The sequence below is a fragment of the Magallana gigas genome, chromosome 8 (assembly GCF_963853765.1).
Source record: "Magallana gigas chromosome 8, xbMagGiga1.1, whole genome shotgun sequence".
In the NCBI taxonomy this organism is placed as follows: domain Eukaryota; kingdom Metazoa; phylum Mollusca; class Bivalvia; order Ostreida; family Ostreidae; genus Magallana; species Magallana gigas.
In genome coordinates, this window is record NC_088860.1 from 18,442,939 (window position 1) to 18,587,117 (window position 144,179).

At 32.5% G+C, this 144,179-nt stretch overlaps 8 protein-coding genes and 3 long non-coding RNA genes across 30 annotated transcripts in view; 2 read left to right on the top strand and 9 right to left on the bottom strand.

The window, feature by feature from the left end:
- Positions 1–2,943: 2,943 nt before the first annotated feature.
- On the bottom strand, positions 2,944–12,465 carry LOC136270745 (uncharacterized). Of its 2 annotated transcripts, XR_010708598.1 has the most exons (4): positions 12,374–12,465; positions 5,376–5,597; positions 3,882–5,105; positions 2,944–3,709 (listed from the first exon to the last, which is right to left on the bottom strand). It is a non-coding gene; the product is annotated as an uncharacterized lncRNA (long non-coding RNA). The 2 variants fall into 2 exon arrangements; XR_010708597.1 differs by having other exon boundaries at positions 2,944–5,105; positions 12,374–12,456.
- A 608-nt stretch (positions 12,466–13,073) lies between these two features.
- LOC136270746 (uncharacterized) lies at positions 13,074–14,406 on the bottom strand. Its single transcript, XR_010708599.1, has 3 exons — positions 14,027–14,406; positions 13,387–13,827; positions 13,074–13,188 (listed from the first exon to the last, which is right to left on the bottom strand). It is a non-coding gene; the product is annotated as an uncharacterized lncRNA (long non-coding RNA).
- Positions 14,407–14,416: 10 nt separating this feature from the next.
- On the bottom strand, positions 14,417–29,901 carry LOC136270744 (uncharacterized). Its single transcript, XM_066069326.1, has 6 exons — positions 29,725–29,901; positions 22,860–23,090; positions 21,156–21,404; positions 19,977–20,219; positions 19,365–19,601; positions 14,417–15,759 (listed from the first exon to the last, which is right to left on the bottom strand). Exons 2-6 carry the CDS (start codon positions 23,074–23,076, stop codon positions 14,591–14,593), a joined length of 2,115 nt encoding a protein of 704 aa, XP_065925398.1. The 5' UTR covers positions 23,077–23,090; positions 29,725–29,901; the 3' UTR covers positions 14,417–14,590.
- Positions 29,902–35,347: 5,446 nt separating this feature from the next.
- On the top strand, positions 35,348–76,437 carry LOC117689871 (G-protein coupled receptor GRL101-like). The gene is made up of 6 exons (XM_066069324.1): positions 35,348–35,384; positions 72,322–72,441; positions 73,500–75,467; positions 75,674–75,810; positions 75,949–76,014; positions 76,217–76,437. The coding sequence occupies exons 3-6, from the start codon at positions 73,577–73,579 to the stop codon at positions 76,274–76,276; spliced, it is 2,154 nt and encodes a 717-aa protein (XP_065925396.1). The 5' UTR covers positions 35,348–35,384; positions 72,322–72,441; positions 73,500–73,576; the 3' UTR covers positions 76,277–76,437.
- LOC136270747 (uncharacterized) lies at positions 36,707–41,990 on the bottom strand. Its single transcript, XR_010708600.1, has 3 exons — positions 41,815–41,990; positions 41,414–41,463; positions 36,707–41,218 (listed from the first exon to the last, which is right to left on the bottom strand). It is a non-coding gene; the product is annotated as an uncharacterized lncRNA (long non-coding RNA).
- On the bottom strand, positions 45,306–48,985 carry LOC105332101 (uncharacterized). Of its 2 annotated transcripts, none has more exons than XR_010708596.1 (4): positions 48,673–48,985; positions 48,145–48,399; positions 46,529–46,717; positions 45,306–46,291 (listed from the first exon to the last, which is right to left on the bottom strand). XR_010708596.1 is itself a non-coding variant. In XM_011434540.4 (4 exons), exons 1-4 carry the CDS (start codon positions 48,630–48,632, stop codon positions 46,038–46,040), a joined length of 795 nt encoding a protein of 264 aa, XP_011432842.3. In that variant the 5' UTR covers positions 48,633–48,985; the 3' UTR covers positions 45,306–46,037. The 2 variants fall into 2 exon arrangements, 1 of the variants encoding a protein (XP_011432842.3); XM_011434540.4 differs by having other exon boundaries at positions 48,536–48,985.
- On the bottom strand, positions 56,732–67,270 carry LOC105332098 (protein mono-ADP-ribosyltransferase PARP14). Of its 8 annotated transcripts, none has more exons than XM_066069321.1 (13): positions 67,078–67,270; positions 66,772–66,837; positions 65,611–65,659; positions 65,429–65,466; positions 64,825–65,070; positions 63,790–64,014; positions 62,928–63,164; positions 60,168–61,907; positions 59,348–59,788; positions 59,041–59,168; positions 58,534–58,767; positions 57,716–57,937; positions 56,733–57,452 (listed from the first exon to the last, which is right to left on the bottom strand). In XM_066069321.1, the coding sequence occupies exons 2-13, from the start codon at positions 66,785–66,787 to the stop codon at positions 57,411–57,413; spliced, it is 3,618 nt and encodes a 1,205-aa protein (XP_065925393.1). In that variant the 5' UTR covers positions 66,788–66,837; positions 67,078–67,270; the 3' UTR covers positions 56,733–57,410. The 8 variants fall into 8 exon arrangements, with proteins under 8 accessions (XP_034328121.2, XP_065925393.1, XP_065925392.1 ...); XM_066069320.1 differs by having other exon boundaries at positions 64,825–65,082; XM_034472230.2 differs by having other exon boundaries at positions 56,732–57,452; positions 64,825–65,082; positions 65,429–65,659.
- Positions 76,438–77,691: 1,254 nt separating the features above from the next.
- LOC105339726 (protein mono-ADP-ribosyltransferase PARP14) lies at positions 77,692–109,070 on the bottom strand. 4 transcript variants are annotated; one of them, XM_066069316.1, is made up of 24 exons: positions 108,763–109,069; positions 106,807–106,952; positions 100,334–100,415; positions 97,957–99,243; positions 97,652–97,831; positions 97,127–97,321; positions 95,688–95,930; positions 94,804–95,040; positions 92,273–94,018; positions 91,645–92,088; positions 91,303–91,430; positions 89,923–90,156; positions 89,340–89,561; positions 89,030–89,114; positions 88,772–88,900; positions 88,589–88,654; positions 87,055–87,234; positions 86,734–86,931; positions 85,803–86,026; positions 85,024–85,402; positions 83,888–84,039; positions 81,085–81,147; positions 79,902–80,073; positions 77,692–79,134 (listed from the first exon to the last, which is right to left on the bottom strand). In XM_066069316.1, exons 1-24 carry the CDS (start codon positions 108,938–108,940, stop codon positions 78,854–78,856), a joined length of 7,251 nt encoding a protein of 2,416 aa, XP_065925388.1. In that variant the 5' UTR covers positions 108,941–109,069; the 3' UTR covers positions 77,692–78,853. The 4 variants fall into 4 exon arrangements, with proteins under 4 accessions (XP_065925388.1, XP_065925387.1, XP_065925389.1 ...); XM_066069315.1 differs by having other exon boundaries at positions 85,803–86,032; XM_066069317.1 differs by lacking the exon at positions 81,085–81,147 and having other exon boundaries at positions 85,803–86,032; positions 108,763–109,068.
- Positions 109,071–111,676: 2,606 nt separating this feature from the next.
- On the bottom strand, positions 111,677–114,088 carry LOC117680372 (uncharacterized). Its single transcript, XM_034472217.2, has 7 exons — positions 113,938–114,088; positions 113,577–113,780; positions 113,322–113,492; positions 113,051–113,236; positions 112,780–112,963; positions 112,483–112,694; positions 111,677–112,365 (listed from the first exon to the last, which is right to left on the bottom strand). Exons 1-7 carry the CDS (start codon positions 113,981–113,983, stop codon positions 111,785–111,787), a joined length of 1,584 nt encoding a protein of 527 aa, XP_034328108.2. The 5' UTR covers positions 113,984–114,088; the 3' UTR covers positions 111,677–111,784.
- Positions 114,089–122,704: 8,616 nt separating this feature from the next.
- LOC105339706 (uncharacterized) lies at positions 122,705–125,174 on the bottom strand. Its single transcript, XM_011445413.4, has 7 exons — positions 125,015–125,174; positions 124,646–124,858; positions 124,394–124,564; positions 124,121–124,306; positions 123,858–124,032; positions 123,344–123,555; positions 122,705–123,220 (listed from the first exon to the last, which is right to left on the bottom strand). Exons 1-7 carry the CDS (start codon positions 125,058–125,060, stop codon positions 122,877–122,879), a joined length of 1,347 nt encoding a protein of 448 aa, XP_011443715.2. The 5' UTR covers positions 125,061–125,174; the 3' UTR covers positions 122,705–122,876.
- Positions 125,175–131,244: 6,070 nt separating this feature from the next.
- The window catches only part of LOC105339725 (protein eyes shut homolog), a 53,261-nt gene continuing 40,326 nt past the window's right edge, over positions 131,245–144,179 (top strand). For 2 of the 8 annotated variants that reach the window (XM_034472214.2, XM_020071998.3), the window contains exons 1-11: positions 131,245–131,738; positions 137,242–137,548; positions 138,045–138,065; positions 140,045–140,157; positions 140,653–140,720; positions 140,978–141,025; positions 142,465–142,679; positions 142,975–143,090; positions 143,256–143,323; positions 143,465–143,718; positions 144,003–144,121. In XM_034472214.2, the coding sequence (XP_034328105.2) occupies positions 131,658–131,738; positions 137,242–137,548; positions 138,045–138,065; positions 140,045–140,157; positions 140,653–140,720; positions 140,978–141,025; positions 142,465–142,679; positions 142,975–143,090; positions 143,256–143,323; positions 143,465–143,718; positions 144,003–144,121 (1,410 nt within the window). In that variant the 5' untranslated portion in view covers positions 131,245–131,657. Of the gene's footprint in view, positions 131,739–136,497; positions 136,687–137,241; positions 137,549–138,044; positions 138,066–140,044; positions 140,158–140,652; positions 140,721–140,977; positions 141,026–142,464; positions 142,680–142,974; positions 143,091–143,255; positions 143,324–143,464; positions 143,719–144,002; positions 144,122–144,179 lie in introns of those variants that run through there. The other 6 variants (XR_010708862.1, XM_020072000.3, XM_066070174.1 and 3 more) reach the window with 5 other exon arrangements.

The window sequence follows — 144,179 nt, forward strand, 5'->3', positions numbered from 1 at the left end:
TCCAGAGACTGGGAGTGTATTCTTCAAAGTTGTAGACTCAATATAATCAAAGTTATTTATCTGGTTACGTAAGGAAAAATAAAAAAAATAAAAAACACAGTATCCACACTCAGGTTTCGAAAACGTGAGAGAATCTGGGTTACAATCGGTTAAGTTTCGGAGTGGGGATTTAATGTTGTTGAATTTACAACATTAAACTTACCATGCGAAATAGTGAGTATTCTATAAAGCCAGTACGCAACAACCGTCCAAGAATTCATCTTACTTCTTGTGCAGAACAAAGATTGAACTCTTGTCATAAATAGTAAAGTGACTATAAATTATACATGGGTTAGATTGCATATTGTGTCCAAGATTATGAAGTGTATTCATAATATGGAAAGCAAGAGACACTAGGCCACTGACTATTTCCTATCATTATGGTGATAGTGGAATTATTCCATTAGTCTTGCAAATAGAATGTTTTATGTGTTTGTAATAACATGGATTCAATACGATATTTATTTTTAATTCATGACCACGAAGCAATTTTGAGATAAACTAATTTCTCTTCAACAGGCATATGCATATTTGATTACTGAAAACAATACTTAGACATCACAGCGTATATGTTTTGTTAATTAAAATGCACAGCCTTAGTTAAAAATTGAACAATATTTTAACCTAAACAAAGGAAATGTTTCTAGGGCACACATAAAGGGGTTGATGTCTACCCTAAATTAAACTTCTTCAAGAGCAAATGAAAAAAAAGAATAGCCAAACCGCTTATTTTCTTTCGCACTGGTGTTGGTTTCATTTGATTGGATTCACAATGTCAATTTTTCATGTACTGTCTTATATAAATTGCATTCTTTTAAATTATTATATCCCTTATCAGCTGTAACATCTCTGTACTTCGCAGTTCCACCTTTATTTTGAAAAGCTAACGTATGGAAACAGAAAACTTGAAAACAATGTAAATTCCAGCGGCAACTCTTTTGTAAAATATATTTTTCATATATTGTATCTATTGAATTTTAGATGTTGGAGTTTATTTCTGGTTTCCATTTTTATTTTGATTCAAATCAGCTTTTCTGATACGATATCGTTCTCGTTCGAGAGCGTGTCGGTAGCGTATCTGAAGAGCCGACTAGAACTGCTGATTATTATCAGATTGTTCCATATTATATATAACCACCTTGTTTTTACATGTGTTTGTTTCTTGATTTCAACTACTAAGTTTTAAAGTGTCGCTCGAAAAACCTAAAAAATTTAAGTAGAATGGTTCCAATCAATTTATTTAGATTATCTATCCAGTAGTGGTATGAAAATAGTTTTGAAGCAAAATATAGTTCCCCTTTTTCACTGGAACGTACTAATAACCACACCCATTTTACACTAAGATTAACATCACAAACTATACCACGTAAAAATAAAAGCTTATTGAGTTAGTATGTTGAAATATGCGCCTATGTAAATTATATAATTATCTTTATATATCATTTCAGTCATTTATTTTCCCAAATAACTGGACATTAGTGTAAATTCCGGATAATTAATCCGGATAAATAAGTTTTTTGGGCGTCAAACAATTTGATATTTATTAATTAAGCCGCAATTAAATTGTTATTTGAATCCTAACAGCGAATGTGTTTCTTATCTTCGCAAATAATTTCGTTTAACGTGAAGTGGTACATGTATTATCAAGAGAATGTTATTTAAAAACTTTAAATTGCATTTCTGTACTAAGACGGTTGATTTTTGTGTTGATTGTAACACATGTAAAAATGCGTTGAGGCAAATGCAGGTGTCGAGTGAAATATAATGCATCATTTGGCAGTATTATTTTCGGAAGTTCTTAAATGTGACTTTTGTTATAAATATGTGCATACATTTAGCGGAAGCCGCATTCCTCCAAAAGCGCCAAATTGAATACACAGCCAAATGTAGTACGTTTACAGTATATTCATTGTCAAGGTTTTGAAATCCAAAACAAAAAGATTTTTTAAAAAGCAAAACCCAACACAATTATTGTTAACATATACCTGTTTATGAATCTCAGAACAGAGTAGTATTTGGTAAAAGTGATGTTAAGAAATCAATTTTTCAAATCGAAAACAATCTGAACAAAAGTAAAGTTAAAAAAGACGTAGAACGTATTTGTGAATGGAAGGACTAGTTTTAAAGAACTCAGACTTTATCATTTCTGTACACAACATTTACGCTAGAGAGTCAAACAGAAACAGCTAGAACTAGCTGGTACATTTTTCCTAAATCAACAAAGCAATATTTCTTTATTTCTTTTTTGATCAAAGGCAGTACAACAGCAGTACGATATTTTCCAATTATTTTTGCCTTAAAACCAGGCGCCACCTGCGGGAAAAGACACCACATAACAAGCAAGAACTTGTCCCCTGTTGCTTCCTTGTACTGTAAACATAAACGGGTTATGAGGAACTTAAATATACAACAATGCGATGCTGATGTTAAAGATATCCCCATTTGTCTGTGACATACACATTAGTACAGCTGTTCTTCCTGTTAAAAAGGGGCCAGTGCCAATTATAATCTGCGTCTGCTCTTGGCTAACTTTCCTTGTTATTTGTTTATCTCTCCTGGAGCATATCAAATAAAAATTGCTTGTGCCCAACTAATTTGCAGTATGAAAAGAAAGTATTTTTAAGTATCTCTTGACCAAAGTTTTAGAGCACATGTCTTTGATAAACTGATAGTTTATGCATGACTATTTCATGCTTTAGGTGAAATGTGGAATACATGTACGTAGAACAATTATCTTTTAAGTATCAAATAATGTAAATTTAAAAAAATATATTTAAAATTATTTTGATTTCTTAAAAAAAACAAATTCGTATGTATTTTAAAATTTCATTATCTAAGGTAACCTTAGTATATAAGTGATGTCCAGTATTGATGAGTTTGTGTGTCAACTCTGATTCAAACCTGATATTCAAAAGTTGATTGTTTTCCACTACGATTTTTACATTTTGTTCTTCATTAAAGAGCCGTGACTTCACAAAAGATAGCTGTTGATGGACAGTGCATGCGTCGGAAGTCTAACAGAGCAGATATATGCTGATCTGTCGTAAAGAAAAAAAAACAAGCTATCATTTTTAAGCTTTTTTTTTTACTAAAACCTTTTATTAATCTTTCATTCGCATGGTAGTAAATAAGCACAATTACAGTGCATCCTATAGTCTCTTTCTGATAATAACATTTGTTGCATTGACAAAAATGATCTTGTTGATCTTTCTTATATTTTATATGTAAAACTTCGGAATAACAGGTTACATTTTATACATGAAAAGGCATTCTCTGTTCCATTAAAACTGGTATATCTTGACCTATTGCTATCAGACAACACGCTTGAAGATTTGTGATCTTTCTGTAATAACATTTGCTGAAAAGACAAAAAAAGATCGTTTTGATCTTTCTCGTCTCTTATTTCTGAAACGTTGGCTACTGTCTCCAGCGAAGCTTCAGCCTTCATTGTACTTTGTGTAATGGTCGACAGAATTTCCATTATCCATTTCCATTTCTCAGAATTAAAAAAAACACATGTTTGGCAATACATGTTGGTGCTGTTTCTTTAATTTTCTTCTAACTTTGACGTCATTGTTTGAAAATGATTACTTTGATGGTCATTTTTCTAGTCCTGGGATATGTATCTCATAACCGTTGTCCTTTTTCCGCAAACCCAACTGTTACTATTCTATAATTACATTTGTTGTAGCAAATTTTCTTATAAAACATATCTATAAAACATATTTAAGTTTATTAACGATTTTAAGCAAGGGGGAACTTTACCATCCATAACCAATAAAAATTACGCGAAGACCTGTATAATTTAAATGTCATCAAAAACAAAAACAACAAAATTCTACCTTCAATTATCTCGATAAGTGTCTTGTGTTTTATATGCAGTAGACTAGCTTCTTCGGATGTATTGTTGGTCCTTAATTAGGTTTCCCGGCATTTATGGGTATTGATTAACGTCTGTGGTTTATGATTTGGTGAGCCTCATTGTTCCCATTAACTCTAAACCCTATCATTTACAACTTTTCCGCCATGTTGCGACGAAAGCGACAGCATGTCAATATACATAATCATAGGTTCGTTATGGTGAACCATACATACCATACAGAGACTTAATATACGAACAAATACTTTAATCCGGTGAAATCAAGCAATATCATATTATTGATGACTACTCAAACAACTTCAAACAATATTTCAGCATTATTTCCAGCCCATTCATTAAAAGAAGACCTAAGTTTTTGTTTGGTTTTCAAACATAGAATTGAGAAAAAGAGTACTTTCAATTGTTTTAAAATAATAATAATAGTTAATTGAGAATAATAACTTATTTGTCACAGAGTTGAAGAAATCAGCTTTCACTGCACATCACAGTTTGTCCATATATCTAATGATTAGAATATACTTGTTTCAAAAACTTTCAATGAAAAATACTAGTATGTATTTTATTAAGTTTATTAAAAAATATTTTGAATTATAGATTGAACCATTGTATTGACAAGTCACATAATTAGATTCGTAGACATTTTCCTTTTTAATATTGATAGATACATGAAGAAGTAAAAATATGAAAAAAATTAAACTAACCAGATAATATACATCGACAAATGTGCAGTAATAACGTTAACCAAACTTCTATATCCATATCAACGTTTTAATTGCAGGAATACATGTAATTTCTACATCAATATTTATAAACATGCTTTTTGTGTAATATATTTATATATACACACTCCAACTCATTTCATAATTTGTGATAATTTCACATTAAGGAAAATCTTAGTAAGGGAAATCATTTTTCGACGGATCTCTCAATATTTAAAGGTCACTAGCATGAAAAGTAGGTTTTGGACCTATATTTATTTCAAAGTGAACGATAGCACTTCAATAGTAAGACTAATATAAACAATTTGTAGTTTAAACGACCTAATAGAGAAAAAAAATTGCGCCCTTTAGTAGCCTTAATCCCTCCGTGTGGGGATCCGACCTGTACTCTGCCTCTGTGGGTGACTGAAACTTGATGCCACTGTTCTTCTACTTACACACTCTGATTTCATTACAGATTGAAATGCCTACAAGAGTCAGAATGAGATTACACTTAAGAATTATAGCTAATGATATTAGTACTCTTAAAGTGCAATTAAAAATCTAGAATAACAATTAAAGCAAACAAACCTATCATGGATTCACATTTACAGTTATGTGATTATCATTCTGTTTAAAGTCTCAAAACATATCACAAACTTAATGAATTACATTCATACCTATAAATCAATTTTTTATTGAAATTTGTTATTAGAATATTTTAATGAAATACAAAATTTAAAAAAAAAATGACTTACTTCAAACGTTTCTTTATCCTCATGATAAACAACAAAGATAATCTCTTTAAATGAAGTTGATCTTTTCTGATGTAGGAAATCTCTACAACATTTGAGCATTGTCTTTGCAGCAAGATCAGGGGGATAACCCAGTCTTCCTGTCCCTAGAGCAGGGAATGCCATGGACCTCATCCGATTTTTGTCCGCCATTCTCAGACAATTCTCAACAAATTCAGTGAACCTCTATAATGTTTTTAAAAAATAACATCTGAATTACAGGTAAATTCAAATAAGATCCCAGAAGTCGACAAGTAGTTGATACCTGTTTACAAAAATGATTTAGTCATTACTGTTAATATATTGTCTTTAGGGATCTTATCAGATATTGCAAAAATAGAGTAAATTTTTTAACATTTTTGTATGTGTAGGTCTTTGTTCTGTAATCTCTAAACTTTTAAGTAGCAAAATATACTGGACATGATTCATGTGATATAAAGTGTATGTGACAGGAGCAAAAATAATATGATTGATAAAAGAAAACACCCGATCTACAATATCTGAATGAATATAAAAACACCTCTCTGAATGCATGAGTAACTGTTATTCAAATTTTAAAATATTTGGGATAACATGGAGATGTGCACTGTAGCAACGCACTTCAAAAAAATTTATGAACGCCGTCAGATAATTATCTCCGTTTACGTTATTGTCTATCGAAACAAAATGACCGACGTGGCAGACGATTGGGAGTCAATACAAATATTGCAAATATAAGACAAGCTTGCAAGTCGTATAAAATCTTGGCGGTCATCTAGATTAAAACAAATGAACAAGAAAAGGGCGTAAGTTAAATACAGAACGCCCATGACTACTTCTATGCCAAAAATGCCGACTGTCAAGTGGGTCTGTCGCCTGTTGATGTGCCTGACGTTTCTTTGAATTTGGATGTCGAAAACCATGATTCAGAAGATGTTAAATAATATGATGAAAGGGGTATTGTGAAAGTTAAACATCAACTATATTGTTGTAAATACCGGTCGCCTTTACACCTCACTGACATACTGAATGAGACAAGATATGGACTCGACAGCATTATCTGCAATAATGACTTCTGTTGCCATACGAACCAGGTGTCAACTGGATTAAGGATCAGCAAAGGTGCTTTTGACACAAACACCAAAATAACCATATGGTATGTATTCAGAATCTGATCATAATTGAAATATTACTTAGAAATACAGAGATCTAAATATGTAAAACAGATATTACAAATATTAAAACAAATAAAACAAATATTACAAAAGACAAAGAAATCAAAATTAGTTTAGAGAATAATAAATGTTTTTTTAAAAAATATCTTAAAATTCTAAAGAAACAATGACAGTGGTATGTCACACCAATGAATATTTAATACATATATTTATCTTTGTTAATAAAGTTGTTACCCCTCTTCAAGTTAAACAACTTCACAATGAAGCTTTAAGAAATGAGTTGACTGAAACCACTAAAAGGTTGCAAAAAAGGGCATCAGAGTTAATATGCATGAGCTCAACTCAAGCAAAAAAACACTTCAATATTACATGTATTGCGAGTAAAGCACTTAAAAATAGGTATGCAAATCTGAGGACGTCTAACCGTCATTACAAAAGCATTGTAACAGTAATTTTGCACTCTTTTAAGGACTTCAAACTATATTGTTCAAACTCTAACTCTCTCTCTCTCTCTCTCTCTCTCTCTCTCTCTCTCTCTCTCTCTCTATCTATGTTTTACAGTCAGCAGGTTATTTCATTTATTTTCGTTTAGAATAACACCCCGTATTTACAATTTTGATGTCAATGAAGATGCAAAAGCTATCACCAGGAAAAGTACCACAGATAAAGGGAATAGTAATGGACAACGAAAAGCTGTGGCATACAAGACAATACTTAAGAATAACTCAAAAATGAAGACGCCTGTTGTTAAAGGTACGCTCATGAAAACTGAACATCTAAATTTAATTTCTAAAACATAGGTAATCAAAGATAACAGAGTTCAAGTTGAGAGATCATGGTATGATACAATATCAGACCATAGTAGTGTTCAAAATCACGAGTGATATGATATTGTACAAATGAACAATACAGTACTGTAAGGTACAATATCGTAAAATACCAAATGTATCATATATCATATAATACAATATTATGAGCCGGTCCTATGATATCGCGGTAGTTAAATCATATAGTCGAAAAATCTATTAATACGGAAATATTTCCAGAAACTAATGTTATTGTGAGATTCCTCTATTATATACCTCAGTGATGTTTAGTGTGCCTTTGTTTATTATGTCTAAAAATATCCCGACGTCAAATGTCATTTTCAGCGCGTGCTACTATACGTAAACAGAAATACCGCGATACCATACATGTAGAACCTGCGATATGATAAGAAACAAGTATATATTATACTGTATTTTATTACATATATATATGATATACAATATAGTATTTTACTATATGATGCAATAATAGACTTTTGATAAGGTCAATACTTGGTGTATAAACCTGATTAGAGGATATGGAGCGATGACAAAGTTTTAGGTTGATATTCTCTCATCAAGACTATAAAAAACAATGGATCGACAAATAGCAAAAGGATGTAATTAATTTATAATTAATCAAAACCAATTTTTTTCTCAAGATTATAATTTTATATTATAATGTATGGGAATTATTTCGCTATTGTGACGATGACAATTTCGCATATCCAAAACCAGAATATAGTCATGAAAATCTATATTTTGTATAGGTTTAAAATAACTCATCTATACTAGTTGATGTTTACAAATTTTATATATTTCGTCAGTAAATTTTTAAGAGAATTTATACGTTACTCTTCAAAAGGAATTTAGACGTATCAAATCAATCTAAGTGCTTTAACGTCTCCAGACATTGAATTCCGTCAGTTGCATGTTGTTTTCGACATTAAAGCAACAGGATTGTCATGGTTCTCTAATATTACAGAGTTTTCTGCATATAATGGCAAGGATTCCTTTAATGTTCACATTGATCCGCGTCAGCCAATAAGCCAAAAAGCAACTGATATCACAAGGCTGTCTTTCTGTTTTCAAAAGAATCAAATGAATCGTTATGGAAAAGAAAAAGACAGTGTTCGCATCCATCAGGCCTTGCTTAGTTTTTTTTTTTTTTGTTTTTTTTTTTTAGATTTTCTTAAATCAAAGAGCTGCCCCGTCTAATAGGACACTGTATTGGATCGTATTATGTTCCAATTTTGTCCTTATTACTGGAAGAGTTTGGAATTTTTGCTAATTTTCTACAATTAATCTGTGGACGCATACAGACACTTAAAATTAAGGAAGAAAAGTTTTCTCCAAAACTGCAATTCCAAGTTACAAACAGTCAACTCTGGTTAATGCATTTCTTGGAAAGGACTTTGATACACATAATGCCTTCGAAAAGTTTATATCTGTTTGAAGAAAAACTGTACAGTCATTGCAGAAATGTCGAATATAATTCCCTTTCATTTGACGAAATTGAAAGCCAGCTTTGCATCGGTGATTTTAGAAAAGAAAATTTCAAAGGCTGTAGCAAGTTGGCTTGCAAGCCCTGGACTTGGGTTAAACTATTTATATCTTTCATTCAGGAGAGGTCAGAAAGTTGGTGTAAAAAGTATTTTTCAGGAGCTGTAATAATAGCGTCAAACACGAAGAAAAATGGAATACTCTACTTATTATCTTTGACGATTCATTCTGTTTGAAACAATATATAATGCACTTTTTAAATGCACAAAAGACAGTAAGTTGCTAAGGCTGGAATATAAAATATTTCATCGAATTTTAGGAATAAACATGTATTTATTTAGTAGTAGAATAACTAACAAGTACAAATGTAATTAATGATCCATTGGGTCTGAGTCAGTTGAATATTTGTATTAACTGTAATAAGAGTAAACAACTGTGGATGCAGTGCAAACATTTATTATCAGTCTATGGTCATTCCAATGTCCATTTGAAATGTGAAATCATATTTGGTTTTTTAAAAGAAAATAATATTTTTGATTTGATTATTTTGTTTACAAAGAAATACATATTCTACAAATGAAGACAAAAGCTCAAGCCTTTTTGTAGTGCACTTAAAACTCAATATATTGACATCATATTATTTTATAGAGAGAAAAAGTATTTTATTTTATTTGATTTCATTGATTTTAAAGGAAATACCATGCGTTGTATCCTAACTTCTTTTTGGTTATTACTTTTTCATGAAATATAACATATCTATTGACTAACTATATTCTATATTGTGGAATAAAATGAGAAATGTGATGGATATTTTCTTTCACAATCAAATGAAAAGCGTGACTTTATGTGTAATGTATATCTGATATTTCACGCAAAGACCGTATGACTACGGTAAGGTGTTTCAATTTTTTCGTACAGATCTTACCAAATATAAAATGATATCAAATTTTAACTTGAAGGATGTTTGAAAATGTATACTTGTATGACAAATGATCTTTGGTGTCCAAAAAAAGTTTCACAGCCATTCTGATACGGTCGAATTCATTTTTTTAACTATTTTTCCCCCAGATTTTAGGGTCTAGAGGAGGTCATATTCAAATTACCTAATTCGAAAACTTGCTTGATGATCTAAAAAATTCAACGGGTACAGCCTATCAATTTTACCTTAAAATGATTTTTTAAAGTTTGTTATATTTTGGACCAATACAACATTTTGAAGAAATAAACATCATAGTGCGTTATGACTGGGAATCAACATTTTTTATCATTAAAGCTGTTTGGTCCGATTTTATATCAATTTTTGGGTACGCTTTTTAACAATGCTAAGATGCTAAGTATGTGTATAATAATAGACATTTCAGTAAATTTCACGGTCAATTGTGTCAAATAATTTTAAAAGATATGTATGAAATGTTAACAAAACAAGCGACAAAAAATAGGAATTGCGTTATTTCGCCTAATGTTAAAGTTCACCCCTGGCGTAGAGACCGCTATGGTCATTATGTTCAGGTAGATTTAAAAAAAAAACGTGTACATTTTGTTCGCTAATATTTTTTAAGTTTGCTTTGTTTACGATCGATGCGTAACATGCTGGTTGAATAAACCCAATCATCCGGGGGACGAAACCAAACGGTTCCCTTTCTCGTTCATGATTCTTTAACCACTGGTTGACGGACTATACATATGTATTAGCTTACGAATGCTTGATTTTACACAGTCTATTTTTCTGTTTTGTTTGATAACAATTGAGTGGCTAATTATATACAAATCAATTTACCAGTCTAGAGGTGTGAAACCCCCTTTTTAATTGTTCACCGGACTCGTGTACCATGTGTATATATACCCCAGATACACACGTGTCTGTAGCAGTAGTTTCGTTAGTTTACCTGTTTACATGTACCTGTGTCATTGTCTCGGATCATTCGTGTGTGAAGAGATATTATGTAATTTAAAAAAATAATAATGAACATAAGTCTGCCCATGCAAGCGGTTTAAGATGTCGTATTCATCAGCAAAAAGGCGACGAGAATAGCAAACTTTAAAATCCTTTAAAAAGAAATACGACTTTAACAAAATAATAACAGATACAAATTTCTAAATTTACGATACTTAAAATAACTAGATACGTCAAAACATCAGACCTATATCAATCATTTTGGCTTTAAAATCAAAATTATTTTGTATATCTTTGTAAGAAAATTCCCCTTATGTTGACCTCGTGACGTTACTTTCGCTGAAGCCTCGTTATCGCCTAATTCTATTTCCTCTTGATTAGACTTCTCAAAGCAGGTAAAAAAGCCACTTAAGCGGCGTAACTCCATTATTTTTTCATCGATTTCGATGCAGTTTTTTGCATTAAATTCTGGTAAATAAATCCTATGACATAAGTTTCACATCGGCTGGGCTGCAGGTACCCTTTAAACCCTCGAAAATTCTCCAAAAAGTACACCAGGATAAAATGTACAAGTGTTAATATTTTCAAGTCTACATGTATATCATAATTTGATCATTCCTAGAAAGTTGACAAACTTGCTTATGCCCAGTGACCCGGCGCAACCTCAAACGAATCGCAACGTTATTTTACCGCGTCCCGTTACGCTTATCCTTTAACTACCTAATGAATAAACAGAAAACATGAAATATTATTTATTTCTCATTTAATGTATTCATTTTAGGGAGGAACCATTTACATCTTCTCTCCAAACATTTTTTTTAACAAAACTTTAGTTATTGCTATCCGAAAGTCAAATAACTGTAAAACTTCGTTATAGTCATTGCGTACACATTTTACTACCGCTGACATCAGTTGATGTATTATAAATACTGGTTATTAGGTCAATGTGTTTCCATTCTAGTTAAACTATCAGTCAAAGAGCCTGATAATTTGAAGCTATTGACTCCATAAAGTTTCAGAAGTTTCTTAGACTGAAATTGTCTTTTTCTGAGATTCTAATCAAGCTGATACATATTCTCTGTGCCGCATTGACGTCAATATTCGATATGCAGGCGTAGTCAGATTTTTATGGCTTGGTAAATATGCTTAGACTATTTCTTTGTCAAATTTTTTGTTGCGGTTTGTTCAATGTTTATGCCAATTTTCACTGATATCCGTAACTAAGAAAGAAAAATATCTCTGTTGTTTCAATAATTTCCGAACAACCCTCGTAAACTAAATGATTTTATCAAAAAGCCTTTTCAGTGCAAAATTGCTATTCAATACATGATGGCTTAAAACTATTATCTATCTTTTAAACGGTCTTTACAACTTTGACTGCATCTTGCATACTGTTTCTTTTATTTTTTGAAAGTGCGATGACTCGATCACAAATTTAACGCACTTCGAATTATTTTCAAAGTGCGTAATTTTTAAAATGCGTTGTACATTTAACAGTGCCTTGATTTAAGTGTTACCATATAATTCTAGATTCTGTGCTTAAGTTCGTTTCATAAATATTTAAACATATATGTAAACCATTGCTTTGAACATATTTTCACTCACCTACACCCACTACCCATGCTTTTATACTCACACTGAGTGCATCTCCTTTGTTGTGATCCCACTTCTTAATGGCTCCATGATACATTTGCCTACAATGGAGATTACCTCCCTTGGTCATGACTACACTGTACTTCTCCTGGTTGAACGCCATGTTTGTACTTCATTCTACATTCTTTTTGCAGGAATTCACCCCCGACCCTTAGAAGACTCTTAGACGTAGCACAAAGAGTGAGGTTTAATGATTTGTTCGTGGAGTTCACAATCACATCAACCTGTTATTGAAACAACTTGTTAGAGTACAATACATTAATGCTTAAGCTTTAAGTGACATTTCTAATGCAGATCTTGATGATTGGGGTATACAATATACTGCTTTTGGGATGTCTCTTTATCATTCTATCATAATTCTTTCTGCCAAAATTTTTGAACATTACTTATCATTCGTCACAAAAGATCAAGGTCAAGATCAATGTTGTTGAGGGGTTATTATCATTAGAGGCGAAGAGTTTATTTGCTTATTAGTGATTTGTCATCATAGCTGACAGTGTGTTTACTCGCAAAAAAACCAATTGTTCATGGAATTCCAGTGGTACAACATAACATCCAAGTCAAGTATCAAAAGGCTTAGGTATTACCTAAAGTAAAACAATGAGTGACCCCAGCAATGATATTTTCCAAACATATTCATAAACATAATATTACCCTCATTTTTGCCAGATTGCCACTGATAACCTTAATCTCACTGTTGTCAATATCCGACCTAGGCCTGCTTTTTCTTGACTTCTCTTCTTCTGAATCAGAGCTTGTGTTTTGAACTGAGAATTGAATAACAAAAATAAATCATTCTTTATAACTTTAATATGTATAATATTCAATTTGAACTATCATCTTATATACAATGTATGTAAACAATCTGAAATGGTTGAGTTCAATAAAGTTTTGTAAAGAAATCATTTAATTTGCAATAAAGTTGAGATGAATAAAGATGACAATGAAATCAATAAAAAACGAACCATATTCATAGCCACAAAATTCCTTGACTTTCCGTCCATATTTACTCTTAAGAGTTTTGACAAACTCCTTGACAATAGTATCATTGACATCGCAAAAGTATATTTCTTTTATTGACGAAGATATAATCTTGTTGTATGATTCAATAGCACGCAAAATAACCTCCACTAATTGTGCCGCAGGATATCCATAAAATCCAGCACTTAATGCAGGGATAGCTATGGAAGAATAATTATATTTGTCTGTCAATTCCAATCATCTAGATATAGCTTTTTTAAGCAAATGTTCTTCGTCGTGACGCCCATTACGCCATCTTGGCCTCACGGCATGGATCAGCATTTTACAGGGGAGTTCACCTGGCTGAGCAGGCACTGCTTCACCATGTGAAACAGTGCCATAGGACTTACAGTATGTCCTACTATCCTCTTGAATAATTTTTCCTCCTGTAAAGATATTTATATCTTATTCATTTTCCGCACCTTTATCAACTACTGACAGATTTTTGTTTCAATCACACAAATAAATGTATGATTTTTTAATGAATTTTTGAATCTACATATTGCAAATGCAAAATACATTCAAATCATTAAGTCACACACGCCAATTACAACGACAAAAGTAGAAAATATTTGTACTTCTGACCTGCTTTAGATATTGACAAGGCTAAACCTCCACAATGATCTAATTCTCCATTCACAAGAACGTCAACTTCCAATGTTGTAACATCTCCTTGCATAACTACGAACTTCTTATCACATAACTGCATTTTGCATTCAGCAATTTTTATAGGTAAACATTTCGATGTTCTTCTTTGGCCTTTAAATGATTCAGTTTCCCTAATCTTTCTATTGTGACGCACTCCTTCTTCATCATAACGGATACATGATGCTTCTTTTCCGGCTCTCTTTGCGGTATCTCGCCATTTTCCTGAAGTTAATAACACAGTAGCTCCAGATTTGGTTATGCTGCAACTACCTACATGAATAGATCTCATCAACTTTCATAAGCTTTTTTAACATCTTCATTATCTTCATCTTCGCCCGTAATTTCTATTGAACAAGTTGATTGATTTAGTTTTATTTCTAAATTTTTTGGAGTACATGATTTTTGGATTTTTGAAATTTAATTTTGGCCGAACATTTGCACGTACCTTAACTGTTGTAGAGATAAATGAACTACTTTGCTGTCAATGCGGCATTTCTCGGACTAAATTTTGAGTTCATGTTCAATCTGCTTATAAACAGTCTCGAAAATATATCTAGTAGCGGTGACACAAACTTCAGAATTTTGATAAGAAATAAACATTTCTTTATCATAATTGTCTTTTAGTTTTTTAACACAAGCTTGCCAGTCTGGCATACTCAAAACTTTACCAATGTCTTTGATTTTAATTTTTTCTTCTGGAATAAATTTCTTAAAGATATCTAAAGCATCATCAACCATTTCTAAATTTGAAGATGTCATATATACTTTGTCATCTGTTACATTCCAAACTGCCATGTTGCGTTTAGCTTTCATTTCTGCAATAAAACGATCTTTTACTTCCTTCATGGAAAAAATTTCATAACGTCCTTTTGAAATGTTTAACGACTTGGACTTTGTAATCATCAGATATTCATAAATCTTAATCAGAGCCTCGTTGACTTTTGCAGGCTTTCCAGTCAAATTCACCTCTTTCTTAATGTTTTTAACTTGAAAAACAAGATCTGGGAAATCACTCTTTAATTTCTTCCAAAAATGAGTTTCCCATATCTTCTGGCATTTATGAAAATCTAAGGGTACTTTTTTCATTATTCTTTTTCGGTTTTTTATTTTGGACTCCTCTGTTTTGATAAAATCTAGAATTGTCCGAGTAAGGGCTTCAGTATTTTCCTCATAGCCAGTTAATATAGCTGTGTGGTTTTCCTGTTCCAAAACGATGTTCACTTTGATTGGATCACCGATATTTAATGTTTTTAGCCGATTCAGAAATAATGACCATGCCTCAGGTAAAATAGAATGCAATTTATATACAAATCTTTTCATATGCTTATCCATCTCAACCGTTGCTTCTTCTTTCCAGCTTATTAGGATTTCCTTTGAATTTTTCATATCTTTTGTCATTGTACACTGTAACTTGACAATAAAGTCTGACTTTGATTTTGGCCATTTTATCTTGACAAACTTTTTTTGTAAAGCTTCGTTTATTTGGCTACATGCCGGCAAACAGTTTTGAACAAAATTTATGACATATACATTGCTTTCATATGAGACACATGGCATGCCTTCCAAATTTGTTGGTTTTTCTGACAAACCAAGACAGGGATAAAACATCTCCGCTTGAACTTCTCTCTTATCAATTGTAAACTTTTCTTGTGCTGCAACATTCCTTGCATCTGAAAAACAATTCTCTTTCATTTTATCTACAATGATTGCTTAAATTGCGCCATATGTGCGTGGAGTGCAAATTTTTTTCAGGGAACTCAGACATGAATAATCTTGGTCATATTGACGTAAATCTCTTTATCGTTCTTTATATTTCAGAATGATGAACACTTGTTTTTACTTAATTCGTAATTTAATTAATGCAAAAAAAGAGCTGGCAAGACGATGTAAACAATTTCTCTCATTCGAACGTTGTATATGCATATTTTTTTTAATTTTAATATTCATAAAATCAACGCGAAGCAGATCCGCTTTGCGGCTGCTACATTGCAAGTATATGGGACGAATTCATACTGTGACCTGAGCGTAGCCTGGTCACGGTAAGATTATTCGTTCTAGCACGCGTCTTGTTGCTTCTTATGTGGGAGTTGGTTGCTGAATACTTTTTCAGATAATTTTTTCTATTCAAGCTTGACATTACAAATTTCAAAGATTGAGGTTCTCCTTTGAATCATTTTTTTCTTCTGTGTAGTGAATATTTATATTTTCCTTGGGGAGTCTTAGAAAAAATCTTGATAAGATATGTTTTCTATCGCAAATTTTGCTTGAGAATATACACTTAAGTCGATATAACGATGCATTGAGGGACAGTACTATTTGATGTAAAAGTTTAATAGGTCGAGTCACGGGTGACAGTTTATAAAAGAAGCGTTTTAATTGTCCGATTTGGTACCCGATCAAGTAGTGTAAGTGATCGTAGAATTTACGTGTCAATGCCTCTCGTTGTTGATGTTCTTGCAATGCTTGATTTGCGTTTTTGTAATGGTTGAGTCGGGTTGAATGAAAATATTATGCTTGACTTAGGTATATACATGTATACATGTATATATCAGTAAATGTTATCTGAAACTGCATAATGATGTATTTATATTAATAAAATGGTATCGTTTAAAATGTAAATTACATCAAATGTATAATGCTAAGCAGCAAATGCAAAATACGCAATAAATGAGATTTACCCGAAAAAAGTACAATTAAAAAGTGACCTTCAAAAAATTACTTCGAATTCATAAATTAGCTTTCAAAAAAGGGTACATGTAGGTATATATCTTGTGTAATTCTCAAGGCATGAAGAGAAACCTGTGATCGAATTTATTGTAAATGCTTATTGTATATATCCTTGGAATATATACTGTAGCAATAAACATTTTATTGACAACTTCCTAATAAAAGATCACTTAAATGGATAAATAGTCAAATATTAACATTCATAATGGTGATAAATTTTGAAGTGATGAAAATAAGGAAAAAAATATAATAAACTTTTCACATAACATTATAATATCCCAAATAATTTGAAGAAAGTTTAATCAAAGTTGCTTAAAGGTTAAGTGTTTTATATTACATTCTTTTCTTAATGTTTAGACAGTAAATTCGAGATATCCGACAAAAGTATAGGCGGTATCAAAATCAACCACATTTTCGACCATAAGCACTTCCCATACAGAGTTACCGCTGACTTTCTCTAAAACATGCTAACCGACCTCGGATTGCTAAATTCACGCGTGTGCAGATCGAGTTGCCATTTCACACAGTTTTACATTTCTATAAACAAAGTTTTCAAACCACACTTCTTCAATTTAAGGAAACAAGTTGCTGTCCATTAAAAAAGGACTACAATATATGTACGTGGACCATTTTCATGTGTTTCCAAGGAAAACGTGAAAGCCTTAAGATTATCAGAGATTCCACCGACTCCAGCCCTCTGCTTTTAACCACTAAATTTGTACGTTGTATTACGTATACATGTATGTATAGACCTTACTTTTTATCTCAGAATTACAAGGATTCATACTTCTGAAATAATTATGATATATCTATAAATGAAGCTTGCATGTATAGTATCAGGCATTCGGTGAATTCTACTATTTGCGCCCACATTACGATTCGCACTACTTTGTTAACTATTCAGTGACAGCTTTGTGTAAATTAAAAATTTCATTTTTTGATGCATTTTTCTTGAGATTTAAACTTTTATACAGTGACATACATTGTAATTATTCAATCATACTTAAATGCTTAAAAAACTATAAAAGTAAAGTTAAGTTACATGTGTATTTGGAAAACAACAAAACATTGCAAATTATGCTATTTGATGCATGTTGTAGTTTCGGCATACCATTAACTTATTTCATAATACTGATAGTTCATATCACATGCCAATCATTTCTTTCAAAGGAATACTTTGTTTCTTTACTGTTTACCGACACTTTTACAATTATAGCGCCTTTGAACTTATGTGTGCATATGACACGGAATTCCGATCCCGATTCAGATAAACGTGTGCTAGCTGGTTCCCTGAGCTACCCGTTACGCACAGGAACCAGGCTAGCTCATGCGCAGGCTGAACTTTCCCAATAGCATCCGGTTTAACCTCGCTTATATATTTTCTGGGTCCACGCAATGATGTCAATGTTTTAAAGATTTTCTTTACAGATTCACATAGCATTAATGAATAACTTGTTCATTGTTATGATGGAAGATCATGCGACTTATATTAAAACTCTTCTGTTAAGAATAGGACATAAACTGATTAAAAGAACTAAAAGTACAATTCCCTAATGTTTCACCTATTTTTATGTCACTATAATTATAATAGTATGTTTCCAAATTAGGGCTTATTTTGTAAATAAAGCAATCTGTGTTAAACCTTTATATAGTATTGTAATGTATTCTTATATGCATATTATCTATAATTTACTTGTTTAATTTTTACGAAGACTTGAATAATTCTTCCACTGTTGTACATTGCCGTTTAATCCGGTCGGTAAAATTTGCTACTTTGCAAATTGACTGAGCTATCAGCCAATCAGAGCGCCGCACAGTCTTTTGCTACTTTTACATTCTTTTGTTTTTACTAGGGGAAGCTGCGTGGAAAATTTTTGATCAATTAAGACACCTTCAACCTCACCATCCATCCACCACTTTCTTAATTTCTATAAGCAAAATACACAATTGTTGAAGATGGCATTTTCAAACACCGATTTTGTTTTCATTGTATTTCTCTTTTTTTCTTCTTTTTTTTTTGTAGTTGTTTAGCATGTGTACTAGGTATAACATTTTGTGGACTGGAAACCCCTCTTCATCTATACACTGTAATTTTTTTCTAGTCAACTGTTTGTGGATCTTCCAGCCACCTATGATTATGTAAATAAATAAATAACGACATATTTTAATTAATACGAGGTGTTACTGTCTTCATTTACGTTGACAAGCAAATGGAATCAAACGAGCTTTAATGTTGCCTTGATCGGTTAAAAGGAGGAGGGGGTAACATAAATGTATGGATGGATTTTTGTAAACACAGCACAAACGCTGAGTCATGTATTCTATATCGTGAAAGAGAAGTTTAAACAAGATTTATTGGCTCACATTCATGCATGATAATTAACTTTGATGCATTTTTCATGCCAAAATTGAATTGGAAAAGAAAAAATTGATTATGAATACATATACATGTACTCTATTATTAGATTTGAATGAAGAAATATGACTGTCACCCGTTCTGCCCCTTAGAGTTTCTTATACTGACTGAATAATTTTATAACATCATTACCTGATGGATTTTCAAAGTAGACAATACAGTAACCATCTTCTGGATGGTAATCCACCTTCTCCACATCTCCACCTCCACTTTTCCTCTTGTTACAGAAAAAATTCTCTATTAGATTACAGGTAATGCTCTTGTCAATTCCCTTGACATAGATAGATTGACATTTCATCACCATCTGTACAAATAAGGTATTGCCTTCAAGTGTTGTTTCCTTGCATTGATTACACATTTTTGCGAAATCTAAAAATAGAAAAAGAGCATTCAGTATGACTGTATAGACATAACGAGAACATAAATCTTAACGACCTTATTTAAAATAACTTCACGCCTGATTGAGTAAATAGCAAATTAAAATTGACGTCCGAGTTAATAAACGAAAATTTGAACCCCGTTCTTAACTCGTATGTATGTATGTGTGTATGTATGTATGTATGTATGTATGTATGTATGTATGTATGTATGTATGTATGTATGTATGTATGTATGTATGTATGTATGTATGTTATGTGTGTACGTACGTACGTATGTATGTATGTATGCATGCATGCATGTATGTATGATGTGTATGTATGATGTATGCTACATGTACAAAGCTGTTTTTATAATTTTCTGTACCTGGTTTTTCGGCAAACACTAATATGGCTGCATCTTCTTGTTCCCCTCTCACCAGAGATATAAGTTCCACACCAGCTGGAGGCTCCAGAAATTCCACTAGCGTTTCTTGTGTTGTTATAGGGTTTAACCCTGTCACTAGAGCTTTGTTCATTTCCCAGAGAGTTGGATCCTGGCGGTCTAATTTCTGAACATCTAAGGACATTTTATATAACATATGATCTTGTTGGAGGCAATTAGTCGCATCTGTATAGACAAAATACAGAAAATCAAAGATAAAAACGGTATTTGAATCCTTCTGTAAGCTAGTGCATAGTCAAATCCAAGTAGCTACTTGATATTTGGTTCAGTTTGTAATTTTAAGTTGCAAAAGTAAGCTCACAATTCATGTATGTGTACAGCAAATGTGAGTTTTTCAGTTTCAAATAATCCGATCATTCAAATTTCTTTAGATATTTCAATAAGTCTATCAATAAAAGTATCAATCTTTATTAGTATTTTGTTAGCATTATTTTTAATCAAATAGATACACTGGTTACAAAATCTAAAAAAAAAATACATTTTGACTCAGCAAATGTTATAAGGGCGTCTTCAACTTTCGAGTCTGTTCCTTTGATAGTTGTTAAGGATACAATATATCCTCCCCCTGACTTCTGTGTGTTCTCAAAGTAGCTTTTCAATGTGTCTTTTGTCAAAGGTATATTCAGCCGTACTCTAATGGTGTTACATGTTTTTTCACATAATGCCGTCAATTTACCTGCGAACCAAACGTTAAAGAAGAACACAATACTTTTTCTTGATTTATGTATCTGCCTTATTATGTTTGTAATGATCCATCAGATGAATTATGAACTATTTCTCACTGAAACAGCTTAGCTTTAAGAGACAGAATTTTATCTCTTTTACCAACATGTTATTGAATAAAAGTGTTTCAAATTATGCTAAATATTTAGCTTTTCTATTTACTTTCAAAGTAACCAAATCAGTTATTTTGTGAATATGTAGCGTTTGATTTGTTTAACTACTTACATGCACGTGTTGCAAACGATAAATACGATCATGCTAGTTAGCTTTAACATAGTATGTAAATGAATCATTCCCTTTGTAATATAAATTGAATGTGTGCATTCAAAAGTAAGTTCGATAGTTTTGAAAGCATCTTTGTCAGCATTGCATTTTTACCTGACGCAACAGATTTTTCAATTTCAATATCGCCCATTACTTTTGATTCAGAGTCAGGACTCTCTAACGTTGAAAGAAACGACTCATCAACACAGGCTTGTGCTTCATTGACCGATTCAATTGTTGCATCCTCCACATCTTTGTCTACAGCATGATCGGTGGAAAAAGTTAGAATTGGTGGAATATAGAACCTGGGAACGTATATGTCTTGATCTTCCTCGTTTAGTTTTTCTAATTTTTCACTCTTATCTAAAAACAAACCTTAAGGTATTCAATGTATAACGACCACATTTTGTACCTAAAAAATGAATGGTCCGATATTCTTCATCATGATGTCATTTTGAAGGTATTATCAATTAAAAATGATCCACCAAAGGAATTTTCAAAATATTAATTATGCTCTAATTGATTACACCTTGAATTTTGCATTGAAGTCTATGGGCAACGTATGTTTTAATAAGATATTGTAAAAATTAACTTAAAATTTGTAAAACTCTCTTGGTCAATACATGGATAAACTTTCTCTTTAATAAAATATGAAATAAAATGAATCATTTACCGCAGATATTTTGGCGATATTAAATTTTTCCTTTTTTCAACAAGGGGAGATAACTCTTTAAAAAAAATTAAGGTGCAAAATGACCGGCTTCTTATTTGATGTCAGTCATGTGAATTTGCTTCATTTCACTTTCATTGTTATCTAGCAATACATATTTAACTGGTTTAAAATGATTCAAAATTGTTCATTATCCCTTCATTATACATTGAATACCTTAAAACATTCAGCATAAAAAATGTGATGTATAATAATGATAATACATACAATAGAATGCTTGAGGTGACATTGAGTCAAAGAATGTATTGTAAATAGTTTAGGGCTTTAAAAAAGAAATTAATTCATTTTGATTTTTTAAAAATACTTTGTCTATTCTTTGGACGGTTTTTAGCCAGGCTCTGTTAAAAGCAGAGTCCTGGCTGTAGGCAGGCAAACTACCAATGTTACTATAAAATGCACAACTACAAAAGTAAACCAAAAAGAACCAACAGCGGCAAAGTAAAAGCTTTCGCTATACCAAATAGTTACAAAAAGAGCCACGTTTTGTCAAAAGTGTTTGTTTTTTGTTTCTTTTTTTAATTTCGAGAGAATTGTCTATCTTTTTTAGGGGTTTTTTTTTCATTAATAACGTGTTTTAAAAACAAGACTATGCATTTTGGACACATACAATGCGCATGAGTTTCCATGAACTACTTTGCTGCTCGTTGAAGAAATGGGGATTGAATATATAACGCTTGTTGCAAAATTCACGGCAGCAACTGTTGAACCTTTTTCTTCTAGACAGACCTATTTTTGTTTATAGGCGCTCACAAAATTTGGTCGCTCTCTGACGCTTTGCCGACATAAAAAGCATGAGAGAGAGAGAGAGAGAGATTTTCAGTCTTCACTATACAATATGCATAAAGACACACCAAACGAGCCCGGCTCTCAGTACTTCAGTACTTTGATTATGTTTTTGAAGTCACATATTCCTTATACTGTTCCATATATATGTATAATTTTATTCAAACTAAGCGTTTTTCGTTGAGCACCAGCTGTCGCTTTGCTTTCACTGTGGGTTTTCAAAACCACATTTTCAAAGAACTAAAAAAGTCTTTCATCATTATTGGCTTACTTTATTGAGAAAACAGATTGATCTCTTTCCTTACCCTTGGTTTCTTCTGTTGCAATTGCTGTGCTTTCAGACCTTGATGAACACGACTCTCCATCGCAGACCAGGGATCCGTCGATCGATTCATTGCTTGTGTATAAATTTGAATTGGAGACTGTCATCGTGTTCTGTTGACTACACAGAGATGAGAGGGTAGAATATAAAAACTTTGGAACGTACTTATCATGGACTTCCTCGCGTTCTCTTTCTTCCATTGTCTCTTAAGTATCTGAAGTAAATCACACAACGATGTGGCTTTGAGTCAGAGACGTTCTACTGATATTAATGTCTTGAAATATATACATTATGAAATGAGGTATAAAGGAATTTTTGGACAACATAATTTCTATACAACCAACATAATTTACCAGTACATTCTTTCTGCTTGTGTACAAAACACTCTAAAGAGCCTTGGTTATATGTACAACTTTATAAGAGAAGGCTTACATAGGCATTGCCTGCTGCATAATCCTTTTATGTAAATGTATATTTCCATAATAAAATATCTTCAAATCAAATCAAATTTTATAAAACAGCTTTGGTTTTTTTTCTTTTTTTAGCCGGGCTTTGCTGAAAGCAGAGCCCTGGCTGTAGGCAGGGAAATCGCCAATGATACTATGAATAGCACAACTTCATACAATAACAGTAAACAATAAACCGAACATATATCATATATTCTGCTATACCAAATAGTTACACAGAGAGCCATGTTTTGTCAAATCTGTTGGGTTCTTTATTTGTTTGCGAATATATTTAGCGTTGTATTTTTTTCCTTTCTTATTAATGACATGTTTTTAAACAAGACTATGCGTTTTGGGCACATATACAATTCGCATGAATTTTCATGAACTACTTTTCAAAGCATTGGTGTTTGGCTGCACATAGAAGTAATGAGGGTAAAGGGGTTGATTTTATAATGCTTCTTTCAAATTTCAATGCAACTGTTGATTTTTTTCTACGAGACAGACATATTTTTATAGCCGCTAAGAAAACAATTCAGTCGCTCTCTGACGCATTTCCGACATTAAAGGGGAAGGACAGTCAAAAACATAATTTATTTATTTTAATAAAGTGGTGTAAATTATCACATGTGGTCATGCTGTTTTGAAAATAAAATACGTAATTAAGCTTTAATGAACGTTTGAAGTTGGAGAAATCGTATTTACTGGAGGCTGACATGATGTAGAACTCTTTTGTATTAAAAACGAAAAAAATTAATTATTTTGACGTCACACCATCTATTCCGGTTTGGTTTACATATACAAATGAATGTACACAGTGCTCTGAATATAATTAACGCTGGTTTATACCTTTCTGTTACTCAAATAATCGACTAAACAAAATTGATAATGTTTGAGTTCACACGTCAATCTAAAGAATAAAAACATGTATCATTGTATGCATAATTATAAGTAAATGACAAAAATGTCAAAGTTGAAAACGACCTCGATTAAATGTTTTATTCCAAGTCAAGTTCTTCGCTAACTGAATACATGTTATTATTGTAATCGGGATGTTTAAAATTCATTCTTTAAAGTCGGAATTACCATGTCGAAATAACGACGGCAGACATTTTCTATGATACTTGGCATCTGTTGACAATTTCCACATTTACGCGGGGATTTCTCCGACACTAACCTCTGCTTTTAGATTTCAACGAACATGCTCCATTTGACGTTAGTTTGTAGTTTGCAAAGGTAAAAGAACGGTCTCAAATCAATATTGTTTCAAATTTTCCAGAACTTGTCATTTAGAGCGAATATCATGATGCTATGTTGATAAGACAAACCGGAATAGATGGTGTGACGTCATAGATTAAAGTTCAATGGCAGCCCCCACGGCGGCGGGAAATTTAAATTAAGCGATCGATTTTCTTGATTTATTCATTGTTCCGGGGTTTTTAATGAAAATAAATACGATTTACAATTATAGTAGATGATAATTAATTGATTTATTGTACAACATATTTTTAGTTTCCTTCCCCTTTAAAAGCATGAGAGAGACAGAGAGACAGACAGAGAGAGAGACAGAGAGAGAGACAGAGATTTCCAGTTTTCACTACAAGCTAGGCATAATGACACATCAAAAGAGCCCAGCTTTCAGTACTACTTCAGTACTTTGATTCTTTTTTAAATAAGTAACTTGTAAAACTCCGTATCAAACAAATTGAATATACGAGAGAATGTTTTTATTATTAATCATAACAGACTAACACAGAAAAAAGTGAGCTATGATTTTTACATAGAACTCCACGACTGACATTTAATTTATTCATAACGATTACAAATAGCCAGAAATGAAGCATATTAGATAATAAAAGCAGAACACTAATTTGCATATCAAATCGTGAACATGTGTCGTTTAGGATATATATTGGTTCCAAGATGGTTAAATATTGACACACAACAACGTTACTTGTACAAGTATATACGCCAAAACATTTTGCCCTACACATACCTCGTTCAGAGAAGAAAGATTTACAACAATCGTTGTTGTATTTAAAAAAAAAAAAAAAAAAAAAAAGGAACAAAGGTGGATGTTTTCAAAAAAAATTTACTGACAAAAGTAGAAATACCGTTGTTGTGAAACTTGATTTGAATGTCTGTACTTCAATATTTTTGATGAACCTAAACCAAACATAAATCGAGATTCATCATGTCATTATCATCGTCTTCCTTTACTATCAACAAAGTATTAATCTTATTCCTAGTAATCTGAGAAAATTTAAAAAAGTCTCTGATATTTAGTATTAAATTGGTGTTTTTAAAGATACTTAAAAAATGAATTTCACCTGCAGAACAATATTTTCTAACCATAAATGATGAAAAGGATATTAAGACACTTGCCTTCTCAAATCTAAACAGTCTTTAGAATACCATCAATCACATGGAAAGTGTGTTTTAAATTTTTTCAAGCAACCAAGACAAACATACCTTATTCGCGATTAAATAAGATAAGTTAAAAACCTTTATAATTAGGAGCAGTAAGGAATGTACGAACAATTCATTAATTATATCACCGCAGTGGGGAAAATTTCAGAATATGCGTGTTCACAACAAGATGAAGCTCATGTACCGGTGTTATACAGTGGCTTTTCCCCCCTAACCCACCTCTCCCGGAAAAATGGCATATTTAGCAGTTTTTTTCCGCGGAAAGCTGACAATATAGTGGAATTTTCCCCTTTTTATCGCCAGATTACCCCTACGTAAAACCTACTATATAGTAGATTACCTCCCTGTTTTACATTCCGGTCATGTTTATGGCAGACAATTCGTGGCAATAATTTGCAATATCCGAGATGATATTGATTATTCATAATAAAGGGTAATAAATGCATATACATGATATAAAATACATATTTATTTCACCTTGATATGCGCAAAGGCACGCGTCTTCATCACATTTTTGTACCATCACCCTTTATTTCAACCTTTGTTGCACTTTTTTGGAAGACCTTTCACCTTTTATTTGGATTTCGGAATACTTCAGAGTTTTCTCTCCTTTGTTTTTTTTTCTTATGATCGATGCATATCATTCTGCAGTTTGGGCTATGACGTTATGAAATGGATGTTGTTTAAAGAGGACGTCACCATACATTTGAGCTTTGAAAGTACGCCGGTTTGGAGATCGGAAAACTAGTAAGCTGGATAAAGTTTTTCTTATGGACATCGAAAAGATGATATACATGTAATATGAAACAATATATATATATATCAAATATCATAAGCAAGTTTTAATCATTTATCATTTTGTCTTACTTCCGTAATGACAGAGAACAAAAAATATACGATAAAAAAGTTGTTTATACGTGAAATTTCAAAATCCGTTGAAAACACTGAAGATTTGTCGCACGGTAAGGAAAATGCAAAATTAGTGGTTTTTAAAATCGTCATTTTCTTTTAAATCATCAAATTGTAAAAAAAAAAAAAAAAAAAAAAAAGATGCAATTCGTCAATTTAAATATAAATTTAAAGAGAAAAAGACTTCAGTTATTACCAGGATTGGACGCAGAGCACCAGTCCTAATGAGTTTATATCAAACCTATATTAACCTTACAAATATTACGGCTTTAAAAAAAACTTATCACTTCAGGTGACGACGAGCTCTCTGATTTATTAAATCCGTCCGTAAATATGATAGTAATATTATATAACTCTGAAAATAAACTCCTGATACACTGAAGATAAATCGAAGATATTTTGATAATTGTTCAGTAGTATTTACCACTTCGTCAGACGCGTAGCATCGGGGGGGGGGGGGGGGGGGGCAGGGAGCAGGGTTCATGTCCCCCACTCCTTGGCGCAGATTATTCTTAAATTTACATACAAAAAATTGATTTGAAAAAAAAACGATATGAACAGTGAACAGGTATACTACGATCCCCTGTCGGGAAAAAAAAATTTTCGATTGTGAATTCTCTTTTATATCGCTTGTTAAAATTTTTTTTATGAGCCCCCTTACTTCCGAATACGATTTTACTTACTTGTTCGTTCAATACAAGGTGAATTCCTGCAAAACAAGAATCAAAATAAAATGACGTTTCATTTGATTTCAAATTTTGCACATCTGCGCATAATTCGATTTAATTGTTTAAAGAATGTTTGTTTTTTTTGTGTTGGTTTTTTTTTTGGGGGGGGGGGGGGGAGGGGGGGGTTATTGGCATAACTGTTACCCCAGTAGTTACTTCGTCAATTAGTCAAACCCCACTGCACTTTTTTCCTTTTCATTGACGGAGAGAAGCAGACAAGAAATTGCATATCCAATAAATAAGACGCCAAGACGGAAACCTGCTCGAAAAAGACCTGCGGCGTCTATCAGAGCTAAGTGGCCACCAGCCCAAAGTAAGAGGAGAAATAGAGATCAACTGCAAATCCCGTTCTGGCGGTATAGGACAACATTAACGCCGTGTCAAACAAAGGATCAGCTACCAATGCGGCTACTGATGCTGTCTGCACTCCAAGTGTGGATTCTTCCTCTGTCAATGGTCCTGGATCCTCTATTCAAGGCAGTACACAAGGTAATGAAGTTGCCAGTATTTATGACATCTTTGGGGCAAATGTTTCAGAATCAGTAAAACAAAAAATTGTTAAGGGTGATTTTTATTGATTTAGGTCAGCTACTATCTAATCCGATCATAATGGATGGTAAGCAAACCCTTACAATATCAAATGGTCAAGTGGTCATTGAACCTAAGCGGGCCTCAGTTAAGATTACAAATGAACAGCAGTAAGCGGATACATTCTTGAATTTTTCATCAATATATGTTGGGTTCACCCTGAAAAAATATTTAGGCTTGTTGAAATACCTCCACACTATAAGACTAGGGGCTACAAGGTGTGCAGGAATAGGGTGGAAATTTATGACGAGCAATTTAGGATGAGAATGACTAAAATCCTTGTGCATCGTGGGGAGTAGTAGACAAAGAGCTCTGGCAAACGTATATGGTTCCATCAGCTGACAATTTTTTAACGTCTTAACACACTATTAGGGCATTAGCATTCCTTCAGTTCTTCCGAAGTTTCTCTAAAACAGGGTTTAGCCTGGACAAAATTTGCACAAACAGACACGGACTGCCAGATCTAACTTTTTTATTTAAAAATCCAGATCACAGCGTTATGAGTGTATATCTTGTCAAACTAGGCAATTTATCGAATATTTACCGAAGTTAAGTTCTACTTCTTCCATGATAATTATGTTCAATTTAAACATTGTCTATAAAAAAAAAATCGGCAAAAAAATCGGCAAAACGAAACTCAGCCTTTACAGAGGCATGCAAATAAATAGCCAACCTTTGGGTGTACAAACATTGATTTTAATACTTACTGGGTTTCCATTAATAATTATCATAAAATCTGAACCAAAAACGTGAGGGAGAAATCTAGGGGGGGGGGAATTACTATCTGGTAACTTTCAAACCCGGGGGAAATGCTTCTATATAGCATGTTTTTTCCGGGGGGAAAGCTAACATGGAGAAAAACTGTTTTACAACACCGGTAATGTTCGGTAACTCAAAGATTGTTGACTTGATTTTAAAAATGCAGAACGCAAATAGATAGCGGTTCTAGAATAATAAGCGCGTGGGTGAAGGAATCTTTTTCTTGAATTAAAAACCAAAAGCAAATTATTTTGATGTGTCATATAATTAAATTTACAGTGTGCGCAGATTGAAGCATACACAATTGCGTATACATGTACATACATATACGTATATGTACAATATGTTATTTGGTCTCCCTTTGCTTAAAATACCTCCAATGCAACAGAGGCTCCTAAAATCTAGGACGCAGGTTATATACTATTCAGTAATGTCGCTATACCCTTATTTCCCGCATCAAGCACCTTATTATTGTTCAACTATTTACATCTGTTTCTTAATCATGTAATCAATCATTCCTAAAAATATTTTAAAATGTGTAAATTATCATTATCGAAAATTGAATTTTGCACCGAGAGAAACCATTTCTGTGGAGGTCACCACGGTAACTATAAACAACTTGTTGCTTTCGGTTTGATCGATCAAGAAATAAACGACGCAATTACAGCACAAAAAGCACAAATAGACGTCGATGAATGATATAAGGATTATTTATTATAGATTGTAAAATAAAATCTGGCATTTAATTAACTTAATAAAGCAGTTTTTTAAATTAAAGTTTAACTTTTTCGTACACTCTTATGCGAATGTCGTTTAACTCGATTGTTTTCGTTTCTTGCTTGTCAGTTTAAAACTGTAATAACAATATTTTTATGAAATAGAGGAAATAATACCTAGTGGATGTAAGCATTATAATGTAATTGAATGTAAAATTATGTACTGATATTATAATATGCTAGTGTCTAGTATGCAAAATCAATAAACCTACCTTCTTAATTTGCGTAAAAATTGTCGGATTTCCTTTCACGGGGTTCAAAACATCGTTAAATAAAGAATTTTATATTCTCATTTTCATCTACCATTTCACGCTGGGAATCAATATATGAAATTGGCAAAAGCATAACGATTACAAAATATCCGATTCTTTTACAACTTCTTTCGTCTTACCTGGAATTATTTTTCTGCTTTCGATTTGATTTTTCAGAAGCGGATCGGGTATCTGATTTAAAAGACCATTTAATTTTTCAGAGGAGGATCGGGTATTTAAAAGACCAAGCAACATATATGGTAGGAATGGGACTTGTACAAATTGTGCCATGGGACAAATATTATTTAAACATCAAGTACCCATTAGACCTACATTTTTACATTATAACTGAAATTACTCAAGATACAGGCGAAATGTTCAAATACGTACTTACTTTAAAATTTGTACATAATAATCAATTGCAAAATAAAGTAAGAATAAAATGTTTGAAAATATTTTTTTTAAATCCCATTTATTTTTTAGGTTTCAAAAAAAATTTGTCATTCATTTAAAATTATTTTTGCATAACACTTATCCATGTGGTTATTTTGTTGAACATTCTTTTCTTTTTTAAATTTTATTGGCGTTAGGTCACTTTTGATAAGAAACCTATCTTATACTACAGACAATTACTTGAATTTACTAAACAAAACGCATCTCATTATTTAGAAAAATATACACAGTATACCCTCTTCTTTTAAATTTTATTTAAAAAAATTAATTGTATTGTTTTATACATAATTCTATAAAATTGTTGGCAATCGTGTAAGTCAATTCTCACACACATTTCAAAATATACATCCCTCTTTTGTAATAGGCACTGTCCTTCATATTTCCCTTCCATCGCCGTTAGCCCTACAACCGATATATGACACAAAAACCTCTTTACAGTTCAAAGCAGTTCGTTGTGGAGGTCTCACCAGTGTAGGTGTACATCTTGTTTCGTCGCAATGAAAATATCAAATTTTCCATACTTTTGAGCATTCAGAAGGAAAGTTACATCGAATATATATGTCCATGTAATAGCATCATTTACAAACAGAAACTGCACACACAAAAAAGAAATAAATGCACAAGATCTAAACCAACGTGGGGAAGATCGTCAGCCACAAGTTCCAAGTGTGCAATCGGGTGTAACGAAATCGAAGGGTTTATATTTAGCTTTAAAAGGACCTAGACATGGTTTTAAATCAAACTTTAATTTCTTTTTATTTTTAAGTTTAAACGATTTAAGTGTGCATTTTGAATGTTTGACCAAAAGTTAAATGTAAGAAGTCAAGTAACAAGCGGGATACAGAGGTAAAAAATTATTCTTAGGTAAACAAAGCTCGGGTCTTATATTTGTTTACAAATAATTCAACGTAATGAATAAACCATTTCTTTGACAAACAAGATAAACTGATTCAATATGTTCATTCATAATATCAGCGAAAGAAAGCAACAATTGATTGAAACTTATACCAAAAACCAGAAATGACAATAACAAATCTCCATCCATCTCAAAAATATATAAAGCAAAATACAAATTAGAAGCAGACTCAGGATGAACTTCTGCCATTCAGTCAACTGAATATTAACTGAAAGGTCTGGAAAGGTGATTGAATAGCACAGCTATGCCATTCAGTAACCTTTCAGTCACATTTCAGTTAACTGAATGGCAGAGGTTCATCCTGTGAGAGAAACACGAACCTTTAAAAAGAGAGAGATGAGAGGTTAGTTTAGAGATTTTGTTTTACATTTTTAAAGTTTGATAAAATACATAAAACATGTCTTGATAAAATAATAGTAAATAGCTTATCAATCATATTAAAAAATTTAAGGTAAAAATGGCTTCTTTGTTGACCATCTAGCCTCCTTGACATTTAACAAGTATAATCTGTTTACATTTTATTTTTAATACACCAGTACCGTACGCCAACACTGTTTAATGAATATTGTAACTATTCCAATGTGTGCTTAAACAATTTGATCTAGCAATGCGATGAATAACGCGTACACATATACAATAAAATGTTAAAATGATGGATTACTTGTGGAAAAATTAAATCAATTTCATAGCAAATGCTAAATTTTTACACGTCTTCCTCAATATTTAATGGATAAATAAATAAAATTAAAAAAATATATTACTTTTTTCATTTCAGAGATAATTGTTATTTTTATGACACATGATAGTTAAGGTGATAATTTGTTGACGGGGCGTCCAGGTCGTCCATTCGAATCTTGTTTAGACCGGAAGCCACAGACCGGAATCTAATAACATTGTTTTCTTTAAAGTGGATAATGCTTGAGGTGCAAACAAAAATAACTTTACCAAACCTCAGATATTGCCGTGCTGGAGTTGGATCTCAGTCATATTATTATGCACTGTGGCTTTTTTTAAATTTTATTTTCTCACAAAAAAATGTTATTTAGGTATTTTGCTTAAAAATTTATGAAAGAAAATGATCGACCCTAATCCAATGCGTTATGCAGCTGTTATATCTTAATTAATGTTTTGCTCAAAGCATTTAAAATCGCTGCAAATGCATTTGTTTTAATTAATATCAGTTTATATTGTTTATCAACCTGTTAAAAGAGTCCCAAAATCATTCCAATATATTTTCTTCTTTTTTATAACCGACACGTACGAGAAAAACATGCCTATTTAGCAAATACCGGTGTTACATCGCAAACAATAAAGCTGTATTAAGAGAACATTTATTGATCTGTTTAACTTTCCAATCCTTAAATACCTAACATCCACAAAGTTATTTGGCATTATACAAACGTTCATTAAATTGTAATGGCGATTAATATTTATGGTTACTTTATGAACTTTTTTCCTGTGCTGTTGAACTGTATGACCCCAGATAGTCTTGAAGATGTTGCTTACAAGAACCATTTTGGTGAGTTTGGACTCAACACATTTACTGTTACCTTTGATATTTATCATAATTAAAAAATTGACAAATGTATTTTGACATTTTTTATAGATTGTTTTGCTTCAAAATATACCATTTAAAAGTTTAAAAAATGATTGTTAAAATGCTATTGTAATATTTTCTTCAGTGAGTTCAAGAACATGTATATATCTGACAGTAGAAACTATAGTAATATATTTTGATGTTTTATACAGTGATTATAGTTTTGTCCGGAATTGACGAAAACCATTATATACAATTGGTATTTTCTTGTATTATCTAAAGATTTTCTTATTTACATGTGTTTCCGAAAATAATTGTGAAGTAGATATTTAATCATTAGCCTCATCAAACGTTCATCGTTAATAAGGATTAGAATTAACTAATCTGACTTCTAGTATTGGTAATTTGCATAAAAACTAAAAATGTGTTTCCTTTTATTTTCGGTGGTTCGTGTGATCAATAAAAACCTTTATAAATGTTTGCACGATGGATTCCTTTTCTAATGACATTTTCTCACACAGAATTTAAGATCGTCACCTTTTTCTCCTCAGTTTGGATGATGTTTTGTAAGAAAAATAAAAAAACCAATCTTCTTTTTTTAATTTTTTTGTTTCCAATCAACTGCATTTGTGATAGCCTGTGCTATTGTGATTTATTCAGTGTAATGATCGTCAAGAAGAGGGTTAATTATGTGTATGATATTATTTTTCATATAATGTTTAAGAAGTTACTTGCATTTAGTGAAATAAATGCTCGATTTAAGATTGAAAGAGAGTTGTTAGATTCAAGGTAATTTTCGCAAAAGAAAGAAATGAAGAAGATTTATACGGTAATTTTCGCGCTTTTTTTCCCATCACTTCAACGTAACAAATTATTCAATAGACAAAGTTATATCGTTAATTGATTGATATAAGAATTGTTTTTGAATCGCAAAAAAGACTTATAAAAATATTTTAAAAACCCGCATTTTCACTATTTTTTGCAAATTTTGTAAACTGCAAAAAATGCATATACAGGAAACTAGTTTTTAAATTCAAACGACCTAGAACATAATTAATGTATCATTAAATTAAGAAATATTTAAAATATTCGTGACAAAAATTTGATTCCAAGAAAGTTGGAACTCGGAAGATGTTTGCATGAATTTTTTTTTATAAAGGATCAATCAGAAACAACCAGGAAAAATGTATTTATTCTCGAGCAATCAAGGTAATATTTCTGTTCTTCAGTTCTAATCAATACAAAATAAGTTCAATATTTTCAAAAGATGTTCGCATCAAAGCCAAGCGTCACCTACAGGAAAGAGACACCACATAAAATAAAAGAACTTAGCCCATACCGATCTTGTACTGAAATCATGACCGGGTGATGAGGAACTTAACTCAACAATTCGATATTTTATGTTAAAGATATTCCCACTTGTCTGTGATATAAGTACAGCTGTTATTCCTGTTTTAAGAAGACCGGCGCAAATTATACTGTTTTGTGCCCAACTTCCTTGTTGATTTATTATTTTCCTCTGAAGCATATCTAATAAAAATTGCTCCTGTCCAATACATTTCAGTATTTGGGGGGAAAAGCATTTCAAGTATCTTTTGACGAGAGTTAAGTTGTCTCTAATAAATTATAGCATATGCATGACTTTTATGTTTTTGGCGAAATATGCAAAATACATGTAAGTAGAACAACCAGTAAATGTATTAAGCAATGTAAAAAAAAACTTTCGAGGTGCTATGATATGGTTAAAAAACAACTTGCTTTAAAATTTCTTTCTCAAAAGAAAATTTAATAAAAGTTGGACAACATTAACAGTTATGTTGATGTTCAGTATCGCTGAGTTTGCTTGGCAAGTCTGGTTCAAAACTTATAGTTAAAAATTGATTTTTACTGCGATTCTTGTTTTTCATTATTGTTTAGATATGTGTGACTTCACAAAAGATAACTGTGGCTTGACAGGGCATGCGTAGGAAGTTTATCTTAACAGATATATGCTGATCTGTGGTATAAATGACAAGCTTACCAATTGTATCTTAAAGACTCGTTTCCAAGACGGTGACCGATGTGAATATATTTAATCAAATTAAACGCTATTTAGTTCAATCAACACTTAAATACTTCTCAACTAAAATAGTACAAACCTACCAATTATACCAATTTTGTAACATTGTTTTAAATTTCTGCAGATGTGGCATTTTCAGAGCATGTTATCCGAATGATTCGTGAGTATGAAGATATTTACGTTCTAGCCACCACGTCATTGCTTCGTTCTGAGGTACAGCAGTCGGTCTGTGATATCGTTAGTGTAAAAATTCCACTCGCTCTGCATCATCGCTGTCTCCAATACAGCCATCTTGTACTAGGGGGAGCCACGCTTGTGGTCGCTTACATCACGGACTATTTTGAACGTTACGATCTACGCCATATACTCGAAGCACACTCATCGTCACCAGCGATGAAATTCAGCAGATCTTCGTCCATTTTGCCGTTGGGTGTCGAATTCAAGGTTCATATTTTTTAAGAGTATATTTAAATAAAAAAAAATATTCCTTACTTTCTCTATCACAAAAGTAAAACCACAATTTTATTGTCAACAGAGAATTTTTGAACCTATCATTTTTTCTTATGCTTTCAAGATTGTTTTCCGAGCAATGTATGATGAATTCATGACTGGGCTAACGTTTGTCCGCAACATTTCTATCAGTGACGGAGTATGTGGTAAGAACTGTAGTTGGTAAAAGGACAATAATTGATAAAAACGATGTATGTAGTGAAAGGGAATGTAAATGCCGATATGTACGGTTTAAAGACTATATAATGGAGGTAGTGTGGATAAAGAAAACCTTTTTTATGACAAAATGTGTGTTTAACTGAAAAATTTAAAGCATACAACATTAACAGGTAAATCGTTTGGTATAGCGACTTTAATTAGCGGAATATTCTATTTAAGACCTCTATTGTAGCAATAAACAGATATTACCTCTATTGAAAAAATGAATATTAGAAACCATAATTAATGGTATAGTTGTGTGTTATATTTGAGAATTTGTAATTGATGAAACATCTTGTATAAAGACAGTAAGCCAAATATTTTATTAAAGAAAATTAAACGATTATGCCGCAAGTATAAAGTGATAACGGAATGTGAGATTAGATACATGACTTGTACTATTAATTATTAAATTGCGAAATAAACGGTGATGACTACAGTGCAGTCAGAATGACCTTCGTGAATTTTTCTTTAACTTAGACGTGTAACATATATAGCTACAAGGCTGTACTCATGTTATTTTTTTCTTATTTACATACCATGAGTTTAGGAAAATTTTGGTTTACTCTTAGATGAATGTGCAAATGACGAGTTCCGCTGTGATAAAAATCGAGATGAGTGTATTCCGTTATCCAAACTTTGCGACTTCGAAACTGACTGTTTGGGTGAAGAACAATTTTGTGGTAAACGCAGTTTCGTTTAATAGAACTTCAACACGATTTTATATCCAAAAAAAATTTATTTACTAAATGGTTTACTTGTGCATTTTAAATGATTGAGCAAAATTTTAACATTAGAAGTCATATTATAAGAGAAATTTTGAAGTAAGAATTTATTGTTATGTAAACAAAGCTCGAGTCTTATATATTTTTTTAATAATGTAAAGTATGGAACTACCATTTCTTTTCGACAAAATGATTCGTGGGAAACAAGGTAAACCAATTCAATATGTTTTTTAAGTAATATTATTAACAGAGAAAGCAACATTAAAAACCTATACCAATACAACACGTACCGTGTAAACAATATCAGGTTCAAGCTTTGTTTACAAAAGTTTCAAACTCTGTCTCATGCTTAAAACTCAATGTTTTACTTTCACAGTTTGACAAATTATGAATTCGTAATATATGATTTTTTAATTAGTAAAGAAGAAATTCAAATAATTTACATTTACAAATTTAAAGCAATATGAGCTGCAATGTTTATGTTTAATTTATTTTACAAAAAAGTTATTTTCTACGAAAATGACAAACAATATCATGGTTTTTAAATTTCTGTTTGCCATATTGTTGTGGGAAAACCCGTTAAGAAGCCTTAAATGGAGCAAAATTAAATAATTGTCGTCTTGTACAAAAATTGATCTCCTATATATTCTTAAGAAGAGAAATCTTTCTTCTGACAAAAAATAATGTTTTTTCAAGTCATATTTATTATTAAAGTTTAAGCTTTATACAGACTTATCATTCCAGCAGGTTTTTGCAGCAAAATAAAATTCTAAATAATACAGCTCATATTGCTTTAATGTTTTTGTGTATTTTTATCCAGACCTCTCTTAATTCATAAAATTAACAATCCTAAAAGGGTCATAATCGTACAGCTCTCTTTAGAATTTTTATTATTATATATTAAATTGCCATACAACAATATCTATTATGGCAGCGTAGTTTTTATACAGGATTTGGTTTTTAATAATTCCCCTCAGTTAGAATTATTTTAGTGTTTTTGTAAAATTTCAGATTTTACAAAATCAACCCTTTGCAATCAAAACAGCAGTTCTCATAATAACATATGATTCATATGATACGATATTCTATAATATAACAATATCATATAATACAATTCCATGTGATTTAATACGATATTATAGAAGCCAATATCATATTATACAACATCGTATGCTATAATGTTATCTAATATACAATATCGTATTATACGATACAATATCATATGTTGCAATATCATATGTAACAGTATCATTTGATTATATAATAAATAGATAATATAGTATCATATTATACGTAATTGTATCTGTAAAGAACTTCGTTTTGGATTTTGTGGTAGTGATAGCAAAAACGACAAACAGTAAAATAAACCTAACAAAATGAATTAATTTATCAACAAAAACAAATTAAAATAATAGAATATGAAGATACACTCACATACACCCTAACTCTCACTAAGAAAGAACATATAAATTTAAATTGTTAATCAATTAATACTGAAAACGAAACAACAGTGAATTAAATTTTAACACATTCAATTGTCAGTATCTATATGAAACAAATAAATGCTTTAAAAGCTGGCTAAATTTAGTTACAACAGTATTTAAAAGAATAAACCAACAAATCAAAATTAACCAATACTGTTACATGTTTTTTAACAGGAAAAGTAAATTGGAATGTTATCTGTAATTGAACAATCAACTTTTATCACTAAGTAATCTGATATATCATTTAAACAATAAATAGAATTGAAAGTTTGGTTTTAAATAATTGCAACATCCACCCGTAAAATGGTCACCACTGGGCCTCCATAGCACACAAAACACGTAAACAAAAGTCCCGGACTCGACTGTCCAGTCTCTCACTGGAAAACTATTCACATAGGGTCTCCCGTGCGTCCCACTTGCGTCACGCGCTGCTCCGTTAATGGTTCTCAGTCCAAGTCATGCCCCACATATGCTACGCTAAGCCTTTAACTGACATTTTACCATTGACAAAACTGGTTTAACGATATAGTTCTCCCTATGCACTGAAACAATAATTACCCATTCTAAAACCCGAGACATATTCATTTATACAACGAAAATAACAAATGACCACACACTCGTAAATATACCATGAAACTGACAAAATATATGCAAAAACTTACCGGCTGGAGAAAATCAAATGACAAACAGATTCACAGTTATTTATGGCTACCAGTATACCAGAGTAACTTCTGGAATACGCCAAAATTTACAAACTGCAGGACAAATTCAACAATGGGACCGCACACTTGACAAGCAGTCACGGCTCTCACCCATCAAATCGGTTTTATTATCATATATTATGTTGTATCATATCAAACAACAGTGTATCATATTATACAATACTTTATCATAGGAATCATGTTATATCATTTAACAACAAACATATTAATCTATCAAGCGGGTTTGAGTGAGGTTGGAGATTTTTTTAGCAAAGCAAATGACAAACAGATTCACGGTTATTTAGGGCTACCAGTATACCAGTATACCAGTATACCAGTAACTTCTGGAATACGCCATAATTTACAAACTGCAGGATAAATTTACCAATGGGGCCGCACACTTGACAAGCAGCCACGGCTCTCACCCATCAAATCGGTTATGATAGCATGTATTATATTGTATCATATTAAACAACAGTGTATCATATCATACAATACTTTATCATAGGAATCATGTCATATCATTAAACAACAAACATATCAATCTATCAAGCGGGTTTGAGAGAGGTTGGAGATTTTTTTAGCATCCTTGATAATGGAGATCAGGCTCTGCATCTGAAGCAATCTCTGCATTTCATTTACATTATAGTTAAATCAACTATGCAAGCTATTTGTAAAACATGTGACGTGTTCCAAAAAACTAAACCTCATCCAGCATCCGCAACCTATGGTTCAGATTCAGCATCCAAGCCTTTCAGGTGCATCAGTGTCAAAAGACGCACCATCCATGCAAGTTTGGTGAAGTAAGGACAGGTAATAATTAAGATATCATCTTTAGAGAGCACCTGTTTCAAAAACTTTAACCAGCTTTTTAAACCTTAACCACATCCAGCATCCGAAACCTATGGCTCAGATTCAGCATTCAAGCCTGTCTGAAGCATCAGTATTATAAGACGTACCATCTGTGCAAGTTTGGTGAATTTATGACCAGCAGTTACTTAGATTTTGCTATCAAAGGGCATTTGCAACAAATATTTTAACCTGCTCCGAAAACCTTAACCTCCTATAGGATTCAGATTCAGCATTCAAGTCTTTCAAGTCCATAGGTAGGTCCAGATGCATCATCCATGCAAGTTTGGTGAAGATAGGACAAGTAATAACTTAGATACAGGATCTGCAACAAAAACTTTGACCAGGTCCGGACGCCGACGCCGGGGGTATAGCATAAGCTCCCATTGACTTCGTCTTGGTGAGTTAAAAAGGCATAAAGTGCCTGTTATCTGTAAAGGGTGTTGATGTTTGTAATGTTATGTCATAAAATTTTACCCATAAAATTTGGGAAATAGAGATCAAATAACAGCTTGAATATAAAACATTTAAAATAAATAAAGTCTGAAGTTAGTCAGCTATCCCAAATATTATTTTACAATGGCAAATTCAGGGGGTGAAAATGGATGATTGATTATGAAAATCGTCCTACTTTTGAACTTTTTTTCATTTAAGTGTCAACATAATATCCACGATCTACCAAAATTTGACACCAGGCAACACAAACCCATTGTTTATAACAAACAAAGGTGTATAATATACAACCAAACACTTGCAGGAAATCAGTTTCCGCTTGAACACACACAATACACAGGGTATATACATGTACCTGGGTCTAGACAGGTGGGGGAGGGGTTTGGTGGTGTTGTTTTTGTACATGCAGCTACACGAGCTAAAGACATAACACTACTGATTAGCATTCAGTGTTGCACATTTTGGCATGTCAACAGTTTAGAACACATGAAAACATCCCCTCCCCCCAATAAATTATTTTATTATTTTGTAAATGTTGCTAGTTCAAACAAGCAAATTTTATATAAATTTTATTTTTTTAAAAAAAAGTATTATTTAAAATTATTTTTGTTTTATACGAAACGGGGTTCACTCTGTTTACTGCGTGTACCCACTTCGTATAAAGGTCTTTCTTCTGTGCAGTCGGAAAGCGATGAAAACTCAAACCAACGGTATTTTCTGGATTGTTCTTGCAACTCACAACCGCACAAATCACCATCTTTTGCTTCTTTTTACGGGATCCTTCTAAATGTCTTCGTCTCTTTCCGCGCGACTTTCTATGGTAGATATAAAGTCACTTCCGTTTATACGACGGAAAGTTACGAGCAATTCTGAGAACTGCCGGAACTTTACCTCTATTTTATTGGCTGTTTACTACGCTAAACTCAATTATACTTGTTTATGTATATTTTTTCCAGGATATGTACTTCTACTGTGTACATTTATTTGTCTTAAAATGCTATGTAAGTACATGAAATCATTGTAATTTTACAAAAACATTCGAAGTTTTTGTTCAAAATTGATTTTATGCTCAAATATTTCATCTATCGATGTACATTGTTGTAATCACACAAACATCAAAAATCAAGTTCTTTAGAAAAAAGACCAAATTAAGTATTTTAGATATCATTTGAGGTAAAACTAATAGACAAAGAATCAGGCAGAGATACTACATGACTGGTAGAGTACAAGTGATCAGTCTTCCAATATACGATTTCGAAGACTTTTGAAACGTATTTGTTGAAAAACTGGTAACTTTCCAATCACCCATATCCATTGTAACTAATTATGATATAAAAAAAAATATCAGAATGCCTGGATTTGGACACAAAATGTTATCAAAATGCACTCAATAGTATTCAATAATTTTATCTTAAAATTATCTATAGAATAAAAAATATACCTTTACAGCCATGTACATGATGACAGGATGTTTTGCAATCAGAAAGACAAACCATGTTACAAAAATGACCATACAGGTTTTTTGGACATTTTTCAGTACAGTTCTCCGCATACCAGCCATCAGGACACGCTAAAGATACATAAATAAATGAAACATAAACTTTAAGACAGGATCAAAATGAATCTTTATTGTTAAAAAGATTTGTTCTAAAAACTAATATGTTTAGAATCAAAAGTAAACGATAAAACTGAAATATTTCCTGGATGTAGATAAAGAGAATAATTTTGAATCAGAAAATAACGCTAAAATTTACATAGTACTTACCAACACATGTTCCATTTACCGGATAATAGTTTTCACAACATTCATTATCGCTGAAAACACAAAACTTTTATCAAAATATATATTATTCTCTTTACTATTCTACATGCTGTCTACTTTTGAAACATCGTTGAAAAAAGGAAATGATTTTGAACTACATTTTTCTCTGTTAATTTATTGATGTCGACCAAAAGTATCATATTTAACATTTCCATTGAACCACGTATCGTGTATCAACATATTATAACCATCACGTAAAGAACGTATCGTGATGCCGGGAGGGCGACAGAAATTTCAACGATGGTTTTTAGCATTACAAATCAGGATACAAACTAGAAGTGTAGAAACTATGAATTACATAATGTCAAAATAGATAAAATACTGTAAATTTTGGCAGTACATACTTTCCAGGCTTAGGACAAGTATGTTGACCTTCACATAGAACTACAGTGGAACATAAAGCACAAAAGATCCATAGAATCATTCCTCAAGTGTAACATATAGTTCCCACAATATGCTGTTGCATCTCGTGAAAAGAATTCCCATGTTTTGACTTCCTGTTCAAAACCAGGGAAGTAAAAAAAATATGGCACGTCTATATATATATTTTATTTAATATATATCAACTATACAACGAGAAAACCACTTCTGATGCTCATCCATCATAAACACAAGCATTTTAGAAGTGGTTAAGTGAATTGAATGACCTAGCTATAGGCTGAATGATAGTTTGTATAATCTAACTAATGGCGCTGTATGTTAAACAGTTTTGACCTGTGATTTTCTCAATTTCCTGAACATGACTCTTCGAAATAACATAAAACTGTATCTTGAAACATCGAATTAATAATTATGAAAGTAAGTTGATTGTCATTGAATATTTGTCGAATGAACATGTTTGTATACATAAATGAAGACAAATCCAACGTATTTTTAAGTAATGGACAAATACATCGTTTGCATACATAAATGAAGACAAATCCAACGTATTTTTAAGTAATGGACAGATACATCGTTTGCATACCATTACCATATGCATGCATATGGTAGTGCTACTGTCTAGTAGAAACAAATTAAACAGTTGCTGCCTTAAATTTTGCAACAAGCGTTATATATTCAATCCCAATTTCTTCAACGCGCAGCAAAGTAGTTCTTGGAAATTCATGCGCATTGTATGTGTCTAAAATGCATAGTCTTGTTTTTAAAACACGTTATTAATAAGAAAACTAAAAAAAAGTCCTTCGAAATTAAAAAAAAAGAAAAGAAACAAACTGCCAACTTTTGACAAAACGTGGCTCTTTGTGTAACTATTTGGTATAGCGGTAGTTTTTATTTTGTCGCTGTTTGGGTATTTTTAATTCTTTTTAAGTTGTGCTATTTATGTAATATTGGCGATTCGCCTGCCTACAGCCAGGACTCTGCTTTTAGCAGAGCCCGGATAAAAATCGCATTTACAATTTGTCTGAATATACAAGTAATTTTTTTCAAAGTTACTGATAAAAATGAATTTCTGTTCTTACATCATCTGACATGGTGCATACAATCTGTTGAATTCGGAGTGTACAGTTGTACTCTTAGGTTTTAATGCGATACTTTAGTATGAAAAATAAAATTGACAACTGCCTATTGAATCAATTTAAACTAATATACTGGATTATTGAAAATTTTGTTCTATAAAAATCTCAAAATAAAACTTATGGCTCGTCAATTTTCAGCACTTAGTTTGTCTTCCTTTACATGCTTATTTCCTATTTGTAACGTGTCACAAAGTCAGTATGTGCATATAGTGAAAAATCGTGTATAATTGTCTGAGCCAAATGTAAAAAGTCTCTGAGACAGCTAAATCTTCATGGTTGTCGGTCGTCCGAAATGGTACAATTCCTAAGGTGTCGTCCTTGGAGGGAATCTATTAATTTTGTTTAATTTTAGATATCTTCAATCACAATGGCATGAATATATCCATGAACAATTTTATACGAAAAATGTTAAGTATGTTGTACATTGTACTAATCTGTATGTGTAAAGGTTAATGTCAATTATGTCAACAATGATCTAAATATAGCGTTATGATATACACGATATGTGTAAGGAAGTACGATTCGTTTTAAAAGTGATCCAAATTTGGAAGACGTGAACAAACGCGCCAGGAGTTAAATATGCGATCCACTGATACTATAATTCAACAATCTACGATGTCATTATAAACAAAGTATATAAATATCTAATGACACAGAATAGTAAATTCACTAATGAGTATAGATTAGTTTTCTAGAACATACATGTAGCTCTAAGTTTGAAATTATAATTCATAATTTCCTTGATGCAAAATTGTTTATATTTTATTTAAGTACAGCGAACAGGATGGAAATTGCTGTTCCTATCCTTTAATTAACAACAGCTGCTTGAACATATTTAGTCAAATATCGCTGTTTTCGTACTCGACAGTTCAAACTTTAAAAGTTAAAGAAGCTCTAAACGCCAGTCTAAATATGTGTTCGCATAGCGTAGAAAATGTACTAATAATTATCCAGTTAAAAAATTGAAAGTGATTTATAATTTGAAAAATTAATAATTCTCTTTTGGGGTTTTTTTATTTAATTTTTTTTTTTTTTTTTGTGAAAAGTTTTGGTGTAACCTGGTTTCAATCCCGGCACCTCTTACTTGGTGGGCGGTGTTCGTTTTCACTAAGCTAACCATTTCATTTTTTCGAAATATTTTTTTGAAAATTTCTTTTAAACTCATAAAGCAATTTTGCTGACTCAGGGATTCAAACCTAAGTAATAATCTATTTTTTTATCGTAGTAATTCGGTTCTAGGCGTATTTAAGCTGCGTTGTGATTCGTCAACTTAGTTACGACCGATTTCAAAATTACATTTGCATCATATATTTTATATCTTTTTGAAGAAATAAGATTTTATGGTTCCTTAAATTTAGAGAAAACTAAGCACATAGTGCAAAGTGGACATGCCTAGAAAAAAAAATGATCATCTACCATGCAATCCAGGCTGCCGGAGACAAAAGAGATTATGAACTGGTTTGGTTTGGTTGTTTAGAATATGAGATATTTTATGTTTGGCTGAGCGAAGCGAAAAAGGACCTTATATAAAATGATGTGACTTTAAAAGTATTTACTTGGCTAGCTGAGATATTTTTTTCAAAATTCATAAATCTTATTTTTGCTGGCCTAAAACCTGGCAATATTCAGATAACAATTAAAATCACATGGCAGTCTCAAGTACACCATGTGTTTATTAATCGAGTTAAAGTAAGGACCTATGACCTATATTATGTATAAATTACTAATACATGTATACGTGTATGTGTGACATACGCAATTTGTGTAATTTTAAGATATAAATTCCAATGAGAAGCTTAAGATATTGTGTTGTACAATTCTTTTTAGAGGAGACAAGCATTTTTAACGTAATTCTTATCGCATTATCCGCATTAATTTATGTATGCACACAAAATACAAATGCATAAGGCACTGACCTCGTGCACTATCAATCGTCTGATTTTTAGCACGCCATATTTTTTATTCTTGTCTATTCATTTAAATTGATTTATAAGTCCAATCAAACTTGACAACATTTATTTTGGCATAGGTACAACTACACTTTTATCATCCCATCCCCTTTCCAAGTGTTTTTGTGGGTCTAGGCATATTCTTCTCTTCCCCATCTTTCCTCTTAAAAAATCACTTGAATTTTATTTTGGTCCGGAGATAGACATTAATATCAATACCTACAAAATTTTCATGACCATTTACAGGCGTAGTTAGGTAGTCAATTCTTAGACATTTTAAAAATTATAGTTCGACTGGCTTCAATGAAAATATCTGGCACCTCAATGTAAAATACTATAAAAGATGAATGGAAAGCAAAACTCAAAACGGAATTGATTTTCCTTTATTTGTTAAGATATTGTGAAAAAAAAGATTCTTCGTTGACATTTAAGGCTTAAATATGTAATTTACAACATCTAACAATATTTCGAGCAAAATAGACTTTTAAACTATTATACAATGTGTGTATACAACGGGTTTCTTTCCGAACATCAGCAAAAACTTAATAAGTATTAATATTAGTGAGTTGTATATCCTGGAAAGATTATAAAGTATATACACAAAAACATACACACCTATCTGACACCGAACCCCTAACACCCTAACTAGCACAAAAAAAACACTGATTTAACCTGTGTTAGGTTCATATTCCTTATCAAAAAATGGCATGTGCTAATAAAAAAGAAGTTTAACATGGCTTAATACGAAAATATGGAATGTTTGCAATTTGGTTCAAATAAAATGATTGGAAAAAAATTTTAAATACAAAAAAATAACATAACGATCAAAGTTTTAGTTATTCTTTGTTGATATATTTAAAGTTAACAGTTAAAAATCCTTTCAATAGATAGATTCAGTAGAAATGGCAAAGTAATTAAATGTGTACGCTGTTAAAATTATCGTTATTTCTGTTTTGCAACGCAATCATTCAAGTAGGATATGATGTTTAATAAAACAAATTAACAAAATTATAATATACTAACTTGTGTTTACAATTTATTAATAATTCAGTCACCATAACTTGGAGCAAAGAGTTCTTTTCTAAAATCTGTTCGAAAAGTTCATGGGCTGTAAGCACATATCCAATGCGAGGTCTTCGAACAACAATTGTCCCAAACCATGAAGATGTCCTTGTAGACTCCTATCCATCCACAGTCAGCATTCAAACAGAAAACACCTGGACGAGTTATGTCTACGCCATTAAATTCGACCCCAAACAGTCCCCAGTGGAAATAATTGAAGAGTACGCCGTTATCCCAAATCCAAATGCCTTCAAACGATTTGTCTGATAGACCGACCAATGCAGGCAATGAATCTGTAAAGGATATATTTTGTCTTCGTATTTCTAGATCTGTTTATAATATATAACAATATATAAAATCTATTTCTTAGCTGATGCAGTGATCACACACACACGTCAATCTTTGATACAGCTTTAACCATAGTGAAATTGTTGGAGTTTTTTTGTTATATCGGCTGCAACATTTAAATTATGTTGCCGAACATGGGTATTGGAGCAATAAAACAAATTATTCAGACCGGTAAAACTTACTAGTGCCTCGGTAATAGTTTTCGAAAAACATCTTTTTCTGCATGGTGTCTATGATTAGAAGATCAGACTGTAGAGCATTACAACGGTTCTTGGCTTCACCACTAGTGATCATGCTACTGCTGTTGTATTGTCTGAAGCATATGTTGCCACCCCTGTTCAAAACATCGTTGTTTCGGCATTTGGCCCTGCCTTTATAAAAAAGGGAATAAAGGTTTCATAAAAACACAATACTTTCCTAAGGTCCACTGATCATGATCAGTTAAACTGTTTCTTTTTATTAGCCCAATTAACTTTTGACTTTGTTGGTCATCGAAATTTCAATTTTATTTCATAAACGGGTTAGGTGTATTGTGAAAATTTTAAAAATACAAAATATACAGATCGTGACTAATATAGGTTACTCAACCCTTGATGTTTTTAAGATTCAACCCACGTATTTATGGCATCGATTTTAAGAGGAATATGTAAGCAAATAAAATTAAACAAATAAATTTGCAATTTTTTAACATTTTGTAGAAGCTTATACAGGTAAATTGTCAAGATGACGACTGTTTCCCAATCATATTCTTTACTGATTTCAAAAATGTAAATTAAATCATTACAGATATGAATTCAATAACTTTACATGTTTTTAAAGAACTTGGGGTCATTTGAAATTACAAGTATGCAGTTCATAACATTTACAGTGCATTTTGATTCAAATGTTCCGAATCGAAATAAATACTGTTAAGCATTTTAAAATGTCTATAACTATTGATGAATAATGATTCAAATCCACTCATAATATGAAAATATATCATACATTATATGTCCTATCGGAATAAATAAGAAACAATTACTATGCCATGTAAAAAATGTTGAAATACAATGATTGTTTATGATTGCTTATGCACAGTTTTATCAGTTTGTTCAAAGAAAGATTCCAGTTATTGAATTACTGAAAACGGCAGAGGGGCGGCTCTCAAAAGGGTACCCCTATTGTACGGATAACTACCCCAGCAGCTTTCAAGATAGAAACTTGCTGTTTTGCAGATCAATAATACATATATCAGAAATGTTCATATTACTTGTGCTTTGATTTTTGACTATTTATGAACAAAATACCAGCTATAGAACTTATTCATTTTTCGCATGATATTGTATATGGGGTACCCCTATTGTACGGATAACTCTTTTCTACGGCTTTTAAGATAGGATGTTGCTGTTTTGCAGATCAATTCTACATATATCAGATTTGTCCATATGCATGTATAAGTATGTACATGATAAGTTTCTCAATATATTTCTTAGTTTGAATTGAACTTATTTCGACCAATTTCAAATAGTCAATTTTCTAATTTTTGATTCAATTATCGAAATATTAATAAAAATCACGCCGTAGGATACATGAAATAAACATAATACGGCAAATTTGGAGGTATTATTTTTTGTATAAGCACATATTGTCGTTTGGTAAAAATTTCGTTGTTTTTTAACCAAATAAAATTTCATTGGCATATTATTTCGTCATCTCGTTATCTCTCAAATGTAACAAATAAATAAAACTCAACATAAAATCTTATCACATTTGCAAAAACGGCAAATGTAATAATACTTGCAAAGAGTCGTGTACCTACCATCATTTAACAACTTGTAAGCACGGAATCCATTAGAAACTTTAGTTGGGGTTTCATTCCAAATCAAAGAGTCGTAGAGTAAACAGTGCATGCCAATATTTTCATGGAAAAACATTTGACACTTTTTTCTTCGGATACAAAAGTTGGCACAATATACCCTTGGAATACGTTTAGTTACTGGCAAGGTTCCAGAGACTGGGAGTGTATTCTTCAAAGTGGTAGACTCAATATAATCAAAGTTATTTATCTGGTTACCTAAGGAAAAATAAAAGAAAAACACAGTATCCACACTCAAGCTTCAAAAACGTGAGAGACTCTGGGTAACAATCTGTTAAGTTTTTTGTTTCGGAACGGGGATTTAATGTTGTTGAATTTACAACATTAAACTTACCATGCGATATAGTGAGTATTTCATAAAGCCAGTAGGCAACAACCGTCCAAGAATTCATTTCGCTTCCTGTGCAGTACAAAGGTTGAACTCTTGTCATAAATAGTAAAGTGACTATAAATTATACATAGGTAACCTACCATTTTCAAGATTCCATATTGTGTCTAAGATTATGAAGTGTATTCAAAATATGGAAAACAAGAGACACAAAACCATTGACTATTTCCTATCATTATGGTGATAGTGGAATTATTCCATTAGTCCTGCAAAGAGAATGTTTTATGTGTCTGTAATAACATGGACTCAATACGATATTTATTTTCAAATCATGACCATGAAGCAATTTTGAGATAAACTAATTTCTGTTCAGCAGGCGTATGAATATTTGATAACCGAAAACAATACTTAGACATCACAGCGTATATATTTCTTTAATTACAATGCACAGCCTTAGTTAAAAATTGAACTAAAGTCTAGCCTAAACAAAGGGTATGTTTCTAGGCAACGCACAAAGGGTTTGATATCTACCCTAAATTAAACATCTTCAAGAGCAAATGAAAACAAAAATTGCCAAACCCCTTATTTTCCTTTGCACTGGTTGGTTCCATTTAATTTGGATTTACAATGTAAATTCTTAAATATATGGTGAAACAATCAATTGTATTCTTTTAAATCATCATATCCCTGATCAGCAATAACATCTCTGTACTTCACAGTTCCATCTTTATTTTGAAAAGCTAACGTATGGAAAGAGAAAACTGGAAAACAATGTTACTTCCGGTGGCAACTCTTTTATATTTTTCATACATTGTATGAATTTAAGACTTTACTCGTTTAATTGTATTTTTTTATAGTTCTCAAAATCTCAAAACTAAAATATTTTTAAGGATTTTTTACAAAGTTTAAAATTTTACTGATTAAAATGATGACATGTTAATTAAAAATAGAATTATTTGTTTTCAGCAACCTCAAGCATATCACTAATGCTTTTAGGCTGCGGGTACTATAATAACAGTGTTTGCTGATTTTACTTTCGACGGGTCTATGTTAGTTGCATGGTGAAATGTGCACCTAAGTCAAGTACATAATTTTCTTTATATATCATTTTAGTCATGTATTTCCCATAATAATTGAACAGTTGTGTAAATTCCTGATAGTTCTAATTTTTTCGGGCGTCGAACAATTTTATATTCATTAATCAAGCCGCAATGTAATTGCTATTTGAATCCTAACAGTGAATTTTTTTAATTATGTTTGCTATTACTTTCGTTTAAAGTGAAGTGGTGATATCAAGAAAATTTTGAAATTGCATTTCAGTACTAAAGACGGTTGATTTTGCGTTGATTTTAACGTTAAAAATAAGTTGAGGCTGATGCAGGTGTCGCGTGAAATATTACACATCATTTGGCCCTGTAATGTTCTCAAGTTGCCTTTTTTGCAAATTTTATAAATACACAATGCATGTATGTGTTATTGTCTTTTCAAACTTTACTTTTCATATTGACTTTATGGCTTTATATGAATGACACGAGCCTCTAAATACTACTTAAGAGGTAGTTGATCTTTATTTGAAGAAATTGGTCATTTGCATAATGCAACGATTTAAAAAATGAATCGTGAAACGTACCTTTGCTACATTTCATTCGATAATGAAAAAAGTTTCAGAAATACGTAACATACACGATGAAATGCCTTGTTGTGGTTAATTTCTAGTATAAAAAAAGTGACGATACATTGGTTTTTTTTTATTATGCACTACCTGCTTCCTTTATACCAACATAAATCACAAACAAAACATTTAACTGGTAAAATTGGTGAATAATCGAGAATGAAACAAAAGGTCACGTCAAATGTGTTTGACACGAACTATCAAAAGTCCTGTGCTTTATTTAGATGGCTCCAATCAAATAAATAATAAGAGGGAAAAATTGAGAAATATGCGATAATAAAAACATTTAAAAAGTGGTTTCTCCATCTTTACAAACGGTTCTCAAGCTCATTTGTCTCCTCTGGTGGATGTTCTAATAATCAGTCGTACTTTTATCTTTAACTTAGTTCAAATCATTTAGAACAAGTACACTTTGGTACATTTTTTGCCGTTTTGAAAGTAAATAAAATTGACAAAAACGCCCAAAATTTATTTCAACATCAAAAAACTTTATGTTTTAAAAAGTTTATCGTGCGAAACAAAGACAAAAGATACTCATGAAACAACTGGTATTTTTTACAGAATGTAAAGTATACATGAATAAAGAATTACTGTCTTGCCAGGATCTCAAGAAGCCTAAAAATGAGTGGATATCGATTTAAGGACTGAAATCGATGAAAAATTTCTAACAGAGGGTTTTGGAAATACTTATATATTCATTATCAATATAACAAAAATATAAAGTCATATACACTTAGCTGGGTTTTGCAATTCAAAACAATAGGAACTTTTAAAAAGGAAACCCTAACATGATTATTATTACCAAACCTTTTTATCTATTTCAAAGCAGAGTAGTATTTTGTAAATGTGATGTTAGGAAACCAATTTTTCAATTCCAAAAAATATTGAGCATTACTAAAGTTGAAAAGACTTTGAACGTATTTTTGAACGGAAGAACTACATTTAGAATAAGTCAGAATTTATTTATCCTTTCTATACACAACGTTTCCACTGCATGGAGAGTCAAACAGAAACATTCAGAACTGGCTTGTACATTTATCCCGAAATCAACACAGACATATTTTTTGTTTTTATTTTACAAAGGCAGTACAATATCAGTACGATATTTTCAAATTATTTTTGTCTTAAAGCCAGGCGCCACCTGCGGGATAAGACATCACATAACAAGCAAGAACTTGTTCCTTGTTGCTTCCTTGTACTGAAAATACAAACGGGTCATGAGGATACGATACTGATGTTGAAGATATTCCCATATGTCCGTGACATACACACAAGTACAGCTGTTCTTCCTGTAGAAAAAGGACCAGTGCTAATTATCCCCGAGTACCCAAACTCCGTCACCATAAGCAGGAAACATTCCGCTTTTCTCTGTAAATTATTTTTGGCGGTTTTTATCATTTGCAGCCACTAAATATAACCTGAAACGTTATAATTTATAAAATTATTATTCAAATTTAGCCCTCTGAATACGACGTTTATCAAACGTGCTATCATAACTTATGAACCTAGCTCCGTCACCCACATGATCTATGATACGCCAGGGAATGAAGACACGTTATCAATTTAGTTTAAACTCAACTTGTATCTAGGCCAAGTTTTAATGAGTAAAATCGGTGTATACAATTTAAATTGTATTTAATATCATCAAAGTGAAATGATCGCCAGATTAAAAAAAATGTGTCGTTGTAACAACAATCACAATGACCTTTTCAGAATGTATGGGTGCCGTTTGATTTCCGTCCTTACATATTTCAAATATATCATATCAATAATTATTATATTAATGATCATATTATTTATTACATTTTAAATAATGTAGCATATTCTGAATACCGATATACCGTATATATCTGTAACCCTGTATTAGGCAAATATTACGGCATGAGCGATTTAACGTTATCATTAAGTGTAGTGTATAAACGCTATTGCAGACTGAAAAAAAAGTATTCATAACCTCAATAAAAAATAAATTACATGTGAAATGTTTCATCTTGACCTCTCTTAAAATGACTGACCACCGTAAATAATCAAATGGGCCCACATGTCAGAAATATCGTTATTTTAGTGCACCCGTGAAAAAGTGTTAGTTGATTTCACGCAATTATTGTTGCATAAAATGAACAAGATGTAATTTTGTTAAGTTTGAACACATTCTTAAATTTAATCGTTGTTAATTTTTGTTATTTTTAATTTTTGGTCACGACGCCATTGCCTCTTTCTGGGATTTAAGGTAGGTGATTAGTATCAATAGACGTGAAAATCTGCTTTGCACGATCGTTTTTTTCTTTCACAACATCCAACTTTTACGAGGGGAAGCCAAGTTAGTTGCTGCTTACATCACGGATCATTTTGAACCCTACGATCTACGTTACATACTCAAAACACACTCATTTCATCGGCGGATAAATTTAGCACATCTTCGGTCGTTCTAACACTTATAGTGTGGAATTTAAGGTTCCTTATTTTTAAAAGTGCATTTTTTATAAAGATTTTTAGAAACAATCTTTTACTCACTATATCAGATATGTACAACTTTAATACTGGTATTAATTAATGCCATTACATAACTTCCTAAACAATGCTATATTTACTTACTTTCAAGATTGTGCATGAGCGTTGTATAGCAAAACTACTACTGGCCAACGTTTGTCTTTAACATTTATCGAGATGTTGTTTCGTCGGGTAGAGATTCCCATGAAAATTAAGCCACCATGAATGTTAATAATTTCACATCATATCATAAAAATGCACTTAAACGTGGTTATTAACTAAAAAAAACATGATGTTATAAACCATAAACCAAATAATCTGTAGGAGCGATATCTTTGACGGAATTAAAGGAAAACTATTAATGGAAATATTTTTGTATTTTATTTAAGAATATGCAGTTAAGGCTAATGTAGGAAAGATATGCCGTTTAAGGGTGACAATTTACCGTACATGTGAATAAAGGACTGAAATTGACATATGGCAATATTAAAATGACGTAATAAGCAAAATTAAGTTAATATATCAGTAACCATTGTTGATTTTTTTTCTTGGCGTAGACAAGCTACTCTGTCATTAATGATAAAATACAAGTTTTATTAAGCCAATGCTACTGAACTAGTATATCTTGTTGAAGAAAATTACAAAGAGATTCGAAGTTGTACACGACATTTTTTTTCCTTTTTATTATAATGAGATTACGAAATTGTTTGTTTTACATTTTAGATGAATTTGCAAATGACAAGTTTTGCTTAGATGAACATCGAGACGAGTGTTAACCGATTGTTTTGGTGGAGATGACGATGACAGGTTTTTTGGTGTACGCGGTTGTGTTCTAAATATGACGAATGAATGAAAGCGATGAACCTTTATAATAAAATGCTTATCACAACAGCATGGCATTCATACAGAATATGTAATAACATTATTTATCCATAATTGATAATTTTCAAAATAGACCATAACTGCATATAGCATTATTTCTCGCTCATGAAATAATTAACCTCTATCTGCTCGAAATTGAACCACCTGGGCCCTTCATCTTTGTACAGTAAAACATCACAAAACAAATAGGTATGTTGCACTCTGCCACTTTTGTGACTTTATTGTTTAACCAAATTTGGTTTGAAATAATCAGAAAAATGACAATAGATGATTATATAACAATATTTTATAAGTTCATAAAATTAATCATAAAATATGAATATTTCACTCTTTATACCATAATATTTTACAACTAAAATAATCCATAAATCCCATTACTGATGTAATCAATGATGTGATTGATAAGATAATTTATGCAAAACATAATCCTTGTGGCCTGAAAGCGCCATGCTTAATAAAGAAAAAAGAAAATACACAAGAATTTTTCGTTTTTATATACATGTTTTTGAAAAAGGAAGGTGAAGGGGTGGAGGTGGGCTATAGATCGCTTTGAAAATTTTCAATGCTTAGCTTTCGGCGTCCTGAAAGAAAGTGAGAACCCACACTATTAAAATGACGCTCCAAAGATTTTACCGCGGAATAAATTCATGGGTTACATCCGGCGACGTTGATTTTGTGTCCATATATGAAGATGCTGTATAACTTTGACAATACCGCTGGGAAGATAACTCTCGCGAACTTAACAGAAATTATCAATATGCATAAACTATTTTAAGAAATCTTAAAAATCATATCTGTCAATCAACTTGAAAAATTTTATTTCATTTTTCTTTGTAAAATTTCAGATTCAATTATCTCCCAAGTGCCTTGTCTCTTATAAGCCATATACTTCTTCGGGGGTATATAAAACCATGTTGGTCCTTATTTTTTTTGGGGGGGGGTATTGACGTCACGTCTAAGGTTTATTTGGTGATCGTCGTTGTCCTCTAGCTGCATTAAATCAGCGCTGGACCATATCATTTACACCTTCGCCGCCACATTGCGTCAAAGGCGACACAATGTTATTATTATCAAAGGTTCACTCAAATTTTCATTTTTCCTTTTACGTCGATGAAACCTAGATAAGTATTTGATTCTAGTAAAAATCTCTTTGATCAGCAATGTTTCTATTATTCTATATGTGTATCAATATTTTAAGACTGTATGTAACATTTTCAGATATCCAATTGCAATACAAAAAAAATAAAAGTACTCAGAGAGATGTATCGGATAAAATAATAAGTCTTAAGCATATCTATAAGCTAATACATAAACACAACACAAATGCATAACTGATTGGAAAAATACAATTCGAAAGTTATTCTAAAATTCTATTTTTATAGGATAATAATGTTTTCAAAAATATTTGATTCTCTTCACACTCGTCTATCCTCGGAACCAGAAGGCAATTGAATCTGTAGTAACGTAATAATCATCTCCCGTTGAGGCATTGTCATGAATTATTTTACCTCTATCAGTTTATCATGTCAGACAATATATTTCAACAGAGTACAAATTATTGAAGTGTTTTTACATGTATCACAATTCCAATTTTATTTTCATTCTTCAATGAATGTATTTCAATCATAATAAGAAAAAACATGGGGTGTCCTTTAAAGTAGTCGGTTCTGTCAAGATATGCCTTAAATATGGTTCATGTTCGACTACATGACGGATGGTTTGCTTTACAGATTAGATGTCACGTGGTTCTGTGACTTCATTGATGACATTTCTTTGATATTTGTTTAATACTGTGAACATGATGATCAAACGATTTACAGTCAAAATGAATGTCAAAAGTGATTTGTGTCCTTTGAAAACAAAGATTCAAGTACATTCTCATTCGAAAAAAAATTTCAATCCTTTATCTTGATTTTAAAAATAATAAATTGTTTCTGAATCTCAACATACATCTCTGAATGACACACTTACAGTACATAGGTAGATTTCATTGAAAAAATTTACAAATTGATCCCACGAAACTTGACAAAATATGACACATTTTTGTTTTATTTATCTCTTATACATTACTTTAATTTGGATTAATCAAAAAGTAATTTCAAAGATATTTGAGCGTCACATACGGTACAGTATATTTTAAAATTGCCTGCTTTTATCGTTACTTTTACTTTTGACAACGAGAAAGTGATAGGCTAATTTGTTTCTACATGAAAACATAAGAAATACAGTTACCGTAAAGATGGTCTTAAACAGAAAAGGTATATACGGTATTGTCTTATCTATTTTAATAATTTGAGATTTGTAATGCATAATCAATGTTGTTTTTATCAAATTTGTTTACCTACAGAATTATCAATAAACACTGAGGGATATTACTAATAAATAAGTGACCAAACAATTTCGAGAGAGCTATGTATTTTAATTATCAATTTAATCTTGATTAAGCCAATGTTTATCAAACATGTGCAGCCCTTAGGTAATTAGAGACCCATTGCTTTGATAAGCAGGTGTAAATCTATTATTTTTTTATCAGACAGGTGTAGTAATAACATAGCTAAGTTGTGGCCTCGTACCTGAGTATATCAATATACATGTATAATGCCTTTCATGCACGGTGTCCAAATATATTGGTGCTTTTATCCGACTTAACAAAAGGAAAAGATCAATAAGAAACAACTTCCTCTCTTGAAAACTGTAGGAGAAGTTATCCGTACAATAGGGGTACCCTATATGCAATATTTTTCTAATAAATGACTATGTTCAACTGCTTCTTTTTTTTCAGAAATCACCAAAAATCAAAATCCTAGCAATATGCACACCTCTGATATATGTCCAATTGATCCGCAAAAGAACATACCAATCTTTAAAAATGTAGGAGGAGTTATCTATACAATAAGGGTACCCTTTTAGAAGCCGCCCGCTGGCCCAACATTTTCATTTTTTCAATAACCGGATTTTTCCTTTGGAAAACCAGGTTAATAAAAACTAATTGCTTTTTAAGAGCAATTATTGGTGAAAATTGGAATTTATGAAAATTAAATATTTTTGTGTCCAAATTTTTTCATTTATCGAAACCATTTCTAAAAGAGAAATTCATTTGTCTTAAATGAATTCTATGTAAACAATTTACCAACATTTTTTGAAATAGCATCACAAAAAATTGAAAAATTACCCTTTATTGCACATAACCGTTTTCCATACATCTCATAATAATTGTTCCCAGAAAAGATAATGCGAGTTTTAATGTATATGTATTTAATCAAATTTATTACGAAAATAAGTGTTTGGATTATTATTATATCATTAAAACAACTTATTGAAATGCATAGTATTAGATGTATAAATGTACAAAAAACAAACAAATATGCTCCTATCAGTAGCAATATGAACACATACATAATGAAGTAGAATATAGGGGGAAAATTGAATTGAATAGACATGATACATTCACAAAGGTGTAGTAATTACCAATCTTTTATATCACAATCAAGCTTTTAGCTGCAGAGGTAATGTTTACCTCATTTTTCATATACATACAATACATTTATAGACACACACCAAATCATTTTATAATTTGTAAAAAACTTCACATATTGGTGATTGTAGACAGTTTCGACAAATTTTTCGATAAACATTTAGAGGTAGCTACCATGAAAAGTACGTCCTTGACCTACATTTATTTCAGAGTGAACGATAGCACCAATAAAGTGAGACGACAATATACAGTTGGTAGTATAACAATCATAATAGAAGAATTTTTGCAGTCCTTAATAAATGTAATCCTAATGTGTGGTTAACACGCCTATACTCCGTCTCTGTGGTAACTGATGTTTAACTTTATGTTTTCATATCTTCTGATCTCAGTACAGATCGAAATATCTACATGAAATCAAAACAAAAATACATTTAGGAATTATAGCTAAAGATTCTATTATTATAAACTTAAAGTGTAAAAAAAAAAATAACAACAGTATATCATTTAAAACAACAACACCTATCATGGATTCACATTTACAGTAAATTAATAATCATTTCTTTTGTAGTCCTAAAACATATTGTACACTTTAAAAGTTACATTTAAAACAACCCCTTGAACTTTGTTTAAGAATGAGTTAATGTGATACATAGTTTGAAAAAATTACCTGAAAAGTCTCTATATCATCATGATAGACAACAATAGAAATATCTTTCAATGTAGTTAAACTATTGTGACGTAGGAAATATCTACAACATTTAAACATGGTCTTTGCAGCAAGAGCAGGGGGATAACCTAGTCTTCCTGTCCCTAAAGCTGGGAATGCCATGGAATTCATCCAATTATTGTGAGCCAATTGCAGGCAGTTATCAACAAATTCAGCGAACTTCTACAAAGTTGACAAAAATAACTCACTTAAATTACATGTAAATTCAAATAGATAAAAGACGTAGACAACTAGTAGATATATATATATATATATATATATATATATATATATATATATATATATATATATATATATATATATATATATATATATATATATAAATTGATTTAGTTATTATTGTTAAATATTTGCGTAATGGATTGCGTAAACGAAGGAAATATGTAACATATTTTATTTGCGCAAGATTTTGTTTTAAGTAGCAAAGTATACTGAGAAAAATATGATGTGAAAGTGTTCGTAACAAGAGCAAAAGAAATAGCATTTCAAAAATCACCGGATTAACAATACATATAAAACGAAAAACACCTCTCTGATCGCATTAGTAATTTTTAGAATACAACTTTTGGGGTTTCGTGGAGACATGCACTGATTTAAATGTAATTGTTAATAGTTCAGAATAATTCTAGATTCTGTGCATATGCTTTTTCATAGTTTTTAAAATAAATTGTTATGACATTCCTTGCTTTAGGCCTACAGCATTATGCAACGGATAATCATTCGCACACCTGCATTCAATACATATGCCATAAACTCACATTGAGTGCATCTCCTTGGTAGCGATCCCACTTCTTAATAGCTCCATAATACACTTGCCTACAATGGAGATTACCTCCCTTGATCATGGCTACTTCTCCTGGTTGAATGCCATGTTTGTACTTCATTGTACATTCTTCTTGCAGAGACTCACCCCCTGCCCTGAGTAGACTCTTGGATGTAGCACCACGAGAGAGGTTTAATGATTTGTCAGTGGAGCTCACAATCACATCAAACTGTCACAAAAGTAAAGCCAGAGGTCAATGCTGTTGAGAGGTGAACCCATGCTTAGAGGCCAGGAGTAAAATTTGCTAATTTATAATTTTGTCATTATTCCTTATATAATATGTAACAAACATCTTATTGTTCATGCCATGGGATTGTTTGTTTTAACATAGCATAAATGATAAAGACATGTATCAGAAAGAAATTTTTCTACCTAAAGTTTTTTGTACAATATAACCAAATATTGATATTTCTCAAGCATATTACCAAAAATATAATATTACCCCCATTTTTGCTAGATTGCCACTGATAACCTTGATCTCACAGTTTAAATAATCAGACTTAGACCTGATTCTTCTTGGCGTCTCTTCTTCTAAATCAGAGTATGCGTACTGAACTGGTGATTGTTGTACTAATTAAAGTAAATCATGGCATATAATCTTAATATGCATATATACTATTTCATTTGAATTATAATTTTTTATCATGCATATTAATGTCAAAAATATACTTGCGTTAAATTCAATTTTGTAAAGAGATAATTTGCTTAAAATTTAGTAAAGCTGTTAAGAAAATTATTAAACGGCAAACCATGCTCGACGCCATTGAGTTCCTTCACTTTAGGTCCGAATTTCTTCTTAAGACATTTGACAAACTCTTTGACAATGATATCATCCACATCACAAAAGTAGATATCTTTGATTGAGGAAAATACATACATCATGTATAATTCGATAGCACGCAAAATGGTCATCGCTGATTTTTCCGCAGGACATCCGAAATATCCAGCACTTAATGCAGGGATAGCTATTGAAGAAAATTTATATTTGTCCGTCAATTCCAAGCATCTAAATATGGCATCTTTTAGCAAATACTCCTCGTCACGACTTCCACCACTCCATTTTGGTCCCACGGCATGGATTAGCATTTTACAGGGAAGTTCACCTGGTTGAGCAGGTATCGCTTCACCATCTGGAACAGTGCCATATGACATAATGTATGCCCTACTATTCTCTTGAATAGATTTTCCTCCTAATAAAAATGAGTTAACTCTTCATTATATGTGCATTCATGACAGATTTACTCAGGTCACACAAATATACATACAAAATAAAAAGAAATTTTTATTTCGCAAAAATACATGTTCAAAGGAAATTGAAATGATTACTGTAGATTCCTATCAAAACGCAAGGAAATAATATCCTCGTAAAATCGGGACTGGAATATCTCGCGAATTTTAAAGTCTCGCTTTTAATTTTTGGACATATTTAAATTACATTTTATATCCTCGCGATTGGATGGGAAACGGCTGAATCGCTGAATAAAGGACTCGCGTAAGATAAGGAATCTACATGTACAGTAAGTCACATTAACCAATTATAAGAAATGTGGATAATTAACTTTTTCTGACCTGCTCTAGATATTGCCAAGGCTAAACCTCCACAATGATCCAAGTCTCCATTTGCAGCACTAACAATTACGTCAACTTTCAATTTTGTAACATCACCCTTCATCACATAAAATGTCTGATCGTAACACTGCAACTCACATTCAGCGATTATTATAGGTAAGTAATGCGATGTTCTTCTCATACCTTTAAATGACTCAACTTCTTTCAATTCTTTAACATACTGCAATTCTTCTTTATTTGAATTGATACATAACTCTTCTCTTTCAACTTTCTTCATAGCCTCTCGCCCTTTTTCTGAATTATAGAACACGTCAGCTCTAGGTTCCGTTATGCTGAAACTATGTTCAAGAAGCGTTGTAATGAATTTCATCAACTTTTCATAAGCAATTTTAACTTCTTCATTGTTGCCTGAGATTTCTATGGAACAGTTTGATTGATTTTGTTTTATTTTTAATTCTTTTGAAGTACTAGCATTTGTGATTTGTGAAATTTTATTTTGTCCAAAATATTGCAATTGTCTGAACTGTTGCTTAGACAATTTCACAACTCTGTGATCAATGCGGCATTTCTCAAAACAGATTTTCATAACATGTTCTATCTGCTTGCATACATTTTCAAAAATTTCTTTAGTAGCAGTAACACAAACTTCAGAGCTTGAAGAAGAAATATTCAGCCTCTCATTGTGTTTGTGTTTTAGTTCCTTTTCACAAGTTTGCCAGTCATGCATTGTCAAAATTTTAACAAGGTCTTTCATTTTAATTCTTTCTTCTGGAATAAATTCCTTAAAAATCTCCAAGGCTTCATCAGCCATTTTCGAATTTGATGATGTCATTTCAACTTTGTCTTCTGTCATATTCCAAACTGCCTTGTTGCCTTTAGCTTTCATTTCTGCAATAAAAAGCTCTTTTACTTCCTTCATGATTTTATAACGTCCTTTTGAAATTATTAACGACTTTGATGTTGTATTCATCAGATATTCATGCATCTTGATTACAGCCTTATTGACACTTGTAGGCTTTCCAGTTAAATTCACCACTTTTTTGATGATATTAATTTTAAAATAAATATCTAGAAAATCATTCTTTAATTTCTTCCCAAAATGAGCTTTCCTTAGTTTCTGGCATTGATGAAAGTCCAAGTGTATGTTTTTCATTATTCTCTGTGATTGGTTTTTAATTTTAGACTCCTCTGTTTTAATTAGATTTAGAATTGTCCGGGTAAGGGCTTCAGAATTTTCTTCATAGCCAGTTACTATAGCTCTGTGATTTTTCTTTTCAAAATCGACGGTCACTTTGACTTGATCATCGATATTCACTGCTTTAAACCGAGCTAGAAATGATGACCATGCCTGGGGTAAAATAGAATGCAGTTGATATACAAATTGTTTCATATGTCTATCCATCTCAGCCAAGGCTTCTTCTTTCCAGTTTTTCAGAATTTCTTTTGCATTTTCCACATCTAGGGCAGCTGTACACTGTAGCTTGACAATGAAGTCGGACTTTGATTTTGGCCATTGTATTCTGACAAACTTTCTTTGTAAAGCCTCATTTATTTGGCTACATGCCGGCGAACAGGTCTGAACAAAGTTAATGACATATACATTGCTTTCATATGAGACACATGGCATGCCTTCCCAATTTGTTGGTTTTTCTGACAAACCAAGACAGGGATAAAACATCTCTGCTTGTACTTCTCTCTCATTAATAGTAAACTTTTCTTGTGCTGCAACATTTCTTGCATCTGAAAAACAATTTCTTATGTTTAACCCCCAATTATTGATTAAATTATGCCATATATGAGTCGAGTATAACTTGTTTTCATGGAACGCAGACGTGAAGAATCTTGGTCCTAAGGAAGTAATATCTCTTTATAGTTCCTTTTATCTCGGAATTACAAACATTTGTTTTTAGGTAATTTGAAATCTACAATTCGTAAGAAAAGGTGACATGACATCGTAGATAACCGTAAAGTTTCTTTCATTCGTACATTATCATTTAAGACTTGTGTATTATCATTGATTTTCTTGGTTTAAAGTCTTTTTTCTAATAACTTATTTGAACTAAATGACTTAATAGTTTGGGTGAATTTATTTGAGCAGGTCGACTTCGTTATAGTTTATAAAATTTATTATCATCTAAACTTAAAGCATGAAACCTTCATTACATGGGATTTTGTTCATTTGTTATAATGGAATATCGTGCTACTTATATTCAAACTTTTCTGTTAACGATAGGACTGGAATTCAATAAAAGAGGTTAAAATACAAGTCCCGAACACATTACTTAACATTTATTTTTCGTCACTATAATAGTTATAGTATTAACAATTATCCTATATGTACAGAAGGATGATTTACACCCAACGCAAAGATAACTCAAATCTGAGGCTGAATCATGTATTCTATATCGCGAAAGAGAGGGTTGAACAAGACTAAGTCTTGGTAAATCAGATTGTAAAAAAGAATTTGTTAATGCAATGCTAAAAGTTTCATATTGTCGTCAATACGTCTGTCAATAAAAAAACTACAAAATAACTTAATAAATATAACAAATTAGCACATATCACATGATTAAAGACTTAGTTAGTCGGTTCATATGTGAATGATAACTATTTTTGATTTATTATTCTTGTGTAAATTTAATTTGAAAAAATAGATGAATACATATGACTCCCTTTTTTTACTTTGAATGTATAAATCTGTCGCCCGTTCTGCATCTCAAAGTTTCTTATACTAACTGAATAATTTTATAACATCATTACCTGATGGATTTTCAAAGTAGACAATACAGTAACCATCTTCTGGATGGTAATTCACCTTTTCCACATCTCCACCTCCACTTTTCCTCTTGTTACAGAAAAAATTCTCTACTAGGTCATAGGTAATGCTCCTGTCAATCCCCTTGACAAAAATAGTTCGACATTTCTCCACCATCTGTGCGAATAAAGTGTAACCTCCAATTGTTCTTTCCTTGCATTGTTTAGACATTTTTACGAAATCTAAAAATAAAAAGAAAAATTACCAAAATAAACGTGTTACTGTTTATTTAAAATTTCAAAATTTTATTAATAATAATTATATCAATTTGTTCATATTGATTTCATTGTTGGTTGATACTGCTTGTTTTTGTTTTTAAATAGCAAAATATATTCATACATTCGTCGGTATTTCACTGATATTACACAACTTTTTTCATCTTCTTGTAATGTTTTATGTTTGTGTGATGTAAATCTGGTTACCTCTATTATTTTCAAGCATAAACATGTACTTGATTCTAGTTTTAAAATGTAGAAAGAACGAAAAAAGAGGAATCATATGTAAATTCCGTTTCATATTTTTATGTTTAAATGCACATGCAATACAACAATGGTGTAATGTTGTTACTTTTTTAGTGTTTCTTGATTTGTGATGCATTCAGATGCATTTGTAAAAATAGATTTTTTTTTCAATCACTATCTAAAAATAGTAAGGGTTCGAATCAATCAAGATAAATCGTCACTACATTTAATCGTATCAGATAAAATCTATTGGTTGCAAGATGAAAAAATGACAATAACAAACCTTAATATCTAAATCAAATTTATTATTTTAATTTGATAAAGATGTTTCCCTAATTCCTCGTACCTGGTTTATCAGCAAACACCAATATGGCTGCATCTCTTTGTACCCCTCTGACCAGATATATTATTTCCACACCAGCCGCAGGCGCAATAAAATTTATCAGCGTTTCTTGTGTTGTTATAGGGTGAAATCCTGTTACTAAGGCTTTGTCCATTTCCCACAGACTTAAATCATTGTGGTCATACTTCTGAACATCCATAGAATGGATCAATCTATTAGATACACCGGCTACAACATTAAAATGAAATCCAATACAATTTCAATTAGCAAATGTTATGACAAATTTCATTTGTAATAATCCATACCAGTTGAATTGTGATTTTTTTTTTCAACTAAACAGCTTATTAACATAAAATTCAAAGTTTTTAATTTTTTACCTACATGATAGTGAAATAAAGGTGTTTCAAATTACTGTAAATATTTAGCCTTTCTAAATACTATCGATATCATTAAGGTTCTCCGATCCTTAGCCTCAAAATATTTTTTCATCTTCCAAATGTAATTTATCCTTCAAACTTAATGAAATGAAATAAAAAGAAATTTAATTGTGGTATCTACGCGTTTTACAAAGTTATTGCAAATTTGCATTCAATGGATAATGGTACAAGTTGAGATCAAATAAAAAAAATACATCGTTACATCACTAGCTCGAACCCATTTACCTAACTTTTGCTAATGTAGAAATCCGTGGACTTATTAAGTCAAGTATTTCGTAGAAAATTTAATGTTATTAACACTAGACGATCAATTACACTTATCTTTGTATAAGACAGACTTATAGAACGAATAAAAAAAAAACCGCATTCAGAGTTATCGGACACTACTGAGGACCAGAAATTGTTAAAGCAATTATTTTGTGATTAAGCGGAGTTGATTTGTTGAACAACTATATGCACTAGTTGCAAAAATTAGATATGATCATGCTCGTTGGCTAAGATATTGTTTATGTAAAATAACAATTGAATATAAGAAGAACTATATTACTTTCAAAGGTAAAAATGCATTTTGAAAGCACCCTTGTCAGCTTCGGATTTTTACCTGACGCAATAGATCTTTCAATTTCCATACTCCCCATTACTTTTGATTCAGAGTCAAGACATGCTGGCTTTGAAAGGAACGACTCTCCAACACAAACTTGTGCTTCATTAACTGATTCAACGTTTGCATACTCTTTGTCTACAGCATGGACGATGGAACGATTTGAAATTGGAGGAATAAAGAACTTGGGAACGTATATGTCTTGATCATCTTTCTCTTTTAGTTTTTCCACTTTTTCGCTATTATCTAAAAACAAATCTGAAAAATTAAGCATAAGGAATGTGATGTTTAATATTGATAATATCACACAATATAATGCTTGTAGTGACATTGAGTCAAAGAATATATCTTATAATTTATTTGGATTTTTAAAAATTACTTTGTCTATTCATCGTTTCATGGGATGATTTTGATGTTTCATAAGTCACGTGTTCCATACACTGTTCCACATACATGTATTGTTCTTTAACAACTGAGCGTTTCCCTCTAGATGTTGCTTTGCTTTCATTGAGGGTTTTCAAAACCCCAATTACGGTGAATTTCAACGAGCTTTCATTATTAAAGACTTAAATTATTGAGAAAACAAATTTATTTATTTCCTTACCCCTGATTTCTTCTTTTGCAAATGGTGTGCTTTCAGACCTTGAAAAAAACGACTTTTCATCGCAGACTTGAGCTTCGTGTTTTGATTCATTGCTTGTATAAAAATCTGAATCAGAGACTGCCATGGTTTTTTGATGATTGCACAGAGAGGAGACGGTAGAATGTAATAACTTTGAGACGTACTTGTAATGGTCTTCCTCACGTTCTAGTTCTTCCATTTTCTCATAAGTATCTGAAGTAAATTACACAGTGATGTGGCTTTGATTCATTAACGTTTGACTGATATTAATGTATTGAAATGTATATATTGTGAACTGAGGGATAAAGGAATTTTTGGACAACATCATTTTCATACAACCAGTACATTTACCCGTATTTTCGTCTGCTTGTTTACGAAAGACCCTAAAGAGCCCTGTTTACAACTTTATTGGAGAGCTGGGTTAACTTCTTGTTCTAAGTATCATTTAAAAAAAAACATTAAATTGCATGGAGAATGAAAACACACTGAAGATCTGAGTATGACGTTATATAATTAGTAGCCGTATTATACAAACAAATGAGATGTCTGTGTCATTTATATATTAACTCAGGTAATAAAGGTAAAGTTGAAAACATTTATCACGAAGCAATTTTTGTCATTTGTCATCAGGCACCAGGGCTAAGTGACAAACGCATTCTGAATATTACAATAGTAATATTATATCTTGAAAGGATTTATACCGAAATGCAAAATTAACATATAAATGCAGGAGAATAAAACAAAGTAAAATGATTTGGGTGCATTTGCTAGTTTTCATAAAAACAAATGAATGCACGAGCAATTCATTAAGAAAGCAAGGGAGAAACTCTTAATAAGTACATGCGATTTATCAACAAAGCTTTGCACATGTAACGGCATTGTTCGGTGACTCAAAGATTGTTGACTTGATTTTAGAAAATGCAGAACGCAAATGTATTTCGGTACTAGAATAATAAGCACGAGGGGTGAAGAACTCTTTTTTTTATTAAAAATTATTTCAATGTGTCATATATTGAAGTTTACGGTGTGTGCAGATTGAGGTATAAAACATTGCGTTCACATACATATTCCTTTTATGTACAATACGTTATTGAGTCTCCTTTTTCTTAAAATATCCGCCAACGCGACTGAGGCTTTTAAAATCTAGGACGCGGGTTATGCATTTTTCAGAAATGTCTCTATGCCTTCATATCCCGCATGAGTCACCATCTCATTGTTTTTAAAATATTTACATCTGTCTCTAAATCTTACTCATTTTTAAGTGATTTAAAAAATGCGTGAATTATCAGAATGAAATAAGAACTTAACACAAAAGGAAATCATACCTGTGAATAATACCATTGAAACTACAAATTTCTTGTTGCTTTCGTTTTGACCGATCAAGAAATAAACTACGAAAATACAACACATGTACAAAAAGCACAGACAGACATCAATTAGTTTGTGTGCACTCATACGTGAGTGTCGTTTAACTCGAATGCTTTGATTTTTGGCTTGTCAATTAAGAACTATAATTACAATAGTTTTTATGAAATAGTACATACCTAATAAATGTAAGTATTATAATGTGATTAAATGTGAAATTATTTGTTGAAATACTAGTTTCTAGTATGCAAATTCAATAAACCTACCTCCTGAATATGCCAAGAAATTGTCTGATTTCCTTTCGCGAGGCCCAGAACATCGTTTTGATAAAGAATATTATATTCTCATTTCCACCTACCATTTAACGCTGGGAATTAATATATAAAATTGGCAAAAACATAACGATTACAAAATGTCCGACTCTTTTTCAATTTCTTTCGTCTTTCCTGGAAATTGGGTTTCTGCTTTCGATTTCGAAAACAGTATGATGCACATGACGCGTACACATTTAGGATAAAATGTAAAAATGTTGGATTACCTTTGGAAAATTTAAATCAAATTCATAGCAAATGCTAAATTTTTACATGTCTTCCTCAATATTTGATGCATAAATAAATAAAAGCAAAATAATGTATCAATTCTTTTTTCATTTTAGATGTAATTGTTATTTTTATGACAAATATCCTACACATGATAGTAAAGGTGACAATTTGTAGACGGGACGTCCAGGTCGTCCATTCGAATCTTGTTTAGACCGGAAGCTACATACCAGAATCTAATGACATTGTTTTCTTTAAAGTGGGCAATGCTTGAGGTGCAAAAAAAAAAAACTTTACCAAACCTCAGATATTGCCGTGCTGAAGTTGGATCTCAGTCATATGAGATATGCACTGTGGCTTTTTTTTTAAATTTTATTTTCTCACAAAAAATGGTATTTAGGCATTTTGCTGAAAAATTTATGAAAGAAAATGATCGACCCTAATCCAATGTGTTATGCGGTTGTTATATCTTAATTAATGTTTTGCTCAAAGCATTTAAAATCGTTGCAAATGCAATTGTTTGAATTAGTTTATATTGTTTATCAACCTGTTAAAAAAGTCTCAAAATCATTCCAATATATTTTCTTCTTTTTTTATTACCGACACGTACGAGAAAAACATGCCTATTTAGCAAATACCGGTGTTACATCGCAAACAATAAAGCTGTATTAAGAGAACATTTATTGATCTGTTTAACTCTCCAACCCTTAAATACCTAACATCCACAAAGTTATTTGGCATTATACAAACGTTCATTAGATTGTAATGGCGATTAATATTTATGGTTACTTTATGAACTTTTTCCCTGTGCTGTTGAACTGTATGGCCCCAGATAGTCTTGAAGATGTTGATTACAAGAACCATTTTGGTGAGTTTGGACTCAACACATTTATTGTTACCTTTGATATTTATCATAATTTAAAAATTTAAAAATGTATTTTGACATTTTTTATATATTGTTTTGCTTCAAAATATACCATTTAAAAGTTAATAAAAAATGAAGTGTAAAAATGCTATTGTAATATTTTCTTCAGTGAGTTTAAGAACATGTATATATCTGACAGTAGAAACTATAGTAATATATTTTGATGCTTTATACAGTGATTATAGTTTTGTCCGGAATTGACGAAAACCATTATATACAATTGGTATTTTCTTGTATTATCAAAAGAATTTCTTATTTACATGTGTTTCCGAAAATAATTGTGAAGTAGATATTTAATCATTAGCCCCATCAAACGTTCATCGTTAATAAGGTACTCAGTTACCTAATCTGACTTCTAGTATTTGTAATTTGCATAAAGACTAAAAATGTGTTTCCGTTTATTTTCGGTGGTTCGTGTGATCAAAAAAAACCTTTATAAATGTTTGCACGATGGATTCCTTTTCTTATGACATTTTCTCTCACAGAATTTAAGATCGTCACCCTTTTCTCCTCAATGTTTGGATGATGTTTTGTAAGAAAAATCAAAAAATCAATCTTCTTTTTTAATTTTTTTGTTTCCAATCAACTGCATTTGTGTTAACCTGTGCTATTGTGATGTATTAAAAAATATATTCAGAGTGTAATGATCGTCAAGAAAAAGGTTAATTATGTGTATGATATTATTTTCATATAATGTTAAAGAAGTTACTTGCATTAAGTGAAATAAATGCTCGATTTAAGATTGAAGGAGAGATGTTCGATGGTTGCACAAATAGAAAAAAGTTCTATCTTGAGTGGTTATTACTGAACATGAACTTGGTGAGCATTGCATATAAAACTTACCCACGTGAACCAACAAAGAAAACTGTAAATTGCTGAAATAACCGAGTGACTAATTTTAAAACTGATAGGTAACGTCAATGTTGTTGATCTTGTTAAAAATGGATGTTATCAAACTGAGTGAAGCGAATGGAAAGTATTAAAAATGCTTTAAAATTACTGAGAGGTGTAAACATGTACAACATTTCCGTTAATAAGTTTTCTAGTTAAGTCAGATTTTAAGATTTGCAAAATAAGGGCAAAGAATGGCTGGTAAAGTTGGAATAGAGTTAAGAAATGATATCAACCAAAAGATTTCAAAATCTTTACAAAATATTTTTTGTGAACCTTATGATAATACAAAATAATATGCACTTTAGATGAATGAAATCATACGCAACTGGAAAGTTCTATAAAAACAAAGAGTTTAAACATTGTAGAAAGTAATCGCACTGATCAGATACAAGCTATTTAAAGTACACATATTTTACTACATTGTAAACCGAGTATTATGAAAAAGTAAGTTTTTAAAGAAAATAAACGGTAATTTTCGCATAAGAAAGAAATGAAGAAGAATTATATAGTAATTTTCGCGCTTTTTTGCCATCACTTTAACGTAACAAATTATTCAATAGACAAAGTTATATCGTTAATTGTTTGATATAAGAATTGTTTTTGAATCACAAAAAAAACTGATACAAATAAAAAAAAAAAATCCCCATTTTCCCTATTTTTGCCAATTTTGTAAACTGCAAATAAAATGCATATACAGGAAACTAGTTTTTAAATTCAAACGACCTAGAACATAATCAATGTATCATTAAATTAAGAAATATTTAAAATATTCGTGACAGAAATTTGATTCCAAGAAAGTCGGAACTCAGAAGATGTTTATATGATTTTTTTTTTATAAAGGATCAATCAGAAACAACCAGGAAAAATGTATTTATATTCGAGCAATCAAGGCAATATTTCTGTTCTGCAGTTCTAATCAATACAAAATAAGTTCAATATTTGCAAAAGATATTCGCATCAAAGCCAAACGTCACCTACAGGAAAGAAACACAAAAAAAAAAGAACTTAGCCCATGCCGCTCTTGTACTGAATGCATGACCGGGTGACGAGGAACTTAATTCAACAATTCGATATTTGATGTTAAAGATATTCCCACTTGTCTGCGATTTAAGTACAGCTGTTATTCCTGTTTTAAGAAGACCGGGGCAAATTATACTGTTTTGTGCTCAACTTCCTTGTTGTTTGATTATTTTCCTCTGAAGCATATCTAATAAAAATTGCTCCTGTCCAATACATTTGCAGTATTTGGGGGGGAAAGCATTTCAAGTATCTTTTGACAAGAGTTAAGTTGTCTCCAATAGATTATAGCATATGCATGACTTTTATGTTTTTGGCGAAATGCAAAATACATGTAAGTAGAACAACCAGTAAATGTATTAAGCAATGTAAAAAAAAACTTTCGAGGTGCAATGATGTCGTTCAAAAACAACTTGCTTTAAAATTTCTTTCTCAAAAGAAAATTTTAATAACAGTTCGACAACATTAACAGTTATGGTGAAGTTCAGTATCGACGAGTTTGCTTGACAAGTCTGGTTCAAAACCTATCGTTAAAAATTGATTTTTACGGCGATTATTGTATTTCATTATTGTTAGATATGTGTGACTTCGCTAAAAATAACTGTGGGTGGACAGGGCATGCGTCGGAAGTTTATCTGAGCAGACATATGCTGATCTGTGGTAGAAATGGCAAGCTTATTGATTGTATCTTAAAGACTCGTTTCCAAGACGGTGACACATGGACTCCAAGACAAATTGGATCTATTAACTATATTGGTAAACCATTGTTATGTATGTGAAAGCCTTTCTCTAATGAAAAACGATGAAACATTGCTACTTGGACCTTTAATGATGTAATCAATTAACCGATGTGAATATATTTAATCAAATTAAACGCTATTTAGTTCAATCAATACTCAAAAACTTGTCAACAAAAATATTAGAAACCTACCAATTATTATACTAATTTTATAATATTGTTTTAAATTCCTACAGATGTTGGATTTTCTGAGCACGTTATCAAAACGATTCGTGAGTATGAAGATATTTACGTTCTAGCCACCACGTCATTACCTCGTTCTGAGATACAGCAGCCTGTCAGTGATATTGTTAGTGTGAAAATTCCACTTGCTCTGCATCATCGCTGTCTCCACTACAGCCATCTTGTACTAGGGGGAGCCACGCTTGTGGTCGCTTACATCACGGACTATTTTGAACCTTACGATCTACGCCATATACTCAAAGCACACTCATCGTCACCAGCGGTTAAATTCAGCAGATCTTCGTCCATTTTGCCATTGGGTGTCGAATTCAAGGTTCATCTGTTTTAATAGTATATTTAAATAATAAAATATCATCCTTTACTTTCTTTATCACAAAAGCAAAACCACAATATTATTGTCAACAGAGAATTTTTGAACCAATTATATCTTCTTATGCTTTCAAGATTGTTTTCCGAGCAATGTATGATGAATTCACGACTGGGCTAACGTTTGTGTACAACATTTCTATCAGTGAAGGAATATGTGGTAAGAACTGTAGTTGGTAAAAGAACAATAATTGATGAACTCGATGTATGCAGTGAAAAGAAATGTAAATGCCGATATGTACGGTTTAAAGACTATAATGAAAGTAGTGTGGATAGAAAAAAAAATTATGACAAAATATGTGTTGAACTGAAAAAATTAAATCTTAGGACTATAACAGGTAAATCGTTTGGTATATCAAATATAATTAGCGGAATATGCGATTTAAGACCTCTATTGAAGAAATAAACAAATATTACCTCTATTGACAAAATGAATATTGGAAACTACAATTAATGGTAAAGTTGTGTGTTATATTTGAGAATTTGTAATTGGTGAAAAATCTTGTATCAGGACAATTAGCCAAATATTTTATACGAAATAAACGGTGATGACTACAGTGCAAACAGAATTACCTTCGTGAATTTTTCTTTACCTGAGACGTGTAACTAATACAATATCGATAAAAATATAGCATTTGATGAATCAATGCTAGTACCTATTACGTTTTTTTATTTGATGATCTGATTTTATTTTAATCTTTAGTTTTATCTTAACTACAAGGTTGTACACAATCATGTTATTTTTTTTACATATCATGAGTTTAAGAAAATTTTGGTTTGCTCTTAGATGACTGTGCAAGTGACGAGTTCCGCTGTGATAAAAATCAAGAAATTGAGTGTATTCCGTTATCCAAACTTTGCGACTTCGAAGCTGACTGTTTAGGTGGAGAGGATGAACAATTTTGTGGTAAAGGCAGTTTGGTTTTAACAGGACTTAAACACGATTTCATATCAATATTTTATTTTTTATATACGAAATGGTTTAATTCTGCATTTTAAATGACTGAGCAAAATTTGAATATTAGAAGTCACAATATAAGAGAAAATTTGAAGTAAGAATCTATTGTTATGTAAACAGAACTCGAGTCATATTTTTTTTTAAATAATGTAAAGTATGGAATTACCATTTTTTGATAAAATGATTCGTGGCAAACAAGATAAACAAATTCAATATGTTTATAAGTATAATTATTAACAGAAAAAGCAGCATTTGATTAAAAACCTATACCATTACAACACGTACACATGTAATCAATATCAGGTTCGAGCTTTGTTTACAAAAGTTTTAAACTCTGTCTCATGCATAAAACTCAATGTTTGACTTTTTCAATTTGACAAATTAAGAATACGCAATCTATGAATTTTTAATTAGTAAAGACGAAATTTAAATAATTTAAATTTACAAATTTAAAGCAATTTGACCTGCAATTTTCATGTTGAATTTTTTTACCAAAATGTTATTTTCTACGAAAATGACAAAATATATCATGGTCTTTAAATTTCTGTTTGCCATATTTTTGTGGGAAAAGCCGTTAAGAAGCCAAATTGAAGCAAAATTGAATTATTGTCGTCCTCTACTAAGAATTGATATCCTATATATTCTTTGGAAAGGAAATCTTTCTTCTGACAAAGAATAATGTTTTTTCAAGTCTTATTTATTATAAAAGTTTAAGCTTTATTCAGATTTATCATTTCAGCAGGTTTTTGCAGCAAAATAAAATTCCAAATAATAAAGCTCATTTTGCTTTAATGTCTTTCTATAATTTTATTCAGACCTCTTTTAATTGATAAAAAGAACAGTCCTAAAATGGTCATGACTGTACAGCTCTCTTTAGAATTTTTATTATTTTATATCAAATTGTTTTACACCAATATTTATTGTGGCAGCGTAATTTTTATACAGGATTTGGTTTTAAATTATTCCTCTCAGTTTGAATTAATATAGTTGTTTTTGTAAAATTTCAGATTTTACAACAAAATCAACCCTTTGCAATCAAAACAGCAGTTCTACAAGCACAGTTTCCGATAACGTATTTGCAGATATGTATAAAAGTGATGTAGAGGGAGGAACAGTTTATGTCCCTCGAATGAATCTCTGTGATGATGGGGAATACTGCGAACTGAACTCGTCAAACAAGTGTTCAATAGTCTGTCCAGCTAGTTGTAATTGTTCTGGGCTGTCTTTTAACTGTTCCTCTCACGATGCTCCGACGTTTGCCACTTCATTAGTCCTGCATGATTATCAAGCGTCTCATGTAACGTTCGACAACGGTTTTTCAAATCTTAAACACCTTACGGTAAACAACTGTAAAATGATGACATTAACTATAAATCAAGAGGTGTTGATAGAAACTCTAGAAATCAGGCAAAGTAATATTGAAACAGTGGTCATTGACGACACAAAAGATTACCTTCGTTCGGTTCGTTTAATTCAAAGCACGTTTGTTGAAATTAAATTATCGTCCAAATCAGAGCATACGTTTGAACTTTACGTGGATGCAAGTTCGATTGCCTCTACCATACCGGCAATTCTGTACAGTGTCAACGTGAAAATCTACAATACTTTATCCTTCCCATACACGTTCCATCTATTTGAGTGCGTTGTTTTAAACTTCAGTTATTGTGATCTGGATAGACAGCCATCGTTTTATCACAATGCAATTACTTTGGATCTCAGTTATAATAGATTGAAGACTTGGCGTTTTAATTATTACACTAAAATCTTGCATTTACAAAGTAATCAAATAAGTACAGTGAATTTTTCATCCGATTTCAGCGCATCCGATAGTCAATTGCAATACTTGGATCTTTCCGATAATAACATTTGTTGTATTGACAAAAATGATTTTGGTGATCTCCCTTCTATTTTATATCTGAAACTTAGGAATAACGGGTTACAATTTATACATGAAAAGGCATTCTCTGTTCTATCAAAACTGGTACATCTTGACCTATCAGACAACAAACTTAAGGACTTAAGTCGCAACCATTTTCTTCGTCTAACGAATCTCAAATATCTTTACCTTCATAATAATAATAATTTAAAAGTGGTTGAAGGTATGTTCGATGGTCTCATTAATATAGAGTATCTTCAGGTAGATTCTTACACATTTTGCTGTGCTCAACCAAAAGCTGTCAGCAAGATTCAATGCTCCGCTCCAGTAAACGAAATCTCTTCTTGTCAAAATTTGATTGACATCCCTATTCTCAGCATTATCATATGGTACATTGCTTTCTTAGCGGTGTTTGGTAATGTAATAGGTCCGTTGTATAGAGTTTTGGTGTTGAAACCAAAAGTAGTAACGTCTTTTGCTATCTATTCTTTGAATTTGGGACTCGCAGATTTTCTAATGGGAGTGTATTTGTACATCATAGCTGGTGCCAATCTAACCTTCAGTGGTCGTTACGGCATTGAGGACGAATCGTGGAGACACAGTGCTGCCTGTACTTTTGCAGGAGTTTTGGCTACTATCTCCAGTGAGGCTTCTGCCCTCTTTGTACTCTGTATAACGATTGACAGAATATTCATTATCCGTTTCCCTTTCTCAGAATTCAAAACCAACACCTGTATAGTCAGACTTATTTCCATCTTGGTGTGGTTCGTTTCTCTTCTTCTGGCTTTGACGCCGTTGTTTGGACACGATTACTTCGATGGTTACTATTCTAGTTCTGGGATATGCATCTCATTACCGCTGTCCGTTCTCCGCAAACCCGGTTGGGAATATTCTATGATAATATTTGTTGGAGCCAATTTTGTATTTTTCATTGGTATTCTACTGGGACAGTTTGTCATATTTGCTGATGTTGTTCGAATGGGGAAAGAAGTTAACTCGCATCACAAAACACAGAATAACAGAGAGATTAATCTTGCAAAAACCCTTATCGCAGTCGCAGTAACAGACATGTTCTGCTGGATTCCAATGGGAGTAATCGGTAAGGAAACACAATACATACATTATCTGGGAGAGGGGGGTTACAAGACTGTAAGTTGATAAATCGTTTCACACAAGAATTAAATTCAATTTGTATGCCATCGAAAAAATATTCATAGTTCTGCCTTCAATTATTTCTAAAGATGTCTTGCATTTTCACAAAAAGTTCATTTATTTGAATGTACTAAATTAAATTGCTTAAATTAGGTTTCCTAACATTTATGGGCATTGACGTCACGTCCAAGGTTTATGCCTGGGTGATCGTCGTAGTCCTCCCTATTAACTCTGCGCTGAACCCCATTATCTACACTTTCTCCGCCATGCTGCGACGAAGGCGAAAAAATGTAACTATTTACAAATGCATATTCTAGTTCTTTTTAGATTATTAATGTGTCATTTTCCATTGTATAATTTTGTAAATAACATACACTAGGCAAGATATTTTAGCACTGCATTTATCTGACTGTACGAATCTTTTGCAGAGCTTATCCAATAGACTAAGCTATTCCAAAACAAAAGAAGAGAAAAGATCAGGGGAGATAAATCGGGTAATACTATGATAATTTTCAATTGCAAAGCGATATTAAATTGACCTTTTTTTTTTTGCTTGTCAAGATCAGTCTAGCCCCTTCCCCAATTTGAATTTGCTTTTGACGCCACTGCATATTACTTGGTAATTTCCAACAATAGGAAATTCAATAAGCGTTTTGAAAATGTTTTTATAATATTTTTTATCTATTTTCTATCCAGTCATCTCTTCCCGCCACAAGACAACAGTCAGTTCAGTCCATCGTAACCGTGGTCAAGTAAATCCACGAAGATGTTATGTTGTTTATATAAAGATACAGTAAAACACGGTTATAGCGAACACGCTTATAATGAATTGACGCTTACAGCGAAGTGATTTTCATTCCCGGTGACTATATTACATGTTGTAAACTTGATGGATATAACGAATTACGCTTACATGTATAACGAAGCAAAATCGCCCGTCCCTGGTGCTTCGTTATAACCGTGTTTTACTGTATATTACCCGGTAAACCGGTAATATCCGAAAACAAATTTTAAGTCTGAACAAGATTCTTAACACACAACTGTATAATTTGTGTTCAACTGTTCAGAAAATTACATATGTATTTTTTTTAAATTTATGTATCATATATTTACATTTGTTTTGCGTCGGACAAAAATGTCTCGACGTCACTGGATGAATTGCGTATGAACTGACCCCACAAATTTCTGTAAATAGTCAGTAACAAACCTAATAAGTAATAATACATAACTTTTTCATCATCCATGAACAAAATCACACATCGTGTAACAATTTTTTTCCTCTTTTAAGTAACTTTTCAATATATACATGGACATGTTTACAATGTTTATTGTCTTTGTTTTTGTACCCTTTTTATCTGAATATTGTCAAAAAATTTCATTCCCATTGATATGAATAGTTTTTCATAGATAAATGGAAAATTGTCTTCAATAAAAATTGCCCATCACATTGATTTTAAAATCATTTATACACATTTTTTAGGGAAATACATTTCATGAAAGGCTCAGATAAGTATATTGACAAAAACTTAACAAATCTGTATTTTTTTATTCTTTTTTATCCACTTCGTATGGGCGCACAATTACCTTTGTGCATGTTTACGGAAAATTATTTCCCAAGAATGACTAAGTATTTATTTATAAATAATAATATAAAATAATGGTGTGTACTGCTTGTTGGCGTTATAAAAAATTTCAAAGGAAGGCAAAAATATTTTCGAAGGCATAAATGTTGTTTATATATAGATATATTACCTGGCAAACCGGTAATATCCGAAAACAAATTTTAAGTTTGAACAAGATACTTATCATATAATGTATAAATTGTGTTCAACTGTTCATATGTATTTTATTAAATATAATTATCATATATATATATATATTTGTTTTGCCTCGGACTAGAATTTCTCGACGTCATTGGGTGAATTGCGTCACGTGATTGCCTTATAAATTTCTTTACACGGCGACCGTCAAAATTTATATGTCGACATGGCAGACGTAACGTTATTTTAGCTGATTTTTTACACAAACGTTCAACCATACCTTTAATTTTTAAGCCCATAATTTTAAGAGTGACCCCCCCTCCCCCTTTACCCCTGACGTAATATTACGATCCTACAATGGCATCCAGTCCAGGTTTGCACTGACGACTGACGAGGAAGGTAACACATTAGAAAAATAAGCTACGAATTTAATTGTTATATATTATCTTTGGTTGTTTGCATATCAAACTTTAGGTCCTCGACTTCTATGGACTTTACTGACCCCACAAATTTCTGTAAATAGTCAGTAACAAACCTAATAAGTAATAATACATAACTTTTTCATCATCCATGAACAAAATCACACATCGTGTAACAATTTTTTTTCCTCTTTTAAGTAACTTTTCAATATATACATGGACATGTTTACAATGTTTATTGCCTTTGTTTTCATATTTCAGATTTTTATCTGAACATTGTAAAATAATTTTATTCCCATTGATATGAATAGTTTTTCATAGACATATGGAAAATTATCTTCAATAAAAATTGCCCATCACATTGATTTTAAAATCATTTATACACATTGTTTAAAGAAATACAGTTCATGAAAGGATCAGATAAGTATATATATTGACACAAACTTAACTCGTCTGTATTTTTTCATTCTTTTTTATCCACATCGTATGGGCGCACAATTAATGACCTTTGTACATGTTTACGGTAAATCATCTCCCAAGAATAATTAAGGCAAAAATATTTTCAAAGGCATAAAAAACCGTCATCAATTCTTTTCATATTAACGTATAAAAAAAACTGTAATTTGCTGTGTCAAATTTTTGATATTCAAAATATAATATAAATATAAATATATAAAGTATTTACATTAATAATAATATAAATATAAATTATTCTGAATAAAATAATAAACAACATAAAGTGATCTATGATTAGCACGACCATGTAGACAGAAACAAGGAACGGTGTCAAATTAAATATTTAAATATAAATAAGCAAACCCGCTGACGCCTCAATTTGGCGTCATTTGTAGTCATGGGTTATATAGTACAAAATCGATACGTAGTGTTATCACAGGCAAAGATATTGGAAAATGTAAATATCATTGAAATCAAATACAATAATCAAAAAGTCACAATAAATAATATACAAATATTTATAATTTACAGATTCAAAATTCTATATAGAAAAACAAACATGCAAGGCACCATACAGGTACAAATATTATACATTCCTTAATATGTAGTAATTTTAGCAAGGATGTATCACAGCCACAGTCTTAAACAGCACATTTGCCTTAAAACAAACAGCACTAGATTTTTGGAATGCTTCTATATCATTGGAATATGATATGATATGCTGGATAGGCTTGGCTGTCGTGAAATATCACAAACATCCCGGGATTGGAAGGGTTGTCTGTTGCTGAGTCGTATGTCACATGACCTCCAGCCCCTGGTTTCGGCGGCAAAACATGCAAACTTCCACTCCCGTGACAAGCATCTCCAGTGGCTACTTGGACTGAGAACATATGCTTATGTCCTCTGGAATCTCCGCTGCAATAACCGAGTGAATATGAAGCATTCACAGCAAAATAAACACCGGCTCCATAAGACGTCCCTTAAAAAGTAAAGTAAAACAAAAAAAAATTAAATAAATATACATTGATGAATAGCTAGTTCGGTCATAAAATCAATTATGCCAGGATTAATAAATTGAAATATTTTTTGTTGTTTTATCTCGTATCAAGTATTTATCAATCCCAGAAATTGGAAATCTGGATACTGACAACAGTTTTCTACTGGCATATTTACTCTAAAACATTCCAAAGATGCTAGTTTTTTTAAATGGCCATGATAGCAACATAAGCATCAATATTGTAGGTTTAAAAATTTAATTGCATCATTTTCCAGAACATATAATTAGCTCTCATTTTTAGATGTAAGCAAAACTTTGAAAACTTCATTGTTTTACGCGAATTGATTTTTCCCTTGCATTATTCAAAATACTAAATAAAAAAGATATCTTTGATATATGGCTTTCAAGCATTTAACTAAGCTCATGTTTACAGACGATGGACGGATTACAAAATGTTTATAAATATCTACATATGTAATACTAATCTGGTTTGTCAATCAAATATATTACACAAAGATTTTTTTTTAAAAACCGTTTTTATTGGATACCAAAAGGAAATGAGAATATGTATCTTGAATTGTGCTCGATATAAAAATTGGATCCTTGTTGATTATAAACACTGTACAGAGGTACATCAATATACGGTAAATGACAACAAATCAGTGTCAAGGTATAAAACAGAAACGACACTTGTATGTACAGGTAAAGTATTTGGATAACATCATAATAGTAAATAGAGCTAAAATTACCATGTTTGCCACAGTAACTTCTGTTGAATCCATTGTTTATAATCTTATCCACTGTTTCGGGGTATGTTCCATGCCACAGCCATTTCTCAGGGTCCCTTTTATTCCTAATGCTAATTTCTTTCCTTTTGGCAGCATATTGTTGATACAGGGATGGATTCTGAACTCTTCTTATCTAATTACCATCACACCGCATCAGAATGATATTAAATAGGAATTATAATCATTAAAATTAATAATTGCGAAAAACGATATTTTCATCATAGTGTACCAGATTGTCCTACATATTTTCAAATACATGTACTGTTATGAAAGTTCATAATTTATAAGTTGAATTGTTCATTCTTGTATGTCTTGTCATCTCTTATCTCGAGTAAGAAATGAATTGAGAAATTGATTAATGGAAAAATTGTTAATGGACTTTAAATGGAAAATTGATTACAAAATTGTATCCTTCATTAATTAACCAGCACATATGATCTTGCATAAAGTATTTAGTCTCAAGTCATGATAATTTTTTTTAAATTCTACAAAATAATATAATGATTTGAAAACAACTTCACTATGAGAAGTCACATTTATAAATTTCAGTTCAGGACAATTCATATCAAATGCTCATTCTAATATTAACACAGATTGCTAGAATTCGGAAAAATGCATTTCCTGTAGGATGATTTTTATGATTAATTTTCATTTCCTTCTCATTCATAGGGCATGCACTTAGCATGCTGATTTTAAATGTAATGAAAGCCAAGGAGGTCAAATTAAATGTTGAAAAAAATATTACATTATATAAAGTCATGATTACGATATTGCAGCTTTGGAAGTTGTCAATTTCACCATTAATATTTATATGTCAATGCAAGAAAATTACAATTTATCTATTAATATTAACTTTTTAAAAATCTTTCTCTTTCCAGTTAGTAAAGTAACAATATCAGATAAAAACAACAACGTTCAAAAGCCATACAATACCGGTAACCCCTTTTTATATCATAATATTTCCTTTTATCTATTTAGATGTTTTATATTGCAGTAAGAATTGTAATGATGTTTTCATTTTGTCCTTATAACTTTTTATCTTTCATGATTTAACTTTTATTAGTTTCTTTAAATAATATCTTCAACAGTTTTAATTAGACCTCTATTGGGACTTTGAATTTGTAATCTGTAAAAGAAATCAAACCTCTACAATTTTTTTCACCTCATAAGAGGCAGACATCTGTGTCTTTAGCTTCCGAACTATTTTCTACATTGTAATAAATTTTCAATAAAAATTTCAAAAAAAAATCAAAAACATCTGGTATAAATCTTTTTTTATTTTTACCTTTTTAATCTGGATTATTTAGATCTCACTGACACCGATGTGTACTGATTTTATGTTTCAATAGCTAGAGCATTTCTTTTAAAATAATATATATGTCCCCAAGAGCTTTGAATTGCAACTAAAAAACAAAAGTGTCAGACAAACAAAGTAAACTAAGGCATCTCGTGTGGTTTGATAGTAAATAAGATACACTGAATTTGCATTTAATAAATGCCAGTTGCAGTTTATTTGCCAAAATGGAATTATGAGTTAACTTCATAAAGTCATATCATAATAAGAAACACTAATTTTAGTGTTAATATCAGCATGCCTTAAAGATGTGCATGAGAATATATCTTATAACCACAATGTTCAGTTGAGGTAATGTCTGTTTTGTATACCTCTATTTAAGGTACTCAAGAGATACTCTGTAGGCACAAAAAAGTTTGCTTAAAAGTACCCTTTTAATAGTATGTGATCTATAATGTAGGAATTGGGTTTTTGCAAGTCTCCCACAACATATAGGAAATTTTGCAAGTATGTAAAAATAGGCCAATGGTTTACACTGCTCATCCTTGTAAAAAAAAAACATAGGTATTCACAGATTACAAAGCTCACCGAGATGAGGCATCACCTTTATGAGTCCACCTTTATCTTATCATATGAAAATCATATCTAATGATCTTGGATACTCGTGGATACTGGATACTGTAATGTGGTTTGACACAATATCAAAAATCATATGTTAATAAATTGTTTGAAAATAATATGTTCATTTCATATGGCATTGTAAGATACAATGTTCATCTATTCACTAATATAAGAAGCAATATTGCATCCTATGATAATATTAATTATTGTGTCAAATGATATATCAAATGAAACAATATAATATTGAATATATAATGATACAATATAATATTGTAAGATATGAAACTACTGTATCAAGATATGACATTAAATCATAAATTATGATACAATATTGTATCCTGTTATACTTTATTGTATTTGATCCCACATTACAATATCATAACATTATTTATGATTTAATACATTATCAAATGATACAATATCATATCACATAATACATCACAATATTGTAACATAAGATATTATACTGTATAACATATTATGATATTGTTTTTAAATAATGATACTGTATCATATGATATTGTATCATATGATATTGTAACATTTGATACAAATGAATATAATTTGATACAACATTGTATATTATCATATGGTACAATATAATATTGAATATATAGTGATACAATTTAATGTTGTAACAAATGAAACAACTGTATAAAGATATGATATTGTATCATAAATTATGAAATGGTATTGTATCCTGTTATACTTAATTGTATTTTATCACACAATACAATATCATAACATTACATATGTTTCAATATAGTATCACATGATACAATATCATATCAGACAATAAATCACAATATTGTAACATAATATTTTATCATTACTTATATATGATATATAACAATATCATATAATACAGTATCTTACCATAATATACAAAAAGTTTAATACAACATTGTATCGTATCATAAAATATTTTACAATATAATATTATATAGTATAATATTGTATCATATAATGCAACAGTGAATCATATAATATCAATACTTTCTCATATGAATCATGAAATATCATTTGACAACAAATACATATATCAAGCAAGTTTGAGTGAGGTAGGAGTTTTTTAGCATCCTTGATAATGGAGATCAGGCTCTCTATCTGAAGCTACCTCTGCAATTAATTAATATTATAGCTAACTCAACCATGCAAGTTTGAAATAGTACTATTATCTATTAAACATGTGACATGTTCCAAATAAAATACACCCCCTCCAGCATCTGAAACTTATGCCTCTGGTTCAGTATCCTGTGCCTGTGGAGTGCATTAGATTCACAAGCTGCAGAATCTATTTAAATTGGATAAAGATAGAAGCAATAATAAGAAAGATGAGTCTATCAAAAGGCACCTGCTCTAAAAAGTTCAACCAGCTCCAAAAACCTTAACCTCGTTCAGCATCCAAAACATATATGGCTCAGATTCAGCATTCAAGCCTGTCTTTGAGTGCTAAGTATCATAAGATGCAACATCCATACAAGTTTAGTGAAGTCAGGACAAGTATTCACTAAGATATAATCACCAGAGGCACCTGCTCTAAAAACTTCAACCAGCTCCAAAAACCTTAACCCCCTCCAGCATCCAAAACCTATGGCTCAGATTTAGTATTCAAACCTGTCAGGTGCATTAGTATCATAGGATGCAACATCCATGCAAGTTTGGTGAAGTAAGGACCAGTAGTAACTTAGAAATGGCTATCAAAAGGCACCTGCTCCACAAACCTTAACCAGGTCTGGACACTGACGCCGGGGGTATTGCATAAGATCCCTCCCCCTCTGACTCAGTCTCGGTGAGCTAAAAATTCAAGACTTTTCTTATATATAATCATTGGTTATTTAATGTACTTTGCATTCCTTCTTGGACAACCTCCTGTCCACAAGTGTTTGGTCAATTTTCTTGTATACAGGAATTTTAACAAACACGGTATGGTCAACTGCACAATAGTTCTGCAGTAAAACATATGCCTTACGTATTTTTTTATACTATGCATAGCCATTCAATGAATAATCAATATTCATGTAACTTTTACCTCTGATATTGAAACAGAACCACCGCTGGTGGCACTGAACCGAGCCAGTACATCCTTGTATTCCTTGTCATGTGGTGATAGCTTGACCTCCACCATTGTCTGATCACTCTTCATGTGAGCCCATTTGACAGGCAAACCAACAGATGTCCCACCTATACATTATAGCATAATCTACATACTAGTAAGTCAAACACTGAATTTGAAGAGTTATATAATAAAAATTTATTATAATTAAGTTCAGCAAATTTTTAGATATCATTTCCATCTTTTTTATTGTCCAACATCTCTCATTGACCTAAAACTAATTATCTGAGGAATATCGCTCTATAAACAATGCATGATCATCACATTAAAATTATCTTCCAATGTTAAGGGTTTCTGATCCGCTCCACTCTACATAATCCCTTGACCAAAAAGACAAAACATATGTGGGTTAACGATTGACCCATCTAGTGACAGCCCCACTTCCAATGGCTTAAGATGTATTGGTTCAAAAAACTTGAAAATTGGCCCAATTTATCAAATAAATGTATTTACATGGGCATGACATCCAGATATTTAGTGAAGGGAATTTTAGGGCTATGACTTGAGGTCACCGTTTTTACAAGTAAATGTACCGGTAGTTTGATAGTACATTAACAAATATTCATTGGCTGTACCTTTCGGCTGGCAGACTAAGTTAGCAACCTTGTTGTATTATATAGCGGGGAAATGATTTTTTTCAAAATGTTTGTTTTAAGTAATTTTATGCAATAAATGTATTCATTAGTTTAAAAATGTGTCATAAAATTTAATGAAAAAAATGAGTAAAGTTTGGGGGATCTAGATAGTTTGGAATGGAGAGGTGTGACCGATCCCTGTCCTCAAGCACCTGTTGTCTGTCTCAAAATTATTTGACAATGGCTCAACATTGATCAATGCACAAATTATATCATTCTGTAACCGTTTCTTATTAGATCATGCAAACTTAGATGACACCAACCAGCATGCGATGTTTCTAACCCTGTCAAACTCAACCTATTCAGTCAAGGGTTTATGTAGAGCGGAATGGATCAGAAACTCTTGACTTTGGAGGATGTATTTGGAAGATGTACCGGTATTTGAATATATGTATGTCCAAACAAGGGAATGCCTACCTGCCTTGTCCATTCTTCTTATCTTGTATTTTTTCCTAAAGTTGCTTTTCTCATATTCCTCCATTTTTTTAAAATCAATGATATATTCTGTGCCTGTTCTATCTTTTACAACACAACTAATTTTCTTCTCCTTGTAAGCTGTTTCTATCTCCATGTTGATTTCATCTCTAAAAGTCATCCATTTTTCAGGTGAAATTTCATATTGCCATTTGACATACATCTGGATTGCCTGGGCTTTTTCTTTGTCTTTCACTTCATGCAGGTATTTAAGAATGTCCACAGTGGCCTCATTGACTTCATTTGCAGGCCCCATTAACAGAATTTTACTATCTGTACAAAGGCAGTCGATTCCCTTTGCAATCCTTTTAATTGCATCTATCTGCAAAACCAAAACTCATTTCATACAATCCCTGAAACATTTAGTTTTCTCCTTCACTCATTTTTAAGCTCATTGTGTGCTACTGTATATTCACGATTAGAGCAAAAATATGGTAAATCCCCCATCCTTCTCAAAATAAAATTAAAACATACCCTTCTGTAAATTTGATCATATGAAATCATTGTAAATGAGGATATACAGGATGACTATGGGTTTAGAACAAATATACATGTGTATACAATAACAATAATGGAATTGTGAATTCTCAAACCTTTATATACAAAATATTTGATTATTTATAGAAAGATCAAATTTTAACCCCTTAAAATGAACATTCCTAAAGTTAAAAGCCTACTGCTTTGTTAAATATAGAGAAATGAAATAATAAATTCAATCTTACCTGTCTGTCATTCAATTTTTGCTTTGAAGCATCAATGTCATAACACTTGTACACCTCATCCAGACTCTTTTTAGCTTTTCTGATGTTTTCCTCCGAGTTAGACAGAATCAGGAATGTGACATTTTCCTCCACTGGTTGTTGCATGTGACCCCTGCTACCACGGTTACCACTCTGATGTCGCTGGTATTGAGGTCGTTCTCTGCTGGCATCATCATCCCCATAAACTACATCTAACATTAATAAAAATCCACAAACTTTAACATTGGCAACTTTGTATTTTACACATTTGACATCATTTAATTGAATTTTCAAAATACTTATTAAATGCACTCAAATGATCACCATTAAGCAAAGATGCTTGTCATGATTTTTTGTCTCCTAATCTTTTGGTAATTCCTGAATTTGTGTTTACAATTTTTCCCCCAAAATATGATCATTATAAAATAAATTGTACATAATTTTATCACTATTATATCACTACACAAGTATGCCAAAAACGCATTCAATACTGTATACCAATATTTTTGTGACAATCCAATTTTCTCCTTTTTCTCAATAACTTTGACATCACATAAAATACAAATTAATAATTTTGCCTGGTATTGTTAGTAATATAAGTTTTTTAAATTGCAAAAAATTACTTTTGCAAATACTTGAAAGGCTACAGATTTAAACTATATCAACAAATTTTGTGATATGTTAATGAAAGAATGGATATACTGTATGCCACAAAGTTGAAAAAGAACTGAGATGCTGATCTCCATGCAGATCTGGTAACAAAAAAACTTTTGATGCATGGATGCATGCATTAGCAAATATGCACAGTCTTTATGAAAATCCAAACAATCGAGCATTTATTTAATCGCTTATGAGATATTAAAGGAGACTGACATTTCTTTCATACACTGAATCTGTATTCAAGGAGCTTTACCATTGAACTTTCCTTTAAAGAAGTCCTTAGCTTGAGTGAAGATCCCCTGAGGAATTGACTTTAACGTAGAGAGAAAAATGGAGACCATGTCTTTCTGGAATATGATCACTCTCACTGTCTCTAGACTGCTTGGCTGGAATTTCCTCATGGCCGTAAACATGGCCTTTGCAATTTCTGCAGAATCAGTGTTTCTCATTCCTACAAGTAATCAACATACTGATATGAGCAAAATATTAGTATGATTGTTCTGATATTTATAGTACTCCTTCATACACTAGGGCAATAGGGTTATTCTCTCTCTCTCTCTCTCTCTCTCCCTACCTGTTCCTAGAGCTGGGAAGGATATGGATCGACTCCCTATCTTGTCAGCATGAGCCAGAGCTTTGTTCACCATGTTCTCCCACCCGTCGGCAGATTTCTGAGCCTTCACATGAATGATGTGCTTACACGACATTCTTCCTCCTGATGTCACAATAAAATCATCTGCTGCCAAGGACATTCCTACAACAGACACAGGAATCTTTGACTTATGCTTATCATTCAGTCATGAAGAAAGTGGGTCCAACTCATTTCAAAAAGGAATAGATGAATAGAGTCCAACTCATTTTGAAAATGGAGGGTAAAACAAAGATTTTAGATTTATTTTGATTATGTTGCAAATTATGTGCAAAGCTGCAAGTCTTTAGCTTTTTTGGATTGAAAGGCCATAGAGCTACAGTTCAATATTCAGTTTAACTTGAGATTATTTGTTTTGGCCTAAAATCTTTTCGTTTTCCATATTAACGATATATAAACTTAATATATAATGGTTTAGAGTTTAGAAAATCATGCATGGGAAAATGATGCCTTTTTTTAAAGGGAAAGGAAAGTCAAAAACATAATTTATTTATTTTAATAAAGTGGTGTAAATAATCACATGTGGTCATGCTGTTTTGAAAATAAAATACGTAATTAAGCTTTAATGAACGTTTGAAGTTGGAGAAATCCTATTTACTGGAGGCTGACATGATGTAGAACTCTTTTGTATTAAAAACAAAAAAATTATTTATTTTGACGTCACACCATCTATTCCGGTTTGGTTTACATATACGAATGAATGTACACAGTGCTCTGAATATAATTAATGCTGGTTTATGCCTTTCTGTTACTCAAATAATCGACTAAACAAAATTGATAATGTTTGAGTTCACACGTCAATCTAAAGAATAAATACATGTATCATTGTATGCATAAATATATGCATTTTCATAAGTAAATGACAGCTGCTATCATTCAAAGTTGAAAACGACCTCGATTAAATTTTTTATTCCTAGTCAAGTTCTTCGCTAACTGAATAAATGTTATTATTATAATAATTGTAATCGGGATGTTTAAAATTCATTCTTTAAAGTCGGAATTACCATGTCGAAATAACGACGGCAGACATTTTCTATGATACTTGGCATCTGTTGACAATTCCACATTTCTCTGAGATTTTTCCGACACTAACCTCCGCTTTTAGATTTCAACAAACATGCTCCATTTGACGTTAGTTTGTAGTTTGCAAAGGTAAAAGAACGGTCTCAAATCAATATTGTTTCAAATTTTCCAGAACTTGTCATGATGTTATGTTGATAAGACAAACCGGAATAGATGGTGTGACGTCATAGATTAAAGTTCAATGGCAGCCCCCATGGCGGCGGGAAATTTAAATTAAGCGATCGATTTTCTTGATTTTTCTTTCATTGTTCCGGGGTTTTTAATGAAAATAAATACGATTTACAATTATAGTAGATGATAATTAATTGATTTATTGTACAACATATTTTTAGTTTCCTTCCCCTTTAAAGTTTGTCAGTTTAAATGAAGGACTTGCCTCCTCTTCTACACTCAGTCTGAATATTGTCTCCTGCTGCTTTTAGGATAGCCTTGGAGGCTGCACCTGAAAATGAAGCTTTGAATTAGCTCACTGAATGATACCCTAAAACAAACGAAACAGCAATAGTGGTAAAAGCTACAGTGTATACAGTGGTCATCATCAATGAATAAAAATGCATACCTTTAGATAAGTCCAAACTCTCAGTAACACTGTTGACTACAACATCAGATCTCTCCTGGGTTATGTCCCCTTGACGAATCTCGACATTAAGTTTATTCAGCTTGAAACTCTTATCTCTGCGACCATGATCTAAAAGCAACAGCCAGAAAAACAATGCTCTGTATGACAAGTCATAATCAATGTCAAGAAAGATCATTTTTCTTAATTTTGATCTAGAAGCAAGTTTTTTAAGAAGGTGATTGAGTGTGGTTAACCCACCTGTACTCCGCCTCTGTGGGTAACTGGACCTTGACGTCTCTGTTCCTCTACTCACATCCTCTGAACTCATTACAGATTGAAATGTCTACATATATACAAAATGACATTATTATGTAATAAAATGCAACTACAGAAAAGCACAGGTACAGCAAACACACATTTAATGGATTCACAGTTACAGCAGTCAGTTTTATTCCTGGTATTGTCTTGAAACATATAAATTATAAATTTAACAACTAATAAAAATTCTCTTTAACTTTGTTATTAGCATGTTTTAATGTAGTACACAGTTTGGAAAAACATGACTTACCTGGAGAGTATCTTTATCTTCATGATAGACAACAAAGATAATCTCTTTCAATAAAGTTGATCTTTTCTGACGTAGGAAATCTCTACAACATTTGAGCATTGTCTTTGCAGCAAGATCAGGGGGATAACCCAGTCTTCCTGTCCCTAGAGCAGGGAATGCCATGGAACTCATCAAATTCTTGTCCGCCGTTCGCAAGCAATTATCAACAAATTCAGTGAACCTCTATAAGGTTGAAAAAAGTAGAAAATAGCAGATGTATTGTGTATACTATAGTCACACAGGTTTTTCTGCGGGTCACAGATTTTGCAAAAATAGGATAAATATGTGACTTCATCTGTTTGCTTACAATTAGTTACAATTTAATCAAATTTTATAATGCAAGTTTGGGGATTTATGCACTGATTTAGCCTTTTAAACATGTTAATACTTCAAATTGTAAATCAAAGAGTAATTATAGATTCTGTTTTCCATAATTATTAAAAAAAGAAAAGTGTCTGACTCAGCTCATTCTTTGGGCCTAAAACAATGCAATGGATATTCCCTCGCCCACCCATAAACACTTAACCCATGTCGTTATACTAACACTGAGTGCATCTCCTCTGTTGTGATCCCACTTCTTTACTGCTCCGTGATACACTTGCCTACAAGAGAGATTACCTCCCTTGGTCATGGCTACTTCTCCTGGTTGAACACCATGTTTGTACTTCATTGTACATTCTTCTTGCAGAGACTCACCCCCTGCCCTGAGCAGACTCTTGGATGTAGCACCAAGAGTGAGGTTTAATGATTTGTCAGTGGAACTCACAATCACATCAACCTGTTAATGAAACAACTTGTCGGAATACATTACAGCAATGCTTTAAGGAGGCTGGATGGCCATGGCCATTTTTAGGTTTTATTTATCTCCTATACACAAAGAGCTATGTACACATGTATAAAGATATAAGAAAAATTAAAAACTAAAATATTTGGGTTTTTTTCTTTTTTAAGGACACATGTGACATTCTTAAGTTGTAGATCATTTTCCTCGATATATTGTTTCTCCTATATTTGCATTTATAAACCTGATCATGCCCAAAAATGCAGGGTGTCTGGGTGTATTATTTACCAGATTATTTTTGGAGTTCATATGTTTTGAATTTTTCTTTTAATAGCATGCAAAATGCAATCAAATTCTCATTTATAAAGTCATAGTATATATTTTCAATCCAAACTCTATATCCAAATAGAAAAATATCATATATTTTTGGAAATATAGCTTTGGAATTATGCAGTAAAAATCTTCACATTGCAGAGATAGGAAACAACAGAAAATAATGGGAGATATATCATGTCTTACCTTGAATAAAAGTTTATAGCCAAAAATATCATAATTCAAAATGTAAGCGGAATATGAGGGTTAATTTGTTGACCACCCAGCCTCCTTGAGTGAGGTTATTTTAATGCAGAGCTTAAAGATTGGGATAACCAATATACTGCTTCTGGTAATTAAGTCTCTTTCTCTGTGTATTACTAAGTTTTTTTTTCATTCTTTCTGACTAACTGTCTGTCTGAACATAGTTTATTTTTAGTCACAATAGGTCAAGGTCAGAGTCAATGTTGTTAACCGAGGCGAGTTCAACAGAGCGAGCGCTTGCGATCGCTTGCCAAAATTTGTGTTGCGGGTATAGGGAATTTTGGCGAGCGCTCGCAAGCGCTCGCTCTGTTGAACAGGCCTCCGGTTAATGTCTTTATTGAAGGTCAGAGGTCAAATTCACGTCTAGAAATTTTGTCATTACTCCTGACATTGTATGTCACAAATATATCTTATTTTTCAAGGCATCTGATTGGTAAAATATTATATCAAAGATAAAGATAAGTATTATGAGGCATTTCTCTGAGCTCAGATATTTACCTAATGTAATATGCTTAGTAACACCAAAATAAGGATATTTTCCAAGCACACTCATAAATATAGCATTACCTTCATTTTTGCCAGTTCACCACTGATAACCTTTATCTCACAGATAGGCTTCTCAGACCTAGACCAGCTTCTTCTGGGCTTCTCTTCTTCTGAATCAGAACCTGCATTCTCAACTGGTGATTTTTGGACTAAAATGAATTATGCCTTGAAATCTTAAGATTCATAATATTCACTTTAAACTATCCTTTCATATTATGTAAGGTGTAAATAAAATTATGTTAAAATGTTAAAAATCAGAGATAAAGACAAATATAACCAGTATGTTAAAAATATGTCGAAATTTTGTTTAAAAAAAAAAAAATCATTTGGTACAGCTGGCAAGAAAGTCACTAAACAACAAACCGTGTTCATCTCCACTGAACTCCTTCACTTCCAGTCCAAATTTTTTCTTAAGACATATGACAAATTCCTTGACAATGGTGTCATCCACATCACAGAAGTAAACTTCTTTGATTGAAGAGGAGGGTACAGTCTTGATGTATGATTCAATAGCATCCAGAATGACCCTCACTGAATCTGCAACTGGATATCCAAAAATTCCAGCACTCAATGCAGGGATAGCTATGGAAGAATGCTTATATTTATCTGTCAATTCCAAGCATTTAAATATGGCTTTTTTGAGCAAATGTTCCTCATTGTGACTTCCATTGCGCCATCTTGGCCCTACGGCATGGATCAGCCGTTTACAGGGGAGTTCACCTGGTTGAGCAGGTATCGCCTCACCATCTGGAACAATCTTATTGGACGCAATGTATGTATTACTTTCCTCTTGAATAGACTTTCCTCCTGTAAAAAGATTAGCTATTCATTTTCTGTACCTTCCTGACAGATTCACTTAAGTCATACAAATACTGCAAAACTAAAATCATTATTTCATACAAATAAATGTCCAAAAGAAATTAGAATTATTTAAAGTTACATAAACCAATTACAACAAATGTATAAATACAGGTATTTAATTTTATTTCACCTGCTTTAGATATTGCCAAGGCTAAACCTCCACAATGATCTAACTCTCCATTTGCAGCATTCACAAGTACATCAACTTTCAATTTTGTAACATCTCCCTTCATTACAATAAACTTCTTATCACAAAACTGCAGCTCACATTCAGCAATTTTTATAGGCAAACTATAGGATGTTCTTCTATGGCCTCTAGATGATCCATTCTCCCTATTTTCTTTAATGTGTCGTATTCCCTCTTTATTTAAAATGATGCAGGATGTGTCTTTCCCAGCTTTCTTCATTGCTTCTCGACCTTTACTTGAGTTAAAGAACACCTTAGCTCCAGGTTTGTTTATGCTGCAAGAATCTTCACGAAGGTGTTTAATAAATCTCATCAAACTTTCATAGGCTTTTTTTACATCTTCATCATTGCCTGTAATTTCTATTGAACAGTCCGATTGGTTTTGTTTTATTTCCAACTCTTTTGAATTACATGCATTTGCGATTTGTCCAATTTTATTTTGTCCAAAATATTTTATGTAGCTAAATTGTTGCTGGGACAATTTCACAACTCTGTGATCAATGCGGCATTTCTCAGAACAGATTTTCATAACATGTTCTATCTGCTTGCATACATTTTCAAAAATATTTTTAGTAGCAGTAACACAAACTTCAGAGCTTGAAGAAGAAATGTTCAGCTTTTCATTATGTTTGTCTCTTAGTTCCTTTACACAAGCTTGCCAGTCATGCATAGTCAAAACTTTTACAAGGTCTTTCACTTGAATTTTTTTCTCTGGAATAAACTCCTTGAAGATCTCCAATGCTTCTTCAGCCATTTTCGAATTTGACGACGTCATTTCAACTTTGTCTTCTGTCACATTCCAAACTGCCTTGTTGCCTTTAGCTTTCATTTCTGCAATAAAACCTTCTTTCACTTCTTTCTTCATAAAAATTTCATAACGTTCTTTTGAAATGTTCAAAGACTTTGACTTTGTATTCATCAGATATTCATGCATCTTGATCAGAGCCTCATTGACTTCTGTTGGCTTTCCAGTCAAATTCACCTCTTTTTTGTTGATTTCAACTTGAAAATCAAGATCTGGAAAATCATTCGCCAATTTCTTCCCAAAATGAGTTTTCCAAAGTTGCTGGCACTTATGAAAATCTAATGGTATGTTTTTCATTATTTTCTCTGTTTGATTTTGAATTTTTGATTCCTCTGTCTTGATAAGATTTAGGATTATCCGGGTAAGGGCCTCAGTATTTTCCTCATAGCCAGCTACTATAACTGTGTGTTTTTTCTTGTCTAAAAGGACTGCCACTCTGTCTGGTTGATCAATGGTCAATGTTTTCAACTGAGCCAGAAGTTTTTGCCATGCCTCTGGTACTGTAGAATGCTTTTGACAAACATATTTATTCATATGTCTATCCATCTCTACCTCTGCTTCTTCTTTCCAGCTTTTCAGAATTTCCTTTGCATTCTTCACATCTTTTGTAACTGTACATTGTAATTTGACAGTGAAATCTGACTTTGATTTTGGCCATTCTACCTTGACAAACTTCTTTTGTAATGCCTCTTCAATCTGGCTACATTCTTTTGGGAGGTTTTTGACAAACTTGACAATATATTCATTGCCTTTGTAAGAGACATAGGGCATGTCTTCCCAATTCATTGGTTGTTCTGGCAAGCCCAGGCAAGGAAAGTACATCTGTGCTTGTATCTCTCTATCATTAATAGTAAACTTTTCTTTTGCTGCAGCATTTTTTGCATCTGAAAAAAAAAATATCTGGTATTCATGTTTCTATAATTAAAGGTATATATGCCGTTTTTAACGCTATTTTTGGTATATTGTAAACCTGACATAAACTTTGTCAGTGTGAAGATTAATTCCCATAAATAACCTTGTGCATTCATCACAATCGGTTTTTTTTTAATACAGATCATCACAAAGTTTGAGTCAGGTTTCCAGCATATCAAAAACAGCGTTAAAAACGACACATATACCTTTAAACTTCAAAATGATTGCTTGTTTAAGTACAGTAATTTGCTTTCAAGGAACTCAGTCATAAAGTACTTGTGGTTGTAAGGAAGTTTTCTTTTGACCATCCCTTATACCAATACATGCATGCAAAATACTCTGTTTTTTAGAACAGGACATGAAGAATCTTCATAGTTAAAGGAAGTAAAACTTTATGTTCCCAAGATTTATTCATAAACAAGCTTTGCTTAAGATATATTTTTTTCATTATCATACTGATAATTGTATCAACAACTTTTATGCAAGTACAGAAAGATGTTCTATATTGAGCACAAACTCAAATATCAGCGACTACATAATGTTTTTAACATATTATGCATAGTCCTGTAATTTTCTTTAATGAATTATTTTTGCCAAAAAGAATTTGAATTTGTTGAGTAAGTAATAATGATTTCTTCCATTCTTGAAATTGGAATGTAAAAATATGCCAAGCCTGCCACTCCTTCAAATGCCCTTAAGTTTTCTCATACTGAACGGAAAGGGGGTAACAGGATGAATAAGCACATAATAACCTTACCTGATGGATTTTCAAAGTACACAATACAGTAACCATCTTCTGGATGGTAATCCACCTTCTCTACATCTCCACCTCCACTTTTCCTCTTGTTACAGAAAAAATTCTCTACTAGGTCATAGGTAATGCTCTTGTCAATCCCTTTGACATAAATAGTTTGACATTTCTCCACCATCTGTACAAATAAGGTGTTGCCTTCTAGTTTTTTCTCCTTGCACCTCTTTGACATTTTTGCAAAATCTAACCAAAAAAAATAAAAAATTCAAACACATCTAGTAGTACTTATCTAGAAATGCCTGGATCTTAAAGTACTTAAATTTCAAATTATTTACACAAATAACATTATATATGGCAAAGCATCAAACTCTATTCTTGCATAAAATAGTGAGGGTCAAAATCAAAAACCAAAATAAAAGTTTTTCTCTTTTTTCATTTGGTTCTGATGCAATGTCCAATGGTTGTGACATTAAAGATAGACATGCATCATTTGTAAATAGGCACCGTCACCAAGGCCTTATAAACCCTTCAATTTTGTTACCCCCTATTGCACACCTGACACTCGTGGCCAACATGTTGAACCTGTATTTCTTTCATGGCCTTTGGATTTTATGCATTTATTTCTTATTTATGTGCATATTCTGTTTGTAATTAATGCATTGGCCTATCTTTAAAAAAGTGTGAAATAATTGATAATTTCATTACGACCAAGTACCGTAACATGGCGAGGCAAGAGGTGAGAACTCTACAATGAAATACTTTAAACCTTTAAGAGGTCTGCAGCTTATATTGGGGTTGTAGAAATAGTGGTGATTAAAGAGAAATATATGACACACAGTGCTTATTAATGAGCGTTGTTCAGCTTTGGGCTAATATTCCTTCTTACATACCTGGTTTCTCTGCAAACACCACTATGGCTACATCTTCTTGTGCCCCTCTCACCAGATCTCTTAGTTCCACACCAGCTGCAGGCTCCAGAAAATTCATCAGCGTGTCCTCTGTAGTTACAGGGTTCAAACCTGTAACTAGAGCCTTGTCCATTTCCCACAGACTTGGATCATTTGGGTCATACTTCTGCACATTTAGGATCTTTTTATCTATTATGTGTTGTTGTTGAAGACAATTCATGGCATCTGTGACGAGAAAATGCAGTACAGTGAATTTGAGGTACTTAAGTCATTAATAGATTAAACGATCATTTAATCAGACATCATATTTCATTAACCATCTTTATTGATGAGTTAGAAAAAATGTCTCACAAATCAATCATTAAACTACATGTATCTATATTCTTCCAATTCTAAATAATGTGTGGTAGATCGGGATTTTGTTTATATTTATTAGTAGTACATGTAGTAGTATTCCAATCCCGATGTGATTAATTCTATTACTTTGGTAACGCCCACTTTATACGATAGCCAATAACGTTAATGACAGTTGTCTTTGTTCTCTTTTCAGTATATAAAGTTGTGTAAGTCCTTATTTGACGGGGGAGACAGCTGGTTTCGCTAGCTACATTCTCCTGAGTCCCCGTCTCGTCTGTCTATTTGAGGTCCCTGTTAAAGTTAGGTTTTCAGGTTGGGAGATTTTAAGATATAGAATTGTTTGTTCTTATTTTGTTATAATGAATTTATAAAGGGTTGTTAATGTTGGTAATCATTTACTTTGAGTTTGGTTTATTATATCTGGTTTATCTATATTGAGAGTAAAGTACCTTATTTATAAATTAGTAAAGTTTATTTGTAAGGTAGAGGTCAAATTCAGTCTCAAAACAAAAATAAACACAATGCGAAGTACTGGTAAAAACCTATATGGCACTGACCTGCTACAGCTGCATATTTTAAAAATTCTTACGAATTACATGTATCTATAAAGGTGCTATTTTGATTGTCATTAATATCATGCATTCAGTGTTGGTTCATGCTATAGTTTGTTACACTCAGGATAAAACATTATTGTATTTTTGAACATGCACAAATATAGAGCAAATTCACAGTAAGACCAATAAAATAATGTTTAGCTTCCCAAACACCGCCACATCAAGTCAAATGATCCCACATTGGGTAATCTATTCCAAATATTAAAGAGGAATACTCCCCCATAACTTAATAACAAGTGAACAAAGAAAATTGGGTTAGTCCCCTTTCCATATCTTTATTGATACTTAAAATACCTGCATGTTGCTTTTATACATATGGGGCTCTATGTGGGGGATAGATGTTTCTTATTTACTTCTTTATTCAACAAAGTTGTTGCAAATATTCCTGCATGCAGGTAACCTTTAAATTACATAATAATGAAACCAAGTTATATTTTTACTAGCATATACCTTTAGACTCTGAAAATGTGATGAGAACTTCTTCAACTTCCATTTCTGTGCCTTTGATGATTGTTAAGGAATCAATGTCTCCTCCCCCTGACTTCCTTGTGTTCTCAAAGTAGTTTTCCAGGGTGTCTTGTGTCAATGGTTGTTTCAGCCTCACTCTGATGGTGTCAAACGTTCCCTCTGACCCTGTGGGTTCATCTGCATGTATACAAACAGATCCAAAGTAAGAAGTATTATTGCTTGATGCACTTCAATAAACTCCCCAATAAACATTACATCAATAAATTTTCACGCCTCATTTTGACTTTTTTTTATTCACACAAATGAGCTTAGATGAAATTTCTACACAGCATATAAATATTATTTGATTTTCTTTTGAGATAAAAATAAAAGAATTTTACGAATATTGATTCACATTTATTAGAAAGAATTGAACTTCATAACTAAATCATAAAATCAAACTTCAATGAAATGAACCAAAATCACAGAATCATTAAATTCTAGTCATCAAAACTGACAGCATCTTACCATCAATCTGATCTTCCTGTTTAGGGGTCACGCTTTGTTTCTTCTTCCTTCTTTGTGGTGATGCTAACAGGTTTGTACTCTTGGTTTCAGATTCCACCTCCTCCGTTTTAGCCACGGGGATTTCCCCCTCGGCCTCTTTAGGAACTACAGGTAATTGTGGTTCAGGCATTGGAATTATCTCTGTAAAACAAGTGTATTTAATGTTTTAGACCAAAGTTCTTTTAAATAGACTTCTTTAAAAGTTTATTTTAGTCTATGGATACCAAATAAATGAGATTGAATTACATGCAATCTTGTAAAAATACCTCCAGTTTGTGGAATATTATTCCCTTGATTTGGTAGTTGGCCAAACGGGAAAAATGGCACAGGAAAGCCAGGATACGGTGTCCTTGGAAAACCTTGAATGTTTTGCTGCTGTTGATACTTTGGATCCATGAAATTAGGCATTGGAATTTGCTGATTTTGAGGAGCCATCATAAAATTTGGAAAAAATGGTGGTAGTGGTCCATTCTGAGGCGCGAACTTAGCCTCTGTCTGGTCAACAAAATTGCCTGGTGCTGGTGTTGCTCCACTGAAGCCAGCAGGCATTCTGTCAGGTCTATTTTGTCCAGTTTCTGGGACAGAAGGAGAGGGATCAGGTCTTTTGATCATCTCATGGTTCTGATACAGTGCATCAACATCTTTCCCTACACTTCCAGGATGTGTATTTCCTCTTGTAACCTTTGGTATGGCCCCTTGACTCTTGTAGGCTTCGTTAACCAATGTCTGGGGTATTTTATTGCAATCCTCACCAATTACAGGATAAAGCTTTGCAGTATTTGTGGTACCCGTAGTTTGACATCCTGTGTTAGAATTTTCTTCTAAAGAAGTGGGAACCTTCATATTGGAACCAATAGATGCATTTTCGTAAGGTTGAAAATGGTTTTCTTCATGCGGTTTTGATGGTAAACTCAATGGTACCTGCTTATTACTTTCGTTGGCACTGGAATTCCTTTTTAAAGGCTCAATGTATGTTGAAGCATTTACTTCTGCATTTGGATTGCTCAATATCTGTGGCTGAGCACATTGAAGTTCGTCAGGATGGTCACCCCCATTCCAAGGATTGTTGCTTTGATATTCATCTGAAGCACTTTCTGTTTCCTTAGCACCATTTTTATTAATAGAAACTGGTTCCAAGTAAGTTGAAGAAAACTCATCCTTACTTTCAGTTCTGCCTGGCCGTTCAGGCAAAGATGGGGGCGTGTCATGATCTTCTTTCACAAATGATTTCAAATTCACATCATCAATAGTCGCATAAGGGTCTTCGTCATCACCATTTTTCCTACTTGAAACATTTACCATCGTTGGAATTTTCTCTGGATCTGAGTCAAAATCTTCTGACTTAGTAACACCAGGGTTGGAATCATGATTAGCCTCATCCTTTTCTTCAGAAAGCTGTGACTTGATACTGGAGTATGGACGGGAATCGTTAGAGTCTGCCATGTAATTCGGACCACTGTATGGCGAGGAAATAGCAGGAATGACAAACTTCGGGACATACGTGTCCTGGTTTTCTTCCTCTTCTTCCTTTTCTTCCACTCTCTTAAAAACATCTATAAAAAAATCGACTAAAAATACACAAGATCTAGTTATAATAAAGTTTGTTTAAGTAAAGAGTACCGGTAGTATAGTGGTCTAAAAATAAACACACTATGACAGACAGATGTGTCACCATGCATCTAGCTCCACTAGCAGAAAACAAGGAAGCATTGGAAAAATCCTGTACATGAAGTAGCCATGAATTAAAACACCATTTTCGTAAACATAATAACTGATCAATTTCAGACAAAAATACCTAGCAGCAATACAGTACAGTCCAATTCATCCAAAAATAAATTATTATTTTTCAGTAATCTGTTCAGGAAGAAAGTTATTTATAATATCAGATTTGCTAATGCTTTTGTAATAATGGCACTTAAAATCAGTTTTGAGAAATAAAGTGATAAGATATGAGACAAAAGACGTAGATGTGCCTGTTATTCTTGCAATTGGAAAAACATACCAAGTTCCAGCAAAAGTACCAAGTAGTTTAAAAATAATGAATTTTCAATATCAATGCGAAAAGTGTCAGCGGAACAAACATACCGGTATGTTGAGTAAGAAAATTACTTAACTACCCTACATTCCCTGAAATTCTTTTCTGCCTTTTGACAACGCTGAACTTGAACATAAATGGCACACTATTCTCCTTATCCTCTTGTACTTTAAGTATGAATTGGATACAGAAATTCTTCACAAAATATCATTCCTATGTTGTTAGTAACATAACAGCATCATATTTTGGAATTTCTAACTAAAAATTAGTCAGAAAACTCATTTAAAAATTATACCATCAACCATAATTACAACAAAAATCAAATACCATCCCTTCTATTCTATCCTTGATAATACTGAGGAGCACAAAATGCATATATACTGTGGTTTCATTAATATTCAAAGGTATCAATTTTCGTGGATATAGGGAAAATCATAGTTTCGATCGCGAGGATACGAAAATTCGTGGCCAGTGACCCTATCAATACAAAATGTTAAAAGAAATTGCACTTCAATGGACATTTAATTTCATAGATCAATTTAACAACGAAATCCACGAAAATTGGTATTCAACGAATATTGATGAAACCACAGTACACGGTAACTGACCTGTTTTTGGAGCATTATTCTCTTGTTCTCTCTCTCTAATACTGCTCATTCCTATGCTGTCCATCATCTGGTCATCGGGAAACTGAAGACAAAAAAAAAAAAAAACGTATTACACTATATCATACAGTTAAATACAAACTTTTGTATCTTTTAAAAACATCAATCTATGCCTCAAATACCATGGATATGTCCAAGTGAATATGAAGTCCAAACCACTGTTTCTTTTTTGTTTTTTATCAGTCCCACATAAAGACTGAGCTATCATCTTTAGACTACCGGTACATGTACATGCAGATACATGTTTGAACAGATGAATACTGTAGATTTCTGTAGTAGTTGGGGCTATATGGACTGTGGATATCGACCTGGGTAGCTCAGTTGGTAGAGCACCTGACTAGAGTTACATAGGTACCGGGTTGATTCCCGGTCCAGCCATATGTTTTCAATGTTCCCCTTTCCTATTACATTTGGTGCCATGACCTGCCCCTGGAACTGACAGGCTAACTCAACTCCTGCCAGGGGAAGAACCTGGGGTGATCTTCTTCGAGGGCGAAGATCATTTAGTGAGGAAGTAATGTAGTAGTTGGGGCTATATGGACCGTGGATATCGGCCTGGGTAGCTCAGTTGGTAGAGCTCCTGACTAGAGTTGCAATGGTCTGATTCACGGTCCAGCCATATGTTTTTAATATTCCTTCTTTCCTATTTCATTACAAATAAATGCAAGGAATTATTACCCGCATTAACGAGGCCGAGTACAGAGCGAGTATGCACGCTTTCGCTCAGCATTTCATTTGTATTATGACATCATCTTTTTGCTTGATTGACTCCATGGCGTGATAATTTCAACTGCAGATATTTAGCGAAACTTGTTGAAAATAGCTCGTTTGATGCATAAAATTGATATTATATTGTGGAATAAACATAAATGTCTCTAAGTATAAACTATATTTGGGCTCGGGTCGAAAACGTGAAGAGGGTTCAGCAAGCCTAGCCCTCTGTCACGTTTTCTTAACCCGCCTAAATATAGCTTAATTCATATATTTCAAGACAGTAACCATGTATTTTATATTAATGATCCTTAACATGTGATGTAACATATTTATTTATAACTTAAATATGTCTGAATGTTTTAATAATACTATAAAGATCACCATTTCCGTCTTTGTTAAATAAAAAAATAGCCATTATCTGACAAACTGAGAAATTGGGCATACAAAAAACAACTTTGATAAGATCCCTGGAACAAAACAGGAGGTAAAAGGGTTTTTTTATTTGACCATTTGATGCCTTTTAGCAATAACTTTAATATGTAGAGCAGAAAAAGAAATCCCTTGGGCAGAAGTTTAAAAAAAATGTAAAAAATGTGCAAAATTGATACATTTCAAGCAAAATCCCATAGGATCCTATGTTAAAAATAAACAAACTTTAAGATGACCCCTTAAACAAACAGTGTGGTAAATTTTTTATTTTTTTTATCTTAAAATAATAATTATATCAGTAGAAATACTTTTAAAAAATTTCATTCAAAAATCTAGGGCAGAACAAATTAGACCCAGCCTCGTTAAATTGAGAGAAGCACAAAATAATTAACTCTCGGATTTTAAAATCTCGCTTATATTTTTCAGATAGATGTAACAAAATAAAACTAGAACTGTCCTAATGGGACTAATACCCCTGCAAGGCTAATTTCAAATGGGACAAATAAATGAATTGAATAATAAAGGTTTGGAACACATACAAATAAAAAAAAATGCTAGAATTAGGGGAAAAAAATTAGTTAACAAAGAAAAATTAAATCAAAATTGTCAGAATTTCACTGTAAATACATATGTACAATAGTAATATATTTACAAATTTATGTATCTGATGATATTTTTATCTAATTGTTTTAAAGAAAAACCAACAAAATGACAATAACCCCTCCCTTTGCAGTAAATGGAAATACTGGTAGCCAAGCAATGCTCTTCTGTTGATAAAACATTGAATATCTTTCTGATAAGAGTCTTGACAGATGCAATTAGTTGTTTCAAATTTTCCTCACTTTCTCCTATGGTACAATGGAACTCCATATCAGAAAATTGATCCCATAGGACTATGATTTTCTTTGATGAGCTTGTTAAATTTAATAAACTCCCAAAACATTACCATAATTACCATACTATGTAAAAATATGTAAAAAAGAAAATTTAATATTACAAACAATTTTAAAATTGCCAAAAAAACTTCAATTATATCAGTAATTTTTATCTAAATTAATGCCCTATAGTGTCATATTTCATCAATTTACTTGACTAACAAATTTAAACAACTTCCAAAAATAGTTAACTTCTTTATGAATAATGATATTATTTATTTCCTTATAATGATTGAAACTTTTGGTTTACATGAAACAGTTTTAAAATAGCCCCAAAACCACCGCCCATTTTACAGATCATCAATTTTCCCTAAACACATGCTATAATACTATAATAAAAATTTGGCGTCCCAGTTTTATCTTCTCACAAATTTCTGTACGTAATATGGTTGAATCATGGAATTAAGTGCTCATGTAATATAAGGAATATACATTAGTTACCACAACAAAACGTTTTCTCATAATGCTTTTTTAGAGTTCACCATATAAGAAAAAAATTGATTTACATGTTACCTGATGTATATTACTGTTTTAGTGAAAATTCTGACATAATAAGGCTTGTCTGCTAACTGTAACATTTTGACCAAAAACAGGGAAGGATTATAATTTCCAATGTAACAAAAAACCTGTTTGATCCACTTTTAATTCTTTATCTCATGACAATGAGCTAAAGAACAATGGCTTCCTGTTTTTGATGACTTTTGCCAGTCAAGGAAGGAACTTGAAATAACTTGGTTTATGGGCTTTACTTTTATGCCTAATGGTCATATATATACATATAAGAGGTTTCATCAAATAGAAGCAACAGAATATGGTTTTAGAGTTTTAATTATAAAGAGGTATAGCGCCTTTTCCCGTTATTTTGCCTACACCTGTGTTTGAACGGAAAGTACCTGTTACTAAAAAAGCTTCAGGTACCTAGCTGTCGCAATATGATTTTCGAAACCTGGATACACTGTACTGATTTTATAATGGTGTATGTAACAACTGATTTGTCATAAATTCGGGAAACTCAAAGTGCAATGGATAGAGTACATGTACAGTGTTAATGAAGAGAACTGTTTATATTGGGTGTACTCATACTCAGACTGAATTAAAAAAGATAATTTTAAAAAAAAAACCAGAAAACTAGATACGTGTAACTTGATCTCTCTATTCTGTTCATGTTTCAATTTAAGTGAAAAAAAAATTACTACGTAGTGGATTTGATCCAGCGACCACAAAATCAAAAAGACCTCCGCATTACCACTAGGCCACACATCTAACATTTTCAGAAGATGCATTTTCAATATATATGGCTATAAACATGAATGTATTAGAAAAGACACTAATTGAAATATTTGTCTAATTTTCAGAACAAAGACCACGTTAAACCAAAACTAATTCAATGTAAACGTGTACTACTACAATACCTATAGAACATAATTTTAATCGGATGTTTTTGGTTTAGAGTGGTTCAAATAGTCAAATATCCAATTTTTTATCGTATATTAACTACTTTCCTATATATCCCTTACAAAACCTGAACATTTTAATGATGTCGTGTAAGATAGTTAAGACTCTTAGAGCATGGTGATTGTGTAATTTGCAATTGCTTTGAATATATTTAATCAAAATATTGTATAATATTGAAAATGTCTGATGTTTGCAAAAGGCCAAATTGTATATTAAGTGCGCTATACCTCTTTATGGCCTTTCTAGAGTAAGGCAAAAAAAATTAACCTTTTGTTTCACAGGGCAAAAATTTCAAATATAATGCAACAAATAAGTACTTTTTCTTTTTTAAAATTCCATTGCAAGATTTACAACAGGTATTATGTCAATTTTATTATTATAACTGAAATTTTAAAACTGAGTTATTCCCCATTTTAGTATAGCAATAAGATGAATAAAACAATGCGGCAGCATTTTTCCTGATGCAGCAGTGAGACAAAACCTTAATTTTGTCCTTAAATGGCCTACTTAGTATTCACCCATATTTACATCTTATGACCAACCTGCAGTTTCATATCGATCATTACGATGTTAAGCCCCTTTCACAATTGGCACACGACCATTTTACACCACTTTGCGATCAAAATTTTTTAGTTTCGCACGAGCTCTCGCATACGTTGCACGAGCCCTCGCTTACGTTGCACGAGCTCTCGCATTCGTTTCGTCCGTTTTACTGGTCGCATCAAGTCTCCTCTGAATAGTGGACATGCACACTATTCAGACGCGACGGAACATGATCCAAATTATCGCAGTGCAACGCACGAACAATAGTACGAACGTTTTACAACGTTTTGTGTACTCGCAAGAGTGATACACGATTTATAAAGATCGTAAGATAAATCGCTGGTGTTTATGCGTCTGTTTTGCGACCGTGAGACTGTTGTTCAACATGTCTCATGTAATCTTGCAACGTTTTACTATCATTGCACGACTTATCAGTCTCAATATGCCATGCTTTGCTACTAGTATATATACCCTGTATAAGTATCTCTGTTTCAGAACAAAATTTACAATATACAGCCTACTCCGGTTATATTGAAATTCAGGGGACCATGCAAATTATTTCAATATATCCGTATTTCAATAAAAGCGAAATTGACGGACGTGAAGCCGCCATTTTTTATAGCTCAATCCCGATGTAAGCATAGAAAACCCAAACCCGAACAAATTATTAGATCATCATTTATCTATTAATTACAATAAACGGATTAGTACATAGAACATTAGTCCTTGGTAGTTTGATTAAAATTATATCTGAAAGTTTTGTAAGTTTCGTTTTGTTTTTAATCTCGGATCGCATTCTTTTACGTTTTAGAAAAACGTTAGAGAAAAATCACCACACTCAAACGCTTCAAATATTGCTGAACGCTGCTTGTATTTCATCGTAAGTGTAAACGCAATAATCTCAAAATCCTTAGCTATTTCGAATTAAGGCTTTGTTCTTTCATCAATAGCCATAACTAGTTTGTATTTAGCGTCCGGAGATAAGGTATTTCTTTTCCGTGGGGTTTCCATATTACGTCTAGCCTCAATACATCCGTATTCGTAAAAACAAAAAATTAAACAGTGAATAAATTTTACTTTTTAATAAAAGTATAAAAACACACATGAAGAGAACTTATCAATTCACACCTTTGTATATCAACCGGTTAGTCTGGCATAATTACTGTCACCAACCGTGACGACAGCCGCCAGGGAGAACTTCAATATAACCGTTATAAAAACAACTAATTATCACCTTTGGGGACCGATCAGTGGCTTCAATATAAGCGATATTTCAAAATAACCAATTTCATTATATCAGTGAAATCAATGCAAAGAATATGAGAGGCAAAAACTGGGGATTTATTTCTATTTCAAAATAAGCGGATTTTCAAAATAAGCGAGTTCAATATAAGTGGAGTAAGCTGTACATTTATTGCATGATGGTAAGGGAAATACATGTATGAAGATTTATTCCCTAAAGAAAAATCATATTTCCTGAGGGCTTTGCCCAAGAGAAATTTGTTTTTTCTGGGGAATAAATCTTCATATTCCCTGAACATTAATGCAATAAACGTTTTATTATACCAAGCAACATATGATAACACAAAATACGTTGATTTCTAATAATGTTTGACTTTTCAACAGTCGTAACAATAACGTTGTGATTGTTTGATTTCCCATGTAACTGTCTCACTTTCATAAATCATAGATAGTTAAGTTGGTTCCGAGATAGAATCATAATGATTAAATGTTTTTGATTTAATCATATTTGTCTACATCATATGCTCATATCGGCTTTTTTCATTCCTATGATATCGCCCTCTCACGTGACTTTCTAGATCAATCAGTCATAATAGAATAATCATATTGAGGTATAATAATAAATGCTGCTGCATATCTGTATCTTCTTGGGCTGCATCTTTTCTCGATTTCAACTATATCTACTGAATATGGGTGGTGTATATACCCCCTCTGACTCGCAGGATCATTCATACCATGGAACGCATAATCGCACATCCAATCTCATTGGCGCACGTTCAATCGTCCGATCACCTAGTCTCTCGCGCGATCCTATCGCATTATCTTTCAAGAGTCGCTTTCACTGTACAACAGTCGCATAAAGACGCAAGATATATCGCAAGATTTAATGTGTTTACATCGCACAACGCTCGCTTAGAGAGTGCGAATTTTGGTATGAATACTTTTTTCAAATGCGATTATTTCGGCAACAGTTGACGATTCATATCTAATTTTATCGGTCGCACGAATATTCAGCCGCTTCTACTCGTGCGCCAATTGTGAAAGGGGATTTAATGATAATCATCTACATGGCAATGATAATCATCTACATGAACTTACGTTCATACTTATCCTGTCTGGGGTCAAAGGTTCCAACCAATCATCAGGAATGATGCATTCTGGACAGGGTCCAACACGGAGATTACATTCTGTTCCAAAGCAACTCAACACAGGGACCTGGGAATTTCTTATTAATTTCTCTGCAGCTAAAACAGAAAATATCATGAAGCATTAAAAGGGCTAGATTGTATATTAAGAGAAAACACAATATTTTTGAATAATATGAAAAACAATATAAAGACAAATTTGTTGAGCATTACAGCATTATTTCAATAATGATTCAACTTGGTTTTGGATGCAGGCAACATTAGAGAGGTTAGGCATTTGAACCTGTACGTGTAATTAGGGGAATCCCCTAATATTATGTGTATTACGTCATAATTTCTGCATACCGTGTAAATCTACAAGTTCTACAAAACGTGTAGAATAAAAAGTACACGGAGGTGAAAACTTGTAGCATTTTTAAATAAAAATATAGACATTGAGTTCATCAAACATTTTATGTAAAGCAAACGATAAATTGAGGGCTACTGCGCTTTAGGTTTCATCAAACTCATAGAATTATTTCATAAACTGTGAGAGTAAACTGAATATGTTGAAAATATTAAATCTAATTATTTTACATGTTTGCTTACATATACAGTTTATTAAATATTCCCCAAATTTTGGTATGTGTACGTGTATAAGCATACATTTAGCTCCGCACGTACTCGTAGATGTACACGTTCAAATGTTTATACCTCCCTATTAATAACAAAAAAGAAGAGGGAGGGACAGGGTAGTATTACCAAGTATTGAAAATTGAATGCTTATTTTTTTGCTGTCGTCAATCCTAAAAAGACACCAAGCGGTTCAGACAAATTATCATTCCGCACTAATGTGTGGTATTCAATTTGTCTGCACCGCTTCGCGTGTCATAGGACCACTGACATCCAAAAATAAGCATTCAATGCTAAATTTGCATTATTTAGTCAAAAGAAGAATATTAGGCAATGATAAAAACTGTTTCTCTAATTATGTGCCATGATGTCTTTTTGCAAAAGAAACAAAATTTTAATGGAACTTTTTTAGGAACCAGCTTAAAGCTATACATGCAGTATTCAATGAATGTTTTTAAAGAAAGAAATGTTTGTGTTTTTTCATCAAGCTCCATCAGTTATAAACTTTATGACTTTTTTTTTATGTATCAGTTTGGACGGTAAATAACCCATTTTGAAATATTCTTTATCACTCTGTAACATAATGTGCTTTTTCAGTATGTCAACAAGATCGAAGTCCATGTCAAAGTGTCATCGGCATGTTGATAGTGGGCATTGGGAAAAAAGATCAAGTCATGCAGTCATGTTTTGCGTTAATGCATGATAATGCATGCATAAATTTACAGGTTGGTGTGTCTGTTCTGGATCAAAGCCACCCAGCCCCCCACCCCCAACACAACCCAACAAAAATAAAATCAAGAATGAGTGGGTATGTGTTATACACAACAGACATAAATGCTAATATTGTAAAGGTCAGACCGGTTTAAATAATAACAGCATCAGATATATATAGCTCAATTGGTAGCGCAACTGACTGCAGATTCAAAGAGCCCAGGTTAGAATCCCAATCTGGTCCATCATTATTTCTCCCATCCCATTACATTCGGTGCCGTGACCATCCCCTGGAACTGACAGGTAAACTCCTGCTAGGGGAAGAGCCTGCATGGGTGATCTTTGAGGGGGAAGATCATTTAACATGTTTAAGGGGGATGAATGCAAGTGACGGTCAGACCAATTCGAATAAAGGCCTACTGGCGCTGATAGCTCTGTTGGTAAAATCACGGTCTGGTCCGTTAAATTATTTCTCTCGTCCCGTTACATTAGCAAACTTTATAAGAGCCTGATGAAGATACGAGACAGTAATGTAAAATAAATGGCAAAATCATTTCATTATTTCTAATCTATGGCGTTAACTTACATTCAATGTTTGCCAGTAAAACGACCCATCTTACTTCACAGGGTTCAAGACTAAATTCGTTATATCGGTGGGACTTCTCTACGCCGTGAATCCGCCTGCGTATACATTCTTCATCGATGTCGTCTGGCACTTGTTTGAGAAGAATACATCTTCTTGACAAAGATTCTCGGGTGCTCATTTTCTACCATTTGATGTCGGTAATAACTGTATTTTAACCAAAACCATGATGATACAAAATGTCAGAAAGTTTTCCTCCTTCTTTCGTTATTCTTCATGGAAATTTCCTCGATTCTACTTTCGGTTTTTGCTCGATCCAACATCGTTTCACTGGCGGATCCAGTTTTACTTACAGGTACACAAACGTTTACACCCAGGCATATGATACGTTTTGTTTACAAAAGATTGCTGTATGCTTTAAAGCCATTTGATTAGATATGTGTGATTAATATTATATATCAGCGTTAGTGACATAAATAACATGTTATTTGATCAGCATGTTAATTCAACCTGAGGAAGGAAATGATAAACACGATAAAAGGGACGCGGGCGGTGATACATATGTAACACATACCTATGATCCATTCACCTGTTCAGGGGACATGGTTTATATGTGTGACATGCATGCTGTAAAGTCGAGATAGATAATAATACATATGAAATAAACTTATATAAATGGGTCATGCATATTTTTAAAAACGATTTCTTGTAAAGTGAGTAAAGAAAAATATATTAAATTTTATTTTATGAAAAGAAATGAAATCAAACTATATATAATGGACTAATAACATTCAGGTATAAATTTTTTAAGTGTAATTTTCTAAAATGCCAAAACAGAGTTTGAAAAATGCTATGCCACATTTCTTAATAAATTATAATACAAATTTCATTATAAACTGGATGGATAAATATGAATTTTAAAATAGCAGGTCAGTTCATATACTTACTGGTCAGCTGGTGTGGGAATTTAGATTACGGTGTCACTTTCAAATAAAAAAAAAACTAATTTAGACACATACATGTACATTATAGATAGATAAATCCAAAATAAAATGTTACAAATCATTCATAATTGGGTGTTTTTATGCATCAGAATTCCGTTCAAAAAATCAGGATGTAGGTAACTTTGCCCCATTGCCTGTGATTTACGCATACAGTAGTCTGCAGTTAATAGATACTCGCAGATTAAAAGTTTATTTCAATAGTCATTTGATCTACTTTTAACCAAACCGATTGTATACGCAAAAACATCAATCCATCGAGTATAATGCAGCAGGAAATTAATTTCGATCGTTGCTTTCCGATCCATGCATTCAGATGACATGGCCTTCTAAACAGCTAAATGAATGACCTTAACTATGCAGTAATGTGTTTGAAAAAAAAATGAAAACTGCAATCATTTAAAAAGAAGAAGGATATATTCTTAGAAAAATTCTCAATTCTTAAAAAGTCTACATCACGTTGCAGGAACAGTCATATTGTTTCATTTAGATCTATCTTACCCAGAAGCAGTACATTGTCTTACTTCACGTACACATCGAACACGTGCAGACTGTGTGACTATTTCTGCATTTTATTGATCCGGAGTCTTTTAAAAATGGCATATTAGGTCTGTGCGGTATTAAATCCAAGGAAGGTAACATATGTGATCATTTTTAGATGTTTTTCCTCGACTCTGTGCCATCAACTTTTAATTCGTTTCTCATGCTGGTATGATTTAGAACCATTTTAACAGGAGCTTTGAGTTTGGATAGTTTTGTCAAACAGCATTGTGATATAGGCCTGTCTATTCCATTGCTGGCCACTCAGCAATGGCTCTTTGAAATCAACAAGATTTGTCTGGCTTTTGAGCTAAGAATACTTATTCTGTGTATATATATTTCACTTGAAACCAGCGTCATATTTAACTTGTTTTGACGCAAGAAAAAAATATAGTTACATCCTACCGAAAGTCCAAGGTCTTGTTAAAATGGTTTTAACAGATGGCAGCGGGCCGAACTGTAATGAGGATTATTGAAAATGAGTTTAATTTCGGTCTGTTTTGTAAGGTGTCCCTTTTGATATTCCTTTACAATGTACCGATTATATGTTTTATTTTAAACGATGCTTTGTTTCTTTGCGTTTAATATAACGTGTTAGGCGAATAATAATTACATGTATAATATATTGTACATGAATGCTTTTATAGCGGTTTTGTAGAGAAGTATAAGGTATTGTTATACTTTAATGTTAAATACTGAAATCTGATTGGTTAAGACGCAGTTAATAATATTTACTATTACCCTCAGCGTTAGGAACGCACTTGGCAACGGGTAACATTAAAAAATGTTACATGCGCGAAAATTATGCGCGTACGGTTCGCTGTAGAATTCACGTTATTCCTATATAAAAGCAGTAAAATTTTCTTAAAAATTTTAAAAAAGACATTCAGTATAACAAAATAAATAGTGCCTGTTTGGGAGGATAACAGTTAAAATTGACACCCCTCGAAAACCATTGTCAACCTCCGCTTCGCGTCGGTTGACAATGGTTTTCTCGGGGTGTCAATTTCAACTGTTACCCTCCCAAACAGGCACTATTTATATAATATGACTGTCGTCGGAAAGAGCGGTATAAATGCTTGTCGGCTTTGACATACCACGGTGTGCAACTAGTGTTGCCTTTTGACGATGAAAATGATATTGTACTGATCAACTGACAACGACATATAATTTGGAAAAGGACAATATTGCAAATTGTGGCCCTGCTCCGACACCATTTGTAACTATAGTATATGAATGAAATGATCTTTTAACACATCTTCCTATAATTAACTTTACCTTTACAAAACAAACTGGCGTTTTCTTTGGGAAAATGTCCCCATACATATTTTCAATGTACAATTGTACATACTACAACCAGAAATAAAAAATAAAACTTCCGATTTTCATAGTTTATTTCAAACATAACCAACAATGAAAATAACGGAAACAAGTTGATGTGTTTGGCGTTTACTTATTTCAAATGACCAATTTCACATTCAATTTTAATTTTCGCTAAACTCATCGTCGTCCTCACTGAAAACACCGTCTTCCTTCAAAATTGTTCGTTTCGGTGAATAATCTACGGAACCCGTGCCTCCTGGATATAAATCGTCGGGGGAACCTGTACCTCCTGGATATAAATCGTCGGGGGAACCTGTACCTCCAGGATATAAATCGTCGGGGGAACCTGTACCTCCAGGATATAAATCGTCGGGGGAACCTGTACCTCCTGGATATAAATCGTCGGGGGAACCTGTGCCTCCTGGATATAAATCGTCGGGGGAACCTGTACCTCCAGGATATAAATCGTCGGGGGAACCCGTACCTCCAGGATATAAATCGTCGGGGGAACCCGTGCCTCCTGGATATAAATCGTCGGGGGAACCTGTACCTCCAGGATATAAATCGTCGGGGGAACCCGTACCTCCAGGATATAAATCGTCGGGGGAACCTGTGCCTCCTGGATATAAATCATCATCATCATCATCCGGGGAGCCCGAGCCTTCGAAGTCATCATCGTCGTTTTCATCGGAACCGCCTAAATCTCGGAAAATGGCTTTCAAGTATGACAGCTGGTCTTCCGCTATAAAAAAAATTGCAAAATGCATTTTTAATGAAAATATTTATAATTTTAACAAATATGCACGACACACTTCAGAATACACTACGTAATTATACATAATACCTTAATTATACTTACTGAGGAACTGCGACACAAAGTTCAAAATATCTTCCGCATCCCCAGTGATCATATGTTTCTCTACTTCTTGGAACACCCCCACAGCTGCAGTGACGAAACCACGATATACCCCAAGAATTCCCTGGACGACAGTGGCAGGGTCTTTCACGTGCTCACGGAGAAAATTGGTCAACCAAGCTTCTGCCTTGGCGAAGGGTTTTCTTTTAGAAAATCTGTCAATATATCGGTAATGATTTACATATAACATTACAGAGTTTAAAAAGGGTTTAATAATGGATTGGTTTTATATAAGCTCACCTTCTTTGGAAATAAACTGAAATCTTTTTGTGGTACTCCCGTAAATCACCTTCATCGGGGCATTTGTAGAAGTCTGCAGTCTCCATCAATTTCAGGAAGTTTGATTTCAACTCTTCGACGGTCCAACCTTTTCTTACTGCTTTCTTCATAAACATTCTCATTTTCCGAAAGATTTTACCCATTCCTGAAATTCAATAAAGATGGATGTTCAACATTTTTAGAAATCGCTTATCAATAAATCAATACATCAATTTTAAAACCCTATATATACCTCTCATCTGGAAATGTTTGACCTTGAGCATAATGGTGTCGTAGGTATGCGCAAAACTCTTCTTTACGATTTCCATGGTGATGGCTGAAGGGTCAGTCAACTCGGCCTCAAGAATGCGTCGTATTTCGGTATACATTGTGTTATCTTTTTCAGCGGCCATTGCAGTTTCTTGTTCTTGTAAAATATCTGAAAATGAATGCAAATAAAAACGAGCCATTTCATCAATTGACTTCTCAGGTTTGATTAAAAATATGATAACTGAATTGCTTACAGAAAGCCATCTGGTTAATCTTCATTGCGGCACATCGGAAATAAGAATCCAGGAATTTTGTGACCATTTTCGAGAATGCAGGACTTTGAAACATAGGTGTGCTCGAGATGTCGGCGTTCTTAAACCAGGTGTAGATATCGGCTAAGCTGTTCATGTCTACTGGTGTGCCCCCTACAATGGCGAAATAATTGCCCGTTACTCAAATACAAAATTTCTTGCAACCCTTTTTTATTCCCATAAATCCAATATACCTACACGTGTAGTTTCCACCAGGAAAGTCTCCATAGTAGTTATCTATGAACGTCATGAGCATTTTCTTAGGCCTACGGGGTCCAGGCGCGCTGGGGCCGGGTAGTGATGGTTTATCCCCCATGTCGTTCATTTTTCTCTCAACAAGTCTCCTGAGATTCTCGACAACAGCACGAAGCTCATCGTCATCTTGAGGCCTTGAGAGAGAGCCTATAAACAAAAGTTAACAGGCACCGTGATATTAGTAAAACAATTCAAATTGAAATAAGTTATACTTAGAACACTGTGAACGTGTTCGAATACATTTCTCCTAACTCGTGGCTTTAGTTGGATTTATCAATTATCAAAAATAAATTTTTAGACTCACCATGAAAAACTGCGAGTAGCACCACGAGGACTTTCAGAGACTCCATTCTGTCGTCTGCTCAGCTCCGTCTTCTCGATTAACACGGACTCACCCGCTCTTGGTTTATATACCTTCTACCCTTGTTGGCGCCGTTTTACGATTGGTTGGGTGAATAAGCTGACGAATACTTTTTAGACCTTAGGGGACCCAGAGAGTTTTTTAAACTGTTATGTGTGTATAAATAAACATTTTTTTTTTCAATGTGAAATTTGACAGTAACAGACTATCAAATATCTTATAGATGTAAAATTGGAATAATTAAGAAAATCCTGAACTTTATGATATGATTTTTAAATAGCACTGCACACCTCCCTTCGGGTAACCCCTCAAAGTTTTTTTCAATGTCAAGGAACATTGGGAGGGGGGTGGGGTGGCTATATTTTCTTTCCTTTGCAATATGTTTGTTCGCTGCTAATTATGCAAACAAAGTAAAAAAAAGTAGAAAAATATTACTAGTATACTATTTTGTTTTAAAATATGTTTTCATGTTTCTGAATGTTTGAAATTGTTGACTGTGCTTTGTCAGGAAATAATCAAAACAGATAGATATCCTCTCTTCTGGCCCCATAACACGTGATTGTTACTAAAATAGAATCTAAACATAAAAGTACTATCGCTAGAGCATGATTAAAAACCCATAGATATTAATCATAATTGATAATGTATGGTGCTGAAAACTCTCTCTCTCTCTCTCTCTCTCTCTCTCTCTCTCTCTCTCTCTCTCTCTCTCTCGTAAGACCTTGTATCACAATACTATATGTTAATTGATAAGATTACAACCCTTCTTTCGTATATATCAAAATGTACTTTTAAAACAATGTGATAGAACGTGACGAGCATAAATTCAGTTGACCACAAGAATTTATAAATCAAGTAGCCACGTCGGTGCAACATTTGGAGTAAATTTTTTGTGTTTATTGGTTACATACAATATGCCATTTGCATTTTTTTAATATTGGGGCTTCTGAAATTTAACCCACATGGGTAAATGTATTACGCAATAAAGTGGAGTTTTCATAGAGTACTGTCTTCCTTTTTTTGCGAAATTCTAGTAACCTTAATGATATTTCCATTGACGCACTGTATGTCAATTTGACTAGTGATTGCACAATGATTGGAAATAAACTACAAATCTTTGATCTCGTAAGCAAAACCTGGTCAATTTAATTCCAAAATAGCGGTGCGTCTTTTTACCCCAATCTTCCGCGCAAGCGTGTGAATAAACGCCGTACATGTATATAATTAATATCAAGGTGTTTTTTTCCTTTTTGTTTTTGTTCATTTTTGACCGAAAGTTTTCTTAATTCTTTTTTTAAAAACTATTCTTTAAAATTAAAATAAAAAATCCAAACCATTGCTGAATATTTAGAGGAGCTGGCAGGGTTTTAAAAAATCCACACTGAAATGGATGATATATACAATTTGTTCCAATGTCAAATTTCTCTATAATTTTTTATTACTGTCCCAAATAAGAATTTAAAGCAATTGGGGAGCAAAATTAAAAAGCAATTGGGGAGAGAGGGGGTTATCTCATCCAACTTTCCTTTTTCTGCATTCATCATTTATTCGTAAAGACGTAGAACACAATCCGTTCATTGTTTACAACTAAAGTATAAGTATTAACTACCAATCTGCCGTGCATCTTCCCAATTCAAGGGTTTCTGATCCGCAACGCTTCTCAAAAATCGGTCTATATATAGCGGAGCGGATCAGAAACTCTTGAATTGGGAAGATGATTTGCATCAGATTTGCTTGATCCAAAGTATCAGTCCAATTGTTAACTCGCCTTAAACATCCGCGTTCATGAAAATTTATACACACCCCATGTTTGGTTTTTTACGAAATTTGAGATACTGCGAGCAAGCTCACAAATGAAAATATCAAAACTGAAGTCTTTCTCTAATGGAAAAGAATCGATATGTCTCTTTTTCTTAAAGTTATGTTGAACTAGCACAAATGACCAAAGTTCCCATCAGGACATAATTACAGGTCACAAACAATCTTTGAGTCAAATTTTAGCTTTGAAAAATTCTTATCATTTCCCATTACAAGATATGGCCCAATCGGTGAAAAAACGGCACGTAGTTGAAATTTCATTTGTGTAACATGTTGTTACATAAAATTCATTAAGTGTATCAATTATGAACATACTTAGTATCATTTGGGTATTTCAAAGTTCATTGGGGTTCATTGGGGTATCATTGGGGTTCATTGGGGTATCATTGGGGTTCATTGGGGTAAAAAGACGCACTCCCAAAATAGACTTTAAAAAAATGCATTGACGCATCAACGGATTAATAAAAAGATGATATGACAGCAGATATTATGTGAATGGTCACTTGAACTTTCGTAACAATGACACATGTATCTTATTTATATTTATTTATGTGGTAAACTCTACTGTAAACTAAATTTAAATTAGCAAAAGAATAAAATTGACGATTTTCTATATATTATTATAGTCAAAACATTTGAAATAGGCGGGGGACAATTGGACGCAGACGTCTGGGGAAACATTGGATTGAAACTGTATCTATAAATTTTATTTCATCAATAGTATATAATCAGCATATATGAAAAGATCACAATTCGGGAGAGATTAGATCTATACACAAGGCAAAGCATTGTCCGGTGACTTCAGATCTAGAGAATCAGTCGTCACAAGTCTGACATCAAGTGGGGCCATTGTTGAAGCGGGTTTATTCCCCGAGAAGAATCATTCAAATTCCGATTTAATAGATTAAGATTATACCCAGAAAAAAAAAATTGCTACAAAATAAATGCACACGAATAGATTAAATTTATAGCGAACATGTATACGAATAGATATACGCGTTCATCATTTATCTAGCTATACACTTACTATATACTAACTTGTGACGACTGATTCTCTGAAGTCATCGGACAATGCTTTGCCTTGCGTATAACCTCATCCGCTGATTATATACTTTTTGATGAAATAAAATTTTTCAATTGTTTTGCTGAGACTTAAAAGAATAATTTTTCGATCGCTTAAATTATAAAGCAAGATAAAAAACGCTGCTCAGGTGGATTGAAATTGCACTTCCAATAAATACAGTTTCAATCCAATGTTTTCTCAGACGTCCGCTTCAATTTGTCCCCGTCCATTTGTTTCAAATGTTTTGACTGTTACCATGTGAAATTGACGCAAGCTGTATATTTCCAATCTTGCCAGTTAATGTTCCGCGGTCTAAATATAGTAAATACATCAAACACGCTATGAAATACTCATACATACTATTCGCACACTTCATTGACGCACCGCCTTCTTATACAAATGATACAACGACCTATGCATAGCTGTAACGGCGAAGTTTGCACAGAAGTAGACAATTTTATTTAATTAATTGATCTTATGTTTATAATGAAAGTCTCCCTGACAAAAATGTTTCCATATAGACCATGCTTGGAGCTTGGAGGTAAAATATTACAATATTTTTGTTTGAAATGGTAAATTTCGGTGTTTAAAGAAGGGGCGAAATCGCAGCGTTCTGATAGAGGATTCCTTCCTTCTTTATTAGGTAAAAGATGGTTACCTATTTCAATTCTTTATTCACTCAAGACCAGTTCACTGGTATTTAAGATTTAAAAAAATATACATATATATACAAATGTACACCTAAAAAAAAAACAGTCAGGGATCACATGTACAGTAGAAGTAATAAAGAAAAAAAGGTGAGTTTACAATGCAGTACGTTGTTAAAGTTTGGTTGTTTTTTTTGGAGGACCGGCTTTGAAAATTTTGTTGATAAACTACTTTATAACTACATATTGTTTGATTTTCCCATATGTAAGACAAGCTTCATGAGTTGAGTATACCATGTACATATTTTATCCACGGATGTATAAAAGATCTATTTTTGTACCATCTATAAAAATAACAGTAGATTACATTAGTGAGTTTACAATCGTGGGCTGTCAATACATAAGAAAATGGTCCCTTTTTATACAGTGAATTGCAGAAATTGAACGTGCATTTGATAATTTTAAAACAAGGGTGAATAAATATGACACATCTTAATTAAAGTTGATGGCTTGGGTCGTTTTTTATTGTCAATAATTGACGCATTACCGATGTGTTTGTAACTGTGCATTTCGTTCTGCAGGCATGTTCACGAAGGTATCTCAGGACTATGGTTCGTCCTAAGTACTTCTTACGATACGTCTTAGTCTTAAGTCTGTTTCTCGAAGCTCTCCTAAATTTAGGAAAAGCAATAACTTTGACCTAACTTTAGGACATCACTTACCTTGTCCTAAGACCATCCTAAGGCTATAAAATAACGTTTTGGGGGATATTGGGGCTGTTGTGAAGCTTTTTCTTAAGACCGGTAGCCTGAGAATAAAGCAATATTTTCTACAATTCCAGCACTTCCGACAAACATCTAATTCCTAATCCTGGAGGGGGGGGGGGGCATATTTATTCATTCTATCATGTACGTTCATTTTATCAATATAAATTGGAGAGTGACCCTAAAACACCATGCGTGATCATTCGAATTTTTCTCACTTCATTCTGAAAATAATCTTTGAAAAAATCGTAATGATGAATAAACTGTATTTTTGAATTTTCTAGATATATTACAACTTATTTCTTATCTACTATCGTGTATTCTATATATAGCAGATTAAAGGGAAAATGGTTTTGTTTCTACATGTAACGTTAAATTCTGTAAAAAAAACTCACCTTTATGTTTAACACATACTTGAATGACAAGATTATCAAATGTTAATTTACACTCAAAGAATGGACACGTGTTGTTTAAATAATTACTTGCTTGTAAGCCAACTCTGTCCTGATAATATTTTAATCGATAAAGCAGTAATTTGGATTTCTTGGGTGCTGTTTAAATTTTTTTTTATGTTTGTTGGTTTGTTTTGTTTTTTTGCTTTTGTTTTTTGGTTTGTTTTTTTTTTTGTATTTTTAACTAAGTTGTTATTGTTCACTGATATATATTTAAGTAAATGTAATTTTTCAAAAATGTATACGTTAAAATTACTAGTTTTAGGCCTTTTGTGTAAACAACTGACACGTACAGTTTTCTCTAGTAACATGTTTGATGATTTATCCCTACAAAAGACTCTCAAATAAGATTTGTGTGAATAAATGTGAAAAATAAGAATGGTTGTAGAAGGTTAGGATATCCTAACTTAAGATGTTCCTAAGTTACCGTCGAGCTACATCTTTTAAGACGTGTCCTAAGTTGATCTTAGGATGTTCCTTACTTTTTTCCTAAGTCATACCTTAGGAACACACTTAGGTCATATCTTAAGAAACTTTCGTGAACATGCCTACTGGTTTGTGACCATGTCACCCCTGCGAATGTGTTCGGAATGTTTTCTTTATCGTTGCTAAGTATGTAATAAATCCAGAGGTGCTCGAATGAAAGTTCACGAGACTTCACCGAGATTTGTTCAGTTCCTGTGAAATTTCGAGCGGAAGTATATGTGTTCGGATAATATTCTCAAAATACGTAAGTACTGGTCGATTTTCATATCATATTCTACTTTGATTTATGTTAAAACATCAGCATCTTTTAAGATGTATGTCTTATTTCACCATCTAGCGGTTTTTTTTAATTAAACAATGATATTCAGAACAGAGTTATCGTTCGTGTTCAACCACGTGTAAAGTGGTTGATAATATAAACATTAGGTTGCTTAATAAAATCATAGCCATGTTTGATGCTTGTGGTGTGCAATACCAATTTTAAAAAAAATTGGTAATACAACTTACAATAATGTTTCCTCACAATTAAAGGTAATTATTATACTTTCATGTTAAATACTGAGATCTGATTGGCTTAGACGCAGTTGATAATCCGTTCTATCGCCCTCGGCGTTAGCAACGCACTTGGCAACGGGTAACACATCGAATTGTTACATGCGCGTAAATTATGTGCGTACGGTTCGCCGTAGAATTCATGTGATTTTTATATAAAAGCAGTAAAATTTTCTCTAAAATTAAGACATTTAGTATAATAAAATAATTAGTGCCTGTTTGGGAGGGTAACTGTTGAAATTGACACCCCGAGAAAGCCATTGTATGACAATGGCTTTCTCGGGGTGTCAATTTCAACAGGTAACGTTGAAATTGACGGGGTGTCAATTTCAACTGTTACCCTCCCAAACAGGCACTATTTATATAATGGCATATAAAATCACATCGAACATCCTTACCGAAATATATGTCACGTGAAAGGCATGGGGCAGGCGAGTTACAATATTTTTTACTATATTACTGTTTCTTTCGATTAAAAAAGGAAGTTTATAGGGGAAATTGGGCCGGGGTAAATGGGACACTTTTCGATGAAATTTCAAACTACTCAAAAATGATGATGGAATTCTCATATTTCATAAATGCATCAAACTGTTTTGCATTTGTGTTAGAAAACGGTAGCAAAGTTTTGTTTTGTTATCAATGGATAAACACAAACAAAAAAGTTTATATTTGTTTCTTATTGTCCCAGCTACCCCTATATGTTGGGGTAACTGGGACAACCGTTCAAATACAGAATATCATTGATACGTTTGTTTTTTTAAACTTGTGAACACTTTTAATGCAGTCAAAGACAATTGTAAATGATTTGAACATAATATATTCAATATACCTAGGCCGCCACGCCTACACATGGAGGTGATTTTTATAACTAATGGGTGTGCTAAAGGTTTTATGGTTTAGACAATCGTATGAACGTAAATTAAATGCCTTTGCTGATAAAATTAAACATCATAACTATGTATGTTATCTTTTCATTCTATGCAATTTGTAGAATTTTAATTTATATTAATTGGCATATTTTATACGGTAATTTGAAAACCGCCAACATAATTCTATTCGATATTCGAATAGTGAATAGCGTAAAGCGAATAGAACTTTAAATTCTGAATGCCACACAAATAATTTCATTATAGTGGTGTGAAAAGTAATTCCACAATGTACATGTATAAAATTGTATGAAATACGGATGTTTTCTTCTTGGATCTCATTCGAAATGTTTAAAGTGTATAGTGGAAATATAAGTGAATTTGTAAATATGATGATGCGGACACTCGTTGGTACATCTTTCAAAATTTTACAAACTATCTTAAATATGAATTAGTTAGGGTCATACCGATTAAGGTGGAATGCTACACCAAACTTTTATTTTATGGATCGTTAGAGTATCATTTCTGAAGCACGACCGCGTTGTTCAAAGAAGGATATATGCCCTTAATTTTTTATACGATTTTTGTTTGGTATTTTTAAGAAAAAGTAGAAAATCTATTTTGGTTGCAATTAGCGCAGTGTAAAGTTTAAAATTTGATATGAATAAATGCATAATCTAAATATCTAATAAACCATGACAAGTAATGTCAACAAGATGTTTTAAATTTTTTAATAAAAAATTATTATGTAAATAAAAATATATCTTTTGTTCATATTTTTCAAACCTATGGAAAAAATCTTTTAAATAGACGTGTCTTGTAGAAAAAAATTATAGGACAATCACTTTTTAAAAAGAAATTGAACCAAATTGACGAAATTTTAGAAATATTGCTAATTTTCAAAATTTGACCGATCCCGATTAGAAACAAACTGATCCCGATCTAAATTGCAAAAAAATGAAAATCAACAATATCTCTTCAAGTGCAGACAGGAAATCAGTTAAATTTATAATTGTTCTTCTAATTTTCAAACCATATTACAACCAAACATCCTAGTTTTTGGGTGAAATTGTTATATATTTAATTTTTCTGTCATTCAAGTCGATATCAGTTTAATTTCGATCGGGTGTGGTTCAATTTTGAAAATTTACAATATCTCTAAAATTTCGCCAATTTCTTTTTTAAAAATGATTGCCTTACATTTCTTTCAATAATTTATATTAAATTTTAAACTCTATAGTGCGCTACATGCAACCAAAATAGATTTTCTACTTTTTGTAAAAAATACAAAAAAATTCGTATAAAACTTTTAAGAGCATATATCCTTCTATGAACAACGTAATGTTGCTACAGAAATGATTCTCTAACGATCCATAAAATAAAATTTTGGTGTAGCATTCCACCGTAATGAACATGAATTAAGAGACAGGTTGGTCAACAAATTACCCATCATATCTACCTTACTGTTTTAGATAGATCATTTGCTATAAATTTAGTGAAAAATAATATATTATATCTAAGCATTAAGATTCGAATACTAGTACCAGGTTTTTTTTTTAAAGTTCCTCACTACACCTTGAAAAAGTTTCTCAAATCAGCAGAAAATTACTTGATTATGATAGATAGCATGATGGATAAGAGGTATATGTGTCATATAGGCGAAAAAATGTGCAATTTTAGATGAAAAATAATATTTTCTAAAAGTTCATTCAGTAAACATGAACAAAAGCCCAAGGCGGGTTCGAACTCATGACCTGCGGTTCACAAGCCTGATACTTTAACCACTGAGCTTTTACGATATAAATCTGAATCGATTGATACAATCAGTTAAACAAAACATTTAAATCGCTATACGTGGTGTCTTAAAAAGTATAAGTCTCGGTGAAGTGAAGTACCTTAAACACTGTATATCTTAGTACAAAATTCTTCTTATGAAGGAGATAGATATACTGTTTTATTTGGTGATGACTATCCGGTACTTTTTAAATAAAACAAATTTGTAAATTTTCATAGTTTATTTTCCAACATAACTAATATAACAATAAAATATAACAAAACCAGGTATGAGTTAAGGCAATACGTCTTTACTATAGGATAAATATCGGATGTCGTCCTCATTATCTTTATAAGCACTTTTTGTTGAATTATCAACTTAACTAGAATCGTCATAATTATCATCATACGATTTCTTCAAAAGTCGAAGTTTCGATACTTTCACATGATGAGTTTCACATTCACTCGTCATTTTCCTGATATGCACCTTCGCTAGACTCGTCCTCTTCATCCTCTTCGTCCTCTTCATTCTCTTCGTCATCATCTTCCTCATACGAACTTTTCACATATCCTCGTTTCGGTGCATCATTTTCGTCTTGTTCGTATCCAGTGATCGTATTTTCCGAATCATCATCGGCGGAACCTGTACCTCCTGGGTATAAATCGTCATCGGGGGACCCTGTAACTTCCGGAGTTGAATCATCATCGGGAGAACCTGTATCGTCCATGTCATCATCCCCGTCATTTTCATCGGAATCGTTCAAATCGCGTAAGATTGATTCCAAGTACGAGAGTTGCTCTTTGCCTGTTAGGAATGGAAAAGGTTACACTTTAATAATTCATACCAAGATTTTTAAAATGTTAATTTTTGAACACACTTAATCTTGTAATCTATGACAAATGAAAATATTCAAATACATATACTCACTTAGGAACCGTGAAACAAATCGTAGGATATCATCCGTATTTCCTGAGGTCATGTGCTTCTCTACTTGTTGGAAAACCCCTACAGCCCCGGTGATGTAACCCCGGTAAACCCCAAGGATTCCCTGGACGACAGTGGCAGGGTCTTTCACGTGCTCACGGAGAAAATTGGTCAACCAAGCTTCTGCCTCGACAAAGGGCGTGGTTTTGGAAAATCTGTCATTATCAAAGTATTACGGAAATGTTTTTTAAAAAATGTTTTGCAAAACTGATTTAAAAAAAAACAAAACCATGCGTTGAGTGGTCAACAAATCAACCCTCAGATTTACCTTAAATTATAAAATATTTGAAATATATTTGGTTAGAAACTATTCTTTAAAAGGAAAAATTCAAATAGTTTAGCGTTGAAATTTGAACATTTTCCGATTTCTTCATATAGAGCTCTTCAGCTAACGGAGATAAATATAGTCTAAAAATGTTCCCGGCCATTCAGCCTTCTTAAAAACATGTAAGCTTACCTTCTTTGGAAATAAACCGAAATCTTTTTGTGGAACTCCCATAAGTCATCTACATCAGGACATCTATAGATGTCGCTGGTCTCCATCAACTTTTGGATTAATTCATCAACAGTCCAGCCTTTTCTTACTGCTTTCATCATGGACATTCTCATATTCAGCATGAATTTAGCCATCTCTGAAATTCAGCAATATGAGTGTTTCAACATTTTACTTTGCACCCTTTTGTACAAGTAAAAGTGTAAGAAGCTATACAATAACAATACCGTTCAGTTGGAACTGTTCGATCTTGTTCATAATGGTGTCATAGGTATGCGCGTGACTCTTAGTTACGATTTCCTTGGTGATGGCTGAAGGGTCAGTCAACTCGGCCTCAAGAATGCGTCGTATTTCAGTATACATTGTCTTATCTTTTTCAGCGGTCATGGCAGCCTCTTGCTCTTTTAAGACATCTGAAAATGAATGGAACTGAAATTAGCAATTTCTTTACTGACTACACGAGTTTCATGAAATATATAACAAGATACTAAAGCACTTACAGAAAACCATCTGGTTAATCTTCATTCCGGCACATTGGAAATACGAATCCAAACATTTTGCAGCCATTTTCGAGAATACAGGACTTTGAAACATAGGTGTGCTCGGGATGTTTGCATTTTTAAACCAGGTGTAGAAATCGGCCAATCTGTTCTTGTCCATTGGCATGTCCCCTACAATGGTGAAATAAATATAAGGCACTCAATTAAAAAGTTCCAGGTAGACATTTTTTCACACATAAATCTAATACTTACAAGAGTAGTTTCCGGCAGGAAAGTCTCCATAGTAGTTATCTATAAATGACAGGAGCATTTTCTTGGGCATAAAGGGTCCAGGTGGGCTTATGGTTCCGCTGGGACCGGGTGGGGATGGTTTACCCTCCATGTCTTTCATTTTTCTCTCAACAATTCTCCTGAGATCCTCGACAACAGCACGAAACTCATCATCTCGAGGTCTTGAGAGCGAACCTGAACATGCAGACAATATTCACAGGCACCGTTAGAGTTGTAATAAAATTATTATAGGTTTTAGCTTGAAAATTGTAAACGTGTTCGAATGAAGTACTAATAAATCAAGACTTAAGTTAAAATTGTCGTTTAATCATAAAAATCCTTCAGACTTACCATGGAAAACTGCAAGTAAAACTACGACGATCTTTAGACACTCCATTTTGACGTTCCAATTACGCACAGCCTTCTCGAATTCCACGGACTTCACCGCTCTTGGTTTAAGTACCTTCTACCCTTTTCGGTGCTCTTTTGCGATTGGTCGGTTGAAATAAGCTGACGCTAGCAGCGTGTCAATTCTCCGGGCGTGCTAAAATTATTTCATACATTCGTTACTATTTTACTCATCGATTGGTTATTCGATTTCGATAAGATGAATGCAGTTTTGCATATCAAATACAGGACTTTTAATAGCCGCTCTCAGTTCTGACCAATCGGAATGCTTGCTGCGTGTTCGATCAAATACGTGACACTGATTGCCACTAATGGCGTAGTACTCATAAACAACCATTTGATAGCGATTGCTCATAACAACAAGTGACATTGTTTGGTTCAAATTTGTTATGTTATTTAATCTAATAGATTCAAAATCCAGTTAAATAAAGGGGATTTTTTTGGCATAATTTTTTTAAAAAATAAACCTTGGTCCCGACTGATATAATAAAAAATGGATATATATAACAATTTTGGAAGAATACTTACTCGGTTATTTTGTATAGTTACATTAATTTAGTTTACATTAATCAGTCATACTGATTTCTTTGTGCTCACTGTAGTTATTTTGAGTTTTTAAAGTTTGAGTTTGTTAATAATCTAGATCGGAAGTTATCCGCCTAATTAAAATGGCCAAAATGCAAGAAGTTACACGTATCTTGTTAATTTTGGGGATGAAGATTTCATACAATGAATCAGATTAGATTGATTTTTATACTATTTTTACGGATATTAATCTTTTTTTAAGTGATATTCCTGGCGTATTATTGTGCACGGGCACTTGTTTCAATAAAAAAAAAAATCCAAATATGTACCCTCTGATATTGCAGTTATCATTATGCATGCATCTTTTTTTTTCATACCAGTATCAAAGTACTGAAAAACTGAAAGCCAGGCTCTTTTGGTGTGCCTTTCTGCATATTGTGTAGAAAAGACTTAAAAACCTCTCTCTCTCTCTCTCTCTCTCTCTCTCTCTCTCTCTCTCTCTCTCTCATGCTTTTAATGTCGGCAAAGCGTCAGAGAGCGACCAAATTTTGTAAGCGGCTATAAACAAAAAATATGTCTGTCTAGTATACAAAATTTCAACAGTTCCTGCCTAGAAATTTGCAGCAAGCGTTATATATTCAATTCCCATTTCTTCAACGCGCAGTAAAGTAGTTCATTGAAATTCATGCGCATTGTATGTATCGTCTTGCTTTAAAAACACGTCATTAACAAGAAAACTAAAAAAGATAGACAATTCTCTCGAAATTAAAAAAAAAAAGAAACAAAATGCCAACACTTTTTTTACAAAACGTGGCTCTTTGTGTAACTTGTGTAACTATTTGGTATAGCGGAAGCTTTTACTTTGACGCTGTTTGGTTTTTTGTTTACTTTTGAAGTTGTGCTATTCATAGTAACATTGGCGATTTGCCTGCCTACACCCAGGACTCTGCTTTCAGCAGAGTCCGACGAAAAATATATATATATATATATATATATCTACTAATTCTTCACTTTTGTTAGTTTTCTATGCCAAATTGACCTACAGAATGATTGTAGCATGGGTTTATAAAAGTATTATACATCTCGTGAATTTGTTGTCAAATCGATCTACGAAATCAAATGTTTATCGAAGAAGATTGCCGCTTCCTATAAAAAGGCAGAGCAGCGTGTTGAGTATCAATGAATATGCCGTCAAGGAATTTATTTTATGCATAAATAAAATTGTTTTCTAATGATGAGGCGCCTAATAATCTAAAAGTTATTTAAACAAAGAGCGGGAGGGTCCGTGCTACTCAAGAGGACGGTGCAAACAAGTATACCAGAATGGAGTCTCTGAAACTTATAGTAGTTTTATTGGCAGCTTTTTCAAAGCGTGCATGATTGTGATAATTCGAATTATTGTAATAATGGACGTTTTTTAGAAAGAAGTGTAAACACATGACTTGCAACTCGAACACGTGATTTTGGTCTTGTGTATGGTGGGGTTTTTTTTTTTTGGGGGGGGGTATGTTGGTAGAATTACATATTTTTATCTAGTGGTTTTTCTGTGAAAATGTTCATCAAATGTAATTTATACGTCAAGTGACATTATTGGCCGCATGTTTAAATGATGTTATTATCTACCTATCATGAGTATGCTTATCTGTATCTATCATTAAAAAAAATGTAATTTATTGCGAGAAAAAATTGTAGATATATTTTCTTTATTCTCGCAACTGTCTCGTTTGACAGTTTCCTTTTCCAAGCCAGCAAGGTCGGGCATTTCTGAGGAGTCGGAGATGCCCACCAAAGGGAAACTCTTCCACATTTTCTGACAAAATGATAGAACTATACTATACTGGCATTCCAAGCGGAGACTTCACAAGTAATATGCTGAAACAGCATTCTTATGTTTGGTTTAGGTGGAAAGTTGAACATAAAGGGTTTTAATAACTTATGGAATGAAATGGTATTTATTTTAAGTGTTTTGTTACAGTGGATATGCCAATGACACAAGCTGAACTTATAACACAGTTGAATGCATGGTATACAAGCAAAACCTCGGACCCCATGGCGTTCAGGGAACGGGCCTTTGTCAACACAACTGGCGAGATCCTAAAGGCTAACTTCAAGTGTGCCACAGCGAAACTCAACCAGATCATTTTCTGTAAGTGTAAACTGTAAACAACGAAGTGGATGTTTATAAGAAGCCATACTGAAAATTAATACATGGACGTCCCGCAGACAGAACCATAGTATTATAAAAAATACATATGTTCAATTATGTATCACAGACGCGCCTGGTGTTAAAATATTTCTTTTAGTAATAAAATTGTGCCCTGTACTATATGATATTCTGTTCATTTAAACAATAAAATGCTTTATTTGGTGATTCATTCGGGATACGAAGGTAGCGACATTGCAGGAAAAATACATAACCCGCGATAGCGGGTTATGTTAATTTTTCCTGCAATGATCACTACCTTCATAACCCGCATGAATCATCAAAGAAAGCATTTTATTGTTTATATTAACATCTTTCTTTAACTAATAAATAAATTGATTATGAAAAGTTAGTAAAATTCACTAAATTACTGTTAACGTACACGTACATAAGTACGTTAGGTAAAAAAAATCGTCGCTTGTGAGACTTTGAGTCTGGCATCATCATGATTATTTCGTGCAGTCCGTGAGTTTACTTAGGTCGCTGTAGATTCAGACCAATCGATAAACAGGCTGAGGGCGTGTCAATTTCAGTCCTGACACTTTCAGCCGCTGTAGATTTCGACCAATCGATAAATGGGGCGTGTAAATTTCAGTTGGGCTGTTTCTATAGAGCTATGAATTGATTATATTTTTCCGTAAGAAAAAGAGGAAATTACCACATAAACGATCATCATGCGCGGATCCAAAATAAAATTTAAAAGGGGGGGGGGGGAGGGTCTGTGGCATATTTTTTGGTAATTTTCTAATGTTATTTTAAGAAGTTTGAATTTTGCAGGGGGCACCCCCCCCCCTTCTAGATCCGCGCATGGTCATTTGTTAGCTTTTAGTCCTAACATGCGACGGAAAATCGAGTTAAGATTAATGTTATGTTAATTGTATATTCTTTGAAAGCCAAAGTTATAACCATTTTATTTGTATATTTCCTTGTGTGTGTGGTGGTTTTTTTTTTTCATTGTAGCGACTAGCAAAATCCAGTATATGAAATCGATCTTTGTAGAACTCAAAAAATTCCCGGGCACAGATGATGGCGGAAGTGACATGAGGATGCCCCAACTCCATAATTGGCTTTGAAGACTAATATTAAAGGTTCAACCTTGTTTGTTTAATGTATGTTATTGAATGATATAGAATAAATTGCGTAAAATATATTAAGCTGTTTTACTTGTGTCAATTTTTTGTCAGTTTTGGTCTTGATTAAGCGAAGGTGCTGGACCCAAGCAGTATTTCTGCAGGTGTTTTTGAAATTTGACTTATATTTCTTATATATTCTCCCAAAGTATTACATATTTCATATAAAGTATCCAAGAAATAAGATTATTGAGATATGCTCGCCATAAATAAGTTAAATCATGTCGCAGGCTTTGTTTAGGAATAAAAATGTCAGAAAGGACAGGGGGAATTGATTACAAAACAAAAACTGCTGTTTAGTTTTATGAGGAGAATACGCATCTATTATACTTGAATATGTATTTCGGTTTTATCACATTTTTTAAAGTTTTAATTAGTACGTTCTTTTACATGCAAGAGTAATCTCTCTTTTTCCATCGCAATCCGTCATTTCTTGAGATATTCATTTTCGGAAATATTGAATTATGAAACATCATTTATTATCTAATATCCTTTAAGCAACATTTTATAAAACTCAAATGTTGATAGAAGAATTTACATTGTGCGGATCTAGGTTTAATTCTTTTTTTTACTTTCATGCACAAATACATTTTTTTAATACCGGTAGTTAACCCCTTCCGGTGATTTACAAATATTTGAAAGAACTCTCGATTTTTTTTTTGGATAATGTTGTCTTATCTTAAATAATTTGTTCATGAATATCTTTTACCAAACAAATATTAATTATATTAAACAAAAAAAATGCAAAATTTTAGGTACTAATAAAGCTATAGGGCATTGCTGAAAAGTACGTATTGCACAAAACTCGGTGTAAATAAAGTTTTTGTCGCCAAAATTTATAATGACCGATAATATTGTTTTAATAGACCGCTGATTACAACCTAAAGAAGTGAAACCTACGGAGTTAAATTTTGCAGGATTATTGTTTGACCAATGTCTGAACATTGCTATATAGTTCAGTGTCATTTATCTGAAGGGGAAATCTCTAGGGGGAAAGTCTCATAAGATTATACCTGCTATTGTAGCCTGTTGCTCTGCCCCTGTATGCGTCCAAGTCTATATGGTGCATGCTGTGTCAATTTTTTTTAAAGGTTTGTTATTAAAATTCTCCTAGTACCGGTGAGCCTCGTTGTTGATTATAAAACTATAAATCTCTTCAATTTAGATAGGATTTTTAAAATTTGAATATGCTTTCAGTGAATAACAGCAACAATTATTTTTATCTTTTTATTTTGTCAGTTTCAGAACTAGTTAATGTTGCGAATTCATTGATCGAATGCGTGCACAGGTTCACACATCTTCCGATGCTCGCGATAGCATATAAATAATTAATTCAAAATTCAACCCAAAAAAACTAGTGTGTATAAAAAGAATAAAGAATTGATATTTATTGTCATTTGATATATCCACAATTTTTTTTTCTTTAGTTGGTAAAGTTTCGTTACTTTCTTTCTATATAAATATGTTTTAAATAATAACTAGCTGCAATAATCAAAGTAATCAGATTACAGGACCTTATTGTCCTACGTTGGTATTCCCATTTTCTTTCTACTTCATTTAGTTAAAACCTATCGTCATCAATTAAGGATTACAAAATTAGATTTCTTCACAATACATTTTGAACTCCTCTATTTTTAATCATTCCATTTCTGTATTCTCTCAATCACTTTTTTTCTTCTGGATGATAAAGGCACGTACGATGATTTGTTTTGTTTTGTTTTTTCTAACTCTTCATGCACTCAACATGTGCTCCTGTCGTTTGACAATGATCTACATCCAACGAAGTTGTATGACAAGCCTAGAATTTTGACAAACGAGGCCACATGGAGTTTTTTGTTTACAGGTGTAAAATTGACATGGGAAGATGACAGCTGTAGGTATGATGTATCTTAAAAATTAATCTGAAGTCCGAACAAAGAAAGCATACTTTTTATGAGTCATTTCTGTAGCCCCCACGCTGAATTTTATATATAACAGAACAAAATAAAAATAAGCGATAAATACAAATTCATAATTTAAAACTATAAAAGATGATCATAATAATGACGCTAATATAGTAAAGTACAATTTCATGAAATTAAGGTTTTTCTTTAATAGTAAAAAAAAAAAAGGGTTGACAAAAATCTCAAAATTAACAGCCTCACTGTTGCTTTAATTGTTCCCCAGCGTTAAATACAGTGAAACAAAATTAACGGTACATAAAAACTTGTCAACCAGTTTGCCTGCTCCTGAACAAGCGCCGTATAACACCACTGATCCGGTCATGTTGCGTTAGTTCCGCCCGCCCCCCGGGCCAACGTTTATCACAGACCCCTGCTCCATGGATGAGTGAACATGCGATGCTAAGGAACACAGGCCGTGGATGACCCCTAAGGGTCAACTTCAGATAAAAGAACACTGAAAGTGAGAGTTGGTGGATCTGAAATGCATCATTTTGCATGACGTGTAAAATAATGACTGTTGTCTGGCCCTAAATCTTGTTTGTTTATCAAGACAATAACAGTATCAATAGAGAAGGATTCCAACTCAGTATTCAAGTGTATGTTTGGAAGAAAACCTTCTGATTAAGAAACATTATTATTAGCCAGTTATTCAATTATTTGGTCAGCTTCCATTGTACGATGTTGATTTTGTGGATATGTAGTTCTATTTGTGTTTATATGTAGCAAAGATTTTTTTTTAATATAAGAATAATTTTGTTGATTTGTGGCTTACTTGTGAAGTGAAAATGACACTGGAAAGGGATCGAAGACCAGATTGGATAGAACATTTGCGGGAGGATACCATTGCACGACCTTATCACGACTCGGTAAGATTATCGCAACGTTAGTACCTAAGTCGTAATTGAAACATATGTAGTTAATTAGAATTAATAGATTTTAAAGCGCCCTTGTAATTTTAAAATCGATAAGAATTTTTTTTATTAAATAATGTGTGTTTATATTATTTAAGTTTGAACTTCAAATAAACATTAGACACTTTTGATGATGGAATTTCAATGCCTTAATTGATCTGCGCATTGTTGGTTCTAGAAAAATGAATTAAATAAACCATGATATTATCAGTTGTTATAGTCACACATTGTCAGTTTCAATAAACTCAAGTGTTAAATACCATTTATCGCAAAATTAATAAAGTAACCCTTATTTTCTCATAAATCCGTCAGCCAGATCACGAAAAGGCATGTTGCTGGTAACCTTATGTCATTTTTATGGGTATTATATGATTTCCAGCAACAAGTTTTGTAAGTGCAGATCAGGGAATGTTCATTGTAACTCCCATTAAAAATGTCCAACTTACATCGGCTCTTCGTGTCCAATTTGACTGACAGCTACTCTTTAAATTTAGAAACAAAATCATCTGTGTTTCAAGACATTGTTTTAACTTCATTGACGCGCTTCCTTACAGGGTAAAAAAAAAAGGGGGGGGGGGGTCGTTGTGATTTGAGCAGAAGAAAAGCCGAGTTTGTCTCTTTGTTACAAGTCTTGTATCATGTTCATAAATTCTTGTTCTACGAAGTGTATGAATAACAAGGGATTTATGCAAGTTCAAATATCGTTAAAATTTTTAGGAAGTTGTTAGAAATGAAGGGGAAGTGGCGTACAACACCTTTAGCCACATTAAAAGGATTCCAGTATTGTTTACTACAGTTTTACTCCTGTGTCAGTTTTTTTTTAAATTGTTTGAAGTCTATTAACATTTGATGTGACTTTTCTGTTCTGAAAACGAGTTTTATTATTGTTGTTCTCTTTTAAAGTTTAAGATGATAAGTTTAAGATGATAGGAAACTAATCAACTTCATGTCAAATTAAAACGTTTGACAGAATTGTAAAAAAAAAAACACCCCAAAACACCAATATAATATCCCCTTTCTACGACTGCATTTCAAGACCCTGGAATTTTGTTCCCAATTTGATACGTATACACACATGAAATACGTGCATGAAATACAAGAACAACAAAATTATATAAATGTTTTGAATAAAACTGCTTCACGGTGAATAAGAAAATCATCTTGTACAAGTACGATTTCAACTAGACTTTGTATTTGGGAGATGGTTAGTAAATACAGACTGTTGCCCAATCCTATTGAGCTATCAGTAAAAAATTGTTTTAGATTAATGAAATAATAAATAATTAACAGACACATATATTAACATGTTTGGTGGCCATCCAATTGTTTTATAATTTAAGTAACACTCATGTGTCTGCAATGGCAAGCCCACGGTAACTACGCCCATCCCGGTGACATTTCTGATGATCTGTCTCCCCCCGGGGGTAGGTAGGCTCTCGGTGAGCTGCAGCTATTGTCGTTTTTGTCCATACGTTTCGCGAGTGCTCGTCCATTATTGTGTCATAAATTTGGGCTGCTCTTACATCAAGGCAGGCTTCGCTGCTTTTGTCACAGCATAAATTTGACAGTCTCATCATCTTGTGGACTTAGGTTTGTCACACCTTTGGACAGGTGTGTTTTTCCTTTAACTGACCGCATGACTTTGAATGAAGAAGGTATTCCTGGTACAGATTCTCTGAAAGAAGAAATGGCATATTAATAAGCAAATATTTATTTCGTTGCCCATTCTATCCAACAATTAATGTTGTTTTATTTCAGTTATTCTTTTTGCAATCTTATCCATTGTTGTTTGTTATAAAGGTTTTATAACCATTATGGACATGAAAGGACCATATGGTATCAAATATACTGAATTAATTTAGGAAGTATTTCATTCAAAATATAATTACATTAAATTGAATCAAACAGCAGGCAATATGTCTATATATGTTCTCTCCTGGTCATATACTAAATATTGGACAGGTCATCAGAGAAAGAGGGCGTATGCACCAATTCTGTCTTTGTGAAAAGACGAGTTACAAAGTAGACAATGATCAAATTTTCTCGCAGAAACAGGGCATTAGGGGAAAACATTAACACGTTTTCTTTTCTGAAAAACAATTCTGTTGACTTGTCTGGTCGTGCTTTTGATGTCTGGAGCCAAGCCATGACGTAAATTGAGGTTTTGCTTATTTTGCAATGTGGTCAACATTTCTTCCATCTTTGTCCCCCCCCCCCCCCAAAAAAGAAAAAAACATGCAGAATTTCAAAACCGAATTTTTACATCAATTGAGCGTTTATCGTGACATACACATGACAGATGTTATGGACGTTTTGGGTTGGTTTGGGTTGGAAATAGTATTAATATAAAGCAGCCACGATTGCCTTACTCACTATACCCGTCCTGTCCTGCTTATAGCTCAATTCAATTTAATTCAATTTATTCTCTCAAACCATTATCATACAATGGTACATGAGGTACAATAACATATTTGCATTAAATTGTGATGTCAAGGGTCTAATAAATTATATATAAATTATAATACAACATAGTATTACATGTGTTAGTACGCATAAGTAAGTAAGAGAAAAGAAAAATAGTAATAATACAAAAAACGGTAGAAAAAAATAGATCACCAAATAAAAATTTAATACAATGTTTCATTGGTGTTCAATACGCGGAGAGTAATAATAATAATAAATGCTAATATAGTTTAGGTTGGACAGCAGACTTGCTCTTGGATATTCAATATAAAAGAGCTTAATTTTTTCAATGTTTTGATGTTCGTTGTCATCAGCAGTTCCCTAAATTTTAATGTACTTGGTTTTTGAAAATACTTGGTACATAGGAATTGCTTACGTAAAGTTAAGAAAAATTTACACTCAAGAATAAAATGGTATTCGTTCGCTAATTTACCACTATTACAGAGTGTGCAGCTTCTGTCATTTACAGGAATTCCATACCATCTACCGGTTTCAATCGGTAAACGGTGATTTGCTGTTCTGAATTTAATAAGTGGTTTCCACAATGTTTTAGTAAGAATGCCTAAGTATTTTTCAAAACCAAACTTTTGTTTATAAATTTTATATATTTGACCTTTAGATGAATAATCTATATCTTTTGCCCATTTCTGAATGAACTGGTCCTGCAATCTTTGTTTGATGGCGGCAGAAATCCACTTATCATTAACTATTGCAGTACATTGTTCTGTCCAGATATTAGAGAACCCACATGAGTCTAAAATATGTCGTATAAAATCAGTCCATGGATTTACACAGTTATTATTATACATATATTGGTTTGCTAAATATTTGTAAACAGTAAACACAATCTTATTGTCTTGACCTTGGATAGTGATACATAATATGACAGAAAACTGTATTAACCCCATTCATTTTTTTTAGATAAATATCATTTTGATAAAATGCATAGTTTCTTGAAAGAGGACAAAAATTGTTACTAATATTATATTTAAGGTTTTTTTTGGCTTTGGTCACTCATTTGTTGATTACAAAACTTCATTAAAAAGTGAAGAAATTTTGGTACTACTAGCAGCATCAAAGTAATGTTATTTCATCATCCATATCTTTTTTTTGCCCATTGCCATTGATATGCATGTATGCACAAACAAATACCGGAAAAGATTTTCGAACATTTGCCTGACTAGAGAAAATGGTGGGATGCAAGGGGGGGGGGGGGTTGTCGTAACAAAATGTGGATAAAAAATATATTGTTGGCTTGGTTGCATAAAACAAGATTGGTAGCATTTGGATACACGAAGAATTAATGGGCTACAATATCATCTGCTTGTGTTTCTTTAGAAATCACTCCACTCGGCAATTAATTGTTTCAATTGTCATTCGATTACAATGCAGGACAGCAAACCTTGTTTAAAAGTACACTAAACTCGGTGATCCATCTCGACATACCGGCACAGCTATATTTAAGGAGTAAGGAATCATTATTTGAGTATTATGATTGATCAAATACGTTCGCGAGTGATGAAATCCAACTAAGGCACATATTGTCAGCAAATGTACGATTAAGTATTCAAAATAGTCATCAATGAAATGTATTGGTCTATACATTACAAAATCGATTCGTACTGTTATCACAGACAAAGGCACTGGAAAATGTAGATATATGTGGATAAAGGGCAGTGAATTAATGACCACATCTGATAACGATATACATGTGTATATGCATTCATTTTCCCCACTCAATTATGACTGGTAAATTTTCCAATATACAATTTTAAATTCATTGAATACCTACTTGTAACGCAACAAATTATTGGGGATAACAAATTTGAAAAATAAAAGAATGAATACCTTAGCTACATTTGCATTTCTACAAATATACATTACATTTTACCACACATTTATAAACTATCATATATCAATAGCCTTAACATGTGTATTTTTAAAGGTCTTTACTACTAACACACCCCTCTCCCTAGAAGGGATGAAACGTCGGCTCCAAATTGATTAAGTTTAATGCGTAAAAACTGTATAAATTATTTCGTAAAATGTTTGGCATGCATTGAATAGCCGGAAACACTGCTGGATGCAAACTTGTGTCTGTGCATCATGGTCACGATCTCCTTTTTACCTATATACGTACGATTAATATATACGCAAAATGTCTTCATTACCCCCTGGTTATTGTTGACGCCTTTCCCCGGGTCGTAATGAAAAATTAGGCTGCAGATTTAGTTGGATAAAGTGGTAATCGGTCGTATAAAGAGCGTTAAACGTATGAGCTGCTGCAGGGAGAAGCGCTGTTTCATAACCTTTCTATGTTATCTGTGCGGATATAAAACTTTAAAGTCAAGATAACATCTACTGATTTGCAATGTGTTACCTCGGATAAACAACAAGGGGAACCAAGTCTATTGTGATATTAGACATTATGGTTCGTGAAGTAAGAAAATTAAAATTCACTAAATTATATATGTGCATTTAATCGGGACGGCTTTGTTTTACTAGATCAGTTTGCGATTTCAACTGAAAAAGGTCTCTTTTTTGGGATTTAAAATTTTAGCTCCAGTTGTTTATTTTCTGTGTGATTTTTCTGAGATATTTTGGATTTTACATATTGTGATTTTTGTGATCCTTTATTTAATTGACTGCATACGTAATTCATGTATACGTGATTATCGACATCATTTTGATAATTCTGTGTGTTGAAATTTTACCTTATTTCACTTCTATGGAAGTAGTATTTGAATTGCATTTTGCACCATTGTTAAATTCCTTCTAATTAGATGTTTAGAATGTATTTAGATCTGGCCATTAAATGTGATTAGTTTTACGACTTTTCAAAATTCTTTACAGAAAAATAAAACGTCCGTTCTTTGATCTTGCACCTGTTTTTTTTCCTTTTTTTTTCTTTGCCTTTCAATCACGCACTTTTCTCTAAAAATCCAAACTTGAGGAATAAATTACATCTGTAATAATTTCATTCAAATTATTTCAGTACCCATCATACCGGGGTGGGGGTAACAAGAACGACTATAATTCACTACACAGAAGGGAGCATCACCACCGCCACCACCACTCCTCTCACAGACATGGGGATGATCCAGACGGGAAACTAGGGGGCGGGAATACACAATTTATTCACGGACAATCGGGCAGTGATTCCACAATAAACAGCCGGAAATCCATTAAATCCGAGGAGAGAATGAAGCAGAAGCGACTCGGTCTCGTTCTGCTGTTGTTGATCGGTGCATTGTTAATCGCTTTCGGAATCGGATTATTAATTTACTTTCTGCTGATGGAGAGTAAGTATATCATTGATATATGTACTTCTTTTATATCTGTAAATGTAAATATCAAGCAATCTTAATACACGTGAAGGAGTTGAGCAGGTTTTTGTTTGCTTTTTTTCGGAAGGGGGGGGGGTACGAAAATCAATAAAATATATCCAATAATTCTGTAAAAGATATTTAAGTATTCATTTATTTGATGAAAACAAGATTTTTTTCTTTTACCAAAAATACACCAATCAAAAGGAAAGTTGTTTTCAGAATTTATTTGGTTTGTTATATTTCTCCTATGTTTTCATTGAAATGACATATATAAAATATTAAATTAAATCTATCATTTTTGTATGCTCAGTAGCCTACAGTTATTTTTTCGTTATGGAAGAAATCTGTGTCGGTTTTGAATTTCCGTAATTTTAGATTTTTTATATTGAAATTTAGATTATTTAAACATAATCTATGTAATATTCAAATACTTTGAACAAGTTCTAACTCTCTCAAAATTTCTTTGCAGATCCTGGGCTGTATAACCATGGTAAGTTTTTTTCGGAATTTTATTGTTCGTATTTAGTTTTTCTCTTTTACACGCGGAATATGGCGCCAAACTTCAACCGAGGGATAGCAAACGACATGATCATGAAGATGTTGAACAGTTACAGATTCTGTGTGTTTTTGGAGATGGTTTTCATTCAGAAACACTTTAAATACAAATAGGTAGTCTTAACTTTCCTTAAAAACCGAGATCTTCTGATTACAACCTTAGTTGACGTGGAAGGAGGTACATACAGCTGGTACTCCCCATCTTAATTTGTAAAGAAAAGAAGTATTGTATGTATTCTACAAAAATCAAATTGATTTTTTCGTATATAGGTTATAAACCTTTCCTTTACAAATCACTTATGATGGGGATGCATATCAATATAGAGATATATAGTCATGAAAGTCGGGTAAACACTAAACACAATTTTACAACAATTACTTTGAACACCACTTATCTTAAAGAAGATGGGTGGATAAGGCGTGTAAAATGCCCATACACGGTCGGACAAGCTACTGCAAAATAAAAATATAAATAAATCTGATACTTTTTAAAAAAATCATTTAAAACAATATATATTTAACATATCATTGATTTTTATCCTATAAATATGTTCAATACTTGGAATATGTCGACTCAAACAGGCGTATACGTATCAAAACCTGCAAATACTGTCATTTTTTAGAACTTCAAGGCATTTCCTTTTATAGAGTGGGTCTGTGCTCCATATTTTTCTCATAGTCTGAATAAGGTCTATTGGAAAACAAACCGATTTTAATCAACAAAAATGTGGAGAGATGACCCACTATACCTTAAAAATATCATTTTGTGTCCAAACAATTGAACGTTTTGAAAATATAATACAAGTCCATAAATTTGTGGTCAAAGTCACACGTAATTTTTAAACAGCCTACTTTGATGTGTCTGAAATGGCTCAGTGGTTAGAGTACCTGACATATGCTAATCTGATATATTTAGGGTTTTTATGTTATGGGTTCGATACTACCAAAATTTCAGGCAATATTTTTTTTCTTATCTTTTGTTAAATATATTAAAACTAAATATAGCTAAAAATTGTGCTTTTGCAAACTTGTATTATAGTATATTCAAAATTGTATTTCACTACTAAACCGAATTGGCATTTGCGCCATTTTATTCCCCCATCTTCTTTATTCTTTGTTTGAAGTATTGATAAGTGTTTAGTTATTTAAACATCTTTATGTTCTACATGCATCTTCATGGATTGCATCGAATTGACTTAATCAAATAAGTTTACTGTATCAAATCACTTTTTTACCATCATGTCTATAAAGGTACACCTAACTGTTAAATAAATAGTTTATTTATACCTTCAGGATATTTCAGTATGACCTGATATGAACTGGTGAATTTAATGTGATGACATTTATTAGATCTGGTTAACTTGAACATTTATGTCGATCGATTTTACAAGGCATGTTTAGGAAAGCATTCAAGATATTTTAGATGTCCATGTAATGTTTTGAAAAAAGTTTTTATTTGAACATAAAGGTAATAAATGACAAAATATTTGCTTTGAAACCTCTTCTAATGTCAAGTCAGTAAGGTTGCATGTTTATTTTGAAATTTTCTTTGTTCTTTTTTACAATTTTAAATTCCAATCCAGTAAGTGTAGTGCATAACTCCATTTGTTCAGGTATTGAAATCAGTATAAAAAGTAAACCAAAGAGTATTATATAACACAAATACCAGTAGGCATCATGATAGAAATTCCCTATACAGAGTTACAGAGAAAATATTGGACTAGCTATTGCATTACGTAGTATATGCCAGCTATTCTAATTTTACAAGTTATTACTATACCCATCAAATGTACTACTTATATATATATTCAAATTAAATATTTATGTTATTGTATATGTTTTGCTTTTTTTTTTGCATTTCTCCTTTTTTATAGATGATTGCGAAATACTTATTCTGTTATTGTATATTTTTAGATTTGTATAAAGCCAGGATGAACATGCCGATTCTTAACAGGGAGTATAATGAAGCCATGAAAAACTTGTCATCAGCAGAAGCAAAGGCTCTGGCTCTTCCTCTCTGTACAGAGGTAACTAAATTATTATGAAACAATTCATTTAATCAAAACTTTATTCATAATGAAGAAAGTTGACTTTTGTGTCTAAATTCAAACAGCAAGCTGTTTCCTGTATACATTAAACTCAATAAAAGTATCATATGACTTTAGAATGTTGGGGTGTTAGAATTCATTAAATATGTGTGCATTGTAAATATTGCCTTATCTTATCTTAATTATAAAGAATAGAAAAAAATTGAATTGAAAATAACTATGAATGATCAACCTCTCTCATTAATGTTTGTTGTGGACATATGTCAAAGTTGATTTAAGAATAGAAGATCAAAAGAATAGTGTGAAAAAAATGTATCCTGGTAGCAGTACCTGCATGATAAATCACTTGCGTTTGTAGATAATAAAGAATAATGTAAGATGTCTGTTGTAAAACTAGTGTACCATTTCCCCCTGTGTACCATGTCATTTCAGCTTAGCTTCTCTCTTTGAGTTTTCACAAATTTATTTGTGCAGATTGACAGCTATCTAAGAGACAGTCCATTAGCTGGCAAATACAAAGAATGCGCTGTCAGAGAAATCAAGTGAGCAATATCTTAATGTGGGAGGAGAGATTCACTGTCATTTTTATTCACACTTTAAATTGAGAATTCATTTAGAGTTGATAAAAACAATCTGTTGTAAGAATTGTAATAAAGAATAGTTCATTAATTTAAAATGATTGTTTAAAATTAGGTCTACCTCTAATTATTATATATTTTAAATTTGAATGTATGGTCATACAAAACAAAAATTGTAATTGATAAATTGTATGCATTTCTAATCTCTTTCTTTTCCATAGAGCAACAGCGGGATCTCCCATCACATGCAAGTGCTCAGGAGGACTAGTGTAAGCAAAATAATTTTTTTTCAAATTTTGGTAAATTTTCCATTATTGGGCTATTCTGGATGAGTAATGATTTGTCCTTAATAAACTTCAGTAATGTTATTTTCTTTGAAGATGTTTTCTGCATTTAGCAGGTTTATTATAAACTTTGATATTACGGTAGAATGGATTTAAGTGCAGTCATAGATCATCTTTATAAAGTATAGTGGATACTGATACAATAAAGAAATTGTCATTAACATTTCATTCCCATTACTAGGCTACATGCATGTTAGAAAGATTCAATCCTTAGAAACAAAATTGATCTGAACATTTTTCTGTTAATTATCAAATCTATTTCTTTCTACTGTAAATTGTATCCAAATGATACTTACAGATAAAAACATATACCGGTACTGTATTTTTGATGTGTCCAAATTGAATAAGTTTTTAGGGCAAGAAAAGTCCTTTGATTTTTCCATAAAATGTTAGCAAATCGTCAGAAACTTTGTTTATTCAATATAAAAAAAATGCCTGTTGATATCAGAAGGGGGAGGTTGTTTTTTCCTTTTTATAATGTAATACTGTGGTTCCAACATTCAGTTCTGACATGATGGCATGTAGCATTCACTTTTAAGTTCAGTGATGGCTGTTTGTCAGGCCTGTAGATCAGTGATCAAGCAGTGGCAACAATACCCACTGTGACAGCTGATGGTGTTAGAGGACAGGAGTTCCTGTTATGGACATGCCTTAACACATCACCTGATGGTGCTAAGATCACAATGATGGACAATACAATAATTAATTGCTTTATCTGTTTTTCACTTGAGGAGACTCATGTTATTTTGGGTTTAGTGCCTAATAGCAAGCATAAGATAAAGCTGTTTCTTCTGTGTTCTATGGCTGCTGACCGGGTTTTACCTTTTGTGGACTATGTTATGGTATTACATCAACAATGTTTATAAGCTTGGGGAAAATCTTGAAAATAAATTCAACAGAAATAAATGATATTAGATTTTCTCAAGTTTGATGATTGCATGAAGAAAAATGCATACCAGTACATGTAGCTTTTTGTTTCCAAATTTATGGTGATAATATCTGGCTCAATGATTAATTGTGTGCATTCACCTTTTTGAGGGCTTTACAATGTTTTATATTTGAAAGCCCATAAAAGTGCTTGTTGTGCATTGATCCTTGGTAGACATGGAAAGATAAATTGGTTTCTTGAACTTGAAGATTCAAGAAAACAAGTATTAGATTATCAAAGTAACATGAAATCAGATGATAATGCCATTGTTACAAAATTAAGTCAAAATTGTAGAATCTAATTATTTTTATTTTTAAAATATAGGAGTGATGGTAATGAATTTCATACTTAACTGTCACTGAACATTTCATTTCAGGAAGTGAAAGCTATTTAACTCCACATAATCAAAGCGTATCTTCTTGATATATATTTATAGCTCCAGCAAAGGAAAGAGAGCACAGGTATTCTTTGACCTAGTGTTCAATGGTCAGATCACCAGGGAGGAGATAGAGAAGATACTGAGGGCACACTCTACCTATGAGGACAAGGATGGTCTGAGATATTTCAAGTTTAGGGACTTTATTGTGGATATCAATAAGATCCTCAATCCACCTGTTCTCCCAACTCGTGGACCAGATATTGAAATCATAGGTACAATAGCTCACAGACATACACATTCTCATAAGACTAAGTATGAAGCAGCGATTATTTTTTTAACTTCAGTTTACGGTTCCTGTTTCTTCAAGCTTTGCAATCACTAGCATGCTTTACCTTACAATGAATATTTGTAGACTAACACCTATTCATACGAGACAAATTTCTTCTTGAACATGTAGGGCCCCTTAAACTAATCTTTGTGACTGAAATGTATCGGATGGTAATTTATGAAATGTGAACACACAGGGTTTGTGCTGTCTGTACTTTTAGTACTTTGATTTTGTTGTAGATGCAACACTAACCAATTTATCAGTGAGTGTGTATAACCTGACTGACTGGACCAGTGACCTCTACCACAACACCTCTCTGGCCTTCAACTCCTACGCTGTCCCCTTCTGTAGAGATGTAAGAATTTACAGAAGGTTTATAATTCAAATGTCATTTGGACCATGAGAGGTTGTCAATCCTAATGATGCATTTAAATCTGCAAATTTCTTTTGTTCAAAAGTAAATATAACCATTATTTTAATGCAAAGTAGCATGTCTTATTCACAACTTTTAATTTTTTAGCTTGATAAAATTTTTCGATTAAGCCCTTTGAGGGAGAGATATTATGACTGCCAAGTTAGAGCTTTTGGGTAAGTACATGTACCAGCATATCTATTTACAAACATTATATTTACATTTTCACATTTACACTATTAACATTTTGTAATGTATTGATATTTTTTACATATCAGTGTGTATAACTAGCCTCTGTTTTTTTCCTTTCTTCACAGAAAAGATCCAAGAACAGTTGTAGTGCATTTAAGATTCAAAGGAAAAGCTTACAACAACATGAGGAGTGACATTTTACAGATAATTATAGACAATGCTAAAAGAGTAATTGACTCAGAGCATAAGGAACTGAGAATGATAGGTAACCTTCTGATTGAACCGCTGGGAGGCACCACGATAGATGTACTGAATATAACACTGAATCTGGGAGGAACAACTACCATACAGCCGACCAAGACTGTACCCCCATCCACAGGTCTGTCTATACCAACTCTTGCAGCATTATTTTTTATTATGGAAACTTCTTTTTTATTTGACTATGATCAAATAAACCTGAATGGAATTTTACCTTTAATTACAAATTATGCATCTGTATGATGAAGCTCAAAAAATATTTTCTGATCTATATGTACTATAGCGGGTTTGATGCTTTTTCAGTCAATCTCAATTTTATTGACGTTAATTTTAAAAAGTTCAGGCTTTGCAGTGTACCGGTATGTTAAAATGTCGATAGTAAATCATACTTATGTATCTTTTCAGGAGAACAAGTTGTGATTGCAGACATTACAGTTTATTTATACAATTTAACTTACGACCCTCGACTGGAGGATGGGAACTCTGCTCTGTTTATCAGACATGCTCATGCATTCTGTAAAGATGTAAGTTTTCATCAATGTCAAATTGAATTCTGTTGTAAGTCAATTGCTTTCTGTTAGT

Bases quoted from the DNA above. Each gene is read 5' to 3' on its own strand.
- LOC136270744 (XM_066069326.1), bottom strand. From the start codon at position 23,076: ATGGAAGAAAGAGAACGCGAGGAAGTCCATGATAAGTACGTTCCAAAG. The intron at 21,405-22,859 runs GTAAGGAAAGAG...GTTTGTTTTTAG, and splicing joins TGCAACAGAAGAAACCAAGG to ATAAGAGTGAAAAATTAGAA. The intron at 20,220-21,155 runs GTAAAAATGCAA...TTGTCTATACAG, and splicing joins TGAAAAATCTGTTGCGTCAG to ATGCGACTAATTGCCTCCAA.
- LOC105339726 (XM_066069315.1), bottom strand. From the start codon at position 108,940: ATGAGCACCCGAGAATCTTTGTCAAGAAGATGTATTCTTCTCAAACAA. The intron at 97,832-97,956 runs GTATTTTTACAA...CTTGTTTTACAG, and splicing joins TAATATTCCACAAACTGGAG to AGATAATTCCAATGCCTGAA. The intron at 85,403-85,802 runs GTAAGATTGAAT...TTGGTTTTGCAG, and splicing joins AAAAATTGAATGACAGACAG to ATAGATGCAATTAAAAGGAT.
- LOC105339706 (XM_011445413.4), bottom strand. From the start codon at position 125,060: ATGGAGTGTCTAAAGATCGTCGTAGTTTTACTTGCAGTTTTCCATG. The intron at 124,565-124,645 runs GTAAGTATTAGA...TCACCATTGTAG, and splicing joins TCCTGCCGGAAACTACTCTT to GGGACATGCCAATGGACAAG. The intron at 124,307-124,393 runs GTAAGTGCTTTA...ATTCATTTTCAG, and splicing joins GATTAACCAGATGGTTTTCT to ATGTCTTAAAAGAGCAAGAG.
- LOC105332098 (XM_034472230.2), bottom strand. The intron at 63,165-63,789 runs GTACGAGGAATT...TTTTATTTTTAG, and splicing joins GGTGTTTGCTGATAAACCAG to ATTTCGTAAAAATGTCTAAA. The intron at 57,453-57,715 runs GTAATTTTTTCA...GATTTCATGTAG, and splicing joins ATGATATAGAGACTTTTCAG to ATATTTCGATCTGTACTGAG.
- LOC117689871 (XM_066069324.1), top strand. From the start codon at position 73,577: ATGTATAAAAGTGATGTAGAGGGAGGAACAGTTTATGTCCCTCGAATG. The intron at 75,468-75,673 runs GTAAGGAAACAC...TGCTTAAATTAG, and splicing joins GATTCCAATGGGAGTAATCG to GTTTCCTAACATTTATGGGC. The intron at 75,811-75,948 runs GTAACTATTTAC...AATCTTTTGCAG, and splicing joins TGCGACGAAGGCGAAAAAAT to AGCTTATCCAATAGACTAAG.
- LOC105332101 (XM_011434540.4), bottom strand. From the start codon at position 48,632: ATGACAAGAGTTCAACCTTTGTACTGCACAGGAAGCGAAATGAATTCT. The intron at 48,400-48,535 runs GTAAGTTTAATG...ATTTTTCCTTAG, and splicing joins AATACTCACTATATCGCATG to GTAACCAGATAAATAACTTT. The intron at 46,292-46,528 runs GTAAGTTTTACC...TATCCTTTACAG, and splicing joins AAACTATTACCGAGGCACTA to ATTCATTGCCTGCATTGGTC.
- LOC117680372 (XM_034472217.2), bottom strand. From the start codon at position 113,983: ATGGAGTCTCTGAAAGTCCTCGTGGTGCTACTCGCAGTTTTTCATG. The intron at 113,781-113,937 runs GTGAGTCTAAAA...TTTTGTTTATAG, and splicing joins GCTACTCGCAGTTTTTCATG to GCTCTCTCTCAAGGCCTCAA. The intron at 112,964-113,050 runs GTATATATAGGG...ATTGAATTTCAG, and splicing joins CAAACATTTCCAGATGAGAG to GAATGGGTAAAATCTTTCGG.